This window comes from Uloborus diversus, chromosome 5 (assembly GCF_026930045.1).
Source record: "Uloborus diversus isolate 005 chromosome 5, Udiv.v.3.1, whole genome shotgun sequence".
In the NCBI taxonomy this organism is placed as follows: Eukaryota; Metazoa; Arthropoda; class Arachnida; order Araneae; family Uloboridae; genus Uloborus; species Uloborus diversus.
Genome location: NC_072735.1, coordinates 2,831,178 through 2,975,356, shown reverse-complemented (window position 1 = coordinate 2,975,356; position 144,179 = coordinate 2,831,178). Strand labels below are relative to the sequence as shown.

Here is a 144,179-nt window from a genome sequence, read left to right as displayed (position 1 = left end):
CCTATGAAACTGTTTCTACGCATATTTTTCAAATTTCCAATAATTTTCCGGGTATATGTTATGAAAAATTGATGATTTTTGGAAAAATTCTCCCTTTTTGTCAAACATTTGCTCTATTGCCTCCCAGGAAAAGTATTTATAAAACTTGTCACTGACAAAGTTGTAGAACTTTAAATTTCCTTCAATTTGATACGCTATTTTGTTACATTTTATTGAACCAATCAAAAGTTACAGAATGTTAAACACGCACTTTCTTGACAAAAAATGGAATACTTGCAATTCAAATTTCAAACTGACTCGAAAGGATCGCGCACTTCCTCTTTCCTCAATGATTTCGACAATCCTGATGGACAATAAAGAAGTATTTGTGGATTACTACAATACAAATGATGTTCAAGGGGGGGGGGGAGGGGGTCATGAAATTGTGACTTTGGGAAGGAAAGAGTAAGAAGTGTGACATGAAGCATTTTTAATACGAATATGTTTATGAGAAGTAGCTTCAAAACGAACTTTGTGCAAAAAGGGGGGGGGGTGAAAATGTTGAAAAAAGGTTTGACATTATTTATATATAGACAACCCTTCACCAAGGAATCGGACGAAGATTTGCAAATGAAGTATATGCAGTATGAATTGTTGAACTGGGGACGTGCAGAAAGTCAGCTCTATACATGCTGTTTAAGGAAATTGATAACGACATTGATTTAATTTAATTTAAATTTACTCTTACTGAGGATAGGGTAACACCCCCCAGTAATTGGCAGGTCACGAGTGTTTGGCATATCCAACAAAAATGTCCTAAAATAAGATTTGTACCCAATCTTTTAAAAGTAGAAGGTTATACACCAACTGAATGTACATTTACATTAAAGATTATAACTTCAATTCATATTTCTAAATGGTAGCAATGCATAGGAAAGAGAAACGAATGTGGCTCGCGTCAAATCAGCTATTTTTGTTGAAAAGCTTCTTCTCTGGCTTATCAACCCATTAAAATCTGACTTAAAATATATTTTAAATTTTGGTTGTCAAAAGTTTTGTTTAGTTGAAGGTGTTACTTTGAGTGGGTAGAAGTATATTTTTGTTCCTTTTTGAATTTTTGAAGTAATGATGGATGCCATTTACTGGTGCTTCAGTTTTGCTAATCTCCAGTAATTAGCACATGATCCTATATTCATTAATGTGTTGTGCAATATGTCACTAGTTTGATTTATGATACTTTTGCAGCATCAATATTATATGGGTTCTACTATTGATTTGATTCCTACAGAATATACTGCTAATTTTTAAGAGAAACAATAAAAAACAAATATATTTGGCCATCAGTCAGATATTGCGACTGTAGAGAATCGTTTTATTTTTTATGGTCTTTTATAATAATCAGGTTAATGTTCCTTTTTCTGTGGAAACAGCTATAGTTCGTAAAATCAAAACTGCATACCGACTAATGAAACAGTAATAATCTCGATATTTTTTTCCATGTTTATTGTAACACGGATAACACTCCAAATTTACTTTTAAATTCTCTAAAATACTTTTTCAACACCAAAATGTATGATTTCACATTAATTTATGTAAAATTACTTACTTTAAAATAACATTAATTATGCTTCCTATGATGATGAAATGTGTATGTAATCTAAAAGTGAAAAAAAAGTGATTTTCCAGTTCTATTAACATGTGCCAATTACTGGATCACAAGGTGCCATACACTGGGGTATCAGGTGCCAATTACTGGTGATTTTGGAAACTTTTTATACATATATTTTTATAAAAATATCAATTCAAATATTTTTGCTTTCAGTGAACTTAGTAGATGCATAGATATGCATTCTTTGATACAAAAATATTTTCAAGTGAAATTTTTTTTCTAAGTAATGGAAACTGAGGTAAGTTTAAGGACAAACTCTTATTGTGCCAATTACTGGGGTCGTTACTCTACCTAGTTCACAAAAGCAAAACTGTTAGGCAAAAAGAGACTACTGTATAAAACCATATGGACATCAATGTCAGTTAGAAAATTGAAGCAACGGTCAAACAAGAAGGTTTCTGTCCAACTTTCATGATAACAGTCAGCTGACAAATCCGCTAATGATGAAGCTGTTGAAAATCGAGACAAATACGCTCCGAGCATTAGTTGATGTTGACGTTGATATTACGGCAATCATCAGATGGCAAAATCCTTCGGCAGCTATCATTTGAGACGAAGTTCTCCTCGTTGTTCTCTTGATAACCAAATCCCTAACTGATCACAACATTCTACTGTCAAAATATACAAGAACTCTGAAATCATACAGCATGTATCTAATATATCAACATTTCTTCTTCCCCTGAATCCATTGAGGCTTCTGGTGTCAGATGTATCTCTCAAGGATGGTGCTCTAGCCACAGAAAAGTCCCTCAACGAGTTCCGTTACAGATCATTTATCAACAGCTGCAAACATTAAGACTGATCTCTAACTCTGCCGTTCCACCAGGTACACTTGTAGCTAGAAACTGAATGGTGAATTGCCAGATTTTGGGGGTTTGGGAAAGGAAGGAATGACCAACTCGTGCCGAAACTCTCCTAATCGGATGTTGCTCCTGATGGAATATTGAAGATGATTTTGACCGATTGCTTTTCTACAAGTGACCGGAAAATCACTTGAAGAAAATCATCGTTAAACTACTCTGCTGCAAGCTTGCATTACAAGGGCAGTTGCAACAATGGAATCAAAATATTTATCCAGGACGAAAGGGACGACAATGACATTTATACATGACCAATTTCTTAGCACAACTTTTCCACTGCTTGTGACATTACCCTTCCGCCTCAGAATAAAAATCAAGATGTCACATTAAAGGTGATATTTTCATTTTCTAATTGCTCTCAGTCCGTGTTCCACATAAAAACTTTCAAAATACGATTAGTAATAATGTAATAAAAACTATAATTACAAAAAGGTGCTGCCGGTAGGCTATATTTACTTTATTTATATTATTAAAATTTTCATTATCATGCTATAGCGTCACATACTCATTTCAATAAGAACAACGAAATTAAGTACATGCTAGAACTTCATAGTTTTTGTTTTGACTGCCTGTCAGCTGGGTGTAGCGGTGATCGGGCATAGGCTTCGTATTTCTTTGATATCAGGTTTGAATCCGCAGTTCAAGTGTTCAGCCGGTGGATTTTCAAGACACAGAAAACCATCAGGATCCTTGTTACACGATTGCTGCACATGATCCTTTAAGTGCCTACTTGGCACAGACACTCTGGGGCAAAAAGAACGATATATATATATATATATACTGCTCGACATTGAAAATGAAACACCAAGAAGGAGTGTTCAGAAATTTATGCAAATTTTAGAGTAGACGTACATCACTGAGTTATGTAAATGATGTAAAATGCGCAGCTCTCCGACGCACATGAAGTAAGATATTCGGGAAGGAACTTGCAGAATGGGTAATATTCGTACCGTTATTTCTGACTGGAGAATTATCGAAGAAATTTTGTTTTTGTGTTGGAGGATACGTGTAACACGAGAGAATGCCAGGCCGACGTCAACGAAGGCACTTCCAGCAGATAGACGATTTTACGAGGGGTATTGTGATCGGACTGAGAAGCGGAGGTTGGTCCGTACGTCAAATCGCGGCTGATACCCACATGGATGCGAGCACGGTGCATCGGCTGTGCCGGAGATGGTTGGAACAACGAAATGTGGCAAGATTGAGGGATGCAGGGGTAGCCAGAGTGACGTCAGAACGCGTGGAACGACGCATCCACCGACAATCTGTAGCAGACCCACAAGTCACTTGTTCCTCGATTCTGCAGCAGGTACAAGATTCTCTGAATGTTCCCGTGTCAATCAGAACCATTCCCCGTCGTTTGGTCGCACGTGGACTGCAATCAAGGGGTCCGCTAAGAAGATTGCCATTGACCCCACAACATAGACAGCAACGTTTAGTATGGTGCCGGACTAGAGAACCGTGGATGACAGAATAGCGAAATGTCGTGTTCTCAGATGAATCCCGCTTCTGTTTATCCAGTGATAGTCGCCGTATACGTGTGTGTGGCGTCGACGTGAAGACAGATCTAATCCGGCAGTAACTGTGGAACGTCCCACCGCACGACAACGTGGCATAATGGTTTGGGGCGCAATTGCGTATAATTCCGTATCACCTCTAGTTCGTATTCAGGGACTATGACGGCCCAACGATACTTGGATAATGTGCTGCTGCCGGTGACAGCGTCACCGAGGTCCCGACGAAAGGGGTAATTTAAAATTTATGAAATTTTCAAGGGCGGCGTTCGGGGTAAGTTTGTTCCCCTTTATTTTGGCTTCTACGATCAAGCATCATATTAAAAAATATAAAAATCATCCCCAAGCAGTTAATATTTTGGATTCATCCATATATGTAGATAATTTGATATCTGGCGCGAAATCTGGGGAAGAGGTATATTATATATCATCGACAGCATCAGATATTTTTAAAGAAGCTGGAATGAATTTGCGGAAATTCAATACTAATTCCGTAAAACTTCAGAAAATGTGGGAAGAAAAGGGAATGTGTGAAAGAGCTGAACTTTCTAATGATTATACCTTAAAAATCTTAAGTTTACTCTGGAATACTAATTCTGATAGTTTACATTTTGACGTTCCAGATTTTCGCGAGGATTGGAAAATCAATCCTACAAAACACGTTATTCTTAAAGCTGTTCTAAAGATATTTGATCCTCTTGGAATTTTTTCATCGTTTGCTGTTAGGATGAAAAGTTTGCTGCAAGAAACTTGGCAGCGAGGAATAGGATGGGACGATAATTTATCTAGTAATCTAAAATATGAGTGGGAAAGTTGGTGTTCAGAAATTGATCATTTACCTAAGTTTGAGATACCTCGTAAATATTTTCCGGAGTTTTTAGAAAATGTTGACACCGTAGAAATTCACATCTTTTCTGATGCAAGTCCTAAGGCTTATGGTGCTGTTGCATGTTTTCGACGTGTCACACAAAGTGATAATGAAATTCGAACCAGTCTTGTTTCGGCAAAATGTAGGGTTTCCCCTATAAAACGTTTCACAATCCCTCGACTCGAACTAATGGGAAAGATAATAGCTGCTAGGATGTGTGAATATTTAAAAAATGTGTTTAATTCTCATGATTTAGATGTCCATATTTGGTCAGATTCCACTGTTGTGCTACATTGGATAAAGGATTCACCGATAAACTGGAAGTCTTTTGTGGCAAACAGGGTAGAAGAAATAGTTTTTGACTAACCCCAGAATTTGGGATTTTACTCCAGGGAAAACTAATATCCTGGAGATTTGTTGACCAGAGGGGAAAGTTTAACTAGACTTGTAGAAAATACTTTATGGTTTAAAAGTCCGGATTGGTTATCAATGCCTAAAGACATGTGACCGAAGCATGATATCCTTCCCAGTAATAATGATTATTTAATTGAAAAGAGGTCCAAGTTAAATTCTATTCCGTTTTCCTGTAATGTTAAATTACTTACAGAGCCTTTGCTGGATTTAGGAAAATTTAGCAAACTTAATTGTGTATAAATCCTTGTGAAAAAATCCTTGGATACTCCCGGGCGGGGAATATTACACCGAACTGATGAATTCTTCAGACCCATGAAAAAGTTTATCATTATGGTATGGCGTAGCCACCGCCTTCGCTTATCTTCGAGAAACATATTGCATCATCAAAGGAAGGAAATATGTTAAACTTGTACTGAAATCTTGCATTATCTACAAAAGATTTCAAGTTAAACCTGGTGAAGAAGAAAGTGCTCCTTTACCGAAGGACAGAATAATTGAATCACCCCCGTTTGAAACCTGTGCTGTTTATTTCGCCGGCACTATTTTTATCAAAACTAAAGCCGGCCCTGAAAAAGCTTACATTGTGCTTTTTACCTGTGGAGTTACCAGAGTTGTTCATCTCGAAGTAGCATGTGACCTCAGCACTGAAACCTTCATTTTAGCCTCCAAAAGATTTGTTTCACGGAGAGGACTGTGTAAAATTGTGTACTGTAACAGTGCAAAGACATTTTCATCAAAACTGATAGTTTGCTGAAGGAAATTTGGAGTAGAATTTCCAAAGGTGAGGTTTAGCAGTATTTAACTAAAAACCGTATTGTGTGGAAATTTATTGTAACCAGAGCCAGCTGGTGGGTGGGTTTTATGAGTGCATGGTGCGTTCTGTCAAAACTCCCTTAAAAGAAAGTTTTAGGACGATCTTGCTTGCCCTATGAAGAGATTCAAACCACTCTCACTGAAATCGAAGCTGTTATAAATGGAAGAGCTTTGACTTACGCGTATGATGAAATTAGCGAGCCGTTTTCGCTAACCCATCTCATTTTTTGATAGGCAAGCGCCCAAATTCCTTACCTGATATTCCTACTGTGGAAGAACCGAAGTTTAACAAAAAGACTCTCACGAAAATATTGAGATACAGGGAACAAATTTTAAATCATTTCTGGAAACGTTCGCGGACGGAATACCTACTCGAGTTTAATCTGCTAATCGCATTGCTCCAATAAATTCATCAACCAAATTTGAAATTGGAGATGTGGTTATATTTAACGAAGATAAGATTCTAAAACACATGTGGAAAATAGGAGTTATTAAAGAACAATTTTCGGCAGAGACTGTAAAGATCATGTGCTGTTCCAGTGGTGGATTTACTAGGGAGTAGGGGGTCGGTGGGGACCATGTCCGTTATTTTCTGAAACCAATAATATAGAATTGAAGAAAATAGAACAGTTAAGCACAATTTCATTTTTAAAAAATCCTAGTAATTTTAAATTCTATTCTATACAGATTGTGATACTTAAAACATTTTAATTGATCTATGTAAATATCTCTAAAAAATCGCAAGAACTGAAATAGCACCGCTTCGGACTTTTTTAGGTATTTAGAGAAAAAATGGCACAACGACCCAGTGAAGGAATACCTCGAACCAGTAAATGAACACAAATTGGTCCAGTGAATGATAAATTTTTATTCAAAAAGAAAAAGAAAAGAAAAGTTTCTTTGAGATCTATCTATCTATATAACTATCTATATCTATTTATCTATCTATCTATTTATGTAACTATCTATATCTATCTATCTTTTTATATCTCTATCCATCTATCAATATACCTTTCTATCTATTTTTCTATCTACACATCTATCGCTCTATCTCTATGTCTATTTGCTTATTTATCAATGTACTTATCTATTTTTCTATCTATCTATCTATCTACTTATCTATCTGTCTATCTACTTATCTATCTATATGCTTATCTATCGATCTATCTATCTACTTTATCTACTTATCTATCTATATATCTACTTAATTTATCTATCTATCTATCTATTTACTTATCTATATATCTATCTACTTATCTATCTATCTATGTATATATGTATCTATCAATCTATCCATCTACTTATCAATTTATCTATCTACTTATTTTTCTACATATCTACTTATCTACCTATCTATCTATCTATCTACCTGACTATATATCTACCTACTATCTATCTTTAAATCAGTCTCTCTACCTAGCTACCTATCTCTATATTAGTCTCTCTATCTATCTATTAACCACTACCTATCTATTTATCTATCAATAAATCTATCGATCTATCTATCTACCTACCTATTCTATCTCTATACTTATCAACCTATATATCTATTTACCTCTTATTTTTATATATCTATCGCTATATCTTTCTCTATCTATTTACCTATCTATCTATATACAAACATACATACATATCTACCTATCTATTATCTCTCTTTGTATATATATTTCTATTTCTCTATCTCTCTATCTACCTGTCTATCAATCAAGAGAGATAAAGATATAGAAAGATAGATGTAGGTAGGTAGGTTAATATACAGATAGAGATATAGATAGATAAAAGATAAACTCACAAAGAGAGGTTACGGTCTCGGAAATTCAGATCGGGATGAGATTTGATAGATTAGTAGTGTCCTTTAAGGGTACTCTCAGGGTAAAGTAATAAAGCGCACTAGCCATAAAATTCCGAGGATACAGCCTTTAAAGATTTACGAGCAACTTATAAACTAGTAGAGATTGTTCGTAAACAAGTGCCTGGTGGTCATGTGGGCAGCGCTCTGGGGTTCCATGCGGTCGATCTGGGTTCAAATCCACTGCAAGTTTCTTTTTGTTCATTTATAAAGTGACTATTACCGCTTTTTGCAGTTTGAATTGAAGGTAATACTTAATTTTAAAAATATGATGTATTTTTAATGTGTGATAGTACATTAAATTTCTATTTGCTATTCTCACAAACAAGTGATTACGCATTTTTAGATATTATAAACTTTGACGAAGTAAATGATTTTTGCAATAAATACATAATCAGTTTCTTTGTGAATGAGTAAGAATGTTGTTTTATTGCACATAAGCAGGTAGTCAAATTTTAAAAACCCTAACCGTACTTATCTAGCAATGGTTTTGCTCCTTGATTCTGACTAATGAATTTGACTAATGATAAGAGTAGACCGAGCTTTCCCAGATTTGCTGATGAAAAAATTGGTTCATGGATACATCATGTGACTGGTGGAAAGCTTGGCGAAAACTTTAGCAGCATGGTTGTTAGATGGCAAGATTATCTATAGTTTGGCACTCGACATGTATTTTAAGACGTAATGTGTTTTTATTATAATTTTTTTTCCAGGTGCAGAGATTGAACTGTTTTTCTTTTAGTTATGCATTATTTTGACATTAGTAATTAGTTTTTGATCAAAGTTTTCAGTAACTTTTATTTCATTCGGAACTGCTTCGTCAGCGTTGGCGTAAACGTAATGGCGTAAACGTTTTGCGTTAACGCAAAAATGTACTAATCGGTATCTTAAATTGAAATTGTAGGTAAAAATCTTACCGTTTGCCAATTCTTTTTGGGCGCTTGCATCTTTAATTGCTTAGAGAGCTATTGAAATTGAATGAAGAAAATTCACAATACTATCTAAACGAAATACTCACTACATTGACAAAATATTTACAACTTAGAATAACAAATTTACAAATCGGACTCCATAAAAGATCATTCTTCCGTGTTCCATCAATTATATTTATTTTATTTCTCTTGGACCTTGATCGTCTGCTACGATCAACGCTCGCTGTTGCTAGGATATCCACCAGTCACATGGTTTGGTTTATGAACAGCAAAAGGGTTACCATAGCTCGGTCTATTCTTATTATTAGTCTATGCTTGATTCTGTTATTTGTAAATTTGTCGTCTGCTGTATTTTACATTGAATATTCAACTCTTTATTTTCCATCTATTATCGTCTGCAATGTTCATGTTTGTTTTCATCATTAAATTTATTTATCGTCTATGCTGTATATTTGACTGGAAAATTCTATTCGCAACTCCAACGAACTATAGGGGGCACTGCAGTCACTGTCTAATGGCGGACGAAAAAACTAAAACAAACGCATGTGGTAACGAAGAAAATGCTAATAAGTCTAGTAAACTTTGTTCGTATGTATGGTTTTTTCGCTTTATTCTTTTTAAATTAATTTTCAAAGTCTTGTTGATATTCTGGCCCACGTAGAAAGAAATGAGGATTCAAGAAGCATTACTAAACGTTAGAAATTAATGCAAAATACTCAGTTCGTAGTTCTAAGCAGTCATTTCCACGATGTTGAATTCGATATTTATCAATTCTTGATAAAACTAAATAATAATTGTGGCCTGACAAGAATAACAATTAATGCTAGAAAATTTTATTATATGACATTTCGAATTATTGTCAAAAGAAGATGATACTTCTTTGCCTTGCTTGGATAGCGCTAATTGTTTTGCATTTGTAGTTGAGTTATTTCTCTCAAATTGCCGAATCGGTTCATTTTAAATTTTTCTGTTTGGTATGTTTCTAATTTCTGAGTTATGATTTAATTATGTCATGCTATACAAATCATCAACAAAATTCTCACGGATATATGGTGGTAGTTTTCTTTTCAATTGATCTACCATTATTTCTTTTTACTTATCGAATTCTGTAATCTTTCTACCATTTTATTCCACTCATGATAAAAAATAAAAATGGTTTAACTAACATGGGCGGAATCTCGCCAAGGATACTTAGCTCGCACAATACTAAAACTATAACCCTAAACAAATTTGGCGAAACCTTTCAGCTGAGAATAAAAGCAACAAAATAAATTCTTTCTCGAGTTAAACATTTTTCATTTCGTTCTACGAGATAATATATTCAAGAAAATTTTTTGCATACTGTCTATTCCAACTAAATGCTGCTGTAAAATATGGTTTGTTAAATTAATTTAAGATTAAAAAAAACTCATATTCTTACAAATTCACACAAAACAATAAAATTTTTTACCTGGTATAACGTTATCCAAGTTTGCTAATCCAGAGTTTTCTGGTGTTAACGCGCTTTCATCATTTCTCAATCAAATCACTTTTTAAAGGGAAATAATGAAAACTAACATTATTTTGAGGAGTTCGAATACTTTCTGTTGTTGAAAGCAATCCAAGACACATCGAATGCGTTAATAAATACTCAGAACAAACTGCCTATGTTTAAGTCAACAGACATACGTGGAACGCAATATGGCAATGTTTTAGTTTTTTCTGCAGTTTTGTAAATCACCGCAAGGTAGCGTATTCGAGCGCTGGATTTGCGAATACCGTGAAAAAGGATTTCAGTTTTTAAAATATTGTGAATCGAAATGGTCGGTTATTGAAGTAACCCTGAAACAAATAAAATCTGTTGGTAAAATGGATAAAAATTCATTGCACAGTGAAATTTTGAAGCAGAGATTAAAAGATGCGGTCGTTTATTACGAGAGCTTGCTTACTGAAAATCATTTGATTGCATCAGAATCATATCAAGTTCAATTTCTCGCGAAGCAATGTTAATGGGCGAAGAAATTTTTGAACGTACTATGGATATGCTGGTTGAAAAAAATATTTGTAACTGATGACGAACTTGCTAATGAAAATGAAAACTGTGAGGAGGAACCTTTTGAGCAAGTCGAAATTCAAAGCTCATCAGCTGAATACGAACCAGAAGACAAAAAAAGAAGAGAGGTAAGCATCTTCCTTTGGATTACAAAATTAAAGTTGTGAACATAGCAACGGCTCGCCCCACATAGAATCTACAAACATTACAAAAGAAAGGATGCAGTCGGTTAAAAAAAAAAATGAATATTTATCGCAATGAGAGAAAAAAAAAATGGAGGAAATCTATTCGATAAATACGATGTAATCAATTCTTGGACATATGATCGTTGTCTAGAAGCTCGAGAGAATTATCAACAAGTTACTACTCGGAGCTTGAAACAGTGGGCTTTAGCAGAAGCACGACAGTTTACAGATTTTGAATTTAAAGCATCTGACAGTTGGGTAAAAAAATTCAAAAGGAAGCATGCCATTCGTCAACAAAAAGTCACAAAATTTGTTTCAAAAAAAGAAACTGCGATGATCGAAGAAACTTTGGCTTCTGCAGACACTTTTGTAATCTAGACAGTGGCGGATGGGGCCGGCGGGCAGCCGGGCAAATGCCCGGTGGGCCGCCTCGGTTTGGGCCGCATCAAATCTTTCAATTGAATAGTACAAAAAAAAAAAATTTTTTTTTTTCATTTTTTTCTTCCTTAAAAAACTAGTGAAAAAAATCTGTCGCCTAGAAGATGCGAAATCAAACCACTTTGCGACATTGAGAAATCTAAAATTGGTTCACTCATTTTTGTAAACGGATTTCAAATCTTTGTAAAAATCTTAGGAAGACCCTTGCCTTCTTTAAAAAAAAAAAAAAAAAAAAACTGTCGACTCGTACATGACGAAAGCCTTCTTTTTCTTCCCTTGTGTGCCCACCACGCACTCGGCGCTAGACTAAGCAATCGATTAGCACCCCACCTCATTAGCCCTTTCATTGATGATAGCCGATAACCATTTCACGGCCATCTGTGTACAGGGTACGGGACAGGGACCAGTACAGGAACACTACTTGGGACGGGACGGCAAAAGGAGTTTTCCGAACGGAAACAGCTGTTTTTCATTCGAAGATGCAAAGAGAGAGGTATTTTTCCGAGAGTGAAGCCTAAGGATGAAGGGTCGGGATTGTTTCCTGGAATTCTTTTCCGTAATTTTTGCTTTAGGGTAACTGAGGATTAGACCACACCTACCACTTCGTTTTTTATGGCTTTGTAAATAAAAGGGATTCGCGCGTTGAAACTTTAGGCACTGGCAATCTATTTATTTTTTCTCCAGTTTCGAGGCAACAGGACTGAAAAATGATGGAGTCATTTGTAACACGTTTTAGCTGTCATTAAAAATCCTTTTAAAGTTATAATGAAATTGAAATTCATTTTGATGATTCAAACAAAGGATTTTGAGAGCAAGTTTGGTTCGTAAAAAAATTTACTTATTTCTAAAACTTTTACTTTAGTTATCCGTTACCGCTTTTAATTTGTAAAAATGTTTTGGAGACTTTGTTATTTTTACTATCATTTCCAGGGCCGGATTTACATTTTAGTTGAAAGCTATTGCTTATAACGAAAAGTTGTGTATTGTCGTTCCTAAAAAAAATGGAAATATACTTGAAAAAAATCAATTTCATTTTCAAATGCTTGAAATTTTGCAAAAATGTGGCTACAAGCCTTGAATTTTAAAATTTATAACAAATTGGAGTTGATAAGGGGGAGGAGTGCCAAAATATGTTTAATTCAGTGTGTGCTTCAATGTATGTTCGTCAAAGTATGCTTCAATTTTATTTCTTACTAAGAGTATAAATTATGAATTTTTCAAATGGGCAGTATGTTACTCTCTTGCTACCTATTTTCTAAGTGTGTGTACCCTATTTCTTTTAAAGCAATTTGTAGGTGGGTTGCAGAGGTGATTAAAAACTAGCTGTATCGAAAGTCCATGTGAGCGCAAGTAACAATGCATTATCCTTTCTCCTCGCTCGCTCTATCTCTCTGTCGACTGCCTCATCGATGTGTCGACCCATAAAAAAATTTTACTGTGTATTATCTCAACTTGCAAGAGTACATAATTTAAAAACGTTTTGTTTGCCTATTTTTCCCCCGAATATTTTTGATTCCAATCTTCCTTTATATGGCTTCAAACTGCAGAATTTTACTATATATTTTTTTCCCCAAAATTCCCTCTGGGGGAACCCCCGGAACCCCTAAATTGGGAGCCCTGCATCATTCTCTCTATGCTATTCCCCTTCTTAAGGGAAATCCAAAAAGGCAAGCAAACACACATTAAAAAAAAAACACACACACAAAAAAAAAAAAAGACAGAGAAAAAAGAAAGGAAGGAAGAAAGAAAATAATGCATAACTTTATGGTGTCTCAGGGGAAAAGACAAATATAGAGCAAAAAAAATAATAATAGTCATCAAAAAAAAAAAAAAAAAAAAACACTTTAGCATTTCCTCTTTCGCCACCGACAAAGTGGTCCGGATTACAAAAAGGACCCCATACCTGAAATAACTTAAGGCCCCGTTAAGTCTAAATCCGGCTCTGATCATAAATGTTTTAGAAATAGTAACAAAACTGGCTTTATATGCTAGTCTATGTAATTATTCTTCATTCCCTTTTTAATATGGGATCTTCCAAACCACTCCTCCTGTTAATATTACCAAAGATCGTCTACAAACTGAGTTTTAAAAAAAACTTGTGGGGGACCCTCCCCTGGAAACTTTTACCTCTCCTTTTCGCCAGCATCGTTCAGGATTGGCCGATTTTGATAAATAACGTGTCATTCGTTTCATAATTGAGACCTGGGTAACATAGGCTATATTTTTGAAGACTTCAGCAATAGGAAAATTTGATTTAACCTTATACATCCTGATTTTAACCAATTTTATTCCTTTCTCTTTTTAGCACGGGTTTTAAATAAATATAACCAAATCTGTAACCATTCTACGGAAAAACATTATTAGGTAAAGAACAATTTAGGTGTTGATTATTATTATATTCTTATTAAGTAAGAGCAATCTTTTATAATCTAAGTTGTCTACCAGTTTTATGTAGTAACACTGTAATTTAATTTATCTTTCATGTGTTTCAAACTAAGATGCTTGCTTGCAGGTATATAGTGCTCAAGCTATTGTATTATTCGTTTTCACCCGACTACGGCAAAGTCAAAAGAAAGGGTTATGATTTTAGCAGTCTATGTATGTTTGTATTTACGGTTGTTTCAACGTAGCGTCAAAACTATTCATCCTATTTTGTTTTTTAATTATAACCCGGCTAACATAGGCTATATTTTACACTTACAGTCCTGAATCTATTAAAAATATCTTCGATCGAACGATACGAAAATCACCCACGAAAATTGGATGACTATACTATAAAAAAAGGCCGAAGTTACTGGCTATTTCAGTGGAACGTTTCGGGATTTCGCAGGTTTTCATCCACTTCTCTTGGCTTCCTTAAGAGGTTTTCCACCTCCAGCTCAGTCACTCCTATGCCGGGCTGATGAGTGCTAATAAGCACGAAACTGCAGTCCTCGGCTGGAATTGACTGGGCTGGCGGTGTATTTCATGTATTTCTGCCTTAGCCCTGGCTATAAGGCGGTAACTTACTGAATATACCTGCCTTTGCCTTCAAAATTCGAGTTGAACCAAACCATTGTTTCGGTCACTCGTCTGGTCAGTGCTAATTCTGTATTAGTTGCCAGTTTGTTTGACACTCTTAGCTTCCTTAAGAGGTTTTCCACCTCCAGCTCAGTCACTCCTATGCCGGGCTGATGAGTGCTAATAAGCACGAAACTGCAGTCCTCGGCTGGAATTGACTGGGCTGGCGGTGTATTTCATGTATTTCTGCCTTAGCCCTGGCTATAAGGCGGTAACTTACTGAATATACCTGCCTTTGCCTTCAAAATTCGAGTTGAACCAAACCATTGTTTCGGTCACTCGTCTGGTCAGTGCTAATTCTGTATTAGTTACCAGTTTGTTTGACACTCTTAGCTTCTTTAAGAGGTTTTCCACCTCCAGCTCAGTCACTCCTATGCCGGGCTGATGAGTGCTAATAAGCACGAAACTGCAGTCCTCGGCTGGAATTGACTGGGCTGGCGGTGTATTTCATGTATTTCTGCCTTAGCCCTGGCTATAGGGTGGTAACTTACTGAATATACCTGCCTTTGCCATCAAAATTCGAGTTGAACCAAACCATTGTTTCGGTCACTCGTCTGGTCAGTGCTAAATCTGTATTAGTTACCAGTTTGTTTGGCACTCTTGGCTTCCTTAAGAGGTTTTCCACCTCCAGCTTAGTCACTCCTATGCCGGGCTGATGAGTGCTAATAAGCACGAAACTGCAGTCCTCGGCTGGAATTGACTGGGCTGGCGGTGTATTTCATGTATAACCAAAGATCGTCTAAAATGCGTTTTCAAAACTAAAAATTTCGAAACATTTCCGGGGGAGAAACCCCCGGACCCCCTTTACTTCGGAGTTAATGCTATACTTAAGGTTTGTTCATATCGGCTTCCCAGACATCCTATACATCCGCCACAGAACAAACAGTACTTACAGGAATACCACTTTGAGGCGACGATTATGCATACATTTGTTGAGAAAAAGACTAACCTTCTCAATAATTTTTACTCTTATGATAAACTTGTGTCGCCTAGTAAAAAATGCTCTGCTGTGAGCAATAAGATGCTTTACTATGTGTCTGTAAATTCATCGGTCAGCCGATAAGATAACTTTGTTGCATAACTGTCCAGGACCTTCTAGGGCCCTAACAGCTGCCTGTAATAATAGTCTGTAGGGGACAATGAACACGTAAAGGCAGGGCCGCCTCCAGGGGTGGCGTAGAACCGTGGCTGCCAATTGTAATTTAGGGATGAACAAAGTAAAAAAAAAAACCTTCTCAGTATTTAAAAAAATTAAATAGAAGTAACAAAATACCAAGTGGAATTCCCGTGACAAAAAATATTTTCTCAACAAAATTTTGAAAGAAAATGCAACCCTTGAATTTTAAACCTTTAAATATTATTTAGGAACATCCGCGGTTCTTTATTATAATTTACGTAACTAAAGGCAGCTGAAATTTTTCGAGACATTTGACAAATTAAAAAAAAATCAACCAAAAAAGTATTCAGTACATAGTAAAAACCTATGACAAATTTTAATTTAATACAATGAATGAATAACTGGATAATAATGGCGGTTTCATAGGGGCCGCCGAAGCATGTTTTAAATAGAAAAAAAAGTTAAAATGCAGTAAGAGAGATTTAAAACATTGCAACGTAATGAATACTAAGTGTTTGAATGTATAAAACGAAAGTAAAGTAAAACTTTATTAAGATATTCTAGCTGGAAGATATTTAAAGTAAAATTAAGTTGGAAGAAGATCTGGTGTCCCTGAAAAGTACCACATCAGTCCAAAATGTTAAAAAATATTTTAACGAATCTCGAACTCTTTATTTTCAAACAACTTCTAACATCAGGTTGGAAATTGAAAATTTCACTATGAAAAAAACCAAAGAACTAAAATGATCTCGGAAAAGATATACTGGGGGAAGGTTTTCCCATAATATTTGTATCAATAATTTAATAAAAAGATAGAGACAGCAAAGAATGCGGAAGGGAGAGACATCCTTTAGCCTTACCCTTCATTTTACACCTCCAAGGTAGATTAGAAACGTGTTTAAAACTTCTATTTTGAAAGAGTGCAGGGGAAATTTTTAAATCGGAACCCAGTCCCATCTCATCTCATATCCCCTATCGTTATCAAAGATGGCCTACAATTCGTATTTAGGACTTCAAATTCGAAAAGCTTCCAGGAGAGTTATCACCCAAATCCCTGCAGAAGTGCCTCCACCCCATCTTTAAGGATCATTTAAAATTTACTTTTTAGGACAACAATTAAGAAATTTTTCAGAGGTCATCGAATCTCTCCTCCCTCTTGTATCACCAATGTGGTGTGAAATTTCTTTTTTAGGGCTTCAATCCCGAAAAGATTTCTGAGAAGAGCCCCTGAACCCTTGGTAACATCAGCGAATATCATCTACGACTACGTTTCAGAATTCAAATTTCGAAAAATTACCGAATGAATGTCCCCGAACTCCCGAACAGCTTCACCCACTAACATTACCGAAGATCGACAAAAACTGCGTTTTAAAAGCTAACTTAGAAAATTTTTTGTTCCCTACACGCTCGCCAACATCACTAAAGGTCCTCTCAAATTTCGTTTTATGGGATTCAATTCCAAAATACGTCCCGAGAATTCCTCGCCCTCACGTCATTGAAAGTCGATGAAATAACGTTTTTTAAGCTTCAGTTTCCCAGAATTGTCGGTCCCCTTTACGTTATCAAAGAAGACCTACAATCCCTTTCTTTAGATTTCAATTACGAAAAAATTCCTGGAGAGCATCTTCGAGCCTCTTCTCTCCCAAACATTATCTAAGATCACCTAGAATGCATTTTTAAGACAACTAATTGAAAAAAATTCTCGGAGGGGAGGGGAGGACACCGGATCTTTGCTCTCATTAACATTGTCAAAGATAGTTTAAAGACGTTCATCAAAATTATACGTTCTCTTTTCACGCGATATCGCGTGAAAAGTTCCTCATCAATCGTTATTGCACATAAGACCTTCAGATACTGACTTTAGAAGAGAGGGGGGGGGGGCAATTGATAGGTAACAAATTTTTTGAAGAACAATTTCAAAGAACATAGCCCTCCCCCCAAAGATCGTCAATTGTCACCTAAATTGGCGCTTTGGGAACTTCAATTGAGAAATTTTGCCCTGAAAGAATTCCTGAACGCCCTTCTACCCCCTAGTGTTTCAAAACAATGCTTACGCATACGTTTTAGAGCTCTGATTTTGAAAAAGTTTTGGGGGAATTCTCCAAATACCCCCTCCCGCAAACATCGTCAAAGATCATTTAAAAAGTCTAACAATGCGTTTTTGAAACTATAATTTTGAAAATTTTCCGGGGGAGTGCAGCCGAACCTCCCTCCCCCCATCATGAGCAAGAATATTAATTTTTACTATGCAGGTGTTCGTATTATTGATTCTTTTTCTCCACATTCGTAAACGCTGTTCTCCTAATTTGAATACTCAAATTCTAATGGTGACTCCCTACTAAAACTAGAAGATGTATCCGATCTATCTTTTATATCTGAAAAAAAAAAGTCTCCTCTTCAAGGAGCAAGTCTTAAGGGGGCCGGCTGGGCTGTAAATGCCAGGGCCGGTTCATGTTGCCCCATCCGCCACTGAATCTAGACATTAAAGTTGATACTGAATTTCAAAAACGATTATGTTATCAATACTGACCAAACAGGTAAGTAATTAAAAACTTATTTTACGATCTTCAGACCAAGGGTGGATCCAGCTTCTGGTTTAGGAGGAGGTCATTGGTTTGGAGGAGGAAAGGGAGGGGTAAAAGGGTAATTTTTGTGCGAAATGGGCATTTTTTTTCGAAATCTGTTCCAAAAATGCAATTTTATTCTATATTTGATCATTTAAAAGATGGTTCATGACCCCCCCCCCCACGACCCTCTTTCTGGATCCGCGCCTGATTTTAACAAAATATTTTAATTTCCATTTCTTTTTTCCAGGATGTCAGTATGAGTCGGTGTACAACAGGACTTTTGCTCAAAAGGGAAGTAAAACTATTTTCGTCAAAAGGCACGACATGAATAGAGTAACGCATTCATACACCGGTCAATATTCTCTTACCCTGTCTGAAAAAGTTCTGCCCCTTGTATTTGTTTGTTTACAAGAAGCAACTGGTATTTTTGGCCCCCGAATTCAAAAAACAATTGATGAATACTCGCAAAAATATAAAAATGTCATAATAACATCTTCGAAATCAGGAAAGCTGACGACAGGACTATACATCGAATTTTTGAACCGTTGCTTGAAGTTTTATATGGGAAAAGAAGAATTTCTATTGATTATCGACTCTTGGGGAGGACAAACAAAACCTGAACTATACGACCAAATTTTCCAGGATGATAAAAAAATCTCCAACTTGTACAGTTAAAGTGATTCCATCAAAATGTACTCCACTTGTTCAACCTTGCGACGTCCATTTTTATAGACAGGTAAAGAATTTAATAAAACGTATACAAAATTGCGCGTATCTCGTTGAACATAATAGAGAAATAAATACCCGTGAAGACTGCATAAAAATACAATCAAATTGTCCATCATCAACTGTCATCACCGATTTTTGATAAAATGATTCTATATGCCTGGTATACTTCTAAACTTTCTGAAAAAAGAGAAATTTTCCTGAATGTAAATGAAGTATGTTTTCCAACGACTCTTTCACAAAAAAGTTGCTCCTGTAAGCAATCTTCCTTTATAAATTGTGCGACATGTCAAAACAGTTTTTGGTTTTCTATGTTTTTATGATAAATATCATTCTGGTGTATGTATATAAATAACAACTATATTGTTAAAAATCATCTATAAATTAAGCTCTACAGTGATTTTGTAGCCGTTGTAATTCAAATTTTAACTTGTATCGATTTACATATCTCCATTTTCTCTATTAAAGTGCTTTACGTGTTTAAAAATTTCGCATTTATCTTCAATTCAAACTGCACAAAGCTATAACAGTTACTTTATAAATGAATAAAAAGAAATTGCAGTGGATGTGAACCCGGATCGGCCGCATGGAACCCCAGAGCGCTGCCCACATGACCACCGGGCACTTATTTACGAATAATCTCTACTAGTTTATAAGTTACGCGTAAATCTTTAAAGGCTGTTTTCTCGGAATTTTATGGCTAGTGCGCTTTATTACTTTACCCTGAGAGTACCCTTAAAGGATACTACTAATCTACCAAATCTCATCCCGATCTGAATTTCCGAGACCGTAATCTCTCCTTGTCAGTAAAAAGTGCATTGTTTACAAATACAGAAATAAAGAAATTATAAAATATATAATGAAATACATAAATAAATAAGCATATAAAACTATCTGCATTACAAAAAAGTACAATAATGAAAATATCTCAAAGAAACTTCAAATTTCTTTTTAAATCAAAAGAAATTTTCCCATTGTTCATTCACTGGGTTTTCGCAATTTTTCGTACCCAGTGACTGAACACCCCTCTACCTGAAAATCTACGCATTCTGCATTGACTGAAACAATGTAAATCCATTGCCTAAATATGTATACTTAATTTTTCTTCCGTAGAGTTAAAAAATAAAATTTATCGATAAAAGTAATATGTATCAAAATAATTGTTAGAACGAAACCAGCCTTATTATTTTGAAAGAGAGAAAGAACGATTCACGGCAGTAAAAATTTCAAATTTTTTCCAGGCAAAAAATAAGTATCCTAAGTAACCAATCAGGTGTCAGATACCTTAGAATATCAATAAAGAACGCTTTTGTAGTGAAATAATTCAGAAAAAAAATTTTGGAAGCTTATTTTTTTTTTAAATGACGCGCTGTTCATTCACTGGGTGGTGTTCACTCACTGGACGGTCTACCCTACTTGCAATCGCTGCTATTTTTAATCTAGTAAATTCCACAAATTTGCTTTAAATTAATTTTAGACAGTTAGTCAAGGATGGACAGCGTTACCCACTTTTTAATTTGAACCTAAACTCGTTTCCCCCACCCACTTTTTTTAAACCTAATAATTTTTATATTTGTATATTACAGGGTATCTGCTACATTTCGAGTTTTGAAATCCATGACTTTCCCTGACTTTCCATGACTTCTGCTCATAACTTTCCTTGACTCACGGGGTGCTATTTTTCCAGAAAAAACATTAATTTCTCACAAGAATATAAATTTTGGGCTTTGTGAAAAATAAATTGCAACCATCTGATTTATGCTTTGAACATATGTTTACAAAAATTCAAATTAAAGTGAAATGTACTAGCCATTATAACTAAAACACAATTAATGCAACAATAACTACTGATACACATGAAATAATTAAAGAGGTTCACTTAATTATTTTGCTACCAAGGATACATACATTTTTGGAAATATTTTTTGGATTCCAGTAAATCATAAAAAATTTTTATAGTGGTAAGAATTTACATGAAAACAAATTTATTATTTTTTCTCAGAAAAATCTGGTGTGATACGCAATAATTTCTCAATCACTAAAATTACTGAAAAAAAAGTTTTAATTGCAAAATGAATTTTCAAAACAAAAGTAACTTCATACGTGCAGTAATAATGACGTAAAACTGCTGGTGAATAGCAAAACATTTAAGCTTGGTCTTTTTTTTTCTCTTTTGCATTTTTTAAAATAAATATTTTTACAAACAAATAATGAATCTGAAACTTATTCTTTTAAAGCTAGCAGTTTTCTAAAAAGAATAAGTGATTAGCAATAATTTAGTTAATACTAAAATTACGTTTACAATAAATAAAATAAACAAATAATCAGAAAAAAAAAATTAAATTAAAGTACTTAACAACGGACTTACCAGGCATTACTCGATAAAGTTTTAGGATAGGCTACAAATATTGAAAATTCCCTGACTTCTGTAATTTACTTATGTCCTAAATGTCCTTTAGTAATTCTTTAGACCAATTTCATTTTCTAAAATGTGTATTAGCTTAAGACTCTGCTGAAAATTAATGATTATTTTTATGAGTATCTTCAATTAACTCGGATGCAAATGACTTAAAATTTTCGACTCAAATGAGAGCGGCAAAATTAGAAATATACAAGTCCCCAACTACACAATTAGACCTATAAGGATGTAGAAAATAATGCTAAACACAAAATTATAAATGTCCAAACGGTAGAATAACATCGCAAAGAAAAACGAGCGAGTGTTATAGAAGCAGATGCAATCGGATTTCGAAATGTGTAAAAAATTGAACCGATCGTAAAAGCGTAAGAAACGGCTAAGATGCCTAAAATTTGCACCCAATTTGTTGAAATCGGTTAAATATGCATGCTCTTGAACTCAAAATCCATGACCAGATGTCAGTTACCATGACTTATGAGCTTTTTTTGCTGAAAATCATGACTTTCCATGACCATTTTTAATCAAAATCGAAATCCATGACTTCCCATGATTCTCCCTTACTTTCCATACGCGCGGACACCCTGTATATATGTCTCTTCACCTTTATCTTCCAGGACTACACCATACTGGTATGATAAGACAATGCTATGATTTAGAACAGTTGTTCCTAATCCTGGGGGGGGATCACCCACAAAGGTGCGATTTGGCAGTTCAAGGGGGCCATAAATTAGTGCGGGTGATTAGGGGGGGATTAGTATTTAAAAGATAATGATAACAAAAAATCAATTAATACCGACGGGTTTGGGGGATGGCTTTTACGGTTTCAAACCCTTGAATAGACCGAAAATCCGCCCCCGTGCTGTTCAATCATCTACTAGCATTATACGGAGACCAATGCAATTACTATAATTTAGAGCTTGATATTGAATCAGTGACTCGGTATTAAAAAAAAAAAAAAAAAAAAAAAAAAAAAAAAAAAACACACACACACACAGGAAAAAAAATTGTTTCTGTTTATTTTGAAATTCTACTTTTTGTTATTTAATGTCTAATCCAGATTGTTGTATATATTTAGCTAGATGTTACTCATTTGATATTTACCAAATCTGTTAGTATTTTTATTAGTTTTATTGTTATTATGTGTTTCTTTTTAAGGTTAATACTTAAATTTTCCTGAACTTTTCAATTGTTCATCCTGGGAAAGCGTGTTTAATCTCCCTTTTAGTTTCTTTTGGCGATTAAAAATCTCGCCAGTTTATGGCAAACCTAAGTTAAAAATTGAAAGAATCTCAGTTCAGATTAGAATTGATTTGATTCGATTTGATGTTGAATTACGAAGGAAGCCGCTGGCCCTATAATACCAGCAAGAACCATATTTATGGTTATAATTCCATTTGATTTACATGTTAATAAATGTTGGTTTCGTTAAATTGATAGTTGTCGTTTTTGAGATTTGTCCACAATTTTGAATTGAATTAAGAATAAGACTTAGAACAAGAATTTTAAACCTGCAAACATTGGAGCTCTGATTGCATCACGCCTGTCTGTCTACGTACAGTGGCTCCCAAAAGTGTTCGTACACTTTGAAATTTTTTAGTAAAATCGAAATAACGCAAAACTGAATTCGGATATGAAGTCCTATATTTTTTCACATCATTCCAATGTCATTCTAAATAACTCCCTGTAGTTTTTTCAAAATATTGACGGATCTTCGTTTTGAAATGGGTCAAAAAACGAAGAGACAGAGAAATAATACGCCACAAAAGTCTTCGTACACTCAAATATTTTCGAATAAATTCATGATTAAAAAATTATCATATGTCATTTTTTTTTATTATTTTTGCACTGCATTGATCCTTAAAAGTCATTTGGCTTGAATGTTTTGTTTATTTATTCCTTAATATTGTGCTTATTACCTTAAAATGGCTGGTATTCGTAAAAAACCACAAACACCATTCGAAATTTGAATTTTTTCCTCATATTAGCGGTAAATTGGTTTGAAATGTCTCTAAATTAGTTAATTTGTTCCATTCTATAGTAAAATGCTTGATAAAATGCTTTAAAGAAAATAATCGGACCGAAAACAAGGTAAGAAAAGGTCAACCGGCGAAGTTGACAAAGCGTGATCCAAGATTTACAGTTAAAAAATTTATGAAAAATACACATATTTGCTGTATAAGATTGCTGTAAAAGTTTCTACAGAGTTAAATGAAAATTTTTACACTTAATTTTCACCTAAAATTGTTTGCCAAGTTCTCTGATTAGCTGGATTAAATGGGACCTCTAATGCAGAAATTTTCTTTGCCGTGAGAAAAACAGAAAGCTTTCGCTTTTCGTCGCAAAATCACTGATAAATAAGCTCAAAACGTTTTGGAATTACGTCTTACTTACAGATAGAAATGAATTCAACATTTCTGGTTAAATTATTGTATAATTGTAAGTAGAAGAAAAAATTAGGAACTTAATCTTAAGAACTTAGTTGGATCAGTTAATCAGGACAGTGAAGGTGTTCTTTTGTGAAGGTGTATATCAGCACCAGGACTTGGTAGTTTGGAATTTTTTGATGAAATAATGAATCATGCTGTTCATTTAAATATTTTAAAAACAAATTTTAAACTCTTAACCGAAAATTTGGTTTTCGGAAACAATTGTTTTTTTTTTTTTTTTTTTTTTTTTTTTTTTTAAATCAAGATAACCATAAGAAGCACACGGTTTTCAACATTTGCGTCTAGTGCCTCAAAAATTGTCCTAAAGATTAGAAAATATCCCTTCGATCTCCAGATTTGAAGTTAATGTGACATATTTAGAGATATCTGGAGGCTAGAGATTACGAAAATACCGCTTTGAAACGAAAATAGAGCTAGAAACAGTAAGACTCGGGGTGTGGTAGAACACTTACTCAGAAATTATGCAAAAAAGGAAAGAAAAAAGAATGAAATCTATTCCCAGACGTTTAAAAGGTGTTGTTGATACTGCATGATATTCTACTAAATAATAACTTAATAAAAAGTTAGATTATTCAATAATATATAGACATTTTTTAAAGTGTACGAAGACTTTTGTGAAATAAAATTTCCTTCACTTTTTGGTTTTTGATTTAAAAAAAAATAAATTTTAGTATTTTTTAAAAAAATTTCATGTAGTTTTGTTGAAAATTGATCATAGATCTTATAATTAAATACCTATTCTGAAATATTAATTCTAACCAATGGATAGAGTCCTATTTCATTGAAAGTCGTAGGTGTACGAACACTTTTAGGAGCCACTGTATACAGTGGCTCCCAAAAGTGTTCGTACACTTTGAAAATTTTTAGTAAAACCGAAATAACGCGAAACTGAATTCGAATATGATGTCCAATACTTTTTCACATCATTCCTGTCATTCTAAATATTGACGGATCTTCGTTTTGAAATGGATCAAAAAACGAAAAGACAGAGAAATACGGCGCCACAAAAGTCATCGTACACTCAAATATTTTCGAGCAATTCATAATTAAAATTATTTTATACCGTTTATTTAATATTTTTGCATTGTGTTGACCCCTTAAAAGTCATTTGCCTTTATTTTTTGTTTATTTATTCCTTAATATTGTGCTTATTACTTTAAAATGGCTGATATTCGTAAAAAACAACAAACACCATTCGAAACTTGATTTTTTTCCTCACGGTAGCGGTAAATTGGTTCAAAATGTCTCAAAATTATATAATTTATACCATTCCATAGTAAAGTGTTAGATAGAATGCCTTCAAGAAAAGAATCGGACCGAAAACAAGGTAAGAAAAGGTCAAATGGCGAAGTTAACAAAGCGAAATTGGAGATTTAAAGTTAAAAAAATTATGAAAAATACAGATTTGAGTGCCGTAAATGTTTCTGCAGAGTTAAATAAAAAATTTTACATTTAATTTTCACCTAAAATTGTTCACCAAGTTCTCTGATTAGCTGGATTAAATGGGACCTCTTCCCGCAGCAATTTTTTTGGTCGTGCGAAAAACAGAAAGTTTACGCTTTTCGCCGCAAAATCAATAATAAATATGCTCAAAACGTTTTACAATTACGTCTTACTTACAGATAAAAATGAATTCAACATTTTTGGTTAAATTGTTGTGTAATTGTAAGTAGAAGAAAAAAAAAATTGGAACTTGATCTTAAGAACTTAGTTGGATCAGTTAATCAGGACGGTGGAGGTGTTATAGTGTGAGGGTGCATATCAGCATCAGGACTTACTAGTTTGGAATTTTTTGATGAAATAATGAATCATGCCGTTCCTTTAAATATTTTAAAACCCAATTTTGAACTCTTAGCCAAAAATTTGATTGTTGGAAACAACTTTGTTTTTTATCAAGATAACGAGAAGCACACGGTTTTCAACGTTTGCGTCTAGTGCCTCAAAACTTGTCCCAAAGTTTAGAAAATACCCCCTCAATCGTCAGATTTGAACTTAATGCAACATATTTAAAGATATCAGGTGGCTAGATTACGGAAATACGGCTTTAAAACGAAAATAGAGCTAGAAAGAGTAAGGCCTTTACCTTTTGGTAAACTCTGGCCTTTACCTTTGGTAAGTACCTTTTGATATTCAGTAAGCTACCGCCCTATAGCCAGGGCTAAAGCAGAAATACATGAAATACACCGCTAGCTCAGTCAATTCCAGTCGAGGACAGCAGTTTCGTGCTTATTAGCACTCATCAGCCTGGCATAGGACTAACTGAGCTTGAGGTGGAAAGCCGGGCTGATGAGTGCTAATAAGCACGAAACTTCAGTCCTCGACTGGAATTGACTGAGCTAGCGGTGTATTTCATATTGCTTCGGTCACTCGTCTGGTCAGTGCTAATTCTGTATTAGCTACCAGTTTGTCTGGCACTCTTGGCTTCCTTAAGAGGTTTTCCGCCTCCAGCTCAGTTAGTCCTATGCAGGGCTGATGAGTGCTAATAAGCACGAAACTGCACTCTTCGGCTGGAAATGACTGAGCTGGCGGTGTATTTCATGTACAATTAATATATATCAAAATATTTGCATGCATGGAACTAGGTTTACAATTTTAGCAAAGAAAAAGACTGACGCACAATCCTAAACATTCTATATTTTTTTTCAGGAAAAAAATATGTGATCAAAGTAACCAATCAGTTGTCAGATAGCTTAGAATATCAATAAAGAAAGCTATTAAAGTCAGTTTATTAAGAAAAAATATTTTGGGAGCTTATTTTTCAAAAATATTACGAGTTAGTTCATTTAGAGACCCTATATAGAAGCTACGCTTCAGAGTCGCGCAATGCGAAGAGCGACTTGACCAAGAGGGGTTGCTTTGTGGCTAAGCGCGTGCAAGATTGGCGCGTAATCGCTCACTTCATTTTCTTTCCCATTCTTTCTTTTTTTAATTCTGCATGGGCGGTTAGATTACTATGCAAAACACCTTTTGATGCGTCGCAAAGACAGCCCTCCCCCCATATTTTAAAATGTTATGAACATTTAAAGGCTTATACCAAAGTTATATTTAAAAGAATTCATTTCGAATGTTTTTACTTTTCGTTTTGTTTGCGTAAAAATTTAGTCATCTTTTTAAAACTAGTTTTACCAGTATATTTGATATAAAAATTGCAAATTCCTTGCAGTATTGATCAAATATTTTATGTGATTCCTCCATGTATTATGGTGTAACATTCAAAATATTTCCCGTTATTGGAATTTTTTTCGTGGATATTTAGGGTAAATAAAAATTAAAATTTTGAGAAATGAATTAAAGAACTTGAAAGCATTAACCGGAATGCCCACTTAGGGGGGAGTCATGGTGCAGACTGCGCCATTGAAATTTTTAGGGGAGGTTGTTTTAAGGGAGATTTTTCACTTTCTAAGGCAGGGTTCGTACTCAATTTCAGAAATAAAATGAAGGAGTTTTGGAGGAGTTTTGAAGGAGTAAAATGAGATTTTGAAGGAGTACTAATGGGCTAACCTTGAGTGATGGTACTTTGTGTTTTCATATATATCCCCTTTGTCACAAAGTGTCACACTTCACCTTACTACTCCTCTTGTCACATTATTATAATAACTAAGTGAAGTCACTTTTTGTCACCCTCTCCCTTCCCCTTGTCACAATTTCTTGAATCCGTTCCACCTCAAGGCTTAACATCACTTGTGGATGTGGATGACCCTTTTTACAATATCGTACATAACTACGATTTACTTATTTTTTTTTAACACAATCACTTAATGTAGTACTTCTTCTTGTGTATCTTTAAATATTAAAAAAAAATTAAACAAACTGACTTTTGCTGCTGAGTTTGGTGGAGGGAAAAAGAATAAAACTTGAAAAAATAGCCAAGCACCATTTAAAAATGTTTTACTTCACATATGAATTGTCTTAGTCATCTAATAATATTTTCACCTTCAACTTTTACGACTTCTATGTTCAATTTGTAAATCACATCTTTATGAAAAATATAAATATACGAAATTACTACATCAAAATCGTAAATATACCTTTTCCTTTGTGACGATGTTAAGTTCTTGATTGAAGTATTTTATGTTACTCTCATAGAGGAAAATTATGTAGCCTTGAACAAAAAAAAGAAGGAGTTTTGAAGGAGTTAGAACTAAAATGAAGGAGTTTGAAGAGCCCTTCCAAAAAATTTCCTGAATGAAGGAGTATTGGAGGAGTTTTGAAGGAGCGTACGAACCCTGTAAGGGGGAGCTCTTGCTTTTTTTGGGGAGGAGGTGTCGTCGCGATATTTAGGGGGTGCTTTCTTGCTTTTAGGGGGATAGGCACCCCTGGTGTTAATATGGAAAGGTAGAAGAAAGATCGTTTCAGAAAACTTCCAAAACCTGAGTGCAATCCTTGATAGCGAAAACTTGGAATTTGTCAGAAAAAAAATCATTCAACGCCCTCTCCCCCAGAGAAAACATGCTTTAAACTAACAATCAAGTCTGAAATTGTATAGCTGCACTTAAAAAATATATTTATTTATATTAAAGAAATCTTATTTTTTAAAAACTAATAGAGGTAACTCTATTTCAAAAAATAAAAGATGTTTTCTTTGTTAAAAAAAGGGCGGGGGGAAAGAATGCAGAATACAATTTGCAGATATTATTGTTATGAACAAATAAGTTAATTATTGATTTGGTGGACTTAATTGTGAATAGAAAGGAAGAGTAACGTTCCTTAAGTCTTAGAGAAAGTTAAGTTAGTTTTAAAGTTGAATAAACACCTTTGTGCAGAAAAAGTAAAATTAAGAAATAACAATGTAATTGAAAAAAAAAAAAAAATGCAGATTATTGCTAACCCGTGTCTCGGGGTTTCAAGGAACGCCTTTTTAAAGGCAAAATAAATGAACTTGTGGATGAAAAGACATCCGATAAAAGTCCTTTGTCTTTTCATCTTGTGGTTTCTTGAAACCATTTTAAAGGGACTTACTTCATTTCAAATTGCAGAAAATAAATAAATAAATAAATAAATAAATAAAACAAATAAAAAATACCCTGCACTACATCTGGCCTTACAGCAAAACAATTCATTACATTAATTCTAATAAAACTAAAACTCTCACGGAATATAATTCAATATGCTTATAAATAGGTGTGAAAATTAAAGTGATTCATGCATGACATTTCTATAAGTTCAAGCAATTAACCATTTCTTAAAAAGCTACAAATTACGCATTGCGTCTATATTTCGATTCAATTATTGAAATTAATATAGCAATCACAAATCTAACGCTACAATTCAGAATGTCTAGTCACTTTTACTTAATAGTTATTCATATTCATAAGAAAGTTACAAAACGTAAATTTAAATCCTCTTTACAGTATAAAACCTTGGCGGTCGTTGATGTCGCCAAATGCATTCAAAAGCTTGCCGAACTAAGCGCACACAAAAACGAATATAAAAGCGAAATTTAAAACAGTCGACTGCGTTTACAGTGGTATAATTACGTGATAATGACAAAATGAATGCATAGATATCGTATAGCATCTAAAAAGGCAGGTTGTATAAGGATATTGAGCAAAAAATAAGTATAAACAGTATGGATGCTTCACTACTGGAACACAAAAAATAAGATTTAAAAATTAAGAAAGGGATTTTTCCAGAAAAAAATTGCACATGCATATAGATTAAACATCCATATATTGATAGCAAATATCAAAAAGAGTTATTCAGTGATGTATTTCATCGGATTCTGCGTATTTTTGACAGCTTCTCGGACGCTCCATGTTAATTCTACGGAAGGAAAATCTTGATCGCCTGCACGGGTAAACTGGAGGCTTCGACCAATGAGCGGAGGGTCGCGTATTGCGCGACTCTGCTGCGTAGCTTCTATATAGGGACTCTAGTTCATTCACTGGCTGTTCAGCCACTGGTCGGTTTACCCTACCTTGGAACAATGGAACAAATTTTGGCTGATGCAGAAAAATCCAAGGTATATTTTTAAATAATTTTTGCGAGAATTTTTTAATCTATTTTTTTTTTAAATTTTTCTTCTTCACATTGTTGGAATTAAGGCCAAAATACTGATTAAAATTAGAATAAACTAACAATGAATAATTAATTAATTTGATAATAGAATTGCATTGTCATTGAGTCTGAGGTCGCATGCCAAATTTTAAAATAATCCGATAGCAGGAAGTGGGCGAAATTTGAGTTGCAAGATTCCGTTACAAGATACATACATACAGGTGAAGCTAATAAAAGCATGTTAATTAAAAAGAGAGAAAGGGAAGAAATAAGTTTAAACGTTTTTTCAATTTGAAATTTTTTTTGCATGGCTTGGGGCCCATAGCATTTGCTACTTCTGTTCTATGACTCATCAGATCCTGACTACATAGCACAGATAGAAGTCAGAATGGAATTAATGTCACAAAGGAAAGAAAAAATACAGAGCACCGGTGGAACCCCCCTCCCCTCTGGCCTACAAAGAAATGGCTTCCACAGCTCGGTCATGGAGGCCTCGCTTGGCAGATTAGAGGTGTTTCTAATTTAGTATATCGTTTACGTTCATGGAGAATTTCCTATGCAGTGCTTTTTCTGCTATTTGCAGTGAAAGAAATGGGCAAGGGTGAAAGTGGGCACTCGGAAGCTCGACACCCCTTCCCTGTAAAAACTTTTCAAATATGCATGCAAAAATCATTAAAAAAAATTTTATTTTATTTTTTCTTTACAATATAATTTTTTAGTTTTATAATGTTGCTAGATCAAAATTTTCGGAAACGGCAACCTAAAATTTTCGGAAATTTCGGAGTACATACCCCGGCACATAATAAACATTTTTTATGAACAATGAAATTCTGCTTCCTGCAAGAGATATAGAAATGTGGAAAATTTTCAATTTATTTTTATTATGTTTAAAAATAACTAACAAATTTATAAAAATTTCAATAAATAAATAATTAATTAAAAATATTACATTAAAATAAATAAAATTAAAATGAACATGTGAAGTTGTAATACAAAATTGGCAATATAAACAAACACATCGGCAGTGTCAATTAAAAAATGTGAAAATCTGGGCAATAAGAACCAAACAAGAACATTCATGTTTAAATAAGTTTAATAAATTGATAAAATGAATGCATTTTCTTAGAACATATTTTTACATTTCATAAAACAAACTGTAACATGGTTAAAATTTGTACATTAAAACAAACACTGAAATAGAGATAGCAAGTTTACAAATTTACATAAACCGTTTACTAACTACAGTAGTGGAACAAAAAAAAAATTTTTTTTTTAAATTATATATAATTAGATATATATTGGAGAAAACAAGGATTCAAAATTTTACTGGTTGATTTGATTTATACACAAACACTAAAATATATGCAAAAAATTTATGACGTGTTTACATGCTTTATGATGACTAGGGGTGGATATAGGCTATCATTTTAGGGATAGGGTCGTCCTCTAGAATGCTCCCCCCTCCCCCGCATGAACGAACTTGTGATATTGCGTACAAACATTTCTCACACTGCTTGGGTGTCAATAAGAAGCACCAAATTTGCAAGGAAAAAGACACTGAAAAGGGCAAAAACGTTACTCTATAATTTCATAAGCAATAAAAAGAAGTTGTTTTCAAATATTGAGTTTTTGAAAAAAATAATGAATGGAAAATAATTCCAAAATTGTTTACATTTTATTCATAAAGTGTTTGAACAGGGGTGAAAGTGGACTAAAATAAAATTTTCTGAAGATAGAGTGAAGTTTTAGGAAACTGTGAGGAACTTCAACCCCTTCCCACCCCCTTCAACTATGCATACAAAAAAAATTGAAACCGTTGTAAAAAAAAAAAAAAAAAAAAAAACATTTTCAGTTTAAAAAATAATAATTTTGCAGTTTTAGAATCAATGTGTTGCCAGGCTGAAGTTTTTGGAAACGGCAACCCAAAATTTTTAGATCACAAACACATTTATGTTTGAATACAATGTGGCGGATAATATTGCCGACGGTTTAGGGGCATAGTCATGACCTCCCTGACACTCCTCTGAAGGAGACAATGATCTGTTATGGTAACTATTTAGTTTATGTCTATATATTTCAAAAAAAAAAAAAAATTCACGCCATAGAAATTGTGAAAGGATGTCTGTGGCAGTGCTGCGTCCAGGAGACTCTAAAGCAGAATTGCTTCCAATCTAGGGGGTTTGCATTGTTTTTTTTTTTTTAAACTTTGAATTGGTTTTTTGTAATAAATTTTTAAGCTAAAATTTTACGTAAATTGCCTATTAAAGGGATGAAAGATTTCCCACATCCCTTAACATTATTCTATGTTGTTTGAAAATGATTTTTTTCTGCATCAAATAAAGCTTTTTCCAATTTTCTCAGTTAATTATAACAGCAGATATAAGTTTTTCCTTTTTACTGAAAAGTCTCAGGCTCAACTCAATTCAAGCCCGGAGCTAAAGAGCAAAATATACAGACGTCCCTTGCTGCTTCGACTTTGCGGCTTCACTACATCATGGTTTTTTTCTTTTCAAATATAGTAATTAACCTTTTTTATGTGCTTGTGTAACCTTTTTCCTACAAAAGAATAACAAAGTATGTCTTTTAAGTAAGGTAAGCTCTTCTGAGGGGCTGTAGTTGTACTAGTTGAGGGAGTGGAGGTATAAAATCGCCATAGAAAGTGTAGGGAATCTCTATCTCATTTTAACTGTTAAACTCTTAACTGGAAAGTATAAATCACTGCATTATTACAAGGGGATAAATACATCTGTAAATGGTGTTCGACAATATACTAGTTTTTTAAGTTGTATACACAATACCTTTAATGAGCATAACTGTAGAGGAAGAACTTGAGCACATATGGTCACTAACTGGCAATTAATTCATCATCGAACAAGATGAGCTATTTTCATAGATCAGTATTAGTGTGTAAGAACTGCATATATGTGTGTGTGTAGTTTATTTCCCAATTATTTTTTAACAATGTGATATCTATTACGTCTAATATATCTCATTTTCTCATATTTCGTGCATACAAATGTAATGGTGGCTAAGGGTGCTGCTTCATGTTCAGGGGGCTTTGATTATGTCAAAAATCTATTTAAATTGTCGTAAGTTTTATGCACTCTAATTAGGAAAATATTCGGTTCACATAAATACAGAATCCTACTTCAAGGTTGGTTGGTTGGTTGATTTATTTGATTTTACTGGAGCAAGAGCCCTTGTAAGGGCTATACTGCGCCACATGATTTTTTATTTTATACTATTTACTTTTCATTCAAGAATAAAAAGAAAGAAGTAAAAGTAAGCATATTTTGAAGTAAAAGGCATAAAACTTTAAGTACAGGTAAAAAAAAGAAGAAAAAAAAACAGTTGCTAAGAATATGTAAATGGAAAAAAATTTAAACAAAGTATAGATTAATAAAAAAAAATAGATTAAACAATATCTTGAAAAATAAGAAAAGGACAATATCACATAATGATGGGACAAACACTAAAGTAAAAAGGAGAAACCAATCTCCCAGAGGAAGGAGTATAAATTGCAATGAGGTGAGTCCCCCAGCAAGCCCTTCAAAGATGGATTAAAATCATTAAAATACTCAAAACGTATATGGTTAAAATTTGAACAGTTATTTAAAATATGTAACACAGTCTGGTTCACAGTACACGTTATGCATATTGGAGCTAGTTCGCGGAACAAAAAGTATTTATGAGTGAACCTGGTATGACCAATGCAAAGTCGAGTGAATAAAACCTGTTCTCTCCTGGTCAGCTGCAATGATCTGAAACCTTTTGTCGAAGGCTGGATCGAGTTCAGTTTATTTCCTAAGAGGAAATTCAGCCATTGCGATACCGTTTGGAAAGAATTAACCATGATAAACGAGAGTTGACTGTATTACTAAAACGAAATTTGAAAAAGAATCCTTAAAACTTCTGTTAACATGTAAAATAATCCACCAACTAAATTGGGGCTGTATGGGATGCTAATGTTGCATGCAAAGTTCTGTAATTTTGTGCCAGTATTGTGGGGAAAAAAGGACAGTAAATTCAAATTTTAAAACATTATTGGGTTATTTTTAATTTTTGAGGAGTGCCATTATCCTTGTCTGTGAGCAATATATACGTATGAGGCAGTGAGAAGCAAAGGGATGTAAGTGTACATTTTTAAGTTTTGAGTAAAACACAAAGAAAAGTTTCTAGGTATGCTTTCATTGAAAAGTTTTTCAAAACCTGCTGTATAACAGAACCTACCAGGACTACTATCTCTTGCCCTCAGACAGAGGAGAGGTTCACCTACTAATTGTACTGGTTATCTCCAAATTTTTAATTTTGCTACTTGCATCCCTTTGCTTCTCCCAGCCTGCAAAATCTTTTTGTTAATATAAAACTGACTATTTTTTCAAGTTCTATGTAAAATGTTCATTTGAGCTGATGACATGAAACAAATATTAATATTTAAGCTCTCTTATGTTTACAAATCAATATTGCAGCTTTCTTTTGAAAAGATATAACTCATTTAAAGCAATTTCAAATTCTCATGATATCAGATTTAAAAAAATCAAAGATGAAAAAAAAAAAAGACTAATAATAAAAAATGATATACAGTTTAATATTTTGGAGACCAATCATTGACTTTGCTTGAAAAAAAAAAAGGAATGAAATGCATTGATACATCATTGATGACTAATTCATGATTTGACACATCATACATGATTTTATACTAGTAGAAACTAAATATGTAGCTTTAATGATGGAACATTATTAATTCAGTAAGTTGCAACAGAACAGCTTCATCACAATTAACCAGAATATTGATATTCTAGTTCCCATGTTCTTTAAGTTGTGATCCCATCAACTCCAAAAGACACAGTCATAATAAATAATAGCTTTAGTTATTGAACTTCTTTGATAAGTATTTTTGAGAAATGACAACCGTTTTGGAACAAATACAAAAATTTAGTTCTGAATAACTATCACAAGATATTACACAACTCTCTTTGATGATTAACTTAATCAAGATTCGCAACACGGCAATATATTTCTTTTCTTGAGAAGTGCGGATTTTAAATAGTTTAATGATCTTCTTTGGCAAATAGTCTGTAACTTTTTTAATTTGCGAGTTTATTAATTTTCACTTAATTTATATGCTCTACCTCAAAAATCAGCAACAAATTAAAATTCATAACTTATGAAGATGAAAGGTCAGTGACAAAACTTGCATGTGTATGTACTGCTCTTCAGTACTGTAGTTGTGGGAAAAGAGAATGTGGGCGGTCGCATTCATTAAAACATTTGGTTTTTATTCAAAAATAATGCAAATGTAATGTAAATTGGTTTGAACAGACCATTTCTTTTGGGGAGTTCTTGCAGACATTTTTTAGTCACACAGCACTTCTGTACTGTGCAGGTAAATGACAATCAGTACAAATACTTTGTTTTCCTTTTTTTTGTATTTTTGTGATATTTTACTTTAGTTTTACTGTAAAAGCATTCTTATTTACTTTCCATAGAAAATAAAGTATGCAATATATTCCAATACTTTACTGGTGTTTGGGGGAAATCAAAAACGCAATTCCTCCAATAACCGTAAAACATATTTTTGTAGATACGGAAAACTTCCGATTATCCCTGAAATGGGGTAACCGAGGATAATCCGCAGAATACATAAAAGGATACTATTAAAGGCAATAGCTTTAAAAAAAATCAATAACACTTGCATAGATATAAACTATACAGCTAAAAACGATAACAGTGTGCATGAAAAAGTAGTTTAGTGCCATGGGCAGGTAAGCGGAAGTATCTGCAGAAATGAGTTTGAGATATTTGAAGAAATGTGTGGTGAATTCAATACTAACAATAGGGAAATGTTGGAACTAGACATTTTTTTATGGCCCTTTTTTTCAGCGGAAACCAAATAAGTAAACTAGTACTATAAAGCTAACATACAATAGATGACAAAAATGCAAAAAAAAAAAAAAAAATTTGCAGTTTTTGCCCTTTACCTGTAGATCTAAAGCAGTAAGTAATGTAGTAGTCTAAAAACCAGTTTTTAGTGTAGGTCTGTTTCACCTTATCAGGTTTTGGCATCCTTGGTAGGTTTGATGGGAGGGGGAGAAGAAATATGAATGTCCAGAAACAGCTTTTTCACTCGTTAAGTTAAAATGGGTGCATTAATCGACACCGGTTTAATCATTGCCGAAATTCTTTTTCTTTTTCGTTGAAAGTGTGAAACACCGCAGATGATCAAGAATTTACTGTACTTCAATTTAAATGCCAACAGCAGTCTACCGGTAATTTGAAAACTAACTGCAGTTTTTCTCTGAAGTGTTGCAAAGCATTATCTTTTCTTCTGTTCAACACCCTGTAAAAATTTTATTGCATTTCAATAAACTATTTCTGTTTTTTTTTTTTTTTTTTTTTTTTTTTTGCAACTCATTTTTTGAGACAGTGGAATAACTGAAAAGATTAAACTAGATGATTGGATGGAAAACAGTCCAAGTTATATGATTACTTGCAGTTTCAATATGCATTTACCATTCTTTATTTTTCCTCTTTTCCCTTTCATGAAGGTAGAAAAACTGCTTTTTTCAAATGTCTTTCATCAATATGATGAACACTACCTGTGATGATTTACCAGTGCTTTAAAGTCACAAGCAACATCTTAACAACATATGAAATGATAAGACAAAGTAAAACATTTTCTCATTCATCTCTCAACTTAAAAACATTTTAGGCACTCATGTAGATTTTTTCCAGTGCATCTTGAGAAGAATTTCTCAGCTATGTTCTATTGTATCAGAGGCTGAAATATAAGCAGCCACTTCAGGAGACACAGGACGACTGTGATCAGGCGTTGTTGGTTCAGATTTGATACCATCGCATTCTGTTTGCAGCACAACAAGTTTTGGAAGAGAATTGGCACCAGAAGTCACCACTCTCCCTGGAATAGGAGTGGTAGAGGGAGTTGTAACTATTTTTACAAGAGTAGGAGTAGGGTTGCTGGTAGCAGTTGGTGATGGCTGACTCACTGGTGTTCCTGGGCGTGCTGTAGGTGTGACAATGACATACTTAGGAGCAGTAGGTGATGGTACTCCAGTAGTTGGAGTCGTGCGAGGAACTGCAACTATGGTCGGTGGTCTTGCAAGGGCGGGAATTATGCGTGGCTAAAACAACATAACAAAAAAAGTACTGAGCAATTTTTAATATTTTGTACAGAAAACAGCAATTAAGATTTTTTTTGACTTAAGAACAAAACAAATTATATTTTGATGCATGAGTAGGAAATTAAAGTCCAGAGATAATTTAAAGTTTCAGACAAGAAGTTTCGTCTAGAACTAAACGAGCCTACTTTCCCATATACCAATATCAACTTTCTAGTATCTGATGAAAATTCTCAAAATTAGCTAAAATTGCAAATTATGTTAAACAGAACTTTTTAACATTTTAAGCTGATTTCTAGAAATAAAAATATGCCTCGCTCATCTGAAGAAATAGATGCGTAAAAAATAAATAAACGAACAAATAAAATGGTAGCATCTTTTAAACAAAGCAGCTAATATATCTTCCTCTACTTTGAAGAAGTCTGCAGAAATTCTGTAGAATTTCTTCAAAATTATATCTTTAGTAGTTGGAAGATATTTGCAGAAAATCTGTAGTTTCTGCAGAAATCTAAAATATTTCTGCAGAAAATTTGTCAGTTTCTCTCTCATTTACACAATTATTCTGCAATTCCTGCATCGGTTCTACGACATGCGTTGTAAATTTAAAAGTATTCTGATTTTGGGCATATAGTTACACAGAAGAACATTTCTGTCATTTTGGCTTTCTGAAATTTATGTGTAATTAGCACTTTTAAAATAAAAGTATTAAGCTTAACACAATATTTTGGTTTCTTCATCTTTAGCGTGGTGTTAATTCAATTACCCCACTCATCCTCTAACATTCACTATCATGAACCGACTTTAAAAATATTACTTCACAACATTGAAAAGCAGAGTAGTTTAATAAATGAGAAAATAACAAATTCACATTTGCTTCCAACCCTAACCTGTGAAACTGTTAGTGTTGTTCTTGTCGATGTGGTTGTAGTGGTTGTCTGCTGTCTTGCTCGCATTACATGACTGTGCAAAAATGGCCCTAAATATCCAAATTCATTTTTGTAATCCTCTAAGGAGTCACCAACTAAGTTGCTTGATTTTAGGACAGGAGACAGCACACGCTAGAAGACAAATCCACTGTGAGTTATTTTTCTGAAAATTTACTTACAAAAGATAAACACGAGACACAATCATAGTATTCAATTTTCACAACTCGACTAAGTAAAGTGGTAAGAAAGCATGCATAAAAATATTGTGAAATAAAAAATAAAATAAATATATATATATATATATATATATATATATATATATATATATATATATATATATATATATAATGCATCATAAAGTGGTTTGAATATAAAAGCTGAAAACATGCTTTCAAAATTTAATACTTGGTCCGGCATGGAGGTGATATGCTGTACGGTTCACCATAACTTTGATGGTAGGGGAACAAGTGAATGTGCAATGGCTAATATATATTTGTTGTTAGTTGCCATTTTAGTATTCATGGAGCCTCGGTCAATTGAACAATGTGTCGTGTTTTACAACACCTGTGTTGCAACTATTCATTTGGCAGTACAGACACAACAAAGACCTCGCAATTATTTTAATATAGGTTGAAATGGTTCTGTCCCATCCACCCGACAATTCCAACCTTAAAGACCTTTCAGAAGCCAATCCTCAAGAAATTCCCTCTGTTATGCTTGAAAGGTATATGGGCAATTTCTGCCACTTGGATAATGTCCTTTCTTGCACCTGTAGCGCATATACTTGGGTGGGGCAAAAAAAAAAAAAATCAAAATCCTGCAGAGCACTTAGTCTTAGCGCTGCAAATTTGTGACTCCATAACAGTAATTACCGTGCAAAATTTCGTGACTCCAAGTTAATGTCTTCTGCTCTGGCAAAAGGCTTGAATTTTTGAGATTTTTAGGAAAAAATCAAATAAAAAGAACATTTACAAAATATTTTAAACTCCGCAGAATGTTAAGCTTCAGTGCAGGAACTTTGTAACGTCCTAACCCAAACTACTGCGTAAAATTTCAAGTCTGTGAATTAATTTCTTTTGCTCTGGCAAAGGGTCTGAATTTTGAGATTTTTTATTAAAAAATCCATAAATAGGAGTGACACATTACGAAGTAGCTGCATAACCTAATACTCTGCAATACTTCAAATTTTTAATTACCTCAACGACAACATCCTACCACCTTTGAACCAGGCCTGTCATTTAGAGGCCATGATTTACTTTGAAAAACTAATGTTTTTACAACAAAATGGCCATGGTTTTGGGGTTTGGTCATGAGGGTAACATTATTCTATTTCTGCAATGCATTTACACTAAAAAGAATAAAATAACAGAATTAAAAAAAAAAAATACTAAACACTTTTCATAATGCACTCAAAAAGAGAAAATAACTTTTTGGAGTCAGAAAGAACATTTTAAGTATTCCTGTAGTTTTCAATTATTCCAGGAAATGACCCCTCAAACGAAGAAAAGTGCGACTCGAATCATTCAAACCAAATTTTCCCAGAAAAATATGCAACTCCAAAAAGTTATTTTGTCTTTTTGAGTGCATTATGAAAAGTGCTTAGTATTTTTTAAAAAGTTTTGTTATTTTGATTTTTTCCTAAAAATCTGGAAAATTCAAGCCTTTTGCCACAGCATAAGACATTAATTCAGAGCAACGAAATTTTGCAGAGTAATTACTGTTCGGGAGTCACAAATTTTCTGTACTAAGGCTAAATGCTCTGTAATATTTTGATGTTTTGGCCCACCCTAGTGTACATCCAATGAAAATTTTACTGAAAAAGAACAAAAACTCACGCCCAATTACAGGGTGGCGACAGAAACTGGAAAAAAAAGTTCCCTGACTTTTCCCTGATTAAATTCACCAAATTTCCCTGATTTACGTAAACAATGATAATGGTTTCCTTTCTTTGCCCTACTTGAAAAGCATTGCATATTTTTAAAAATGCAGTGTTTAAAACGGTTTAGGCTGTTAATTAAAAATATATTTTGAAAAGATGCTCCTTTTTTTGGTAAAAATAGTATATTAAATGATCGACAGAGAATTATTACAGGAAATCTAAAACACATACTTTACTTCCAGGAAACAGTTAGCATAAGAATTCTAAGAAATTATTGAAACCATTCTTCAAAGACAAATCTAATCAAGATAAAGCTAAAAAATTTTAATGGAAATAACCTTGAACTGAATTTTTAAGCAGCATAATTGTTACTGCAAGAGTAACAAGTGATGGTTAAAGTACAGAAGTATTGTAGCTTTACTTATGTAAATAATACTGCCATGTGCGGGTAAACGGCAGTATCTGCAGAAATTAGTTTTCGAGATATTTGAAAAAATGTGTGGTGGATTCAGTACTAACAACAGAAAAATGTTGGAATTAAGCCTTTTTTTCACGCTTTTTTCAGCGGAAACCAAAAAAGGGAGCATGTACAATAAAGGTAACATAGAATTGATGATAAAAATGCAAAAAATGAAAAATTTGCAGTTACTGCTCTTTATCTGCACATGTCCAAACAGACATATCCAGTGTTAGAAATTACTGCTGGTCCACTGGTCCCAGACCAGTGAAACCTGCCTCGGACAACCATGAAAAAATAATCAATGGTAAATGGGACCACCAATTGCTGTTTTTTTTTTTTTTTTTAAATCACACTAAGCTTAGAAAAAAGTTAAAAGCATTAGCCTAGCCAATGTTTAGCTATTTATTAGTCAAACCATTGACTGACTTCTTTTACAGTTAATTTTGTTTTCAAAAGTTTTATCTAATTTTAAATCACCCATTTACATTTTGCTCAACATTTCACACATGGAGGGAAAAATAATGTTCTGTAACAAAGTAAAAATGGTGAAGTTCGCAAATTTTTGGTAGCCTATTTTAAGAGTTGTTTCATAAAATTGGTTTTCAGACCGTATACTTGGCTGCTTAAGATTACAGATTTAAACGTGTATTGCCGAACTTTGCCAAACAAAAATTTTAAATTTTGAAACATTCAAGTATTTTAAAAAAACCTCATCAGTAGAAAATTGTTTTATACTTGTTACTTATCTGTTTTGCATTGTTTTTTTATATTAAGTATTTGCATTGTTATATTATGTTTACCACTTTGAACTTTATTCGTAGTACAGTAATTTTGCAGTTAAGTGTTATATTATGAGCAAGTGTAAGTAATTTTTTGGTACAAACATATTTAGTGTTTAATTTAAAGTGGACCAGTTATGTTGTTTGAGGAACAGTATATATTCACGTTGACTGGTCCGAGGGACCAGTAGAATTTTTTACTGATTTCTAATGCTGGACATATCTATGTAAAACAAATTTAAATATTTCAACAACCAGTAATATTGAACTATTCTCTAATCAAGAACTTAGGTTTTAATGAATGAATACAGCATTTTAACTATTAAAAATAATAAAAATATTTGTTTATATACACAACTCAATTTTAAATGATTTCATTAGTTGTTGAAAAAAAATCTTAGATTACTTAAGTAATAAACCACATTGAAATGCAAAAACAATTATTAATTTCAAAATATATATTTAAATGGTTTTAAAATAAAATAGTTTTAAAGTTTGAAAAGAAAAAACCCTTTGTATAATCTGAAGCAGTGGCAGCGATTCGGGAGGGGGCAGGGGCAGCAAATAGGGGGGTCAAGAGGGGGCGGTTGCGCCCCCAAATTTTTTCAATAAAATGATAGAAAACGGTTGAATTCAATTTATGTAAGTCGGAAATCAATGTTCATTTAAAAAAACCTCGCTGGTTCTTAGTAACTTTTTGATGAAACCCGACACATTCCCAGACTAGAAAAAGTGTTTTTCGTTATTTGGATGATGACTTAGATATTCATGAAGTATTTTCCCGCCTTTTGAGAACATGGAAAGCTGATAGAGAACCATGGTTTAGTTTTAACTAAAGAAGACATTTCCTCATATAGGCTAAATATTTCATACTTGTGTGCCCAGTGTAACGATGGTATGTCCAATATGAGAGGCTCGTGCAAAGTGATGTGGCTGCAAGGTTTTCACAAGAAAATTCCTTGATATTTTACATTCAATTTTACGCTCATTTTTAAGTGTATATTTATTTAATGAGTCTTCATCGCTTTCTTCTGCTAGAAACACGTTTCAGCTGCTCAATGCATTATATCCTTTCATAGTAACTTCTTAAAAATGCATCTGATTATTGAATTAAAAAACCATATCAACAAATACCTTTTATGGGGTTCTATATTATGCAATCTCGGAGTGACAAAAGATGTCTTGGAGCGTCTTCAAGAGTTAGGTAAAACCATAAAAAACATTTAACTCCAAAGCGGTGATTTGACGACTGGAAGTATTATTGCAAAACGATTCTTTCAATGGTTAAAAAGCTCATGCCCTTTAGCATGTATGACTTCGTTTGAATTTTTAATCAATTTGTATTGAGGAAAGTTTTTGAAAAATGCTTTACTCTATCAAGACATCTTCAATCCGCTACCCTCAATTTTCGGACTATTCAAGCCACTGTTCAAACTGCAAATGATCTGTGCACCATACTACCCTAGTTCAATCTACAATTGAATCTGAAAATAAATTTTACATTTCAATAAAACGTGAGCCTTTTCAAAAAAATTCTTCCTCCAAACCAATTTTAAAAAGACGCAAAATAAAAAAAAATAAAAAAAAAAGTGACAAAAATCCACATGATGATGTGAAGTTAAACATTGATTTTTTAACATTTTGTATGAAGTAATAGATTCAGTTTTGAATGAAATTAACACAAGATTTGATGATAATTATTTTTCTGCATGGCTGGTTCTATATGAGTAAAATTGTTAGCATAGGGCAAGAAAAATTACAAGCAAAATACCGACAAGACCGGTTACCACATCCAGAGATTGCATTTTCGTCATTGTTATGGAACTCATCAGTCTGAAATAGTAAATAACAGAGCTGGAGGCACATGATATCTCATTGAAGCTGAGATTGCCGACGAGACTACATTATTCAAGGATGCAAAATTAAGCCCCTCACAATTTTTGAAGTTGCATGGGTGATTTTGAAGAGCCCGATAAAAAAAAGTGTTTTCATACTTAACTTTATCGCTTCAATTATTTTTTAACTATTCCAATAAGCTAAGCTAGTAGAGAAAGACTTTTTTATGTCTCAGGAGGTTAGAGAATTATTTTCGAAGTGCAATGGGCAAAAAATTCAAACGAAGTCATACATGCTAAAGGGCATGAGCTTTTTCACTATCTTTTCTATTTAGCTGTATGGTGTACAGTGGCTCTCAAAAGTGTTCGTACACTTTGAAATTTTTTAGTAAAATCGAAATAATGCAAAACTGAATTCGAATATGAAGTCCAATATTTTTTCACATCATTCCTATGTCATTCTAAATAAAACCCTGTAGTTTTTTCAAAATATTGATGGATCTTCTTTTTTAAATGGATCGAAAAAGGAAGAGACAGAGAAATAATACGCCACAAAAGTCTTCGTACACTCAAATATTTTCGAAATAATTCATGATTAAAATTTATCATGTGTCGTTTTTTTATTATTTTTGCATTGTGTTGACCCTTATAAGTCATTTGGCTTTAATTTTTTCTTTATTTATTCCTTAATATTGTGCTTATTACTTTAAAATGGCTGGTATTCGTAAAAAAACACAAACACCACTCGAAATTTGAATTTTTTTTATTACAGTATCTATAATTTTATTTGAAATGTCTCTAAATTAGTTAATTTATTCCATTCTATAGTAAATTGCTTGATAAAATGCTTCAAAGAAAAGAATCGGACCGAAAACAAGGTAAGAAAAGGTCAACCGGCGAAGTTGACAAAGCGTGATCGAAGATTTAGTTAAAAAATTTATGAAAAATATACATTTGATTGCTGTAAAAGTTTCTACGGAGTTAAATGAAAATTTTTACACTTAATTTTCACCTAAAATTGTTCGCCAAGTCCTCTGATTAGCTGGATTAAATGGGATCTCTTCCCGCAGAAATTTTCTTGGTCCAGCGAAAAACAGAAAGCTTTCGCTTTTCGTTGCAAAATCAATAATAAATAAGCTCAAAAAGTTTAGGAATCACGTCTTACTTACAGATAGAAATGAAGTTAAGATTTTTGGTTAAATTGTTGTATAATTATAAACAGAAGAAAAAATTAAGAACTTAATCTTAAGAACGTAGTTGGAGCAGTTAACCAGGATGGTGAAGGTGTTCTTGTGTGAGGGTGCACATCAGCACCCATACTTAATAGTTCGGAATTTTTTGATGAAATAATGAATCATGCTGTTCATTTAAATATTTTAAAAACGAATTTTGAACTCTTAGCCGAAAATTTGGTTATCGGAACAACTTTGTCTTTTTATCAAGATAACGATAAGAAGCACACGGTTTTCAACGTTTGCGTCTAGTGCCTCAAAAATTGTCCTAAAGTTTAGAAAATACCCCTTCAATCTCCAGATTTGAACTTAATGCAACATATTTAGAGATATCTGGAGGCTAGATTATGAAAATACGGCTTTGAAACGAAAATAGTGCTAAAAACAGAAAGATTCGACGTGTGGGTGAACACTTACTCAGAAATTACACACAAAAAAAAAAAAAAAGAAAAAAAAAAAGAAATTTATTCTCAAACGTTTAAAAGGTGTTGATACAGCATGATGTTCTACTAAACAATAACTTAATAAAAAGTTAGATTATTCAATAATATATAGACATTTTTTAAAGTGTACGAAGACTTTTGTGAGATAAAATTTTCAACACTTTTTAGTTTTTCATTTTTAAAAAATTAAGTTCTAATATTTAAAAAAAAAAAACATGTAGTTTTGTTGAAAACTGATCATAGATCTTATAATTAAATACCTATTCCAAAACATCAATTCTAACCAATGGATAGAGTCCCATTTCATTGAATGTCGTAGGTGTACGAACACTTTTGGGAGCCACTGTATGTATAACTGGCAAAACAGCACGACACTGAGCAGATAGATTAGTAACATGATTCCCTGCTCTTCCGAATTCCAAAAATCATGCATTAAAACTTTTCTAAAAGGTATAAAAACTTTAGTATCGAGATGTTTTGTAGGATAACTTATTAGAAAATGAATCAACATTTTAATTGTTTCTAAACACTAATTTTTATTCATATTAAACCAGTTTTATGACCACTTCCTGTTAGCTAATGTTTGTTTGGGACCACACTGTGGTAATACACAATTAAGAAACTCGACCCCCCCAAATGAAATGCTGAAATGCCGCCCCTGGGAGGGGGGAGGGGGCAAGGCAATAAACTCTAACGCCCCACTCGTTATGGTTCTTATTTTCTTTTTTCAATTGAGGAACCAAAACCAGAAATTATAAAAAAAATAAAAAAAAAGCAGAATTGTCAAAATTTTCTGAACATAATTATTTGTTTCACTTTGTGTATCTGTTTATGAAACATTATTTAACACAAGCAGTAACTTTTAGTTAATATATTCATTGTTTAGATATTAATAAATCAATTGATTAACTTAAACAAGCCATACTTGTTCAATGAAAGCATTAAGTGTTTGTGACATTTCAAAATACTTTGAAGTAAATAATGCAAGTCTTATTCATGTCTAAGTGTTTCTTCGGGGAAAGTTGTGTATAAAATTCATCAAAATCTTAATAAAAACATGAGTTAAGTGGTTAGATTTACATCAGTTACCACTCATCTTCTCTCAAAACCAGTCCTAGCAAAATTTGTACTTCCCCCCTCATTCCCCCCCTCCTATTTTTTTGCTGTCGCTAAAAGCTCTATCGCTTTTAGTTGTCGTTTTTTTTCGTCCCCCCCCCCACTTCTTAGTTCCAATCGCCCTCTCTGATCTGAAGTGACAGGGAATAATATCATGGCAAAAAAAAAAAAAAAAAAAAAATGGTTTTGAGTTTACATTCAATTTTAGAAATTAAATTAAAAATGCTAAGTGATAACTTTTAAGATTTTATCAGCATTAATTTAAAAAACAAAGATTTTTTCTTGAAATCATGACAACAGTATGCTAATTACTTCAAGACAATGAGTAAAGGAGAGGCAGCAAAGTCATTAATGATGGCTTCCTCTTTGCCTGTAGGGTTGTTTATTTTACGTATCATGGAATGCGTGGAAGGAAAATTTAATCTTGCTAAAATAAACAACTTTACAGACACAGAAGCAATCTTAGGAAGCTCATTCTAAGATTGAATACTTTGACGTTGATGGAAAAAAATGCACAAATCTGCAGCATTATATGATCATACTGCATTAATTTTACTTTTTTTAAACAAATAATTGGCGGAAAATTCGTAGGGAATTAAAGTACTTCATTTTGCTAAGAATTTTTTTTTTCATTTAATCGATTTTCCCTAAATTTTTGTTATTTTTCCAAAATTAACTGATATTTCCCTGAGTGATAAAGTTCCCCGACTTCCCTGATCTGTAGCCACCCAGCATTATGTGTAAAACAAACTTTTCATAGCTGGAGGAGGGAGGTCCTCCCTAAATGAGGGACCTGGTTGTACATACAGTGCAGCACTGTTTATAAGTTTTTGAAGGGACTGTATGAAAAGAGTGTATAATTGAAAAAAAAAAAAAACGTATAATAGGTATATATTACTGTGTATAAGACACTGCAGGGACCAATTTGAATCACGTAAAATTGATAAAAACGTATAAAAGAGAAACATATAAACGGTGCTCTACTGTATTTGTCTTGTGTACATTGGATAGTAGTTCGAGTCGTAGAATATACACAGGAAACTTAAAACTTTTAAAAAATTCACTCACCAAGACAAGTTGCTTTATATGCTCAGCAGCACTTTTATCTACGCTAGATGCTGTAGGGCCTTCCAGACACTGCCTAATTCGTTCACCGATCCCTTTGACTCTAGGAATAACAAATGTCCGTACCACTTCAGGTCCAAGCTCAGAAAGGCCGGATATAGCCCCATAATGAGACGCAAGAGGCATTTTGTCATTTGCCAATGCACGGCTAAACAACCTGGTGACTCTTGTTTGAACATTGCTAGTTGTTGTGTTGAAATTTCTGTTAAAAAAAACACATTTTAAAATCAATAGCACTAAACTTTTCCCTCTACATTATTGGTAGTAGAAATCAGTGTGTCAACAATTTAAATCAATGATTTAAACCAGCGTTTGTTAAATTGTGTTCCGCGGAACCCCAGAGTTCCACGGAGCTCTCTCAGGGGTTCCGTGAGACTTGAATGCTATCTTTTCACACATTTCACATTTTTAACTCAAAATATCGATAAAAAAATAATGCCTTTTCAATTTTAAAAGTAAATTCCCTTTTATTTTCGTATACTGATCTGAGCATTATCACTCATCACTTCTCACCTCATGGCTCGAAAAGTAGCCTAAAAATGCGTTTTAAAAACTTTAACTTTGAAAAAATTCCGGAAGAAGCTATTGAAAAGTGACTTTAATGTTGAAAAAGTTTCAGAAGGGCATCTCAAACTCTTTTTCCTACAACATTACCAAATATTTCTTAAAATTACGATTTTTACGTCAATTTCAAATTTTCTGCTCTTTATACTAGCTACTCTCTCAGTATCTATGACAGCAGTTGAAAGGAGAATTTAAATATTTAACTAGTAAGGACCAAATTAAGAAGCAGTACTCTGTTGTGATAAGCACAAAAGTCATATCTGTACTTTTTATTATAATTGATTTATTGTCATGAGGTGGTTCTCAATTCATTTTACCTATCCTATACAAGGGGCTGTTCGTGGATGGGAAATATTTTTTAAAAAATCCTGAAAAAGTGGAACTTGAACCAAATACACGTAAAACTTTGAAAAGCAGTTTCTTATTTAGAGTTCAGCTGTAGATACGACTTTTGTGCTTAACACGGCAGTACTAGTCAAGACCGTCTAAATGTTATAGCTCTATCTGAGTCTGTCACACAGTGACAACATAGTCTTTAATTTGTAAAAAAACTAAAGAATTGCAGGGCTCCCAACACATTTTAGCCATAGAAAAGGGTAAAAGAGGACCACTTTGAATCAAAAAGGGGACCAAAGAGGACCAGTTAGGATTAAAAAGAGGACCTTGGGAGGACCATTCATAGTTAAACCCAGGGTAGCACCAAAAGGCAAATTAGCTGCCTGGCAATAAATACGTGAAGATAATTCGTTAATTAGCCAAAATAATGATTTTTAATGATAAATCCTGATCACCTTCTGTACATCTAAACTTCTTATCCATTGAATTATATTATTCACACAAACATTTGGATGAGGGAGGGGAGTGACAAGCAAGCATGTAACTGACCATCTTACAGAGTAACTTCAATTGTAAAATAAATTTCCTACTAATTAACAGATAAAAACTGGCTAATTAAAAATAATCACCTACGTGACCGATGAATTAGTGCTTACCTAATAAAAACTTTTTAGATACAGTTATTACAGTAAACACCTTAGCAAATAGTAGTTTACAAAAATTTTCACATAACCAGTTTAAAGGGAATTCATTTTGATATAAGGTACCGCAAGACAATAAGATATAGTTTAGAGGCCAGGAGGTTCCCTCCCTCTCCACAGCCCTTGGTTTTTTCACATATTTCCAACCTAAATATGGTAATTTTATATACATATGAGAGTTTATGACCAAACACCAAAGCAGGAGGTAATATCTGGCTACGCTACTGACTGACTAAGTTCAAAAATATTAGAGGATTGCAAATCATTTATTAGTATGCTAAGTATCCAAATCATTTCTTCATATGTATGTATTAGTTGTTTGGGCACTAAAAAATATTGTAACTGTCTTCATGTATATATAAAAATTAGTGAGAAAGAAATTTTTTTATTAAAGTCACCACACCCAAAAATATACAAATGCTGCTCAAGCGATAAATACACTGAATGTAAATTTGAGCCTGCTTTTACTGGATAACTTAATAGAATAAATAAATGTAATTTCAGATTCATAGAGCTATATTTTCAAATTAAAAATACTCATTATGAGTATTTAAAAAAATAAGGATACAAAGTTTTAGTTTTTAAAAATAAAATTAAATAATATAATTTGAGGTAGCACATGTCAAAACAGCTTCCAATTTTCAAAAATACTGAAATAATTAGAAGAAGCAAAAGGATTGAAATCTTGAACACGAGAATCAAATTTTTGCGAAAAAAAAATATATATATATATTCTCTGAAACTAAACATGACTAAAATCGAACATAAAATATGCTAGTCTAGGATTAGGAAAGCATATGTGAAAATAACATTCGATTGCGCAAAATATCAAAATATGTACAAGTTGCAAAAAGATTGAAATCTCAAATACAAGAAACAATTCTTCGCGAAGTTCGAGTAAGTCCAATGCTGCTATGGTTCCAAAAATAAGAAAGTTTATTATCTATTAAAATTAAACAAAAAATAAGCTAATCTATGGTGGTGTATGTCAAAATAACTTCCGATTGCCAAAAATATCAAACTATTAACAAGATGCAAAAAGATTGAAATCTCAAACACCACAAGCACTTTCCGCGAAGTGCGAGAAAGTTCAATGTTGCTATAGTTCCAAAAATAAAAAAGTTAATTGTCTATTAAAATTAACCAAAACATAAGCTAATCTAAGGAGGTGTTATGTCAAAATAACTTCCGATTGCCAAAAATATCAAAATATTTACAAGATGCAAAGAGATTGAGATCTCAAAACCCAGCAAGCAATTTTCGGCGAAGTCCAAGAAAGTTTGATGTTACCATGGTTCCGAAAAAAAGTAGTTGATTATCTATCGGAATTAAACATAAAATAAGCTAATCTAAGTTAATGAATGTTAAAATAACTTCTGATTGTCAAAAACATCAAAATATTAACAAGATGCAAAAAGATTGAACTCGCAAACGTAGGAAGTAATTTATCGCGATGCTACATATCGAACACAAGTTCAGAAAATTGCACTGATGAAATATTCTTGATTTTTTTTTCAAGGTTTTCCAAGGGCGTACGAACTCGTGAGAAATTTCGGTAGCAAAATGCTTTGATTTGACGTCATAACTCCTCCCCCAAACTTCTCCATTTGCTAGATTTCCAAGTTACAGCTGTTGAAGGAGGAGTAATGACGTCAATCTGAAGCGAAATAATACCAGAAAGTCAGGTTCAATAGAAAAACGGCGCCGCGGCCGCATGTTCGGGCGTAACAAACGTCAGCACACAGTATCTTTTAATGTAATAAAAAATTTTAAAATCTGATTTTTGAGTAAAAACAATACAAAAGCGGACTAAACGGACCAAAATGTTAAAAAGCGGTCTAAAGCGGACTTTACCCTAAAAAACGGACTTTGGCGGGAAAAGCGGACCATTTGGGAGCCCTGGAATTGCTGAAAAATAAGAGGCATTTTAATTTTTAAGGATAAAAAACTTTTTCTGTGTACATTTATGTGAATTATTGACACTATTGTAGGTAAAACACATTAGTAATTCTTGTCCTTATAAGAAAATAATTTAATCAGATACTCAGAATCACAAATAGGAGTGCATTGGTATTTTACAATAACAATTATCAATAACTAGGATGATCTACAAAGAACTCTACTTAATTAGCAATTTAATGACAAATAGTTCATGTGATAGTTTATCAGAGGTCCCTCCGAAACAGAATCCTGACTACGCCACTGTAAACTTTTGACGAAAAATCAGAGGTTCCACAAAAAAAGTGAGCATTAAAAAGGGTTCCACTAATCAAAGAAATTAAGAAACGTTGATTTAAACCAAATTTTTTTTCAAAAAAAAAAAAAAAATCATTGATTTAAACCACATTTTAAAATTTGACATAGCATCACGTTATGAATGCTATTTGGTGAAGTAATGTTTGAAACATAATAATTTTGTATTTTTCAAAATATTAATTTCAAGCTTGATTACATTTATAGTTGTAAATTAATTATGACAAAAGTTTCAGAAGCCCTGTTGAAAAAAAATAAAAAGAAATCTGATCAAAATAAAAAATATCAGATTTTTTTGACTTTTTTCAAAAAAATCATGATTTTGCTAGACTCTGGTAGAAATACACAGACAAGTTTTCAATCTAGTTAGTCCACAGGACACATTTTCAAGATAGATCATTGCCAAGCGTTCACTTTGTTATAATTTGAAATGTCAAACACACATTTTTTTCATTATATAAGTAATAATTTTTAGCCAAGGGAGGGTTCAGGGGATCTGGACTCTCTTGAAAAGAATAAAGATATTCAAAAATGATAACGTTCATGTTTTCACACAATTTACATAGAAAAATATTTAAAAAAATGAATCTGAGTAGGGGTAACTAGGGAGCCTTGACCATAAGGGAGGCTTGACCCACCCTTCAATTTTTGTATTTAAAAATATTTTAGCTGTGTTTCACACTAGATAGCAATCAAAGCTAGTGATGTGATCAGGCATCCATCTTAGTTTTATTCATCTAGCTGTCAGGTGTGTGGAGATATTCAGAAAAAAAGAATTTTTCAACCTAAAAAGTAAGAATTTTGAGCATAATTTGTAAGATCTTTTCAGCAAATGTAATTAATTTATATTTTTGCAAATGGGATTTTCTAAATACTATAACATTGAGCTTTTATTATAACTATAAAGTTTGTTCCTTGAATTAGGCTTAACCTTATCATGTGCTATTCTGTAAAAAATGGGTAGGTGAGGAGGCTTGACCCACTCTATGTAAGGGAGGCTTGACCCACTGGGTCAAGGCTCCCTTACTTAAACAGTTTAGGAATTCTAGAAATACTGTTTAGCAAAAACAATTTATAATTACAATTGTTACTTTATGGGGATAATATATATGATTATTATATATTTTGTATGTTTACAAATGATGAGTATGAAGTCACCTTCTTACGACGATGTGAACAATCATTTAGTTTTATTTTATCCTGAAGACAATTATTCATCTGTTGTATATTTTACAGATATGACTAAACTGCCATGTCCTATATCTTCTGGTTATACTGTAAGAGTAGTCATGAAAGTTCAATTTAATTTTGATTTTCCCCAATTTATGCCATTAAGATAATGTCCCATCTTGTACATTTTGATGTATGCACAAATTAAATAAAATATATTAAACATAAATAGGAGGTAAGTCTGTTTACTGGATTCTATGGACAATATTCTTTATTATTTTTTAAATATAATTGGTAAAATATTATACATGTCATATTCTAAATATTAATATATACATGATCTTAAAAATAATTTCTGAACATTCAATTATCATGCTAAAACATGTATACTTACTATTTACATAATTAATAAAAGAATATTTTCTGTTTCTCATTTTATGATTATACAGGGTGAGTTCGATCGAATCTGCCATACGAAATGGGGTGATAGAAGAGCCCAAGTGGGATATAGAACCACCCATTATCGTGCCCAATCCTTAACCGTAACCGAGTTATGGTAGATATAAGGAAAATGAGTAAAAAACAAAATTCTGAGAAAACGACCAATTTCTGAAATTCTTGTAGGACTTACAAGGGAAATAAGTACATAATTGGAAAGAGCAGATTAAATCCTACAAAATGACACCTTTTCCATCAAAATAGCCGCATTTTACAGCGAGCTACAAGCTTTGAAACGTTGGACACACTCAGAATTGAAATGGCGCCAAAGTTTTCAATCGACATTTTCAAAAACAACCGTGAGCTACAATCGGTCAAATCTACCAAAAACTGGCCCATTTCACAAGCTTTCCGATCATACAACAACAAATCATATTGGGCTTTAAGTTCAGCAGAAATTTAGGCTTTTGTTTGAAACTGTAAAAATCTACATTCGTTGAAAAAGGAAAACCAGCAAAGAGTCCCCTTTTTTCTGTTTTAAACTTTCAGTTTCACGTTAGCATGTTGGTTTCTTTGTTCAAGAAAATGATATTTTTGTATCGAAATAATAATTTTTACATTTTATTAAGTGAAAAAAACCCAAGAGATAACAATAAGTAGAAATAAAAAAGCATCACTTTCCCATGCTTTCAACAAAGGAGAAATCATTAATAAAAAAGTTACACTAACATCAATGAGTACGTTTGATCAATCTTCAAAATTTACAATAGATGCTGAAATTGCTCGCCGCCACATCTGATGCATGCTTTCGCCTTTTTGAGCACTGAAACAACCGTTGCTCCTAATGAAATTTCATCTCTTAGTTTTACTACGGCTCTATCAAACCGGTTGCGCAGTTCCTGCAAACTGGTTACTTCAGTTTTGTATACTTCTTATTAGAGCCCCTAAAGGAATCCACTGGTGTCAGGTCTGGCGATATAGGTGGCTAAGGAATGGGACCCGTAAGACCAATACATTGGAGATACAATTCAGTTTGAAACTTCCGAGCGGCATTTGAAAATGAGCAGAGTTACCACCGTGTTGAAAAATGATTTCCACTCTCTCCGAATCAGGAATAGCATCCAGTAAGCCAGGCAAATGATGTTCCATGAACTCTAAATATGTGCTTCCTGCATTAAAACACCTTGAAACCAGTAATGTTCCATCATTTTTTCTGAGGGTATACTCCCACTAATCCATTACGCACAATAAGTGTATGTGATCATATAGTATGTCATAATATGAAAATTTAAGAAGCTTGAGGGTATACGCTATGTGTCTAAAAAAGTTTGAGAGTATACGGCGTATATGAAGTATACCCTATGGGAATACCACTGCTTAAAACATATGCAGACCCATCAAATAATCGCTGGTTACGACCAGTCAAACATTTAAACTAAATCGAGTTTGGAACTTGGGGTAAAAAATGGATTTTGTTCAGCAGACTGATGCCAGTTATGCAAAATTATCATGCCCATATTAGAGTTCATTGAACATCATTTACCTGGCCTACGTGATACTATTCCTGTTCCAGAGAGAGAGAGAAAGTCATTTTCCAACACGATTGAGCACATTCCTCAAATGCCGTTCGGGAATTTCAAACTGAAGAGTATCCCAAATGGATTGGTCGTACGGGTTCCATTTCTTGGTCACCTAGATCCCCAGACCTGACGCCAGTGGACTTCTTTGTTTGGGGATTCTTAAAACAAGAAGTTTACAAAGCAGAAGTAGCCAGTTTGCAAGAATTGAGCGACCAGCTTGATGAAGCAGTAGTGAAACTAAGAAATGAAATTTCACAAAGAGCAACGGTTGTTTCCGTTCGCAGAAAGGCAAGAGCGTGTATCAGGTGTGGCGACGACCAATTTCAGCAGCTTTTGTAGATTTTGGAGATTGATTAAATGTGCTCATTGATGTTAGGGTAACTTTTTTAATATTGTTTTTTCCATTGTGAAAAGCAAGGGAGAGTAATTTCTACTTATTGTTATCTCTTGTTGTGTTTTTTCACTTAATAAAAATGCTAAAATTATTATTTTCATATAAAACTATTATTTTGTTAAACAAAGAAAGCAGCAAGCTTCGTGAAACAAAAAATTTAAAACACAACAGGAGCGACTCTTTGCTGGTTTTCCGTTTTCAACGAATGCAAATTTTTACACTGCTTTAAACAAAAGCCCGAATTTCTGCTGAACTTGAAGATCAAAACGATTTTTTGTTGTATCATCTGAAAGCTAGTAAAATGGGCCAGTTTTTGGTAGATTTGACCGATTGTAGCTCATACGATTGTTTTTGAAAATGTCGCTTGAAAACTTTGGCGCCATTTCAATTCTGAGTGTGTCAAACGTTTCAAAGCTTGTAGTTCGCTGTAAAATGCTACTATCTTGACGGGAAAGGTGTAATTTTGCAAGATTTAACCTGTTCTTTCGAAATGTGTACTTATTTTTCTTGTAAGTCTTACAGGAATCTCAGAAATCGGTCGTTTTCTCAGAATTTTGTTTTTTTACTCATTTTCCTTATATCCACCATAACTCGGTTACGGTTAAGGATTGGACACGATAATGGGTGGTTCTATATCCCACTTGGGCTCTTCTATCACCCCCTTTCGTATGGCAGATTCGATCGAACTCACCCTGTATATCATTGCCCGGGTCAAGCCTCCCATACCATGGGTCAAGCCTCCATTAATAAGGGAGGTTTGACCCGCTAACCTAAATTCTAAAAAATATTAATTTTAGAAAAGAAAAAATTTATTATTTACATTCTCGCAAATATATTCCTGTTGCCAATAGAATGTCCTTCAATATGTGCTATCATATGATATTTAAATTTTCAATGTAAAATTTACAAAAATGTTTATTTGAAAACGTGGTCAAGGCTCCCCAGGTTCCCCTACACGCAATTACTCCTTGCGTAATATAAAAGAAAATAGAATTTTGAGTACAGACATCTTTTATCCTTTATTCATAAAAAAAAAAACTAAATTTTTCCAAAAAAATTGACATAACGACTTAGTGTAGTTCCTCGCAAAAAGTAAGTTCAAAGCCAAAGCATAGTCTGAGTATTTTTTTTTAATAGGGTTGGGTTAAAACTACAGATGGCGCAAAGTGTCAAATATCGAAGTTAGGTCGCTCCGTATGTTGAGTTTTTTCATTGAATGCACAACAAATGCATATATCATCATTTGTTTCTCTACATACATTACTATTCTTAGTTTTTTAAATGTATTCAGCTTTTTTTCTAAATTAATACGTTTTACCAATTAAGATTTTACTTCTGCTTTACATTGGTAGTACCAAAAAAGCACATGTTTCTAATTTTTCATTAGAATAAGTAATATAAAGCATTCTTCGGAATATTAAAAGCATGCTCTACAATTAAGTTAATGTTTATAGGGGTCATTCCATATTAAATCAAGAAATGGTCGTGCCGCACCATTTGTGATTTTTATGAAATTTGGTAGGTAATATGCACCAATATTCTGAACCCCCAAACTGGGATATTTTTTTCTTTTATTCCTGAGATATAGGTTTTTTTTGCTTAGCGGATGAGTAAAATTTGGCATTTTTTATTCTTTTTCTAAAAGTTCTAGAAAATTTATTTAAATTAGTAAGAAGATCAAACACATCTTATTTTAAAGGTGAAAGAATAAACTTTAATTTGTGCATTAAAAGAAGAGATTTAAGTTAAACCTAATTATAAATTTTTGGTAGTCAAATCCTGGTTGATAAAGTGCCGGTTTCGTCATTTTGAGCCTAAAAGTCAATGAGGCACTTTCAGTAGGAAGCTAATTTTTTTTTCCTTTTGTAGTTAATTGTGCATACTAGAAGCGCAGAAAAAAATAGGTTGATACTAGTAGTCCTTCGTGACAAAAAAAAAATGCTTAAACTTGAGGGGAAAAAATGAAAAAATGGGCTTTTTCACTCCCCAAAAACGAGATGTTTGTTAGGACGTAAAAATTTGAAAATGTTAGAGTAAGAAGCTGTTACATTTATTTTCCTTAAAACAAAACAAAAATTGTCTTTTTTTTAAGGTATAGAAGAGATATAAACTTTTAAATAAACATTTGTTTTTGGTAAAAAATTATGTTCTGCAAATATAGTTGATAAAAATTGAAAGCTATTTGTTGTTTAAAATTACATTTTGCAAATATATTTCAATGAAACATGGTTATATGGTATTTTTTGAGGTATTTATCCAGTCCACTTGGCCTCTTTTAAGTAATGTGCATAAGTTATTATTGTATTTCTTTGAAGGCTCATATATCTTCTGTGCTATAGAAAAACAAGAGTTTTTGTTTTGTTTTAAAGGGCAATGTAATGGCTTCTTATGATAGTATTTTCAAATTTTTATCACCTACCGCACAGGTCGCTATATGGGAGTGAAAAAAAACTATTTTTTCAGTTTTTCTTAAGATTACTGCAACAAGAAAAAAAATAGCTTCCTACAAAAAGTCCATCATCGATTTTTTTAGGCTCAAAATGACGAAAACCGCACATTTTCAATTACGATTTGACAATGGAAATTTTTTAATTAGGTCGTTTTCGTTATTTAGAGCCTAAATAAGCTGATGACGAACTTACTGTAGGAAACTATTTTTTTTTCCTGTTATAGTTGATTGTGCATATTAGAAGTACAAAAAAAAGAAGGAAAAAAAAGCCGATACTGGCAGTCCTTTACTATGAAAGATTTGCTTTAACTTAAAAACTGAAAAAATGCGTTTTTTTCACTCCCCAAAAGTGATTTGTGGGGTAGGTGATAAAAATTTGAAAATGCTAGGGTAAGAAACCATTACATTGCCCTTTAAAACAAAACAAAACTGTCTTGTTTTTCTAGGGCATAGAAGAGATATAAGCCTTTATAGTAATACAATAATAACTTTTGCACATTACTTAAAAGAGGCCAAGTAGACTGGATAAATACCTTTAAAAATACCATATAACCATGTTTCAGTGAAATATATTTGCAAAATGTTATTTCAAATAACAAATAGCTTTCAATTTTCATCAATTATACTAGTGTGCCCAGCGTTGCACAGGCTACCTAAAAATGAAAGAGATGTCCAGTAGTTGATGTTTTTGTAGTACTCTGACATCAGTTTCAAACTCGTTTAAGAAACTAAAGCATTACGACTTAATAAATGCCATTAAGCATTAATTTAATACCAAGTCATCAGATTCCAATTAATCTTTCATTGAAATCATTAAAAGCAATTTTTTGTTCAACTCTGTTTTCATTAAAGAAATCCAAACAATTTTTATTTAACGTGTTCTTTAACTAACCTAAAGAGACAGTTATTATAATTCAAAAACTCACCCATGTGAAGGAAAAAGTCCAACAAAATAAACATAATTAGAAATGTAAAATGGCAACAGAAAGAAATAAAAATCAAGCTTAGAATAAAAGAGAAACGATGCTAATTCACAATAAATTTCTAAACGTAAAAAATGCTTTAAAGAGTAGTTTTAAGATTTATATATTTACAATAAATTTCTAAACAAAAAAAAATGCTTTAAAGAGTAGTTTTAAGATTTATATATCGGAATAAAAGAGAAATTAAACTAATTTAAAATAAAGTTCTAGGTGGAAACGTTGTTTTAAGATTTGGACAGCAGCCAAAAAAAATCACTTTTAAAACAATTATTAGAATTTTATTTGCTCACCCTTATACAAAATAGCAAAAGGAGAAAAAAAATTCCTTAATAACGTAATGTTAATTAACGCTACAATTAATATCTCTCCTAATTGAAGTTGTATAGTTATGAGATTGGTCTTACTGTTTTCTCTGGAAAATTTCGAATCAATCGGTACCTCGTTCGGCTCTTAACTCGCAGTGGTTCTCAAGAAGATCAAGCTTCAGACTTTCAGATAGATGCAAACAGATTTTAACAGTAGGAACTCACAAAACATAATTTATTACAAAACACAAATGCTTCATATAAAATCTCATCCATGCTCTTGAAAAACAAGACAGTTTTTGTTTTGTTTTAAAGGACAATGTTACGGCTTCTTACTTTAGCATTTTCACATTCTGTGTGATTTATGATAATCCTTCACTGCTTTTAACTATCAACAATACAGTGACAAAGAGATGATACAAATGAAACTTTGAAACGATGCAGTAAACTTGGAAAAATATTAATTGTAAAATGATTTCCATATTTTATTCAGTAATGTCACATCTTTATAAATTCTGTTAATATTGAATTAATTCTGTATAATCCACATTTACTTTCATTTTTTTTTTTTTAAACTGAAAATTGTTTGTTAATATTTTTTTTTTACTTCCTCAATTCCCTAAAAAGTTTCCTGTTCATGAAGTTCTTCAGACTCACAATTATTTGATTTGAAGTGGATATTGTACTAAAACTACCTATCAAAGTTCACATACACTTGCTTTTCAACTCTCCCCCCCCCTCCCCCAAGAATATTGTGATTTTTAAAGTAGTACAAACATTTTTGAGCATTAAATAAAGAGGAAGCTGCAATTTTATGTATACCAGCTGAAAAATATTAAGAAATAAGATGTGATAAGTTAATGCATTTTTTAAAGCAGAAAAAATATACAAATGGCAAGAAAAAAATTGTTGAGCAGAAATTTCTAAGAACTGTCAGAACCATTAATATCATAATTGACATAGCAAACAAAATTTTGAACAGGCAACAAAAATAAAGAAAAGAAATCCTTGACTTGTGCTACTCACAACATTTTACGACATTTGCCGAAGTTTAATAGACCTGCTGAATTCCCTGATTTTTGGATAATAGCACTATTTCAAACATTCTAATCAACGTTTTAGACCAATTTTTCAACATCTTAATAAACCAAAGATACAACGTGATAAAAATTAATGCTAACATTTAAGAATGCTAATGGTTTGAATCGATTCAAGTGCAGCAGGACATACATTTTTGAAGTAACTTGAGAAACTGACAAGTTTATAAGTCCTCTATAGACCAGAAGACTAAGCAAGGTTCAGAGTAATGGTAAAAATAAATTGAGGTCCAAACGTTGAAATTGCAGAGTAAATTAAAATGAGCGAGTTTTACAGAAGATAATGCAAATGGCTTCTGAAATTCATAAATGATAGGGATAGGCGTTCAAGAAAGTTAAAATGCTAAAAATTTTCGGCATTGTATGTTTCATTCAGGTGGGGTTGTAAAACATCTGTTTTAAACATTAAAATGTTTCATTTTCTCAAAGGAAGAATTTTGTGAACGGTCTGTTTTTGTAAACTGTCTATTTATTAGATTAAATATCTAGGGAAAGGTTTGTAAAGTTTGTTTTGTGACAAAATATTTTGTGAAAGATCTCCTCCTCCTCCTTAAAGACCACTTAAATTCTCTCAAAGAGACCACTCTGAAATTTTCAAAGTTTTTTAGGAACGCCAACAAAATTTTAGTACTGTTTTAGGAATTTTAGGACTGAACTTTGTTTTAATGGAAATTTAGGAATTTTAGGGGGAATGAGAGCCTTGTAATAACATTTGCATCATTTTTTATTTCAGTATCATTTGTGCTGTCATTTTAACCAATAAATAAATCTTAATTTTTTAATGCATCTACCTTAAAAGTCATGTTAATGTATAGTGATTTTACACAATCATAATGAAAAGGATTTAATCTCTTTTTTTTGGTAGTTCACCCCTTCCCCAATATCAGTTGATGAACAAAACACGATGACAATGACCGTTAGAAATTATTTTAAATTCTTTCAGTTTTGCATCCCGGTAAGAAAACATTTAGCATTACAACAATGATAGCAAACATTTCACCTCTAGATGTTTCAGTTATGATTGAAAATGAGTGTTCTGCACCAAAAATTTCTAGTTTACCAGCACTTACTTTGCTATTTGAGCAATAAGTCGAGAGGCAAAATCTCTTAATGCCCAATGGTTGTCAACATCAGGTCTTGTGCATAGCTGTTTGCTAACGATACAGGAACACACAGAAGGGATGATTTCATGAAGCTACAAAAGAAATGTAATAAACAATCTTATTTTAAATATAAAGCAGAAGAAAAAATGCTAAAAGAATAAAAATTCCAGTGTTATGCATATTTAAATTCAATTATGATCGATAGATCCAGAATCCAAAGAATAAAGAGCTTCAAGTCAATGACATCTCACTTGAATTTCTAGAAAGCATTCCACCAAAAACTCTGCATCTTTTCTCTAGCCAAATGATTCATATATGTATACATATATATATTTTAGATCTTCTATACATTTTTCTCACTTTGATTAACCGAATGTTTTTCAAAAGTTTATTTCACTTTAATTATATAACTATAATGCATTGATTCACTCTAATTAGACTTTTTTTAACTCAAAGTATAGACCCCTCATTTCTACCTTCTTAAAAACTCATTTTCGGCCCTCACTTACCTAGACTGGAGCCCTTCCTGGAAAGAAAAAAAGTAAGGAGTAACGACACTTCATTTCAGGAAAACAAATATGATGTCATGCTTGTTTTGTAGTAGGTGTAGCATTGCAAGGTACAAATGCTCAGTCCTTTCTCTCTTTTTTATGCATATAGACTCGCTTAATACTAAAAAGTCTCTTGTCAAGGTATGAAAGGTGAAAATTGCTTCTACTCTTCTACATTTGAACGAAGCAATTGCCTGTTTAGTCATATTTTGGTATTTGAAACTTTAACCCTAACTTCAGTGGATTAACCCTAAACTCCAGTGGATAAAATTAGTTTTCAACCACTTTTTTGATTCTTCATTCCCCTAAAATGACTGTCTTACCAGTAAAAGTTAAGTTACCAGATCCAGTTCAGACTTGTCACAATAAAGCCTTTCCCTGCATGTTAAACATTACCAAAACTTATTATCAAATTATCATGCCGTGGCGAGAGTTTCATTGTTGAAGCTTGCAGATTACTTCATCATAGCCTATTATTTATATGAGGATGTAGATTCAGCTGAACCATCCTAATATGAAATCAAGATTGAAAGAAAAATTTTGTTATTTAAGTTTGGTTTGCCATTTAATTATTTAAGAATCTTATGCATAAAATTAAAAGTTTCAGCTTGGATCAGGCAAACAAATTTTCTGTCCTCTTCACTGAAACTTTTTGTGGTTGAATACTAGAATTTCAGGGTTCATACTCTATTTGGATGAAAAAATTCCATGACTTTTCCAAAGCTTTTTCATGATCTCATAAAAATTTTCATGACCTTGTTACATGAAGAGAATAGTACTATTTAATATCAAACTTGCCATTTTTTGAAGATGTGCATCAGCAAAACTTCCATGTTAATGCCATTATCTCATCCAAGCATTTAATAATTGAAAAACAATCAGTGTACACCTAAAAAACTAAACTTTGTATATGTCTTCTTCATATAAATTTAAGTAAAGTAAAAATACATTGAATCAAATATAATGATGCTTAAATGTCTGGTTTTTTTCTATGTATTTTTTATTTTTTTTTATAAACAGGCAGAATGATAATGAATGGGACAAAGGTTGAATGAGTTATTACAAAATTTCAATAGATTTGCTTAAAAAGGCTTTTAGTGTCAACAGTGCATTTAATCATCCAAATAACTTGACAGTACTTTGGCTCTTCAAAGTAAAGAAACATTCTTTACTAAATTCATTTTTCTACACCAGATATTTATTTAAAAAACACATTCAGTAATGAATATATCTTCTGATTCAAATCTACTTGTTTACTTATTTGCACATTTTCAAATGCATAAAAATTAATAGGTTCAGAAATTCTGGAACATAGTGTTTGATTCTTGACATTGAATATAGCAGTAGGTCGCAGGGATCAGTTTTGCGAGCCATATGTTGGGCGCTACTGTTTTAGGGTATTAGAATTCCCCTATTTCTGTACTCTATCACCAGACTCATGACTTTATTTTTAAAAACCTTCAACAAATTAAGATAAATTTAAAAATAAATTTTATACAAGTTATGGAAACGAACTCGGATGCAACTGAATTGAGTTTTTTGAGTGCGTGTGGCAAAAATCAAGATCGTGCAAGTACCCTACTACAGAATATAAAATATGTTGAAAATAATGGTAACTTCAAAATGAGTGATGTCCAAGCAGTAAAATCGCATTGCAAAAAAAAAAAGTCTGGCTGCTATACAAGTGGATGCAATGAGATTTCAAAATTCAGATTTATTTTGGGGATGATTCAATTTTCCAGCTTTAATAGCTTTTATATGCAATAATGTTAAATCACTCAAAATGTCTAATCTCTTTAAGCAACTGCTAATTTATCTTTGCCCAGGACATTTTTCCATGACTCTAAATAAATTTCCAAGACTTAGAATGAAAATTTCAATTTTCCATGACTTTTCCAGGATTTCCATGACCCGCACAAACCCTGGGATTTTATTTACAGAAATTCACAATTTTGTGGGTTGTATAGAGAAGCCAAAACAAAATCTTTTTTTTTTAAAGAGAAGAAAGCACACATTCAACTTTGGCATTTCACTCTACTTAATGATTAAACTGACAATTTTCTATAGTGAAGTACAGTTTGATCCCATTACAACAAATTTCAAGGGGCTGCAAATTTTGGTTGTAACGGGAATTTCGGTGAATTGGAATTCAAACAATGTAATGGCAATTAAAACAGGATTGAACATTTATTTCACTGAAAAGGATATTTTGTATTGGTAGTCCATGCAATAAAATTTTACTGTATTATTTTGCCTCTCCTTCGAGTAGCATCGTTCAAAAGATTCTTCATACTTCAGATATTGTGAAACATGTTAACAGGATGAAAATGACCCCTTGCCTATTTTGAGCAATTCACTTTCCTTAAGGGGATATCACACGAGAGAAATTACAGGACATCGCAACCGCAATAGCAACCGTAACGCTATCCGGAACTGGTTTTTCTACTCACTTTCACAAACGATTGCTCCAAAATTGTCGTGTGCTATGGAAATTCGCAGTTGCTCGTATAGGGGCAAACTTTTTCCTCCGCTAGAAAAAAATTGCCTTTAATTCTGGGCAAGTTGCGAAGGAGCCAATCAGGGCGCTGGGATTTCGTGACGTCAGGCAGCGTCACTGTAAAATACATTTGCAATCGTGGCGAGAGAAATGTGGGGATTCCTTTTTATTGTTCTATTTATTTTATGTTTCAAAAATTTTCAGTTACACTTTAAAAAACGAATGAGCGACATTTAATCTTTGGTTTTGCATCTGATTTTGAATTTAAATTGCTACTTATATGTTAGTTAACATCAGTGCGAATTTTATGCATTTCTTAATTTATATTGGTGTTTTTCGTTTCATTGGATTTTTGAAAATTGTTTTGCACAAATGTTACAATGGGGTCGTTTCCAAAATTTTAAACGTATTTTTTTCTGAAAGAGCATGCTTAAAAACATAGGATCTGACCATTTTTTAAATAATTTGTTTTTGTTTAATATTTTAAAAAAATTACTTAAATCGTGGCGCTTTCATTGTTTACATTTCTGTCATGTGACGTCACGAATGATGAAATGCCATTCGTGTTGACATTCACAGAGCAAAATATTTAATTCGCATCTTTACTCACGTGTATTGGGTGACGTCATCAAGACCACGCCTTGTTTGAAAAATCGGACATTTAAAAAAAATGAAAAATAACGGTTGGGAAAATAAAAGTATTTTTGGGTCCAAGTTATTATTTTTTTTTTGCTTATACTATCAATTTTAGTGATAAAAGTACTACTTTTGACTGGAGGAAACCACCCCATTCTGATACTTGAACAATTACAGTAAATTTTTTCCTTGAAAAAGTTACGTGAAAATTCCTTTTTAAAAATCATAGCATTGAAGCTTTACTTTTCTTTTTTAATTCAAACTGATGGGTACATACAGTATGTACCATTTGAAAATACTTAAAATGTAGGAGAATGTGAGGCAAAGTGAAATGGTGAAATATTTACTCTACTTTTAGCTCCACCTATTTAGTAATATTTTTACTGTGTAGTAACACATGTACTCTATTCCAGTCAAGAAAAATAATCCCTCTGAAAATCAAAGAACATGATAATACAAAGAATTTTTTAAAAATGATACGCACATTGTAATATTTTGTTGAGATGTCAAAAATTATGTTTGGCATTATTAAATGATAAAGTTATTTTTATTAACATTTGAAATATTGATTGAGACATACTATTATTCAATGCAGTGTTAATTTGCTCAGTATTAAGCTTATTTGTATTATAAATGCTTGTATAGCTTGTATAAATGCGCATCATCGTTTCATTACATTTTTTTAAAGCGTCACTTTATTTTTAAATGTCTGGAACTATTTTAATAAACTCGGCCACAGATTTTCCTGTGTGCAATATGTATCTAGTGGCGTTATATTTGTGTAAGTTAAAGTGTTAGCACATCTCCAATATATTTATGAACTCAAAGTTTAAAAAAATAATTATGAAAGGCCTATTGATCAGAGTTTGCTGGCTTTTTTTTTTTAATTTAATTTTTCATGTTTGTTTTTAGCTATGAATTTAGGTATAATTTGTTAGAATTAAAATTCCTTCTTACCTGTCAATAAGTGACTAATAATTCCTATCTAAAATTAAGATTTAATTTAGTAGTTATGGGAAAAAATAAGCCTAGAGAAGTCATATATTCTGTATGTCTTCTTTAAATGTAATAAGAGTATCACTTTAAATCAAGCATTCAATTAATAGTAATAAAAGTTTTCTGTTTTTCTGAAATTTTCACCATAAGTTCTACAAATTAATGTTAAAACTCAAATATGAATTTAACAGGAGGAGCTTTGGAGACTGCATGAAATAATAATTGATGCTCTAGCTCTGAAATCATTGCCTTGATCATTCCCCCCCCCCCTTTTTTTTGCCATCTTTTCACAAACCCACATACAATTAAAGCTGCAAGAGCTGCATTATGTATTTGATTACTAATTTCATCCATAAGTGTCAAATTAAAGCGACGCAGTGTGATAACCAAATGCAGAATTGACAAAAAGCGATGAACAAGCGCAAGCGCATGGATGTAAACTAAAAAATGGTAGCCCCCGTTGTGAACAAATCGAGCAACCGTCCGCACAACCGGCAGCAACCCTGTAGGCAACTTCCCTTCCAAAAAACCAGTTCCGGATAGCGTTGACGGTTCCTATTGCGTTTGCGATGTCCCGTAATTTCTCTCGTGTGATATCCCCTTTATGTCATTGATAAAATAAGACTTGTTTGGTTTTATTTTGATAAGCAGCTTTTTACAGCACATGATATTTTGAAGCATTAAGTAATGATGCTAATGCTGAAAATTTTACAGGAACTACTCAGTCAACTGCAAGCAAACGTATAATCTTTACCAATGTTGAAGAAGTTTCAAGCACTTGAATAAAATTTTATGAGGAATAAAATGATGATATATAAATGGTATATTACATCAACATATGAGGCAGTGAGAAGCAAAGGGATGGAAGTGGACTATTTTAAGTTTCGAGTAAAACACGTTTAAAGATCCGATCCTAGGTAGGCTTTCATTGAATTTTTTTTCTAAATCATGCTGTACAGCAGCACCTACCAGGGCTACTAGTACCATCCCTTGTCCCAAGACAGAGGAGAGGTACACCTACCATTTGTATTGGTTATCTCCAAATTTTTAACTTTGCCACTTGCATCCTTTTGCTTCTCACTACCTCGTACATGGCAGTGAGAAGAGAAGGGATGTAAGTGGACTTTGTAAAGATCTGGGAAAAACGCAGTTGAAGTTCAGATCCTAGATAGGTGTTCCTTTATGTTTTTTTTTCTAAATCCTGCTGTACAGCAGCACCTACCAGGGATACTAGTTCTATCTTTCGCCTTGAAACAGAGAAGAGGCTCTCCTGCTATTTGTACAGGTTATCTCGAAATTTTTAATTTTGACACTTACATCCCTTTGCTTCTTACTGCCTCATATGTGAATAGTAAAATTTAATAGGACTAGAAAAACAACTAAGTATAAAGTTTTTTTTTTTTTTTTTTTTCAAAAAATCAAGCTTTAAAATGCAAAAATTTTCTCAACATACTTAGATTACAACATGCATTTTAGTAATTATACATAGTCGTAATTCTTTTTTAATAGAAATAGATATGTATATATTTATTTATTTTTTTTTCACAATTAGTTTTGTACAAGGTTACTATAAACAATTGCTAATTAGCACAAATTCATCAACTTTTGGGAATATGTATTGATGGAGTTCAACATAAAATAAAGACTAGCGGCCCCCACAGCCACTGAATAAAAGAGGAGGGGAGGGTTCAACTAAGAATATTTCGATCATTTGCCATCCCGTTACCACTTTCCCCTACTCTACCTGTATTACGAGGCATGTTTTTAAAGTAAGGTCCGTTTTGAAGTACAAAAAAGAACGAGTACAGAGAGTGCAAAGAAATTTATTGCACAAAAATCTACCACCCTTACGCTATTTTTAGCCTACTTTCCCAGTAAAAGTCAGAAAAAGAAGAAAAAAGCATGAAAGAAGGCTTAATGCATCTTAAAAATGTCGCGAAAAACGAAAAAAAAAAATCAAAAATAAATAAAATAAATAAATATTGAAAAATTAAAAATTGGAAAGTAGGGTATTGTGATGGGAAAAAATGTCTGTCGGTCTGTCTGTCCCCCCTAATAACTTTTGAATAAATAGTCCGATTCGAACAAACTTTTTTTTGTTCCAAAGATCTTGACGAGGACACTTCAGTCCCATATTTCACTTTTTGATTTGAACTATTTTTTGTTCAATTTTGAACAGTTCAAAAAAACTTAACATTAGCGCCTATGGGGAAACTGAAAGTCAATGTAGATTCCGTACTTGAAGGCGGATTTATTTCAAACAAATTTTGTTGGAAATAGCTATTGACGCCAAACTCCAGACTCCGACAATTTAGAGGCACTTGACTCCGACTCCGACTCCTGTGCCCGACAATTAATCAGACTCCGACTCCCCGACTTCGACTCTGATTTCGTAGCTTTGGCAAAAATTTATACACGGAGGACAAATGACTGACTCCGATTCTTGGATATTCGTCTCCGACTCTTTTATCCTAAAATGAGATTGACTCCGACTCCGCAGCTATGGTTTTCACTGTTAAATAATTATTGTTGATATGATTTGTTTTTATTTTCACGCTAAAGTTTTAATTTAGGTATTCAGTTTTCGGCGAATAAACTCAAAGTCATTTATGTTTCTACATAACGATATGCGCAGACGATTTTTTTTTTTGACAATGAAAAGTATTTCTTTAAGTTGACATTTTATTGTTTTTATTTATTTTGGTAAGTGCATTAATTCATTTAAAAAATTATTTTTGGCAACAGGGGAAAAAGAAACGATTTTTTTTTATGATGTATTTATTTTAATAAGCTTATTAATTTTAATCATTATTTTTTCATTTTGAAAGCTGTTAAAGAATTTTTTTTTTAAGGGAACAAAGTGTATTAGCTGCTTTGTTTAAAAGGTGCTGCTTTTTTTTTTTTTTTTAATTTTTTTTAGATGTGTGAGGAATACTTTATTCCTAGAAATTAGCAAAAATATGTTTGAAACAATTTGCGATTTTAGCTATTTTTGAGAATATTGATCAGGTACTAGAAAGTAGTATGGGTATACGGGAAAGTAGGCTCGTCTAGTTCTATACGGAACTTCTTGTTTGACATTGCTCCCGTGATTTTCCAAGTATTTGTCATAGTGTGGCACAGGTTTTTGAAAACCTATCCACACAAAATTGCCGCCTGTGTAGTCAACTATGCAGGGCTCTGCTGGGGCATTTTTGAACATTCTCTGGTCAGCCCCCCCCCCCCTCTCGCTCGCAGCAACTTTCATTTGTTTCGGCATCTAAAGTCTCTCCTAGGTGGTCTGTAGCACAACAACAATAATGAGCTCAGAGAATATGTTACCCCACGGTTGACTACACAAGCGGCAAATTTCTACGAATAGGAATATGAAAACTAGTACAATGCTATGACAAATCCTTGGAAAATCACGGGAGTAATGTAGAAACATAGCGTAAGGGTGGTAGTTTTTGTGCAATAAATTTCTTTGCTCTATCTGTATTCGTTTTTTTCTTTTTTTCAAAATGGACCTTACTTTAAAAACGTCTCTCTTATCCATAAACGTTAATGGAACATGCAATATACCAGACAGCCCAGTTATCACATCACCGCGTATGTCTGGTATATTGCATGTAGTTCAGCCTTTGGTGCAGTAATTTACTGCTAAACCTTAATGTCATTATTTACATTAACCTTCATTTAAAGCAATAGTTTTTATGTTTAAATAGCAATTTAAAAACTTATTATTTATTTTTTGCATAAAGAAAGGAGTGGCTGCTACTACACGGCTTCCACTTGCCACTGCCAACCAGAGAACTTTCACTCGATCTTTAGCTCAACAGCATATTCGCACACACACATGCATAAAGCCACTGCTAAACTTATGCCAAAAGCCGGAAGCCGTAGGTCTCATTTGTAAGCACCCACTCTGCACCTAAATGATGAATATAGTTTACTCTTGATATCTCATCTTTATTTGTGGGCTGTCCTAAAATGATGCGGCACTTTTGTTCAACAAACTTGATCCCCCCCCCACCTCCCATGTCACACTTTGCTTTATCGCTCCCTTCCCCCTTTCACATGTCACACTGCTTTGCATAAGCATATTGTATAACAAAAGAAAAAGTGATGTCCTACTTCTTGTTAACTCTTCCCTCCTTATCATAAATTGTCACTGCTTCTCCTCCATGTCACACTGCTTTGCATAAGCATATTGTATAACAAAAGAAAAAGTGATGTCCTACTTCTTGTTAACTCCTCCCTCCTTATCACAAATTGTCACTACTTCCCCTCCCCCCTCAAAGCATGACATCATTTATAGACAGATTTAATTTTCTGCTTCAGTCTACATTTTTGTACAACCACAAATATCTGTAAATGTTGTACAATGGAACTTTTAATATTAACTAGAAGTTCACTCCACTTATCTTGAATTTTTATATTTTACTGGTAATTTTTGCTATTTTATCTTGTAACAGAAAAAAAAAACTTTAACTGTCAAAGAAAAATATTTTATAGACATGCATGAATGAGGAACTCAGTGAGGGATCTAGGGGAGAGCAAGCTGGGGCCCTTCGTCCTAGGCACCACCTTCTGGGGACGGCACCTACACCCTATTTCTGTGCTTTTTTCATTGTAATTAGATTAAAAAACTCGAAGAAAGATGGGTAATGGCTGCAATTTCAAATTTTTTCCCAGGTTCTGAAAAATCGTAGATTCGGTAATGCAGGTGCTCATGCATATTTAATGGTTTAAACTAGTAGAGAACATTAAAGGTGGGAGCTTAAGTGACCCAGATTTTTTGTTCTGTGATTGATTCTTGAACAATAAGTTTAGTACATTTCTTTTTCCTCTCTTTTCATAAAACTAATTATAAATACATCAATTACTCAGTTTTCCTTGATGAAAACAAAGAATAGTACTAATGTTAAAACGCTTACATATTTTTCAAGAAATAAAGTTTGGTTGTCCAGCAAAGCTTTCACCATGCGCATTAGATAAATGAGTAGGGCTAAATTATTCTGCACAACATTTACTTTAACCTAAAAAACATTAAGACACATTAATTCAATACAATAATACATCAACTTACTAATTAACAATTAAAAAAACTGGCATCACTTAGCAGATCATTTCATCTTGAAATCAGTTTTACTATCTAATAATAATACAATAAAATCAAATAAGTTTACAGAGCGTTCAATGCTCAATCTTGTTTTAAACAATTGCAAAGCTGCCCACGCTGAAAGCAGAGAATTAGGGAACTTATGTGTAAAGTTAATGAAACTGCATAAATGCATTCAACAACACAAATTTGAGTGCAAAAGGGATTTTTAAAATGTAAGTAGGAATTTCTTTCCTCTGTAAGACTCAAAATTCGACCTTCTGAAATCCGGAACAATACAAAATTCAGAACATTGAAATTATACTATTATTCTGTTTTTAAAGTTTAACAAAATACAACTTTTAGGTTTAAAACACTATTTTAAAGTATGCATTAGTTTTCTTCTATAAGTTACAATAAATAGTCCTTGCAGCACGTAAAAATTTAGGAAATTAAAAGAAAAATTGGGAACATTTTCCGGAATTTTTTGGGAAATAGAAATTTAAAAGGAAAGTGGAAGAAACATGTATGAAAAATGACCTTTTTTTTACAATCGTGTACTGTTTGGATCAGGGTTCATACAGATTTGGGAAGGACAAATATACAAAAAGAAATTTTGAGAGGTTTTTAACGAAAAAACAAAATAAGCAAATTGCATGGGCAGGAGCAGGTTATGTATTATCCATTCACAAACTGCTTGTATGTTCAGAAAATGTAAATATATTAGCTTGAAAAGTATTGAGAAGCATAGTTCAAGTCAAAGACAAACAACTTTTTACATTTCTTAAAATGGAAAACAAAAATTAGGCATGTGAACTGTACTCTTGCGATACAAATTCAACAATTGACTTTGTTTCAACCAAACAAAGAGATTTAGTTAAATATTTTTATTTTTTAAACATGCATTATTGATTAACTTTTTATAAGAGATTTTGGATCAAGAAACGTTTGAATGAATTTTTAATCGATTAAAAAAGCACCAAGAAATCATTAACTAGAAGGATTGCAAATAAAAGTTTTTTTTTTTTTTTTTTTTTTTTTTTTACATTTATATAAAAAGACATAGCTAAGACTCCAGGAAGCAAACTTGCTCAGCAGGCTTATTTTCTTGTTTTATCAATTACTTTCTTTTCATGCTGTGAATACTTTTTGCTAAAATATCTTTTAATAAAGAGGATTATTTTTCATTGAGGGTTCTATAACAAAAAGTAAACATTTTATACTTACACCTTCGGATATAAACTGACTCAGCCTGGGAACCATTTGATATAAACCAGGATCAGAAGCAAGACTTTGCAGAGCTTCCTATATAAATTGAAAAAACAAAAACTAAATAATTTAGGACTTAAAAAAAAAAAAATCTTGGTAAAAAAAAAAAAAAAAACTTTGATATAAAGACCTAAGCAACTTTTAAAAATATTATTTTAGTTAAGAATATTGTAGTTTTAAATTAAAACTTCAGCCAAGTATGTGTTTAAAAATGTAAAACTGAGACATTTTTGTACATGTCTTGAAAGAAGGAAAACAAAAACAAAAACTGATTGAATGTATAGTTTTTATACTGGTGGCAACACAACTCACATTGTAAATGAACAATTTTTTTTTTTGAAAAAAAGGGGGGGGGGGGGAGAGAAACTTAAAAGAAAAAGAGAGAGACAAATACTGACTATGTTACTTGAAAATCTAGTTCATTCAAGTATGCACTATTTTTTGAGAAGGGAGAGGGAGTGTAACCTTAAAATTCTTGCAGCTACAGTCCCAAGCCATGCAATAACATATAACCAGTGAAGTATTGGAAGTACATGGTATTTGTATTTGTTCCGAAGCTTTGGCATATTTATACAATTGAGATAGAAACTTTTAGTATGGAAAAAATTGTTAATTTAATATACATACTGTATCAAAAAATTAGCATCAAAAAATCTAAGATTTTGCAATTAGAATATTTTTGACATTTGAGAATATAAAGTTAAAACTGACATAATAAATTGGCAAAAGTAACAAGGCTGCTTTGTTCTTCAAACTGGTGAAATGTTTTCTATTCACAAAATTACCTCTCATGATATTAGTGGTGATTATTTTTACAGATTCAAAGCATATCTATCATATTGGATTATTTGATGGGGATATTTCTTACCAAGTTTATACAGAAACACATTTCACGTAAAAAAAAAATTTTTTTTGAAGCATATTTTTGTAAAGCAGCATTTATGCAAATTTTAGTGTTAGTTAATTCCAAACAATTGTAAGATGATATATTGTTAAATTATATGAATTGCATGTAATACAGTTTATAAAAAAACATTTTAAACACATTTGGGCTTAATTACAAAAAATATATATAATTAGCATGAATATATTAATAATCATGCTAAATCAACTAAAATGGCACATATTAATAAAATTTATATAGCTCCATGCGATGGGATAATTGAGTGTGTTTGAACACTTACTGCTCTCCTTGATTCATCTGATCCAACACAAGCTTCTGTAATTTCTTTGTAGTACAATTGCTGCTCCTAGAAAAAAAAACTGTTTTTTTTTTTTTTGCATGACATGCAACATGAATTTGAACTTTGGAATAAAAAATAATTTTTGATGTCGAAAAGCGTAATAATGGCTACACTTCATAAATTTTGCTAGTAAAGTTTAAAAGTAGGCAGTTGTGCTATCTTTAAAAAAATAGAATGCTGTTTTAAAAAGAAATTTTTTGTTAAAATTCAATTGAGTTTCTAATCTCCTTAAAAAATACTTACTAAAAAGTATTTGTTATATTTAAAGGCAAAATAACTTCCATAACTAATAAATCAAGAAATATACCACTGAAAGCTCATGAGTAGCTAATTGTTTTAGGCGAACTATTTCAAGATGTTTTGATATTTCTTCTTTTGATTCTTTGCTTGAAGCATTGGCGCCAATCTTTGGCATTTTTGATGTGGGATCCATACTTTCAAGCTTTTGCTGGTCTTTGGAAACTAGAAGACAAAAAAAGTAATACTCAATAGGGCACCATCAAAATAAATCAGCTTTTTATTTCAGAGTCAACCTCACCAAATCATAGAGTTACATTCTTAAAATGATTTTATCAAAATGTTTCATATTATGTAAAAGAAATATTTCATTCAAAAAATGATACATGCATACAGTCTATTCGGAATAACTCGAATCTCAAGGGATCGACGAAAAACTTCCGACTTATCAGAAGTTCGACTTACCGCTAGTTTCAGTTTTCGGCATTTTAATATCGAAAATCATCAAATATTTTAATTAATATGTTCATATAACAGACAATTACAAAACTTAAAAGTTTTTAAGCACATATGTAGTTTATCTGTGAAGAATTCTGATGATGAAGTTGTGTCTGGTCTAGAACTTCTCCAGCCATCCAGCACTGGCGTAGACATTTTCTATGTTCAGTAATGTAGCAAAATTCGTTGCTTTCTCACGCAGCAAAGACCCACTTATAGGAATGTGTGAGCATTAAGAGTAGTGAAATTAGACTTACTACACCGCTAGTAGAAGTGAACTTGCAAAACATGTCCACAGCCTGAAGTTGAAGAAAAAGAAAAACACGTGGAGCATTTTTCCTCAAGGAAAATCTGTATTTATTATCTTCAAAAGATTTCTAAAGTTGTCAAAAACCATCTTCATTGATATTTAAAAAAAAACATTTTGAAAAATAAACATATATTAGCCGCTATTATACAACGAAACATTCAGTTTACGAACATGCTGATTCCAAGGAATATAAGGCATTACCGTAACACACAAAAATAGGCCTAAAGGCGTTTTATAACTTTAAAATTGACATCACGTTGTATTACGACCTGCCATTAGTAAAGAGCACTGGCAGACATCACGAAATCACGATAAATTACTACGTGCAACACATTACGGCTATGAGAGGTGAGAGAGAGAGAGCGAAAAAGATCGCTCAAAGTATTTAAAGTCTTCACATGGCTTTCAAATTAAGAATATGCAAAACACAAGATGTGTTGCCAATGCAAGAAAGTTAAAGATATGTTGCCAATCAAAAAGTAACTCAATCTAAAAAAAACTCGCGGTTATAAGATACAATGAACTGGTGACTCGGTTCACCCAAAAGTTCATTCATTTGACTGAGTTATCGCAACCAATCGCACGAACGTATGCAAAAACGTATTTTTAATTTTTTTTTTTTCCAAATTAAGTGATTCTTTCACTCTTTGTGAAAGTTTAAATTAAAAATCTAACAGAATGACATGGTCTTGATTTTGATACTGCTGGAACCACTTGAATAAAGCTGATTCTACTTCAAGAAAGGAGTACATCTTCATTCCTTTCAAATTTGGATTCATAGATTCGTACCACTTTTGAAGAACCCCTCTTTTTGATTGTTGGATTCCTTTCAATGTCAGAAATAAAATTTTCTTTACTTTCTAAATCTAAGGTTGTTAGCTTCTGTTTAGACATCTTTAACAGTAAAGAAAACTCTTTCTCTCTCTCTCTGGGGAACTTATCAGCAAATGATTGAACTAAAGATTGAAGAGGAACACATCTTAACTTAGGTCAGCCTTTGAATAAAGGTACAATAAAGTGACTTGGCAACTTGACAGCTTAAAAACTGATTTGTGGTCCAGCAATATGTCTAAGTGTAAACAGTACAGTACAACAAAAGAAAACAAGCTATACTCATGTTCGCACGTGTAACTCCTTTATCAAACATTGGCTCAACAGGTGTTCTCCTTGCTTTAGAGGTCTAATGTGCAGGAATTGCAAGTGAAGGAGAATTAATTTTTCTCTCACAGTCACTTGTTTCTTTCTTTTTTTTAAATTCTTCCTAAATAAATTTCAAGTCATCTTTGAAAAAACTTCGAGTTAAAGGCAATTAACTTCGAGATAGTGAGAATAATTAGCATGAAATTAAAGATGAAGCGATTGGAACTTGAGAAAAACTTTAAGTTTTTAATATTCGAGTTATCGCGAATAGACTGTACATAGCAGAGTATTTTAAAGATGAAATAAATGCATAAAGAAAGAGCTTAAATGAAGCTCATAGCTATAAATTTTAGAGTAAAATTGGACAAAAGAACTATTATCAAGAAATATCAAAATGAACCAAAAAACTTATAACAAAAGCAATAGTAAACATTTAGATCATACAAACAAATAACACATAAAATTGGTAAGCACAGTTTGAAAAAGTCACAGGCAGAATTTCAACATAATATGTTAATTTATCACCTGGAACTATGTGGGTTAACAAAAGTTTGGGTTATTTGTAGAGATGCACTGATTAACCGGCCACTTTGCTAATTATCTTTTATTGGCCACTTTGCCGATTATCTTTAATTGGCCACTTTGCTGATTATCATTAATTGGTTATTTTAACCCATTGATTGAACAAAAAATTTTGTTTCAATTAAAACTACTTATAGTATGTATAGATTTAGAACAAGAAATTGTGTAATATGAATTCATTAACAAGAAATAAATAATTTTCTGCAACAAAAGATAACATATAACAAAATTAATAATAATAATAATAATGTAGAATTAAAAAAGATTTAATCATTCATTTAAAAATATTGCATTGAAGTATAGTTTAAAAAAAGTGGAGGTTATTAGATGGTTACATATGTTTATAAATTTATAACATGTCTGTCAGTTCCTCCTCCCTTCCCAAATGTTTGAGGGAGTACTCCAATTCAAACTCTTTTCTTTCTTTTTTTTGGCATTTAGTTACTGCATTCAGTGTTTATGCATACAACTACAACATATGTTTGTAATTTTCTTTTCAAATTACTACTTTATTCATTCAATGAAAAAGGTTAGCATTATTAAATATGTTTTGATATTTTCAAAACTTTACAAACACCCTGAAGCAATGCCATTTCTGTTAATTAAAATGTTCTATTCTATAATGATCAACAAATCTATTATTGTTGACAATGTTGCACACATCTCAAGTGTCAATACTTTTCTCCAAAACCTACCTTTAGCAGCATTTAAACATTGTTTTGAAATGTTTGTATTGAGGAAAGGCTGCTAATATTAAATGTTGTATTAAATGTAAAATACTGTATTAAATGGCTACTAATCATAAAAGAACCCATACTAAACTGCAAGTTTTTATAGACAATGGTCTACTAATTAAATATTTGAATTTTCATGTCTAGTCAAAAACAGAGTTTTATCAACAATGAAAATATTAGTTTATAGAATTTGAATCAAGTTCTGAAAAAGGAGAAAAATATATCATCACCAACTAAAATAAAGAAACTATTTACTAAGTCTGAAAAGTCTTAATTGTAGTTTAAAAAATGCTGATAGAGAAATAGTATTAAAACTCATTATCATTATAATTAATCCGCAGCCAATTATCTTCACTCAAATAATTGAATGTTTTTTCAAATTGGTTTTTAAGAAACAAATTAAAAGTTTGAGCATTTGGTTGTCAAATAAAAACATAGGAAAGGATTAAATATTTTGCATTTCGCCAAATCAATTCCTAATCAACCTCTACACCATAACAACAAAACCAAATTGCTGAGATGATACATTTTAAAAGCATACTTAAAAATTGAAAGTTTAAAAATAAAAATTACCTGGAGGAGGATTTTCAGGAATGGTGGGCTGAATTCCTTCTATGCTTAACCAATGAGCTGAAAAACAATGTAAAATTAGGAGATATTATAAATAACCCTTTTTGTATTGCAGTTTCCAAGTATGATGTGGAACATATTTAAAAAACAATAAGCAACAAATAAATTGCATCCATAACAGTTCTATAGCTCTTCCCAAAAGTTATATAACTAACCTTGATTATAAATATTGTCGTCTCAGAGAAACAGTAGGATATCTTACTGTTAGTCTTGGGATTAGATCAGAGTTTCCGCTATGGTCGCATTTTTTGCAAAATGCCAAAACACTATCTCAATTGCGCAAACAAAGTAAAGCATTTTTGCTTTTTTGCTCAAACAAAAAATAAAATTATTTAAAAGAGAGAGAGAGTGAGAGAAACAATTCTATAATCCAAGAGAAGAAGTAGCATGACGATAGTCGACTTAATCTTTTTTAAATCTTAAGCTAAGATTTAAAAATTACTATTAAGCCACCAATTCTTGGTCTTCCGGCATTATGCGCTTCTCAATAGCATAGCTAATAACTAGCCCTCAATAACTGCATTATTAGGAGGAAGAGAGTGCAACGTTTTAAAAACGAAATATGTAGTTTTTTTTTTATCATTTTACGTTAAAAAAATAGCTGCTGTACTTATTTCTTTAAGGATGCCATAGAGATGAAATAAGAATTTTATTTTCAACTGGAGATGAAACACACTGAGACATTTAGAAAGATATGCAAATACATAACATTTTAGAATTTTGCTAAAACTTTTCACACAATTTTAGCTTTTATGCTAAAGAACTTATGAACCCAACTTAAACCCTGGATTAGATGTCTTACAGTTGCTCTGAGGCGACGATATGTCGACTTGGATTAATTCCAATGATTTGTTTTATACTACAACAATACTTTGATATTTATTTTTCAATATACAATTCAAACAAACATTTAAATTCTATGCAATAACATAAAAGTTCATGTTTAAAATTTATTTTTTTCTCATTTATGTAACTTAATCAACCTTACAAAGTTTATGATAAAACTAATTTTTAAAAAAAATTAAATAAACAAAAGGTTTTAACTGAAAAAATTCAATAACTTTTGAAGATCAACCTCTTTTTTATTATAAATCAAAATTCTATGAACATTTAACTGTTCTTAATTGAATTTAATGACAAAATTTTACTTTTCAAAAGTTTGCAAAACTAAAAATGAATTTAAAAAACATACCAATCAATTCTTCACAGGGTGTCAAAAATTTAAATCAAATAATAAAAAGAAAATCATGTGAATCAAAATTATTTTTTGATTCAAGACCTTGAAGTCTTTTCGAAAATTCTAAATTTTATCAGTTGTACCATACAGTACAACCATCTGCCCTTATTTTTGAATTTATACCCAGCATTTACCTTAACTTTACCACTCATCTATTCAAAGTTTGTCTTCTGCTCCTAACTCAACCAGAAAATTCAACTTTTCAGCTTGTAGTTAGCAACCAGTAGACACTTTTAAGATCAGTATTGAAGAAATACCTTGTGCTCAAACGGTAAAAGATAAAGCAACATAAAAGAGCACAAGTTTGCAGGAAACTGTATCAACATGTTTAAAGGGTTTACTGATATATGCACACAAAAATATCCAATATTTATTTTGAAATAACGTGATACATTAGTATATTTGGTTTTGAAATTTGTTTTTCAAACTATGGCACTTGTAATATACGAATTAATATGCATAAATCATATTAATATTATTCCATTATTAATAAACACATTAAAAAGTATTATTAAACAAAACTTAATATACTACATTTCTATGTTATTATTAACCCCTCGGTTACCACTACGCACAATGTGTACATAGTTTGTACAGTAAAACCTGTAAAGTTGACCACCCTTGTAAGTTGACCACCTGTCTATGTTGACTGCTTTTGTCGGGAACGGAATTAGTCCCATCTCATTTAATGAAGGAAAACCTTTGTAACTTGACCACCTCTCTATCTTGACCACCTGTCTATCTTGACCACTAATGTACGCCAAATTTGGTTTGGAGTATTGTAAAAAACCCTTTGTAAGTTGACCACTTGGTTTATTTTCTTAAACTTTTTTCAGCAAATTATTTTATCTTATTATCTATTTATTTATTTATTATTATTTTCTTTTTGATAGCTTCTAAGAATGTTTTTAATGCTTTGATGACGGACTAGCATTTTACTAACTAAACTGCAGCATAAAGCTTATGCTGCTCTATATTCTAAAAACTTGTTTTTCATTTGTTGTTCTATTTGAGATAGCTTGTTGTACTCTGTTCAATGAAAATAGGTGTCAGTAGAAAAGTTCAAAGTCTTTTCTTTCAGTTGCAATATGTTATGCCAACACAGGAATTGTGCTACAAAGAGCAGGCCCGTATCTATACATTTTGGGCCCCCCTGCTATAAAATATGTAGAGGCCCTCCCTAGTGGCCAGCAGTGTGTATTTGTAAAGTAAATAAGTCTTAGTGCTATTTTTTCTATTTTTTCTTCTATTTCTAGTGCCGTTAGCCCCTTTAAGGACACGGGCCCCTCGCACTGCGGATATGCAGATCTGGGCCTGCTAATGAATAAAGTTACATATTTCTGGTGCAAGGGATTAAGAGATAGGACATTTTAATTGTGCCTTTATGAACTGGGAGCTTGTTGCTGTTTGTGCTATAAGTTTTACATAAAAAGGCTGCAAAAAGAAAGTTAGTTGAACTTGAGATTAATAAAAATTTTGAAAAAAAAATAGAACCGACTTCAAAATTGCTCTAAAAAGTGAAAAATAATTTTATCCTTTAAACACCATCGATAATACTTTTAAACATAATTTTTGAAGTTGGCGCAAAAACGATCGATAAAATCATTCACAGCCATAACTCAACTGCAAGTATAAATTTAACCACGTCCAGTTTCTTCACTACCACATGCATTACGCATTGATGACAGCATATTTGAGTAACGATATAAATGTTCCGTTCCTAAGTTTGGATGATTTTTTGATAAAAATATGAACGAAGCATGGTTACAATGGATTTTACTTTTTGTTTTTGCGCCAACTTCAAAAATTATGTTTAAAAGTATTATCGATGGTGTTTAAAGAATAAAATTATTTTTCCCTTTTTAGAGCAATTTTGAAGTCGGTTCTATTTTTTTTTTCAAAAATTTTTTATTTCATTCTTTTTAGTGTAAATGTAGATATTTCAGTAAAAGTAAGAAGTTACCTAGTAAGAAGTGCGGCTCTATATCACTGTATTGCTTTAGAAAAGCCTTTATTCAAAATTATCATTACAATTACTATTAATGTTACAGTTATATGGCACCAAACTTTTATAACAATGAGATTCATATTGTCGCGTAGATGAAGATAGCGAAGACAATGTGAAAGCCAAATGAAGCGAATACTCGTTAGTCTCAACTCGAGATCTTTATTCAGAACCACGAATGAACGTTACATCTCCTTATATACAACTTGAAAAAGTGCTGGAACTTTCCAGACTTGAAAAGATACAGAAATTAATAGAACATTCGAGAAAATACGGGAAACAGTAGAAACGAAATTTTTGTAAAATTCAGTTTGTCCTAGTCGGGATTTGAACCCGGGTCGCTCGTGTGGGAGACGAGAATTCTACCACTGAGCCACCGTTATCCACGGATGAAAAGTGCGAACTTCGCTACAATATCATTTTAATCATTTAATAGGGAAATTTACTATTTTTTGCCCATAACTTTTTTTCTAAAGAACAAATATGGTCAAACGAAGTAATGGGACCTAAGTTGAGCCATCCTCTATCCATTAAAAAAAGAATCATCAAAATCGGTTCACTAGGTGGGACGCTATGAGTGGACAAACAAAAAAAAAAAACATACATACGGTATGAACTGATAACCGCCTCCTTTTTGAAGTCGGTTAAAAAGTATGAAATATTAAAATTGATTTAAAATGGAGAAAGCCAGAGAAAATTAGCTGGCGCATACGGAATTTCTAAAACTACAGTGTCTATTATAGTTAAAAACAAGCAAAAAGTAAAAAAATTATTTGGATAGTATTTTTAATAATTGTTTCACTTTCAATGATGTTAAACAATGAAAGTGAGTTGAACAGAAAGAGTAAGGGTGAATTACTCAAAAAATATGAATACATGGTGCAAGAAATGACAAAAAAATAAAATCATTACCACCCTTTATAAGTTGACTACCTATCTAAGTTGACTGCCAAAGTTCTGCACCGTGAGTGGTCAACTTACGCAGGTTTCACTGTACTATGTGTCATCGGCAGCTCCTATGGAGGGGGGGAGGGGCAACTGCCCCCTCACTTCCAAAAGTAAAAGGGCCTTCATCCCACTTTTCAGGGTTAAAAACTAATAATCCATTGAAAAATGATTTTTTACAGGGTGGATTGATTATTTCTACTAAAGTAACAATGAAAAATCCATATAAAAAATGAACTTTTCTCATCTTTACTCATAATAAAGATGGAAGTTTGTCTCTGGATGTCTGTTACACCCATAGCGCCTAGATGTTTGACCAATTTTCGTGAAATTTGGCACAGAATTAGTTCATAGCATAGGGGTGAGCACCTCAACGTGATCAAGAACAATAAAGTCTTAAAAAAGGGACTCAAACTCAACAACCCATACAAAAATACACAAAATTTCACTATTTATATATTTTTGAAGAGGTTCATGCACATTGCACACCCTGACACAATACTATAAATTTTATTTTACCTTTGACAGACACATCAAGTGGTAATTTAGGCATTTGGGCTCCCACAAGATCACTTAACTCAAGCTCCTTCTCTTCACTAAAATAAATTTCTCGTCCTCCACCACTTGCAAATCGAAATGGGATAAACTCAGAAGAAACAAATCCATACAAAGGCTAAAAGAAAAAAATGAGAAAACAAAAGGTTAACAGACATTGAAGTAGTTGCATGCTTTTTAAAGAGTTTAATAAATTGAACAAAATTGAGCTTGAGAGAAAAACAAGTTTTTGTCACTTTCTAAAACACAACATTACACTAACAATTCCCAAGGATATTAAAAAAAAAAAAAAAAAAAAAGAGGGTGAACAACAAAAAAATAAATGATCAATTAATGAAGCATGAAATAGTTATGTTTAAATAAAAGTTTATTGATCAGGTATTAGTGACTTCACTCAGTCAGTAATTGCAAATACAATCTGTGTTCTTAATTTTAGAACTGATTTCAGGTTTACTATGTTTTCTCTTTATAGTAACTTAGGGTAAGGTTTCAAACAAATTCTGGAAGGAAGTCTGCGACGGACTTGCGTCCAGGAGACCCTGCAGCTTTGAAGTTTTGTACAAAGTTACTTCGAGCCCCGGTGTGTGCACCTGGGGTTTTATTTTTTAAAATTTGAATTAGTTTTTTCCTAATTAATTTTTTAAGCTCAAATTTCGCATAAATTGCCTATTATTGCTTATTAAAGGGATGAAAAATTATTTCCAGATATTAATATTATATATCGTTTGAAAGGGTAGAATTTTCCGCGTTCTCCGCAATTTGTTTCAATGCTCTAACTTAAATAAGGTGGGAGTTAGTAGCGTTTTTAGCTCGAACTTTTTTAGGCTTAGCTAAAATTTAGGCACTACTTCCTTCATTAAATCTATCAGTGAAAAGCGAAGGAATTCGCCCACGGTTTTCTTTTTGACACCACTGGAAAGAGGGCCTTTTTTTACTCCATATCTAACTCGACCTATGGTCGAAAAAATAATCTAATATCTCGAAAAAAAAAAGTTGCAAGCTGTTAAAAATCAAGTTCGAATAATTTCATCTCTATTAAAATTATTGATGTTTTATTTGGTGTTGCCATAGTTACGTCTTTCACATGTTTCTTCTTTCTTATTCACAAACTTTAAAGGTTTTGATTTTAAGGGAAAATCTTAGGCTCAACTCAATTCAAGCCCCAAGCTAAAGAGCGAAATATATTATTAAAGACCACAAATATGAAAGTGACTTTTCAAGCGTACAAATGGCAGTTTTGCAATGTTCAGGAGCCCTTTAGCCCTTACGACTCGGCAAGTTGGTACTAGTTATTTTGAAACCAGGGGTAGGGGTGCTTTTTAATCCAAAGGGAGCTCGTACTGTGTTTTTAATCTGTTTCTTTTTAATTAATGATTTAAATCTTTATGAATCAAATAAGATTGCAAAGCAATCGTCGGAGGTTGGTGAGCATTAGCGAGCAGAGGGCAGAGCCACCTAGTCTATTTAAAAAATATATTTTTAATTGTAGTGCACACAAATACTGTCTGCCCACGGTTGATATGGAATTAGAAAATGTCTAGTTAAGACTGAGTCTATACAATTGAGGGGGAAAAGTAGAAATTTGACGCATGTGCTTAGGCGATTTCAGTGTAACTTTGCTTAATTTAGAGGCTAGCACACATCTGGGTAGTTCTCAAAAATTGGGAGCAAAAAAGTTAATTCTGAGCAATTTTTAAAATTTTCAAATTTGACATCAAATAGAACATTATACATAAAAAGAAAGCAGTCTATTTATAAAAATTATTAATTAGAAAATTTAACGATTGGTCTGTGAGCAACAGATTTTAGACGTTGTTGTCCAATAGGTGACAGATTCGGACATCATCATCATAATGTAAGTTTCGCAATTTTTGAACTTTTCCAGTGAAAATTTAATTTTTTTTTTAAATTTTGCAAATAAAAATAGGGGATTAATGAAGTACAGTTGAACTCAGTTAATACGAATGCCAAAAATTCACAAATTTGTTTGCATTAACTTATTTGTAACAACCGTGAATAAGTAAAATGAGTAAAAAGAAAAAATGCATACCTACATTTAAAACAGAATGGCTTTCAAACTCATTTACAAAGTCTATCTTTTCACAAATTGATGGTGCTTTTCTTTTTATGCTCGCCATCTTTAAGGTATCCGACTAGGTCCAGAGCAGTTTTTAAGACACCATTATGAAATAATATTAATGTTTTTTTAGAAGTAGAAGGATCTTAAAACATGTATTTTGCTTCAAAATAAAGCATAATATCAAGATTTTTTTTTAAATGGGTGATTTTTTTTGCAAAAATGAATGAAAACAGGGCTGAACATGGGGGTTCATTCAATTACTGTGATAAAATTGCGAATGGATTTCAGGCTTTCCAATTAGATTTATTGGAATTCCCGAGTACAGATTGTGAACATGTTCAGTATATAGAGAGATAATAATTGAACAGGGTTAAAAATCGAGTTTATAATACTGGGGTGTTCATATTATAGGGTGTTCAGAATACAGAAAGGTCAGCCTGTGTTAAGTCTATGGAGTTTTTCCGAGGCCATCAAAATGTGTTCAGAATGTCGGGGTGTTCACATTAGAGAGTGTTCAGATAGAGGGAGTCCACTGTGCTGGTCTTCACATAATAAAATTTTGTTATGGTTTCTCAGAACTGAGGAAAAAAAACATCCATTTTGCCAGCATGGGCCTTTTGCTTATGCTGTGAGTTGCCGCCACTAGGGATTTGCTTGCCGATTTTTGTGCAAAAAAGAGAAATACCTAAACATTATAGAACAATGAAGCATCTTCATTTAAGAATTGCCGTTTGGATGTCGATTTTTTATCGTAATGAGAAAACATTTTATACATTACATGTTAATTATGAACCTAGAAAACATTTTATCATATGACAATAAGTAACCTGAAATATGTTTTATGACTTAAATTTTCCTGCATAGATATTAAGAATTTTGATCTAGGCAGAGGCAGATTTACAAATTTAGGCTTGGGGGTCCCTTTATCAAATATAAACATTTTTTCATGTGTTATTTTGGATCCTTATGTTCCATGGATCTGTCACATTTGTGACATGATAAATCTGCCACTGGATCTAGGGCGTATGCGAAAGTAATGGGTACCCTTCCTCATATTTTGTAATTTACAAAAAATTAATTAAAAACTAGCTAGTATTTTTGATAATTGCTCTGGATGCTTTTGACTTCTCGGTTATTGTTTGTAACCTCAATCAATGGCAGTGAAATTAGCCCCAAAGCAGAATACTTGACAATGTTCTGCAACGTAAAATCATTTGATCAAAACTGTTCTGCTAGTACTTCCAAGCAGTTTTTTTTTTTTTTTTCAGTTTTTAAAACTTGACTGTTGCTATGCATTTCTCTAGAACCTAAAGTGATTGAGATTCCCCAGAAATATTTTATATGCTTTCTAAAATGCATAGAAAGAGCAATAAAATTTTACAAAAATCCGAACTTACACTAGGAGTCAAACCACGTTTATTTTGGTTAATTTTACATGGCATGAAGGAACAATTAAAATATTGTTAATAAATGAAGAAAGGTACAGATGTGATATACCCCCCCCCCCCCCCCATTTGGCAACATCTGATTTTTTGCACAAAATTGAAATATTTTTCTCGCCAATGAGGCGATTATTTTTTAAGCATGGCTTCCCTGGCGAAACTAACCTGTGTTAGGCAACCCGAAGGCAATCTTAGATCTGTTCAAACACGTTTATTTAGGTTGTCTACTTGGTTTCACGCAGGATAGATATGTATTGTTTCGTCCAATATACCTTACAGGAAAGCTTATTTTGTGTTAGTTTAAATTCAGTAGTTGTGTTTTGAAATAAAAACATTAGAAAATGCCAGTTTCTTCAAACTTGAACGTTAATTAAAAGTTGACTCCAACGTGTTGTGTATCTGTAACGTGCCAATGTCATATGATGTTTTGTTTTAGACTGAGTGTGAGGATGTATACCATAAAAAGGTAAGTTCTTTATTTTAGAATTCAAAAACAACTCTCACTTCCGAAATTCTTTGTTTTTACAAATCCCTGATGGGTTCTCGTAGTTTTTAACTCTATTTTTACTGCATGTAAATTAATTTTACAAAAATAGTACGGTTATTTTGTTCTAAAAGTTAATTCTTATCGATGCCACGAATTATTTAGACATATTCTGTTAACGTGCCTCCTTTAGGTACTGAATTTCTGAAAATTGACTTTAGCATTTTGTTGACTTGAATTGTTGACTTCAGCATTTTATACAAATATAAAGGTGTTATTTTATGTAAAATATAATAGGTATTTTGAAAGCATGTCTGGTTTTAAACATATCTGGATAGCAAATAAATTATTGTATTTTTGTATTGTTTATGTTTAGGATGTTCTGTTGAGACATTTCTACTTTTTATACATCGAAATTTGAGTAACTAAGCGCTTTTTAGCTGAAATAATTATTGATTTTGGGGATGTTTTCCGCTTTAAACATTGCAATTTGAATCGCTTTGCTCTTTTTTAGCAGAGTATGAGAAAAGTTATTGTTCGATGAAATGCATGTTGGAAAATAGCTTTTATTTCTATTAGTACATATTTCATTGGTGAGCTGTTATAGTAATTTGTCAATCTAAGCATTTTAAATACTTTCTAGTAATTATTCTTTGTGTACAAAAACTCTCTAGTTTCTGGTATTTTTGAAGCGTATATTCGTGGTGTTTTTTGTTGTGCTTTTATGTTGTTTTTATATATATTGTGTTCTGAAGTGCTTTGATCATGTTTTTTATCTGATTTTTTCCTGTTGGCGCTAAAAAAGCATCGCTAAGAACGAGTTATGACATATGTCGTCATACATCGTTTTCTTGGCGACGCTTTCTTGGCACCAACAGGAAAAAGTCGCCAAGGGTGGGGTATATCACATCAGTTCCTGAAGAAATTACTAAAATAATAAATAAAATGAGTCGAGTTAGGGTAACATATAGTAAAACACTTCAAAACTTTCAACTTAAAACTCTCAAACAAGACATGCAATTTTCAGCGATGAATGCGTTTCAATGTTGGCATGTTTCCAAAACATACGTTCATAGAGAAAATTGCAGTGGTGAAGATCAATTGGGAAAAATAAGGAAAAGGGGAACCAAAAAAGCTAGAAAAGTTAGTATCTCTTCAGAGTTGAAATATAAAATTTCTGCAGAAACTGCCGATTTTCTACAAATATCTTCCAACTCAAGATAGAATTTTGCACAAATTCTGCAGATTTCTTTAAGTTCTAAGTAAATTTAAAGTTCCTGCAGATGATTTATCGAATTCCAACATTTTTCGCGAGCTTCCCGCCGAATTATCGTAATTTCCGAGAAATTTAGATTTTTTTCTAATTTTAAGAAATCTGCAGAATTTGTGCAAAATTCTATCTTGAGTTGGAAGGTATGTATTTGCAGATAATCTACAGTTACAGCAGAAATTTTGCAGAAATCTGTAGAATTTCTGCACAAAAATTGTCTTGAGTTTTCTCTCAGATTTAAATAGAATTGTTCTGCAGCTCAGGCATCTGTTCTGCGATGTACGTCGCAAATTTAGTAGTATTCTGCTTTGGGGGACATTAGTTAAATTTTGTTGACAGATTAATGTAGTAAAAAATAACTGAAATATTATATATAACTACACAAAATAAAATATAATTAAAAACAACCTTCCTTAGAATTCCCTTCATCAATTTGAAAATTAGAAATCTTTAAAGAATGTTTCCTTCCTTTTTTTTTAATAGCTTCATTTAAAAATAAGTAAAGTTGTGCACATAATTATTAACTCCAAATAATGTAATTGTAGCTTATTCATTCCGTATTAACTTTCAGATTAAAAATAATATACTTTGAACTACTGAGCAGTTACTAGTTCAACTCAATCACCCACAATGTTCAAATTAATTTTTTTTTTCACTATAAGGTACAATTGTACACAGTTTAAAAGACAATATCCTACGTCATAAATTGTTACAGGTCAAACTACATCTCACTATTTGACCAGGCTGGATCTTTGTTTTATTCCTAGCTTAAACCTGAAAATTATTTTTAAAGCTTAAGACTGCATAAATGTGATTAAAATAAGAAATAGCCCATACCATAAGGGGAGGGGAGAACACCTGTTTGTGGCGAAAAAATTTATTCCAATAATGCTACATCATACTATATTTAAAAACACAATATAACAAACTGGCAATAATCATCTGATATAAATTTTGATACATAGGTTAAAAAGGATTTTCTAATTAAAATAAACAGCATAGACAAACATTACCTCAATATTTTTTACTTTAAGAGTATAATCCAAATCGTTAACACTGAGCTTTTTTCTTCTAGCATGGCCCATAAATTTCTTTGCATCCTAAACGAAAAAATAAAAAAATTATCTCATACACAATAAACCTATATTTTACAAGAACACACAAACTATATCTTTTATCAATATATTAAAAAAAATGACTATTTTAATGACCAATCACTCAATTTATTACAAATCTTGATATTAATAGTCATCTTGAGGACAGTAGTACCCATATTCAGAAAGTTACTGCCCTATAGCCAGGGCCCTAAGGCAGAAATACATGAAATACACCGCCAGCTCAGTCAATTCCAGCCGAGGACTGCAAGAGTGCCAAACTGGTAGCTAATAAAGAATTAGCACTGAGCAGACGAGTGACCAAAGAATAGGCGGATTTAGGCCAAAAGTTTTGGGGGTGCAACAATAATGGGGATCTGGAAGGGGGGTATTCCCGGAATAACAAGGCAGTGGTGAAATCAGAAAGTAACTTTAGGGGGGCGTGCACTTTTAAGTCTAAAAAACATGATGTAAACCATATTTAGTAATATTAGGGGATTGGCAATTCTTAACATTTCAAACTGCAGAAAGTCTTCAATGAAAGTCGAAGTTGTTAGAAGCAATGGGTGAATCCAGCTTCTGGTTTGGAAGGTGGTTCACGCCCCAGAAAAAAATTGCAATAGTAGTTTTGAAAACGCAGTTTTTTAGTTCTTGGTGATATTTTAGGGGCAAGAAAGGTACGTGGGGCTCCAAGGCTATTTTTAGAAATTTAAGTCTTATAAATGTGATTATAGTCCATATTTATAGTTTGGGTTAGGAATGAGACTTATGGGCTGTCTCCAATCGATTTTTTGAAAAACAGATAGAAATATGTCCCCCCCCCCCACTACCTCTTTAATTTTTCATAACTGAAGTTCCAAAAATGCTATGTTGGACAAGTTTTGATGCTGTTACCAGATGGGGGTGTTCTGGAGCTCTCCCCTGGAAAATTGTCGAAATAGAAGACCTAAAAATGAAGTTCTTAAGCAATACTCCATGGTATTAAAAAAAGGATTCTCCAACTAAATATTACGAAATAGTAGTTTTCAAAACCAAAATATTAACAATCTTTTGATAATATTAGAGAAAGGGGGTCGGAGGCTGTTGTTCGAATATTTTCCAAAATTAAAGTCTTAAACACATGAGTGTAAGACCATATTTGGTAACGTTAGGGACACTGCAGTTTTTCAAAACTGAAGCTCTAAAAAGGCAATTTTAAATGATTTTCGATGTTTTTAGGTGATTAGAGGATCTTTCTTGGAAATTTTGCGAAAGTGAAGCCCATGAAACGAAATTAGAGATGCTCTGTAGTAACTTTGGCCGGAAAGAGGGCTTCGGAGAAGAAAAATTTTGAGGACTATTAGGAAAAATGAAAAGGAAATAGAAAAAATGAAAACGAAATAAAAAAAAGAAAAAAGGGGGAAGATATGAAAGAAAGAGGATTGTGCGAGGAGGGGGAGAGGGGCACACAATTTGTTTTAAGATTTTTTTACCAACATTCTTTTTTTTCCTTAAAATAAGAGTCATTCCACGTCAAATCAACACAATTTGGAGCAATTTTAGGACGCACCGTCACAGATCTGGATGAAACTTGGTACATCAAGAGATTTAACCTAGTTATGAATGAAAACGCTAAAAAAATTTTTTTCTTTCTCCTCATTTAGCAGTTATTAATTATTGATTATTCAAATTTTTGTTAAAAAATGCTACACTTTGAGACTGTTAATCCTTGTTTTCTCAGAAACTGTAAAAGATACAAGCCTGATATTGGTCTTGTTTTAAAGCTCTTTTAATCTGCTTCAATTTGATATGCAACTTAATGAAATTCAAAAATTTTTAATTTAAAATTAAATTTAAATAAATTTTAAAATTTAAATTTTTCAAAAACGGACAATTTTAAAATTTTGAAAAAAATCACAAAATTACTTTGTGTTATCCTCTCACATCTCACCAAGTTTCATATTGGGATCTTAATGGGATCAGTTGATACAGGGAGGACAAGTTTCACATATCTGCCAAAATATGGGTTATTGTGCTGAATAGTTATTATTTTATGTGCAAATAAATAAATAAATAAATATGCTTCATACATGTTCACTTTTTTATGCAGAACTGTCTACTAGAAATGAAGTTTTTCTTAGTACGATTTGTTCCTGAAAAATAACTCATTAATAAAAATATTAATCATCTAAATCTCATTTTATTGTGAAAAATAAATTAAAAAGAAATAAAATTTAAAAAAGGAAAGGTAGAAAGGAGAAAAAAAGAAAATATTTTCTCTGGGGATGTGAACTTAAAATAATCCACTACAAATTCAGATCTGAAACAGTAAGCTACCCTTTTCACCCCCTTTGCTAACAAAATGAAACAGACTGGGGGTTGGCTATTGAGAATGAGATCCAATGGTTCGTTCTGCCTCACTGCTTTTTTCTCCACCTGTCACTGGTTTGGGATTGACCAATTTTTCAACATGTTTCATGTTTTTGCTTGTGGAGTTCAGTCAGCAGTACCATAAAATCTCAAAAGCACCCCCCCCCCCCCTTAGTTTCAAAAGATAACTTACTAATTCCAAAAAAAGGGGGGGGGGGAGGTTATAATTAAATTTTGTTTTTGTAAAATTTGCCAAAATAATTGTTTGTAGCAATATTAATTTTAGAGTACACAAAATAAATATGTAAATAATAGTTACTATTAATATTAAAGAAAAGGGAGAAATGAATTAATAAAAGCCTGTCCTAATTTTATGGCATGGGGGCGACAATATTTTTTTGAAAGAAAGGATTTTGCACCTTAAGTTACCAAAACCCCTTCCAAAAATAATCAAAAGCAGTACACTCACATGAACTTCTTTTGTAACACATATGAACTGAACAAAAAGAAAAGTGCCCTTGCATCAAAAGGCGTCTAGACTTTTGGAAGGAATAAAACTGAAACTATTTTTTTTTTTGCATGATCCTTTTTTTTTTTCTTTGTTTTGTTTAAGTCAGTGTTTTCTTTTCTTCTTGTTGCCTTTTTTTAGAAGAGAAAACCAGCACATGAAGAGGGAAACTAAACCTCTAGAAATGCTTGCCAAATAGATTTATTTATTTTGGGGGGGGGGGGGGTGAAGGGATGAAGACGATCTGAAAATTTTTAGGAGGGGGGGAGGGGGGAGGGTATATTTGGGATTGCAAAATGATCCTTCCACAAAAAGGGGGGGGGGATAGAGGGATTCTTTCTGGTGTTTATAATACTTTCTTGTCCTGTAATACACAATTCCTGTTGAAACTATCTTCAGTCAGCATTCAAGCCTTGTCTTCTGCTGTGCAAACTTCATTTCTTTAACTTTCAGTTATTTTATTTCAATTGGTTTATATCAGAACTGAAACAGTCTATTTTTAAACTAATTTTGACACTCAGCGTATTTATATTATTTGCTAAGTATTTAATTTTATCATGAATCATTTAAATTGTTGCAATCCGTTCAAAAAGTATTCTCACTCACACATAAGAAAAGGATTGAGATCTGCAATGCCATGGATGTATTCATTTGTACCAGAAATGCCTGAAAAGTCTAAAATAGGTGACAGATGCAGAAAGGAGCTTTTGCGGTTGAAGAAAACCGCTGAGTCAACTGTAGATAATTGTGCCTCCACTAGTCATGAATCACCAGGTGAGAACTTAGATAGGGAAAGTGAGAGTGACAATTACTCGGACAGATCATTACTTAAAGACTCATTCAGATCATTAAATGACTCTATTGTTCAGTTAGGTGAATCCCCAGTCAACAAGAAAAAAAGAAGATATAAGAAATATTCTCATATGAAAGCAAAAAAAATTAGCTCTGCAGTGAAAAGAAAACTTCTTTCAAATGCTGATTCCGATAGTGAGAAAGAGAGTCCAAATAAGGAAATGGTTGATCATTTGATACAAGTTTATCAAAATTGTAGCAGTCGAGCAAAAAAGACAATGATATTGACTCTATTGCCAGATAACTGGAGCATTAGAAAAATTTCTGAAAAATTCAAAACATCGAACTATCATGCACGCCAAGCTAAAAAGCTTTTAAAACAAAAAGGGGTTTTGTCCACTTCCAATCAACATCCAGGGAAAAATTTGCCCATAGAAACTGCTGAGATTATAAAACAATTTTATGAAAGTGAAGATGTAAGTAGGCCAATGCCAGGAATGAAAGATTGCATTTCAGTGAAGGACAGTGAAGGCAATAAAGTTAAAATGTCTAAAAGATTAATGCTTTGTAATCTAAAAGAAGCATACAAACTTTTTCAAGAAATGTATCACGATGTCAAAGTTGGATTCTCCAAATTTGCCGAATTAAGACCCAAGAAATGTATTTTAGCAGGACAAAGTGGTACACATGCAGTTTGTGTGTGTACCATTCATCAAAATGTTAAATTAAAAATTGAAAATTCCAAAATGAGCTGGATCACAAATGGAAAGATAAAAAAATATACAGATTGTCTTGTAAAAATGGTGTGCAACCCAGCTTCCATTGACTGTTATTTTTCGAATTGTGCAAATTGTCCTGGCATTGATGAGATACAGAAAATATTGGAAGATGGTACAGAAGAAAATATGATTGAAACGATAACATTCCGCCAATGGATTTATGTAGACAGATGCAATCTGGAAACTTTACAAAAACCCACCAATGAGTTCATTGAAATTTTTTGTAATGATTTGAAAGTTCTTCTTCGTCACGACTTTATAGCTAAACAGCAGAGTTCTTTTATGACCCATACAAAAGAAAATTTGTCTCAGTTTGAGGTGGCAGTAGTTTGCGACTTTTCCGAAAACTATAGCTTTGTTTTGCAAAATGAAGCACAATCATTTCACTGGAACAGAAATCAAGCCACAATTCACCCTTTTGTTATATACTTCAAAAATGAAAACAAAATTCATCACCTTAGCTTTATTATAATCTCAGAATGTCTTGAGCACAACACAGTAGCTGTTCACCTATTTCAACAAAAGCTAATAAATTTTTTAAAATCTAAATTGGAGAAAAGGTTAGACAAAATTTTTTATTTCTCCGATGGATCAGCTGCACAATACAAAAATAAAAAGAATTTTTTAAATCTATGCTGCCATGAAAGAGATTTTGGTATTGGGCTGAGTGGCATTTTTCTGCCACTGCTCATGGTAAAGGCCCATGTGATGGCGTGGGTGGTACACTCAAAAGAGAAGCAGCAAGAGCAAGTCTTCAAAGGCCGTATGAAAACCAAATTACGACACCTATGCAACTGTACCAATGGGCAAAATCTGACCTTTCAAAGACCATGTACTTCAGTTACACCAGCCAAAATGAATATATTCAAAACGCAGAACAGCTCTCTCATCGTTTCCAGCAAGCAGTGCCAATACCAGGTACCCAAAAGCTGCATGCCTTTATTCCCTCAAGCTGTGGAACAAAGGTGAGCGCCAAGGCATTTTCTTTTTCTCCATCATCCACTGAATATTCTGTCATCTCAACTGGAGAAAGTGTTCCTTTAATGATGAAAGATCTCAATGGATATGTCATTTCTATATATGATGAAAAATGGTGGCTAAGTTATGTTTTGTCCAAAAATGAAGATAATGAAGTGAAAGTCACTTTCCTCCACCCACCAGGACCTTCTCCTTCATTTTCATATCCAACAGTGCCAGACATTCTATGGATACCTTGTTCGGACATTATTTGTAAAGTAAATCCCATCACGCCAACAGGGAGGACATATACTCTACCAGCTGAAGAAAAGAACAATATTGTAAATATTTTGCAGCTTAGAGAATAAAAAACTCCGACAAATGTAGGACAATGCTGACATTCTCTTTTTTTTTTTTTTTTAAAGAATTAGTGTGAGTTTTATTTATTTTTTTCCATTATTATTTTAATTTCATTCAATTTTAAAGTAGGTGTAAGACAGTAGAAGGTTTTACATTACTATTAGCAGTTCATTTATAGTTTCCTGTGCTAATTTAATAACTTAGAATAATATTTGAGTAATCCATCAGAAAGGTATTTTGTCCAAAATGCAGAAACTTTGTGATATGTAAAACTTGTCCTCCCTGTATCATCTGATCCCATTAAGATCCCATTATGAAACTTGGTAATATGCTAGAGGATAACACAAAGTAATTTTGTGAATTTTTTCAGAATTTTAAAATTGTCCATTTTTAAGAAATTAAAATTTTAAAATTTAATTTATCAAGTTGCACATCAAATTAAAGCACATTAAAAGAGCTTCAAAACAAGACCAATTTCAAGCTTGTATCTGTTATAGTTTCTGAGAAAATGAGATTTAACCGTCTCAAAGTGTAGCATTTTTTGATGAAAATTTGAATAATTAATATTTAATAACTTTTGAATGAGGTGAAAAAAAAATTTTTTTTTAGCATTTTCATTCATAACTGGGCTAAATCTCTTCATGTACCAAGTTTCATCCAGTTCTGTGACGGTCCGTCCTAAACCGTGTGATGATCTGACACGGAATGACCCATAACTGTGTTTACCCAAAATGAGATTTTTTCTTCCATTCAATAATAAAGAATATTTTTTTAAAAACATCAAATCGGCATTTTGTGGGGAGGGTCACCAGTCTTGAGCCCCCTCCCCCTGGATGCAGCACGGCAGGCAGGGCTGATTACTGAATAGGCCAACTAGACCATGGCCTAGGGCCCCCAAATGGCTAAAATTACTTCAGTCTATGGCTAAAATTGTTTCAGCAAATGGCTAAAGTTATGAAGTTTAAATACAGGGGGCCTCCAAAATGCATTTGGCCTAGGGCTCCTCGATGTCTTAATCAGGAACTGACTGCAGCAAAATGTCAAGGAGTCCTCCTTCAAAAATTTTTGAAAATTTACCTTAAAAATGTTGATTTTTAGTTGATTTCGTAGCAGATTTTATTTGAACAGAAGTTTGTTGCAACAGTCATGTTTTTTTTTTTTTTGCACTTTATTAGCCATATAGTTGTTTCAAAATAGAAGAATTGGTATTGATATACGAATTAATACCCAATTACAGAACATGCAATTATTCTATACAATAACAGAGCACTGAAGAATAAATTATTTGAGAAATTTCTTTATTTGCATGAAATTATTAGGTTTTTGTTTTCAAATGGATAAAATTACTTTAATTCTTAATATGAAAGCACAGTTATGTTTTTCTAGCACTAGTGAAGTGTGTAATCAAATAAATTTACCAGTATAGCAGCACCCCCGCAAATTCGCTTATGGACCAAAGCAGTTCGGTTCAACTACTAGTTTGTTTGGCACTCTTGGCTTCTTTCAGAGGTTTTCCACCTCCAGCTCATTCACTTCCTATGCCAGGCTGATGAGTGCTAATAAGCACAAAACTGCAGTCCTCGGCTGGAATTAACTGAGCTGGCGGTGTACTTCAAGTAGTGTCTATGTTTGAGGAGAAACATGACCATTCATGAAATTGTTCAACACATCTTATATTTTTTACTTGTAAGTGCACTTCAAGCTTTCTTACAGGACTACACTATTGCAGTCCAGAACTAGATGCTCATAAATAGAATTTTACTATATTAGAAAAAAAAATGCGCAAAATGTATGCCACTCTTTTTTTATTTTTTCCATTTTCTGATAAAAATCTATGTGCAAACACACACACAAACCTTTGTTTATTGCGGTTAATTCATTCCAGAGTGTACCACCAAAAAAGCGAATTTCCGCACAGTAATGATCTTTAATGTATTGATTGAATATGTCCTAGTTTGAGTGTAGAAAACTTTCTTACGATTTTTTAAATGTGTTTTTGAACACATTTAGAGCCCTCTAGACATGAAACAACACCATTTAGTCATCATTACACCTGTAGTACACAGAACATGAGAAAATAAGGCATATTAGATGTTGCAAAAAGCAATGTTATTATCCTGCTTGAAACAAACACACTCTCAGTTTTACTATAATAACGCACCATAAAATATTGCACCCTGTGAAATAAGTAGAAGTAAGTGACTCTCACTCCATCCCACCTCTAGGTATTTTTTCCTTATTAAGGGTATTATTTACTTTTTTAAATGCAAGTAGGTGAACAATATTTACATGGTACAAATGTATTAAGCTAATAAACGATAATACAATGACATATATTCCCAAAACTGCTTAATGATTGAAAGTAGATATAGCAATTCTTGGATTTTTTCAGTGTTTATAAAGGGTGTCCCAAAATTAACGCAAGATTTGAATTTGTCACAATTTTTGCTGTAAATTGTTGGCAGCCACGGAAAAAGAACAATTTGACAGCTGGAAGTTTAGGGTTAGTTAAAATGGAGTGTTATGCTATTATACAGCCAGCGAAACAATTCAATCACTGCATGAGGAATTTCCTGTTCGTGTACTCTCTCGTTTCGGTGATACGAATTGTACCCTAGATCGTGTGATTTTACAAAAACAAATGTGACGACCAGCAACAGGCTCTGGGCCCAGCTAGGCTGGTCCTACTCAATTAATTAGTCCCCAATGAAGATCAATAGCCCTCTTAAAGCTATCCACTCCCTTGCTCATTACCACCTCTTCCGGTAAGCTATTCCAAGTGCCCACGACCCTGCTAAAGTAGTAGTTTTTCCTGATTTCCAAGTTAGCCTGAGATTTAAATAGCTTAAAACAATGACCCCTTGTCCTGCTTTCCCCACAAAAATTTAATCCATTTACATCTTTCATTTTGATAAATTTAAATAACTGAATCATGTCCCCTCTGACTCTCCTTTGCTCCAGGCTATACATGTTAAGCCTATCAAGTCTGTTATCATAATCTAAATCTGAGAGTCCCCTTACTAATTTAGTTACCCTTCTTTGAACCTTTTCCAATACAAAAATATCTTTCTTCAGATAAGGCGACCAAAACTGAACAGCATACTCCAAATGAGGTCTTACTAAACTCCTATATAAAGGCAGAACTTTCTTAGATTTGTTTGAAATAGATCTATTGATAAACCCAAGTATTTTGTTGGCTTTGTTACTAGCAATACTGCACTGTTGACTAAACTTGAAGTCCTGATTAATAAAGATACCCAGATCCATAACATTTTCTGCCTGATTTATGACTGAACCCTGTAAACGATATCTCATACGCTTATTTCCATGACCTAAGTGTAGCACTTGACATTTCCCTACATTAACTGCCATACCCCATTTATCTGCCCACTTAGAAATATGATCTAAATCCTCTTGCAGCTGTTTTACTTGTTCTTCATTATCGACAATCCCCATAACTTTTACATCGTCAGCAAAACAATCATGGGTGTAAGTTTGGTGATTTGTTCAAGACGGAAAATATTTTCAGTCCCCCACCTACCTCCGCATGCGTGCTTAAGGAAAAATTTATGTGCATAAATGTTGCAGATTTTAACAATGCCAGTTTTTGAAACTGCGTTTGATTTGAATTTTAAGCCTTTAAATTGTAATATTTCAGCGTTTTGATATCGTAATTCCAAACACCTAAAAACCGCCAATAACGGGGGGTCTGGGGGAGGAGTTTCTTTTTAAATTGAAGTCCAAAAAACGCAATGGTAGGCCATTTTGGTAAAGTTCAGGGACTTTTACATCAATTATTTCAAGTTGATAGTCCCAAAATCACAATATTGGGCGACCTTCAAAAATATTAGAGAAAGAGGGGGGGGGGGAGCGCTCTGGGGCTCTCCCAAAATTGAAGCTTTAAAAACGAAATTGTACTAAATCTTTCATAACGTTTTTTGGTTTTTGAATGCATTATCAAAGGAATGGAGTTCAGTAACATTCCTTCGGCAATATTTCGAAATTGAAGTTCCAAAAACGCAATTTTAGATGATGTTGGATAATGTTAGGTGTAACACCGTTCGCAGCTCCTCGCGATTAGTTTTTTTGCCGATCGTAATCATTTTTATTGCAGCAATAAAATCGCTTGGGACATAAGATTTTCACTTTTACAACATGAATCAGTTTTGATCGGAAAGTCTAACCAAGGTAGCGCCAATAAACCAGAAAAGAAGGAAAGGTGGGGGAAGGGTATGGGCGACTAATGATGATAATGAACTGGCACCATTCCCCCACAGTTTTCATTTGAAAAAGAATTCTTAGGTGGAAAAGGCGGAAGGAGAAAAAGGTGGAGAAATTAGCAATAAAAAAACCGCTTCAGTGAAATAGATATCTTTTTTAAACGAGGTACACTTTCCAATGTTTATTAATTAAAAAAAAGAAACAGAGGAATTGAATCCTTACCCCAAGCAGGGCCTTCAAATCACATCCTTCTTTAGGTACTCAAATGTAGCCTAAAATGGCCTTTTTAATATTTCAGCATCAAAAAATTTTTGGAAGAGAACTCCCGAACCCCCCTTCCTCTGAGTTCACCACAAATACCCTCAAGTTGAATTTGTAAGGCTTCAGTTTCTAAAATTTTTTCTAGGAATAGTCAGTGGCGGCGCTAGGCGTCGGCTACTGCCGACGGACTCGCGCAGATAGGGCCTCGCAAAATTCTCAGAAGTAAATTATCAAAAGTTTTCAGAAATTTCCATATTTTTAATTGAAGCTCTTATTAAATGCCACAGACACAAAAGTAATCAAAATAGTGCATGAAGCAGAGACTGCACAGAGCCAGTCTTAGCAAATGCAGGGTCCAATTCTGTCGGGGCCGAATTTAAAATATTCAGTAGCTACAGCTTATTGATTAGCTAACTCTATTATCCCCACCCCCGTCCTAATTCTTTTCTTTTTCTCTTGTTTCCTAAGTTCATCTAAAAATAAGAAAATATCCAAAATGCAGCTCCTCCGAATACACCCCTCCATACACACGCACACTGAAAGCATTATGGAGCATCTGAAATTTCGTTTCAAGATCTTAAATTTCGCGATATTTTCAGCTGAAAGCCCCCAAATACTAAACAACTTCGAAAATCGCTTAAAATTCTGTTTTTGTAGCTTGAATTTCTAAGATTACCGAGCCTAATATTACAAAATATGGCCTTACAATCGCATTTAAGGCTTGAATTTCAGAAAATATTCGGGCAAGGGTCCCCATACCGCCTTTCTTTCATATCATTAGCAATTAGGTTTTTTAAACTACATTAACAAAAAGTTTAAGTGGACTGGCTCCTGAATATAAAACATTGCTAAAGTTTTTAGGACCGTTATTTCCAAAATTTTTCGAGGGAAGAACTCCCTTCCTTCCCGTAAAATCTTCAAAGTTAGTTTAAAATTCTGTTTTTGAAACTTCAATTTCGGGAATTTGCAGTGGATTGATTTTCACCTATTTTTTTAAACAAAAGAATCAATCTGGGAGAGTCTCTGACCCTAAAGTCAATAAATATGGCTTATAACTGCGTTCTGAAGGCTTCAGTTTCTAGAAATTTCCACCGAGACGTCTGTAAATTTTTTCCCGTAACATCAGCAAAGAAAGCCTAAAATGGCGTTTTTAAACTACAAATTTTATAAAATTTTACGGGAGAGGACCCCCTGGCCCCCTTTTCTATCAAGTCATTTTTCCCCCTTCAATGTGCCGCCCCCTCCCCACACCACCAAAAAAAACTTTTCGATTGCGCTACTAGTCACGAAATGTTTTTGTCCTAGCAATTAAGTGAATTGGGAACTCTAAGTGCCAATAGTTAGTACAAAAATTAATTCCATGAATTGTCTGAAAATATTTTATGATTAAAAGGACCTCGCAAAACTGCATCGCTGACGTCTACTTTTGCTCTCGCGCCGCCACTGGGAATAGTACCCCTCTTACCTATAAACATGATTTACGACTGCCTAAAAGTTTTAGTACTTTAATTTCGGAAACATTTTGAAAGAAGCTCCCTACACCCTTCCCCCTTAAATCATCCAAAGATAGCCCAAAACAGAGCTCTTAAAATTTCAGAAAGGGAAATTTTTTGGGCTGAGCGGCGAAATAGCCCCCCCCCCCCCCCATCTCTCATTGTGTTTACTAAAGGTAGAGTACGTTTATGTTTAAGATTTATTTTTCTATTAAAAGAGCAACTCCCCTCCCCACATCGCCAAAAACAACCCAAAGTTTCAAGAATTCAATTTCGAAAATGTTTCGAGAAAGATCTCCCCCCCCTCCGAGTTTCCTAACTCTCAACTCACTCAAAATAGCCAAAATAGTATTTCAATACTTCAGCATGACGAAATTTTCGAGGGAGAGAGTCCCCCTCCCCCCTCCTCTCTCCCCTAAGTTCACTAAATTTGACTTAAATTTGCGGTTATCTTCATCACCGAAGTTTTAAGAAATTAAGTTCTAAAATTTATTGAGAGAAAGTCTTCAAATTCCCTGTTTTTAAGTCCTCCAAACATTACCTAAAGCTAAGTTCTGAATACTTCAGTTTTGAATATTTTTCGGGGAAGGGAGACCCCGAACCCCAAAACCGTCTAAAGTTGCACTTTTAAGACTCAAGTTTCGGAATTTCGCCTAAAGAGCGCCCTCTCGCCCCTCTTGACGTTGCCAAAGACAGCCTAAAAATTTTAAGACTTCAATTACAAACACTTTACCGGAAAGGGTCCCAAAGTCAATTTCTCTCAAATACAGCCTCAAATAGCTACAAAACATTTTCATGTTAGAACACCAAAACCATCTCTCATCAATTCACCAAAGATTGCCTAAATTAGTGTTTTTAAGATTCCAGTTTTCGATTTTTTTTTTAAAATAACCCCTCCCCACTTTTACGTTATTAAAGACATCCTAAACATTTGACTTTTAATTTTTAAGAGTTTGCTGAGGATAAATCCCGGACCACTCCTAGCTTCAAAAATGGTTTTCAATTCAGTTTTCGATATTTTATACTGGAGCTCTGTAGTAGCCCCCCCCCCCCCTCTTAGACTGTTCAAGATATAAAATTTTTAGGACATCAGTATCGTGGGTTAATTTGCGGACTTACCCTCTTTGCAAGAGCAGCATTTTTTCGCAAACTCGTGCTGCTTTTATTTTTCTGGTTTCTTTAATCTCCCCCCCTCCCCTACCCCATACTTCCATTCTAGCGAGTGTTAGATTGAATGACATTGGAATTTAATGATTCTTCAAGTCTTTGTCAAAAATGCAGGAACAGTTGCCCATCGGTGTTTTAAACCGGCAGCAATCGCTCTCAATCGGTGATTCAGACTCGACTCTTAAGACATTTTAAGAGCGCACATAATTTTCATTTATGCGTGTAAAGTTTGTAAAAAAAAAAAACGAAAGGATGATCGAAAATAGCAAGAAAAAAGGCTAAATTTTCAATTAGAGACGATTATTCCGAAAATTCAGGGAGAATAGCGACCAACTCCGCAGTCTGCAATGCAATGAGTTGGAAATAACAGAGCCGTACCTAAAAAAGTCAAACGGCGCGAGTCTAAAAGACACTCCTCTAAAAGCACGTTGCAAACAAAACAAGCCCATGGCGGAAAATCAAGAAAATGTCGATGTCAATTCGTGGTTATAGAAAGATCCAGTAATATTACAGCATATTTTTCTAACACTCAATTTCTCTTTTTTAAGTAAAAACTGAACGAAAGTCATCGAATTTCTTTCCGTCCCGACCTCCGTCTCGGAAATTTGTCCAAGACGGAAATCCGTCCTGAGACGGAAGGTCTTGCACCCATGAAAACAATTCATGCTTCCAGAAATATTTTCATTGATGTCATTCATAAACATAATAAACAAAAGAGGCGCTAACACTGATCCCTGAGGAACCCCACTTAAAACATCACTCCAATTAGAATGATTTCCTCTCACAACTACTCTTTGCTTCCTACCAGTATGCCAATTTCTAACCCAAAGTAAAGTTTTTCCTCCTATTCCTATGTCAGCTAACTTGCTGAGAAGAGCAACATGCGGTACCTTGTCAAAAGCTTTTTGAAAATCAATATAAACAACATCCACACATTTTTTGTTATCTAAAGCTGAGGTAACCTTGTCGTAGAAATGTAATAAATTAGTAGTACAGGATTTACCTTTCCTGAAACCATACTGCAAACTAGTCAACAGACTATTAGTCTCTAAGAACTTCATGATCTTAATTTTGATCAAAGTTTCGAAAATCTTACAAATCACCAAAGTCAAATTTACAGGTCTATAATTCCCAGCAATACCTTTAGACCCCTTCTTGAAGAGTGGCGTTATGTTAGCCAGCTTCCAGTCCTCTGGCACCGTCCCCGAGTTATAAGAAGCATTGAAAATATTCAAAATAACATCCACTAATTCCTCTGCACATTCAACTAAAATTTTTGGATAAATATTATCTGGTCCCGGAGCTTTAGTTGCTTTAATCTTTTTCAAATGAAATAAAACCTCCTCCCTGGAAAATACAAAATCTTCAAGCTGTATAATAGCTTGTGTCTTGTTAGTGTCAACTGTTGAGATACAGTTATCGTTAAACACACTGGAAAAAAAGTTATTTAGAACATTTGCAATATCCCTATCATTTTGGATTAAATTTCCATATGCATCAACCAAAGGACCAATTTGACTGTTTCGAGCTTTCCCAGAATTAAAGCAAAAAACCTCTTAGGGTTCCTATCAATGTCATCTGCCAGCCTTTGCTCCAATTCCCTTTTCTGAATCCGTACCAATCGTTACCGTTACATCATTAGACTTCTTCCTATGGGGTTATTTGAAGTCAAACGTCTACGTCAGCAATCCCACAACCACCCGCGCATTACCTAATTTGCGATATCGAGCGCCAATAACAGTAAACCGCTTGACCCGCCCAAACTTTCATTATTTTTCAAATAATTGTTCGATAATGAAAACGCATTATAGAATCGAAAACGCTCAATTTGTAATAATCCTAGACCCTCAGCTGCCAAATTGTTCTTTTTTCAAGATTGCCCACAATTTATTGCAAAAATGGGGGCAAATTCAAATCTTGCGTTAATTTTGGGACACCCTTTATAAATGCAGCGCCCCCCTCCCCCCGAAACTGGATCTACTGTAGCTCCTCAGAAGAACGTGCCTTACTTAACCCGTAACAGAGGAGGTGCAGTCTCCCACACCGCTAAAAAGTTTATCCCACCACCCCTATGTCATTTTCAGTCCAATTGAATGGTTTTCCCAATAGCTTTTTGTTTTGTAACCTTGAACAGCCCCCCCCCCTACTTATCAGCCTATTTTGGCAAGTGCATCTGGTTTAAATTTCATTGCATTCTTTAGAAGCGGTCTGTGAGACCGCACCTCCCCTCCAGTGTTACTATTTTCGGCATTAGTTAACATGGTGAACCGCAAAGATAGGGGTTCCTTTATCTAATTCGTGTTATGCAGAAGAAATGCAAAACATTCTTGTTGACGTTGAGAGTTGTTTGAAACGTTCACAAAAAGTACGCAATGATGTTTTAGTCACAATGAGTGCTGAATTATTCTTGGAAATTCGACGCAAAATACTAAAAGTTAAACGACTGTCAAAATTTTATCATAACTTGATATAATCAATTTTCTGGTATTAAAATGTCTGATATATATTAAACAATTCAAACAAAATCATTAATAAATAATAGATTCATTTTTATTACGAGTAGTGAACTATTTACTGCAGCATACAAATTTTCTTGAAAAATCTTAAGGCTCTAGTAAAATTTCTTCGGAAAAAGAATATTTTAATTCAGAATTCAAAAATATTTTTTTCCCGTGCTAATAAAAGTGCAAAGAGCACTTAAGGGAAATTACAGGAACGTATCTTAATTACACGATTTTTAAAAAATTTGAAAGAAGAGCGGTCTTTTAGACCTCACGTCCCCCTGTTATGTCCTACTTTTTCACCTCCCCTGTTACGGGTTAAAAACAATATTGGTTACTTTTTCAATGGAAGGAGTTAACACAAGCCTATTAGTAAAACCCAATGAATCTGTTGCTAAAATAAGTTGAAGCAGCGATGGACAATTCCAGCGTTAGAAATTACTGCTGGTCCACTGGTCCCAGACCAGTAAAACCTACCTCGGACCACCATAAAAAAATAATTGGTGGTCCCTGGGACCACCAACCGTTATCTATTTTTGATCACACTTTAGCTATTTATTACTGAAACAGTTGGTTGACTTCTTTTACAATTAAGTTTTTTTTTTCAAAAGTTTCATAGTTTTAAATCACACATGAACATTTTACTCAATATTTATCACACTTGGATGGGAAAATAACGTCCTAAAACTAAGTAAAAATGATCAAATTAAATTCAGATTTTTAGTTGCCTACCATATACTTGGCAGATTTAAATGTTAATTGCCAAACTTTGTTAAACAAAAATTTTAAATTTTGAAACATTCAAGTACATTAAAAAATCCTTATCAGTAGAAAAATGTGCTATTCTGTTTTGGATTGTTATTCAATATTAAGTGTTCACAATGTTATTTATATTATGGTTACCATTTTGAACAGTTAAGTCTTTTATTTAATGTTTAATCAATGAGCTAAAAATGAGACAGTTATATTTAAGAAAACTTAAAAAATGTAATCATCATAAAGTGTGAATAATTTTTGGTATAAACATATTTAGTGTTTAATTTAAAGTGGACCACTGAGGTTGTTGAGGACCAGTACATATTCATGTTGACAGGTCCCAAGGACCAGTTGGATTTTTTACTGCTTTCTAACGCTGACGACTGTATTCACTTCATATACTGCATACTTTTGCTAAAACCAAATTGGAAACTTCAACCTTTTCATTTAATGAACATTTTTAAACACCTTTTTATTTTTCCAAGCTTTGAATTTTTTTCTTTTACAAAGATTCATAGTCATTGGAGCTCCAACTTTCCGTACCGCACTGTCAGAAAAAATTTGCCGATTAGGGAAATTTTGGGGAGGTCATAGTGACCTGCCACTGAGCCCCTGACTGCCTGTATCATATTTTTTCTCCTAATTTTCAGCCAGATGCTCTCATTATACTATAAAATTATTAACTCAACTTTTGTAATTAATATAACTCTGTATTTGGATTTTTTTTTCGCAATAACAACAATTCATGCTTTATATAAAACGGTAGGCAGCGGTGCAGTCAAGATCTGCAAGTACGTAATGAATAGTCACCTATTAGAAAAAAACGTTGAGTCTCAGACGGTAACCTATTCCCATCCCACCTAAAAATAATTAAGAAATTGATGCTTGTATTTAGAAGTATATTTCAAAACACTCGGTAAATCGTAGATTGTGTGTTCTCCCAAAGCACTACGCGTCTAAATTACCTGTATCATTATTTTCATTCGGTAAGTTATGTCATCTGCAAGATGTTTTGCAGCTTCATCAGATATATTTGATATACCGACTGATTCTGCAATAATTTTGATAGATTCTTGTGATATGTAAGTTCCACTTTTAAACTCTTTAGCGGCTGCAGCCATTTTTAAACTAACGTGTTGTGATGCCAGTTTCAGCTCAAAAACTTCATACTTCATGTTAAAAAAAAAAAATCGCAACTCCAACGAACAATAGGGGGCACTGCAGTCACTGTCTAATGGCGGACGAAAAAACTAAAACAAACGCACGGGGTAACGAAGAAAATGCTAATAAGCCTAGTAAATTTTGTTCGTATGCATGATTTTTTCGCTTTATTCTTTTTTAATTAATTTTCAAAGTCTTGTTGATATTCCGGCCCACGTAGAAATAAATGAGAATTCAAGAAGCATTACTAAACGTTAGAAATTAATGCAAATTACGCAGTTCGTAGTTCTAAGCAGCCATTTCCACGATGTTGAATTCGATATTTATCAATTCTCGATAAAACTAAATAATAATTGTGGCCTTAAAAGAATAACAACTAACGCTAGAAAATTTGTTATGACATTACGAATTATTATCAAAAGAAGATGATACTTCTTTGCCTTGCTTGGCTAGCGCTTATTGTTTTGCATTTGTAGAGGAGTTATTTCTCTCAAATTCCCGAATCGGTTAATTTAAAATTTTTCTGTTTCGATGTTTCTAATTTCTGAGTTACGACTGAATTATGTATCATGTTATGCAAATCATCAACGAAATTCTCACGGATATATGGTAGTAGTTTTCTTTTCAGTTGAATGACCATTATTTATTTTAACTTATCGAATTCTGTAATCTTACTACCATTTTATTCCACTCATGATAAAAATAAAAAATGGTTTAATTAAAAACGCGAAATCTCGCCAAGGTTACTTTGCTCGCACAATACTAAAACTACAACCCTAAACAAATTTGGCGAAACCTTTCAGCTGAGAATAAAAGGAATAAAGTAAATTCTTTCTCGGTTAAACATTTTTCATTTTGTTCTACGATGATATATTCAAGAAAATATTTTGCATACTACAGCAGCATTCCAACTGAATGCTGCTGTAAAATATGGTTCGTTAAATTAATTTAAGATTTTAAAAAAACCCATATTCTTACAAATTCATACAAAACAATAAAATTTTTTACTTTGTATAACGTTATATAAGTTTGTTAATCCAGAGTTTTCGCTTTAACCATTTCTCAATCAACTCATATTTTAGAAGGAAATAAGGAAAACTAACATTATTCTGAGAAGCTCGAGAATACTACTAAGGGATGAAACAATTTCGTAGCTGAAAGCAACAGAAATCGAACTAAGACACATCGATTGCGTTTATAAATACTCAGAATAAACTGCCTGTGTTTGCGTCAACAGACTCATATGGAACGCAACGTGGCAAAGTTTTAGTTTTTCCGGCAGTTTTGTAAATCTCCGCAAGGTAGCGTATTCGAGCGCTGGAGTTGCGAATTGGATGAAGAAGCGAATTTTTTCGCACCGATCCGCTAAGCTAAACCCAATCTATATGTATTTTTGCGGCTAGGAAAACTCTTTTTTTCGTTTTTTGACTGTTGTTAACTTAAAGATGTTGTTAAAGAACCCTTTACGTCATGTGAAATAATTTCTTTTTAATCGTACTTGTTCATTGAAGTCCGTGAAAATGAGCATTATCTTTTTATTTTGTCACTGTTCTCAGCATTTATTGCACAATCGTATAATTCCTACAACAAAGTTCCAAAAACAAAATAGTTATTTACCCCCAACAAAGGATTATTCAAAAAGAGCGCGTTTCTTTAACGCTACTAGCGCAATCCCTAACAGAAATTAACGGAAAAAAAATCAAAGGTGGCCAAGCAAAGAAGGAGGTAGGGAGGCAACTGCTTTTGCATCACCATAGTAGCCTATTATTTTGACATTCGAACTTGAAATTCGGATAACTTCAGAGAGAGAATCGTCTAACATAATTTGAAACCTGTTAAAATTACTTTCTGGAATTTCAACTGAAAAAAAATGTTTCATAAGTTCCCGAACCTAACCCCTCCCTATAACTTCATCTAAGATGGCTTACAATTGCGTATTTTAAACTATAAATTCAAAAAATTTCTGTAGGGGAGCACCCCTTTCAGGAGCAGTCATTTATCGTCTATAGTTAAAGCTAAACATACAAATACAGTGGTCAATTTCGTCTGCGGTATGCAAATGAACGTTCATTGATTGAGACATTTAATGCAAAATTAGAACGGAACGGACCAACGAAGGGGCCCCTCAAATATTTTTAGTGACTAACAGAAAAGATATCAAAACCTGCCACTGGTGGAGTTTAAAAAGATATTCTTATGAGAATGTCCCTTCTATACTTAAACTGTAACAGATCGTAGTTCCCATTAACTATATAGTCGTATGAAATTTTCCAACATGTTTCATCTGGAGATTGCTCAAGCAATCTTGCTACCAAAAAACTTCGTCCTGTAGTACATTCCAGATAGATAATGATTGCCGCCATCTATTCAAATTAAAAATTTTAGAGAATCAGAGTGAACATATGGTCACGCTGTGTATACAGTGTACATTACTCTTTGAGCAATCTCTAGATGAAACATCTTGGCAAATTTCATACGAATATATTGCTCATGTGGGCTAAGATCTGTTCCAGTCAAAGTTGAAGGGACGTTCTCTAAGAATGTATTTTTTTAACTTCACTAGTGGTAAATTTTTACTGGTATTGATATCTTTTCTGATAATTACTAAAAAGACTTGTGGGTCCTTTCGGTTTTCCATTCAAATGTTTCAATCAAAGTAAGTTCATTTGCATACAGCAGACAAAATAAATCACTGAATGGGTTAGTTTAGTTTTAACTTAAAACGTCAGATCACACCTCCTGCCACAGCAGTAATGGTGTTGGTACCGTCACCACCAATAACAACCACGTTGGCAAATGGCTGCTAAATGCTCATAACTTGTTTAGAAACTAATAATGTTACTCTATAACTTCAGCTTCTCTGCATAGAATTGTTATATGTCCTGTATTTTTTCAGCCGGGTTCTTGTATCAGAGTATAATGGTATTCAACATTAGTTGTAAAATGCTTTTTGTTATTTTTCATTTGCAAAGAGAATCATTTATGTACGTTTCGAAATTCGGAAATTCAATTTTTTCAGTCTACTCTAAAAAGAAGGCGGCTCTGTTTGCAAAGTAGATTTATTAATACGAACTCGCGTAATGGAAAATTCGGTAACAAAGATTTTTACAATCGAAAAATTTTAATTAGTAAAAAAAATTAATTGTTCTTGTTGGGTGCTTGTTAGTTGGATTATACCATCATTGTTTACGAAAACTACAAAAATGATGAGCAACAAAAGCTCTTAAATGCCATGTAATAAATTTTCTGAATAATAAAATAAATTTTTTAACTCATAAATAAGTTCAGATTTTATGTTGAAAATACTTATATTGTGTGCACTTGTCTTATTTTTGTTTTACAAGGTCGTGTGAAAATGGAAGAAAAAAGTCGATTTTTGGTTTATTTTGTGGTTTTTAGAAAATAAGAAGAAATTACTCTATCAACCTAAAACTTTTAGGAGATATGAACCTTACATAGAATTAAAATTTGCACCTCTAAGCATTTTCAAAATTATATATTTTAAATTTCGCTAAAAAAGATCAAATTTTTGCAATTTTGGACTTTTTTGGAGCGATTTTGGAACCTAAAGATATTATCCTAGGAGGTTAATATTTTAAGGGTACCCTATTGATGATAAAAGTCAACTTCTGAGACCCCAGACGTTTTGAAATTCGAAAATTTATTTTTTTCACTCCACCCTATTGGAAACCCCTTCTCTCTAACCTAACTTCGATGGGATACAAAATATATATATACATATATACACACACACACACACACACACACACACACACACACACACATATATATATATATATATATATAATGGTTGATTTTTAGCCTATTTTCCCAGTAAAAGACAGAGAAAGAAGAAAAAAAATAATTTGAATTCTGAAATTTTGAATTCAAATTATGTTTTTCTCAATCACGAGCTGCCACAGGACCCGACCATTGAGAAGGAATACTAATGGAGGGAGCCATAGCAAATGTCTCAGTGAAATAAGCTTGGGACCCAATGTTTCCCAGGTCAGGTGACTTGTTTGGCTGGGAAGTTGTTGCGTTTTGGCACGCAATCGCTCTTTTGGCATTAAATATTTTTCAGACGGCGTTTATTATGAAGTCGGGGCTACAAATCAGAGCAACTCTGACTCCAACTCCATTACCGCATAATAATAAATAAATAAATAAATAACGAATACAAATACAGGTCTATCATTCAAACTCCCTCTCCCCACTTCTTTCCGGATTTTAAAATATAATGTTATTGTATTTTTCATGTATTTTGATGTTTATTCCCTGAAATGACGGGCATGTACAAATAGTTTAAAGTGTTCTGTTATTGACTGAAAATTTATGGATTCATATGTATTGTAATCAATGTTTTGAAATGATTTCACACGCAGGCATACTAGTATTTAAATTGAAGCATAAAAATGGCAAATCTTTATTCTTGCGCATATGCTGTTCACAGGAGCTTGGCGAGAAGATACTCGCCAACAAAGCAAATGTACACAAAATGCTTAAGAGCCGTTAAAACAATTACTAGTTAAGTAAAAAGTGTTTTTATGGAGCTAAAATGTTATTTGCACTCAAGATACACAATGTTTTATAACTTTTATAGATAAAATAAGTAGAAAAATTTAAAAATTATAGGCAACTGTGCAATATGTACTCGTTGAATGCATATGAATGTTATTTTTTTCTTTATTTAGAAGTAAAAAACATTCGTACATGCTAGGGAAAAGTTATTGGACCTCCTGGTGTGGCTTTTTCCTCACAGTTTACAATGCTAGAATACTGCACTATTACTATAAATCTAATTTTTCCTTTCTACAGTTAAAGGTTGTTATCATGCATGGCTCCAGCTAATGAAAACTTCTTCAGCGGTTACGGTCAACTCGAAATTGCTCCCCAAGTCACATGGTACTGTTGCCGTATCGGGATAGTAGGGTTGCACTCTCTCCATCTATTCCTTCTCAATGGACCCGACTCATTGGAATTATTGTTTCTAGAAACGGCTTCTGTCCCCCCCAAGCCTGCCCCCCCCTTGGGTGGTTACATGTGAATAGTTGTGTATGTGTAGGCTTGTGTATGTGCGTAGACCTGGGTGAATGCATGTTGGCGTGTGTGTGTGACTGTGTATGTGTGTGAGCGTGTATGTGTATGAGCGTGCGTGTGTGTGGGGACATGGACGCCACTAACCAGGAGGAGCGGATTGCTCATGACTGAAGGAGCCGCGCCAGCAGAGGACGGTGGTGTTGAACAAGTGTTAGCCTAACACACGAGCTAAACTCTTGTACTTCTAAAAAATAGAGTCAACTCCACAAGTTAGCAGATGCCTTCGTGTCATATGTGAAAGTTTCATCAAAGATCGAAGTAACAGAAGTCAACTAAAACGACCTTCATTTTATTGAACAATATAATAATTAACAACTGGAAATTATATAACTTCTGTAAATAGTATAATAATCATAACATGATTTAACAGCATGCAACTAACTTAAGTTTCCTAAATATGTTTCAAAAAATTTAATTCCCTAACACTCATGGCAAAAACAAACTTCCATTTCCTATGCTAAATTCCGGGCGCCGCTTCAATAACCGAGCGTTGGTCAAAGAACGGCTGTCTACAGCCGAAGGGTTGAAAAACGCGAGCAGAAGTGATTTCGGCTCAATTCCTTCATCTTATATCCTACTTCGCACGATGCAGCACGTCACACTGGAAATGCGTACCTAAGATCCGCCTGGAAGCTTTTGGAATCTTCTATCTCTTCTCAGCAGGAGATTGCGTCAACCATCCGCTCAGGCACTGACATCACATTCATTCTTCCATGTTTACACATCGTAACTTGCTGATCCGAGATTCGTAACAAGCGTCCGTAACGGGACAATACAACTGCTCACGCATTAATAAAGAAACAAGTGAGTAAATACATCTTACACTTACCATTTAAGATGAGTTAGTGAGAATAAAACCTAAATAGACATTTTGTGGCTATCAAAAAGGAACCACAACGCTAAGGACGGTCAAATGAAAACAATTAACAATCGTGATTGTTCAAAAAATTATAATGCTTGATTTTTAACCTACTTTCCCAGTAAAAGACAGAGAAAGAAGGGAAAAAAAAAAAAAAAACAATTTGAATTCTAAAATTTTGAACTCAAATTATGTTTTTCTCAATCACGAGCTGCCACAGGACCCGACTCATTGGAATTATTGTTTCTAGAAACGGCTTTTGTTCCCCTAAGCCTGCCCCTCATCTTGGGTGGTTACATGTGAATAGTTGTGTATGTGTAGGCTTGTGTATGTGCGTAGACCTGGGTGAATGCACGTTGGCGTGTGTGTGTGTGTGACTGTATATGTGTGTGAGCGTGTATGTGTATGAGCGTGCGTGTGTGTAGGACATGGACGCCACCAACGAGGAGAAGCGGATTGCTCAGGACAGAAGGAGCCACGCCAGCAGAGGACGGTGGTGTTGTAAAAGGAACCACAACGCCAAGGACAGTCAAATGAAACCAATTAGCAATCATGATTGCTCAAAAAAAAAAAAAAATAAATAAAAATAAATGATCTTCCGTGATGTTAAAGGGTGGAGGTTTGGAAATTTATAAAAGAGCAAGCGTGCAAATCAATCGCCCCCTTCTTGAATGCTTTCTGGATCTGTCCTTGGTTCATGAAGAAGTTCACTATTACTTATTATTATACAAAAACGAGGGCACCTTTGTAACATTTGCTACAGGTTCTGCATTGGCTTAGTCCGGCACAATATCCTATATTCTAATTTTTAAATATTTATTTAATTATTTATTTTTGTCTTATTTTTTTAATTTTCAGCGATAATTTTAAGAAGCATTAAACCTTCTTACGTGTTTTTATTTATTTTTTATCTTTCTTTGACTTTTACAGAGACAGGAGGCTAAAAACAAGGGAACATTAAACTTTCCTCATGGACTGCGTGGGGTAAAAGTTTACCCTTTAGTAAAATATGAAATTCACCAAAAAAGCACAAAATCCCAGAACAAATTGTCTTACATATTCATATACAGGAACCCCTTGTCAATACAGAAATATGCAAATGTTTCCAAAAAAGGCAAATAATTGAAATGTTTAAATATACATGTCTAAGTATACGTATTTAAGCTTTAATCACTTACTGTATATCCAATGTGCAGGGAGTGGTTTTTGACTTTGTTATAATTTGTTTTAATGCATATTTGATAGTAAACTTAACTTCTGCTTTTGACTTAAGGGCCAAATGGACAAAGTTAATTTCTTTGCAGTCCACCCAGGGGTGTGATTGTAACTCATGAAAAAATACCTGAAATTTTTTTCCAAGAATAAAAAATGTTTTAATGGGCATATATATACACATTACGTGTACGTACACATCATATTATGTATATAAATAATTTAGATACATAGTTATTTGTTGGGGCTAAAACTCGAAGTTTTAATTGGACTTCATACGTCCATGTGCATGGTGGGAATTAAATTTTTAATTTATCTCATTTCTTAAATTTTTTCAAAGAATGTTTTATTTTCCTCTTTTGTATCTGAATCCTTAACCATTAATTACATTAATTTACTAATACACTAAAGCCTAATACACCAGCATTTTTTAATGATTCCCGGTTTCTTTTATGAGTATTTGTAGAAGAATGTTGCATTGCAATAATGCCTTCACACCATCATAAGCATATGTAAAGGGCTTTTTGCAAGAAACACAAAACCAAAATCCAGCATTATCAATTTTTTTACACTATATTTCCATCTTTTCATTGTAGGAATCCACTCTGTTTAACCATTCCCAATTAAACTTGTTCTTCTTTTCTGCATCGATGGAGCCAATATCTTCAGATTTATCCAGATACCTCATTTTTTAAATCAGAACATGCAAAGTTCAAATGAATAAATTTATCAAACAAAATAGTAGCGAAATGAAAAGTAAGAGTTAACTAGTAAAATTTAATTAAACAAACTAATTTATATTTACGAGGAGCATATTAATAACGATAAAGTATACTTAGAATTAGTTCAATAACAAGAGAACGCACTCAGATAAAGATCATAAACCAGAATATAAAATAAAGAAAATATTTGCATAGGATCAATTCCTCCAACTGCCATAAAGAACAAAGACAGGAGTCGAAGCTCTTATCACTTTTCTCTTCCTACCTTCCCCCAGCTTACAAAACATAACCATAGCTTACGCTTTATATTTATACCAAATGTCTTCAATTTGGATTTTTTCGTTTCATTAAACATCGCCCTAAATTTTACTAAAGTGGGTTTTTCTGAAAATACAGAAGTTCCAGTATTTTCGAAGATGAAGATACCGGAATTCAAGATGAAAATACCGGAAATCCTGTAAAATACCGGAACACAATCACCCCTGAGTCCACTTAATTTTAAACTACAATTTTATATTTACACGAGACATGTGATTCTGTGATAGTTTGACATTTCATACATGTTGCTTAAAATGACATTTTTAAAGCAACAGTTGCAGGGTTGCCAAGAGACATAATGCAGTCATTTATGCACACAAAAAGGGCTGTTTTGATTTAAAAAAAAAAAAACCCTTCAGAAGGTATTTTTGATCAAAAATACCCCCTCCAGCAGGCATCTTTGATCAAAAATCCTTTTCAGAAGGTATTTCTGGCTGCCCTAGTGCACCAAACTATAACCTGAGAATTTACCGAAATGGATTCAATCTGCAAGACACGACAAATTAATTTAAATATTTCTTTTAAAAAAATCATTTATAAAGTCAACAACATATACTATTTACGATATTTATACCTTTGCAAAAAGAAAATTTAGTGGATCAAATTTTTTATAGAAAAACTATGAATTATTTTTCATTAACCAAAAAAAAAAAAAAAAAAGGTTTTATAAATATTTTTTAAGTTTTCACTGTAAAAAGGTTTTAAAAGAAATATGCATGAAAATTGTTATCTTCAGAAAAATAACAATTTGCTTTGTAGCGTTCTGAAATGTTCTGACGCAGGTAAAGGTAAACTAATTTTAAGTGTTAGGCACTCCTTTGAAACATGAAAGTACAAAAAAAGTCAAGTATTTTTAGCGGGTTAAGCAGCCTTTTTGTCAATGTCAAGAGTCTGTCACTGAATTTAAAAAACTAAATTGTAAATTATTTATTACGCTTAATTTTTGCTATATACATTGGGCCATAATTTAGCGGTAAGAAAGGCACAACAAGCTGTCCATATTTGCAAACATCACTGAATTGAAATAGTTTTCTAAGTGGGGAGAAAGCTTCACTCAAATCTTGAATAATAAACTCGAAAGGTGATTCACTATACAGATTTGATAGAGCCATATGCACAACTCCATCATTTTGAACGGGAGATAACGAGCATGTTGAGTAGACTAAAGATCCACCAGGCTTCAAGGCTTTCAGCGCAGCTCTAAAAAATAAATCAAGTGAAAATTAAAATCAATACAACATAATGTTCTTGAAAAATAAAAAATATCTTTACTAATATTAAAGCTGAAAGTCTCTCTGTCCGGATCTCTGTCTGTCAGGATCGCTGTGGTGCGCATAGCACCTAGACTATTCGGCCGATTTTCATGAGATTTGGCACAAAGTTAGTTTGTAGCATGGGGGTGAGCACCTCAAAGCGATTTTTCGAAAATTTGATGTGGTTCTTTTTCTATTCCAATTTTAAGAACAAAATTATCATAAGATGGACGAGTAAATTACGAAATTATCATAACGTGGAACCGTAACATGGGCACAAGTCAATTGGCGAGATACGAAATTATCATAACCTGGAACCGTAACATGGGCACAAGCCAATTGGGGAGATATGAAATTATCAAAACATGGAACTGTGACATGAGTACAAGCCAATTAGCGAGAAAATTCACCATAAATTATTTGTAAATATACAGGCAAACCAAAAGACCTTTTAATTTTTCTATTACGGGCAAAGCCATGTGGGTACCACTAGTAAAGAATAAAATTGCTAGTACAATAGTATCTCCTTTAAAATACAGCTCTGAAGAAGGGACGCCTCTTCTTAACAAACATTTTTTCTGATTCCAGTCCCTTTGAATAGGCGTCTCCGCTTATTTCCCTCTGAATGAGGAGCAGGACAGTCACAACAACAAAAAAAAAAAAAAAAAAAAAAAAAAAAAGAAGAATTAATGAATGAAAAATGAATAAAAAACATTGAATTTGTTGGAATTTAAGGTTCATCTTTTGTCTTTAAACTAGCTGCTGAAACTTTGAGAGTAATCTGTACAAAATGTTAACATTTTGGTTAAATATTTCTTGAAAAAAAATAAAATAAAAGAAAGAATAATTTACTGTTATTTTTGAACACTAAAATCTGGTTTGGCCTCTTTTCAAAAGGAATGCAAAAGAGAATTCTTTTTCCATGCAATTTACCTGAGACAAACTACGTAACCTTAAGGATCGCTGCAATTGGTTAAACTTGACTTCATCCCATTTGGCAGAAAACTTATTTTGACTTAATTCTTATTGAAGAAAATATGAATATCTCCCTCAAATTTCAACTAATTATATAATTTCAATGCCTAAATATGATCATGAAGAATATTTTTCCAAATAATTTTATCTATGTTTCCTCTTTGTCAATTTCTTTCTTATCGAATGTTCTTTGTTTGTCATTGTTTTAACTCTTGACTTTGAATGTAGGGTAATTATTTGCAATTACTATTTAAGTTTAGAATTTGCTAAACTACTTGTACTTAAGTGAGTGTTTTTCATTTCGATTTTTGTTCAAATAAAAAACCTGAAAGGATAGCTCGAAATGCATGCCAAATTACAACCTTTAGAAGCACAGACTAGTATCGTCTATCTACACTACTTGAATTCAAAAACTAATTTATTCAAAGCGAATCTCAGTTATTATTTGTTTGGATAAATTTTGAGGCATTAGCATTATGTGACTCTAATTCTTTTACAATGCTCAATGCTAAGAGTATGTCTTATCCTTTGCCGCCTCAAATACATGTACAGGTTTTGGCGGTTCTCATGCTGGCATTGTGATATTTACTACTTTCACGTGTTCCCAAACCTCAGCATTCAGTTTGAAGAGAACTGTGAACCAATCTGCCATTATGTATGTGGGGCGACATACATAAGTAGTTAGTTTTTACGTATATAAGAATAATACAGTATAAAACAAAAACTGGTAGCGAAGACAAACTATTGGTTTGAAAAAATAGTATGAATACATATATGCATAAATTATAGCCTATGGCACTCAGTAAGAAAAGTACATGGAAAATAGAGAGAATACCACTAATTTTATGTAGTGGAAGAATTTTTCAAGTAGTTGCAATAGTTTCGGAGATTACCTCGAACATATAATCACACAAAAATCCGCTCTCTCTCTTTATAATATTAGAATAGATACACGATATTCTATTTTAATCGAATTTGCTCATAGCCAGAATTTGCAAAATTATACGAATTATCTCAAGTTAAGAAAATATATACAGTTTGAAAGAATTTGCTTTAAATAAGCTTCAATTAATGTTTTGGTGTGTGGCATGAACATAAAAATAAAACGATATGTATTACTGAATATGTTTGACTACATATAAATAATTTAGAAAACAAAGATCTTTGGTTGAAAGAAAGGGCTGGGAAAATATTTCATGCGAAACTTACATTAACATGGAAGTTTGAAGCTGAGGTATCATCATTCTTTCATGGTACCTTTTCTGAACGAAAATATTGTTTGCATCTTTTGTCACAGATAATCGATCATTTGTACAAGGCACGTCAAGTAGAATCTAAAAAAAGAAGGTATTTAAAAAATAAAAATGATAAATATGCTAGTCTTTTTTAGATTATACTTACAGTGAATTTCATTTGACATATGAGGCAAAGGGATGTAAGTGGGCATTTTCAAGTTTTGAATAAAAATGCTTTAAAGATAACATCCTGACTCCGCTTTCATCGATTTTTTTTTCTAAATCATGCTTTACAGCAGCACCTACAGAGCTACTTGTACTATCTCTTGCCCCAAGAGAGAGGACAGGTTCACCTGCCATTTGTACTGGTTATCTTCAATTTTTTTATTTTGCCACTTACAACCCTTTGTTTCTCACTGCCTCATACAGTAATTTTTATTTTACAAATAAATATTGAATTGCATTTAACTTGTTAACCATTATTAAGAAAACATGTCATTTTACTATTTTACTGTCTTGAAAGTATTTGCTCTATATCCTCTCCTTGTATGTTAAAGCATTTAAATAAGTTATCAGTTGTTTATGTATCAGTATATCATAAAACTAACAAAATCAGGCAAGAAAAAATCTTAAAAAAAATATGCAAACATTTTATTTTGCTTCGTGAAGTGGTTCACGGAAAATAGAGAGAACACTAATAATTTTCAGTAACAACAAGAAATGAATCAGATTATGCCTGAACACTGTGTATTTTTTATTACTTATATATCAATTAAGTTTTAGGAAATTTGCTGTTTTCAAACCGACTCCCTTTCAAACCCTACTTTTCAAAGCAACGTCATAACAGGAATAGTTTAAAAAATTCATAATTAAACACTAGTTGACCATAAAATTAGATTTAATGAAGAAATTAATACTGCTTGTAAGTTTTTAATTAGATTTAACTAATGTAAATTTGAATTATTGGTGAATATAACAAAAATTATTCAAAGAAAAAAAAAACCTTCACTTATTATTATTATTATTTTTTCTCTTTTTATTTTTCAATTCTACAATATTATCCAATAAAACGTTCAATAATTTTTGAATAACATTTGTCACTCTCCTTCTTTCACGAAATTACCAGCAAGAAAGAAACCAATTTAAAACTCATCACTTTTGTCCACAATTTGATTAGATTTGGACGGCTAAGACCCACATTTTGAAGGTGAAAAAACCCTTTTTAATCCTTTTATCCACTTTAAGAGTTGCGTGTCCCTTTTCAATCAAATGAGGAGCTTCTTATCTCTTCTTCTCTCATGGGAGAAGCTTGTTGTGACTAGTTGTGACCACCAACAGCTTAACGTAGCTATGGTCATTCTTTTTGTCCCTCTTGTCAAAGTCTGAAACCTGTACCTTTCAGAACTTTGCTCCTCACCATTCTTGAGGTGTCAAAGTGACAAGATATTTGCCTGGTCAAATCTCTTGTCAGAGCTCGAAATTCCTACAACAAACATTCCCAGATGTCTTCATTATTTTACTGAAAATTTTTCAATTGCAAAGAAATAATTGATCCAGTTTGCGCAGCACAAAGCGTCATTGTAACCGGAGTTGCACGAAAAAACTGTCGTAAAATCCGGAGCCACTTAACATTAAAATTATATGGCATAAGTTCGGAACTTTGAAAAAGTGACGTGACATCCAGAGTGTCATGAAATCCGGGTGTCGCGATAACGAGGTTTGACAGTACTTCGATTTTTTCTACATGTAATTTAAGAAAAACATAGTAGTAGTAGGTCTGCCTTGTATAATTATATACCTAGTAGGAAAAGTTGCATTGACTTAAAAAAATAATAAGTTTGCAAATTTGTTAATTGATCTCCAATGCTTGTTGGCTAATTTGCATTAACTGGCCCTTACATTTACACAGTAAAGCTCATGAAATCATTAGTTGAAAAATGAGTCTGGTTTTCAAAAACAATTTTCAAAAAAAAAAAAAAAAACTTCGTTTAAATCATGGGCAAACCACCTTGGAATTAATAAACGAAAAAGACTAATGGTAAACATCTTATACACAAAGTGCTTGAACATAATGTGGGTGGATACTATTGTCAACAGTCAGTAGCGTAACTATGGGGTCTAGCGTCCCTAGAGAACTAAAGAAGTTGCCCCCCCCCCTTCCAAGATCGTCCACATGGAAAGTCACCGGAGGTCATTGCGATCTCCAAAAAAGAAAAAAAAATAAAAAAAATAAATAAATAAAATTAAAAAAAATAAATTTTTTTTTTGGAACATTTTGATTAATTTATTGAACATTTTGATTAGGAGGGAGCATTGTAATTTTTTTTCTTATTTTCTTTTTTAGAATCGTTTTCAATGATGCCCAATGTTCCTTCTCAGTACATGTTATGTATGCGTATAAATATATACACCCCCTCTTGCTCTTTTTCGTGCGAGTTTTTTTTTTTTAATTTTTAAATCATTTTTCAAATTCTATGATCCAAAAAAAAAAAAAAAAAATCTTAATTTTTTTAAAAAAATCAGTTGAAATCCCCTCTTGGCTGCTGGGCCCCTGGCGAGAGCCACTTCTACCAACCTCTAGTTACGCTACTGTCAACAGTTTAGGGAGAGGATTATTCCCATGATCCTCCTCTCATATCTGCCCCAGTTCTTAACAAAACTTTCAAGATGTTAGGTAACATTTCTTTTTTTCATTTTAGAAACAACTTTTCGCTAGTTACATTAAAACCTTCAAATGGTTCATTTGATATTTACCAGCCAAAAAGAATGATGGAATTTGTTTTATCAAATTTTCATATTATTTGTTATATGGTTTATAAACTTAACAATGAACAAAACTTAATATGAGTCAATTTTGTTAAATATATTTATTCAGTCAATCTGCACGTTCTGAACTTAATTTACATACTTCTATTCTCAAAATGAAAAAAAAATATCTAATATTAATATTTCGGGGAGTTTCTCTTACCTTATCAAAGGCTTCAAAACAATTCCACTCAACCACATCTAAATTTGAAACTAAGATTTTTTTACTCCATTCTTGAGTTCCAGGTAAATAAGTATTTAATACAATTTTCAATTTATTTACACGAGATAAACTTGCATCATTACATACTAATTTGCCTAAAAAGGTGATCAAAATGAATTATTTCTTTTTTTAAACAGCAAGTAAAATATTTTCAATATTAACAGCTATAATGAAATGGGCAATAACTTCATCTTCCTCATCTTATACTTAAAAAATTGTAATAGTAGAAAACAAAATACAAGATACACATTTAGTCACCATTAAGCAATAAGTTACTGCACTTAAGCCAAAGATAAGGCAGCACTACATGCAATATACCAACAGCCCAATCATGACATTCTAGTTATGGACTAATCATTCTGGAATGGCCAACAACTGAGCTAGAGGAAGATGTCATCTAGTTGATGCTAAGAGTGTCAACAGATTGATAGCTCAAATGAGAGGGTCTCCAAATCAGCTACTGACTATTCCAAACCAATGAGCCCATAACAAGGACAAACAGCAGTCTTGGGATGTCCTAACTGAGCTGTTGGTACATTGCATACATACACTAGGTATATAACATAATAATTCATCTCCAAATAGTACAGAGATAGATTTGGATGGCTATTCTACTACTTCTTTTCCTCCAAATTTTCTGCCTAGGTCCAGGTGATTAATCAAGATTGAAAAATGAAAATATTGTTTAATACTCAAAATTTAACTTACACAGTAAACTCTCCATATTTATAGGTACTTGAAGAGATACAAAAAAAAAAAAAAAAGAATTTTAACATCTAAAATTTAAATTATGTTTTTTGCAATCACAAGTGTGTGTATGTAGGCGTGTGTGTTTGTGTGTGGGGGGTATGTGTGTTTGTGTGTAGGGGGTATGTGTATGTGTGTGTAGGCATGTGTGTCTGTGTCTGTGTGCTGGCATAAGTGTGTGAGTAGTTGTGTGTATGAATGTGTGTGTGGGAAGGGGGGTATGTGTATGTGTGTGTAGGCATATGTGTTTGTGTCTGTGTGCAGGAATGAATGTGTGGGTAGTTGTGTGTATGTTTTTGTGTGTGTGTATGTGCAAGTGTCTGTATGTATGCATATGCGCATGTGTGTGTAGTTGTGTATGTATGCGCGTGTGTGTAGGACATGGATGCAAACCTGGAGACAGCTTTCGCTATAGGAGCAGCATCGTGAGGAGCCGATCGACGGTGATGGTGCCAAGGGTGGCGGTGAAAAAATAAAATGATAGGACGCCAAAAATAGTCAAATGAAAGCAATAAACAATCGTAATTGCTCAAAAAAAAAAAAAAAAAAATTAATAATAAATAATAATAAAAAATAAATAAATAAATAAAGCTCAAAACATTAAATAATATATACCTATGTACTGCTTTAAGTTATTTTATTATCATTGCTTAAAAATTTAAAAACTATGCAAAAAGAAATAAAAAGAAAGAAAACACTAAACGCTACCCCTCCCCCAAATCATTAAACCATTAAATAATTCCACGTCAATCCCAAACAAATATATAGTAGATGTCATTACCGCATGTCAAGATGACAAGGCCAATGCTCATGGCAAAGTATGACCTTTCATGGCAAAGTTTATGCTAAAACCAAATGGCGACAATCATTCATTTTTCCAGGTAAATTTAGAATCCTTCAAAGCCACAGACGGGAGGAACAGTGAGATAAAATTGCACTTTTTTTATTTTTCATTTGTACGAATTTGTCGTTTTTTCTAGATCTACTTTTGTAATATGTATTACAGTGACAAATATTGTAGCATTTGAAAGAAATTTATTTCTGTGCATTTTAACAACAAAAACAGAATCTCACTGTACCCACTTTTCCCCTACTGTATAAAGAATTCTTAAAGATCTATATCTAACAACCTCTGGATGAAAACTATTATTTATTTATAGATCAAACTAGCTGCTTTGCCCGGTCTACCTTGAAAATAAAAATTGTGTCAAGTGATGTATATTCAACAATCAGGCGTAAAAAATAAATAAAAAAAACATCATGATTTCTCTTCCAAACAATGATGACATATATTAAAATACTTTTAAGAAATTAAATCCAGAAAGATGGATTTAAAATGTGTAACCATGAAAACACAAAATAAAATAAGTTTAAGAAATTAAAATGTGAAAGAAAATGGTTCACAATTTGAATGGAATCGAGATTTCTTAAACTTGATTTAAAAAAGCTTGTAACATTTTTCCTTTTGAGAAAAAAGCTTATTTTTTCGACCATAAGTCGAGTTAGATCTGGAGTAAAAAAGGTCACTTTTTCCAATGGCGTCAAAAAGAAAGCTGTGGGATAATTCCTTCACTTTTTATTGATTTATTTAATGAAGAAAGTAGTGCCTAAATTTCAGCTAAGCCTAAAAAAATTTGAACTAAAAACGCAAATAACTCCCGCCATAATAAAGTTAGAATATTGAAACAAATTGCGTAGAACACAGAAAATTCTACCCTTCCTAACGATATGTAATATTTATATGTGCAAGTAATTTTTCACTCCCATATTTGAGAATTTACGCGAACATTGGACGTAAATTGGAATGCGCAATCGGCCGGGTAGTTCTAGAGTTTTGCAAGTTCAAACACACAGGCGCTTTTTGGGGACTTCATTTTATGCTATGAAAAGATAAATTATTCAATGGTGTGATGACATAATTAAGTAGCAGACATTTTGAATGACAACTTTTTCAAATACCATAACATATTTTGGTTGAAAACATTTAAAAAAGTTACCAAATTTCAGCCCAAATAAAATTGCTAAAGATTTTCCACCAGGGGATGCACACAAATCACCCACTTCTTCATCCTTCTGGACATCTAGAGCTAGCACTGGCAATACAGAGGCTCCATCCATTAAATAATAATCTGAGGGAAAGTAAAGTTGCAATCAAAAGGATTAAAAATAAAATCAGTTTATAGAATCAAACCATAAGGAAAAAATATCCATCTTGCTGCCATGGGGAGGGATATGAACATTTTATTCATTGCATTAAAATTATATATATATATAAAAAAAAAAAAAAAAAAAAAAAACATGCACAGTAACTTTTAAAACTTGGGGAAAAAGGGTTTTAAAGAAAGCATTCTGTACTGAAAATTAAGTTGGACTGCAAGGAACACATTTTTATTGCTATTTCTACATTACTATAGCTCCTAAAAACAGGATAATCAAACTTTGATAGTTGCCACATTTGGTAATTAAGTTTTAATCATGGCTTAAAATAGGTCTTTCTTTGAGATACCAGGGCCCAATACAGGCTGATTTTGCAACCGTTTTTCGGTACCTTCACAAAAATCTTGTTTTGAAATCGGTACTTTCACAATAATCAAGTAATAAAATGGAACTGATGTGATATACCCCACCCTTGGTGACTTTTTCCTGTTGGCGCCAAGAAAGCGTCGCCAAGAAAACGATGTATGACGACATATGTCATACATCGTTCTTAGCGATGCTTTTTTAGCACCAACAGGAAAAAATCAGATAAAAAAAACACGATCAAAGCACTTCAGAACACAATATATATAAAAACAACATAAAAGCACAACAAAAAACATCACGAATATATGCTTCAAAAATGTACAGGGCCGGGGTTTTTTGTAAACATATTAAAATACAATGAAATAAATTATTGTATTAATTACAAGTCGAAATTAATGCATTAATTGTTTTTTCATCATTTCTCCGGGATACGAGCCCTCGGTCTCATAGTACTTTCGTAATGAGACCTCGGCTCGCCGGCCCTGCCTCGGTCTCATTACGAAAGTACTATGAGACCTCTGGCTCGCCAGGACCTCGCTCCGCTCGGTCCGTTATCCCTCTGACTATTAATATACATTACAGTCGGAATATGGTCACAATTATGTATATTTATGTATATTATGCATATTCATCTGTATGTACACCCAAGGGTGGCTCCTTCCGTTCAGTGTACAATAATGACACAGTTTTAAGTGTGAAATATGCACCATTATTGTGCAGATTTATTAATAAAATTCAGCATTTTTAAGAGTAAAACCGAAAGAACTTTCAATTGTTAACATAAAATTCAGTACCTAAAGGAGGCACGTTAATGTCTAAATAATTCGTGGCATCGATAAGAATTAACTTTTAGAACAAAATAACCGAACTATTTTTGTAAAATTAATTAACATACAGTAAAAATAAAGTTAAAAGCTACAAGAACCCCTCAAGGATTTGTAAAAAACAAAGAATTTCCGAAGTGAGAATTTTTATGTGAATTCTAAAATAAAGAACTTACCTTTTTATGGTATAAATCCTCACACTCAGTCCAAAACAAAACATCATCTGACAATGGCGCGTTACAGATACACACCACGTTGGAGTTAACTTTTAATTAACCTTCAAGTTTGAAGAAACTGGCATTATCTAATGTTTTTACTTCAAAACACAACTACTGAATCTAAACTAACACAAAATAAGCATTCCTGTAAGGTATATTGCACAAAACAACACGTATCTCTCCTGCGTAAAACCAAGAACCCAAGTAAACAAGTTCGAACAAGTTTGCTTTCGCGTTGCCAACCGCAGGTTAGTTTCACCAGGGATGCCATGCTTAAAAATTTATCGCCTCATTGGCGAGAAAAATATTTCAATTTTGTGCAAAAAATCGGATGTCGCCAAATGGGGGGGGGGGGGGGGTATATCACATCTGAACCAATAAAATCAGTAGCTTCACAAAAACATCGCAAATTTCACAAAAATTTGCATTTTAAAATATAAAATTTGTTTCTCTGTTGAAAACAAAATGTACTCATAAAATAAAATTATAAGCAGATTTATATGAACAATCGCTTAAATAGAAACCCTTTTGTAGTATTTTAACTAATTTTTAGCTGTTTCTCACCAAAGTGTATTTATGCAATATTATCGCAATCTTTAAACATCTGTTTTGAGGAACCGTTTTTCTCATAATTTCCTATATTGTACACAGTACATAGATCATTAAGCTGAAATCACCATGGTATTTTTCATACTTCTTAGGTTTTTAGCTCCCCCCCCCCCAAAAAAAAAAAACCAAATTTGTTAAAAATACTAGATGACTTTTACACTTTTCAAACTAAAATTTCACTTGTTCCACTACTTCTTTTAAAAAAATTAGGATGCATCTAAAATTTCACAAAAACAATGCTGATAAAAAAAACTTTCACAAAAATAGAATGATGCAATACTTTCACAAAAATAGGTAGCAAGAAAAAAATCCTGGATTGGCCCCTGGATACAAATTAAATGTCATAACATATGGTAAGAACTGTGATTCTGATTTCATCAGCTCCATAAAAATAATATGAAAATAATCAACTTACTCAATAAATTTGTTGAATCTAATAAAGGTTGAGGAAACTTTTTAAATTTTCCTCTAGGACAATAATATATGTTCCAGTGCTCTGGATAATGGATTGCACCATGTTTGACTAATTGTGCTTTATAATTCATGTTCGGTTGGTAAAACCCGGTGTAATCTTCTTCGAAGTCAAGATCCCTGTTTCGAAACTTGGTTGCTGGCATGTACTCTTTGTCTTCATTTTCCAAAACAGTGGAAAATTCATTGTTGAAATGATCAAAATGGAAATCAGATTCTTGATTTTCCATCGCCTCTTTCTTTGCTTCTCTTGGATCAGTCTTTGTGGTGTTGCTCTCATTTACATTCTCAGCATTGTTCTCGGTGGGCTCCAAAGTGGACTCTGCTAATCCTAAGTGATACGCGTCTTTCAGGTTGTAAACATCCATATCACCAAACAGCTCCGATGGCTGAACGTTTTTAGCGAATGAGTTGACCACTGCACAGTAACTGTGGGGACACAACAGGCCCAGTCTGATAGAAGTCCAGTTGGGGAAAAAGGAACCATAGAACTGATCAAAATGATCCAATGCAAAACTTATAGGAGATTTCTTTGCCTGAAAGTAACAATTTAAGATGAGAAACTAATGCTTTATCGATCATAATCAGTACATAACAAATGTAATACAATGAAAAGTTAGTAAAAAGAATAATCTAGCACAGCATAAGCACCAATGGAGAAGAGGGGGAACTTGCATTTTCTGAACATTTTAAAGTAGCCTTTACATTCCTTCAGGGTTCGTACTCAATTTCAGAAATAAAATGAAGGAGTTTTGGAGGAGTTTTGAAGGAGTAAAATAAGATTTTGAAGGAGTACTAATGGGCTATTCTTTAATGATGTCGCAATTTTTTCTCAACATGTTTGACCCCCTTCCCCTTTGTCACTAAGTGTCACACTTCACCTTATTACTCCTCTTGTCATTAACTGTGTGATTTCACTTCTTGTCACAATTTCATGAACTCGTCTCTCCCTCAAGACATGACATCATTTGTGGATGACTCTTTGTACAATAACTGCGATTTACTAAACAATTGTCTTTTTAACACAATCACTTAATATAGTACATCTACCTATTCATTTTTAAATATTTAAATAATAATTAGACAAACTGACTTTTACTGCTGAGAGTTTAGGAAGGAAAAGCAATAATCACAAAACTTGAAAAAATAGCCAAGCACCATTTAAGCATGTTTTACTACTTATGAAATGTCTTAGTCATCTAATAATATTCTCACATTCAACTTTTAAGACTTCTATGATCAATTTGTAAATCACATCTTTTGAAAATAATATACGCAATTACTACATCAAAATCGTCCATATACCTCTTTGCCTTGTACCGATGTTAAGTTGTCATAGAGGAAAATTATGTAGTCTTGAACTAAAAAAGAAGGAGTTTTGAAGGAGTTAAAACCAAAATGAAGGAGTTTGAAGGGCCCTTTAAAAAAATTTCCTGAATGAAGGAGTATTGGAGGAGTTTTGAAGGAGCGTACGAACCCTGTCCTCCTTAGAGGAAAATTGATTCAAAAGATAATTTCAATGATTTTTTTATGTTAATGAAAGCAATACCTAGTGACAACAAACTTCAAGGCTTCAATTTCAAAATTTTGATGTAATGGAATTCAGGCAATATAGGAAAATGCAGTATAGCTTTCATCTAACAACACACCACTTAACGATTTCCTCAATTTAATGATGCATTTAACTGGTCCACATTTAACTGCATTGGATGTCTATGCTCGTCCATTTAACGATATCCTTGATTTAACAATAACTTTTTCCAGTCAATTGACAATCGTTAAATCAGGGTTATACTGTAATTTGAAAATGTATTTCCTTGAAACAGATGTTCATTGCATTGGTATGTAACAGGATTTCACTGCAGTACTTTCATTGCCTGAGAAAATACTAAAAATACATACAGGCATTCATCTATTCCAAAAAAAAAACTTAGGGAATATCTTGGAAGAAAAGAGATTTCAAAACAAGACATAGAATGAGAAGTTGAGGTATTAACTGATTAAAATGATCAGGCGGCAATAGAGCGCTTTGACAAGGGGATCCAAAATCTGGTGCCGTAACTTAATATATGTTTCAGCATGACGATGTTTCAGTACTGGTGACTATGTTAAAAACAAAACGCTCACATTTAATTTTGTGAGACAATTTCCATTTGTCAATAAAATATCTTTCCTTTTATTATAGAATAGTCTTTACTAGAGACGTACCGAGTACTCGGTAACTACTTGGTACTCGGCCAAATTCTGATCAGATACTCGGCCAACACCGAGTAGTTGTAAAAAATTGAATATTGTCCAAGACAGATACTAAAATTTATGTATATATATATATATATATATATATATATATATAAGAATAAGCATTATATTCTGCCATCATTTACAATTAAAATTTAAAAGTCAAACTTAAATTTTGAGAATAATGAAGTTTGTAATGCTTCAATGGAATAAATCTTTATTTTAATGTCCCCAAAGTTAAGAAAACTTATTTATTAAAAATTATGCAAAAAAAGTAAGTATAGAAAATATGAAATTTTTATATTAAAAATGGATTTTTGCTACAAACAAAAATTAGTTATAAAAATATAAAAATACCTTTGCTTAAAATATAAAAGAAAAGAAAACAACGTTAAAAGCACAGTGCAGGAACACTGCAGACACGTGTTTTGGCGTTACAAGGAATTCCTTTTTCAATGCACAAAATGGGAGCTTGTGGATTTAAAGGCATGCGACAAAAGTCATATTTTTTTGTCGAATGTCTTTACATTCTTTAGCTCACATGTTATGCACTGAAAAAGACGTTCCTTGTAACGGAGGGCAGGGGCGGGGGGTAGGAGGGGGCAGAAACATGTGTCTGCAGTGTTCCTGCACATTTATTTTATCTGCTTTTAAAAATTATTTATGTTTGGCGGACTAGAACTATGATTGGTATACAGTGAAACCCCTCCTAACAGACACCCCTCAAAGGCGGACAATTTTTAATTCCCCAGTTCCAATGCAAATAACATTATTAAACCCCTGTCCCGTGGACACCTTTCTATTGCAAACAAAAAAAATTGTCCCGTTAGTGTCCGCATTAGAGGGATTTTACTGTAATTTGTTTTAATTCCAACTTTATTAATCATACCTTTTATTTATTTATTTTTAATTTTAAAAATAATTTTCTTGTAAAATTTTTGACGCAAACAAAATTGTTTATATAATGCGTAATTAAATTTCAGCAAGAATTTAGTTTTAAAAACTATTTTATGGACAAGGAGGTCTATACTACTATTCCAATAAGTTCCAAATTCATCACATGTGTTTCGATGGTTCTTTTTAAAACATAATTGGTACTTGGTAACTCGGTACTCAGCCGAGTACTCGGTACTCGGCCAAAGTGCTATTCTAGTCTTTACTTTAGAAAAAGTCACCTTCATAAAAATGTACAACGAAATTCCCGTTTCAACAAAATAAATTTTCAGTCCCATTTTAATTTCCAGTACAAAGCTTGAATTCCATTATAACGATATTCCCGTTAAAATAAACAAAATTTGAGGTCCCTTGAAGTTCTTGAAAGGTGCCCACCTAACGGGGGGGGGGGGGGGGGGTCATGGCGCAGACTTAAATTCAAATTTTTAGGGAAGGGAGTGGGGTGCTTTGATGGGTATTTTTCTCATATGGGGGAGGGGCTCTTGGTTTTGGACATGGTCTTTGCAATATTTAGGGGAAAGGGGGTGCCCTAGCTCTTAGGGAGATGGGTCATCTTGAGCTCACTGTAATAGGATTTCACAGTATTAGGTTAATAACGTAAAAAGTAAAATTCAGAGCATGTTTCATTTCTTTTTCTTCCTAAAAATTGATGTTGCCAATATCTTCGAGACCACTAAATGTTTTTCCAACCTTTGTGAACCTTCTCTTTAGTATGCGAAACGTTCATCAAATCTTGAAAGAGCTAGTTGAGTGCAATAAGGAGGAGGTGTCAGCATTTCGGTGTACGGTGACCTTATCTTCTTTCCATTATCGCGTATTAAGTTGTTTCCCTTGCCAATGATATTTCCTAAGTATAATCATGTTTTTCCCATCATTTGCAATTGCAAGGAAATTTCTCTTCAACACGGGAAAAAAAACGAGTTATACACAGTAAGAAAATGAGATATTTGACAGTTACGGGCACAATACTTCGCACACATAATGGAAAATGATTACCTTTGGTGTAGAATAGAACCGGATAAAATTTGAGTTGAACTTCTGGAACTTGAAGCAACTAGCCTTCAAGCAACTATAGAAAGACATCATGATGTAAATTCTCGCATAAAACCGAATGAATCAGCAAGTTAGAAAATTGTTTTCAAACAAAATTCTACACATAACGAAAAATATCAGCATTGCATGTTTAGCTGGTTTTGTTTATTTATGTCTCGAAAAAACACGGTTACAGGTAAATCTTTAAAACAAGTTCGGTTACGATTGCTTTTTGCAGGAAAAGGATATATCACTCAAAACAAAACTGTGACCATGTGACTTGAGTTTCATAATGGGCGCGTTTCTAAACTCAAGACCGGTCGCGACCGAGCGACCGATCGAGACCAGGCGTGTTTATAAACTCGCTTCGGGGACTCCGATGGAAACCCACTCGTGTTTACAAACTCCGGTCGTGGTCATTTCGGTCGCGACCAGAGCGACCGCGCTTTTTCGCCGGGGGAATTCGTCACGTGACCGGTCGAATACTGTTTTCGCACAAATAGGCCGCGAAACTACTCTTATTTACATTTTGTTGGCTACCGCGCAGATTGAGAGCATTAGAACAAATAGAAAAAGTGCATTTTAGTCTAAAATTCTAAATCATTTTAATTTTTTTAACTATTGACAACCTGATCCACTGAATGTTTGGCGGAATCAACTCTTTTATTTTGTCTGTTCTTTTAGAGGAACGCATTTACATTGCATGTTGAAGCTAGAAATTCATTTGTACAGCGGTCCTTAAACGTGGGGATAGAAAATAAATTTAAATTTTTACGCTCGAATGATGCATAGTAGGGTAGAATTTAAAGTTGAAATAATGGTAAATTTTTGTATTTAGCTTGAAACAATGATTGAAAGCTTCGTTATCATATTTAATGCATGATTGTTGGCCCTAATATGCTGTTACAGTATTTTTGTCAACCTAAAATTTGCAACTTTAGATCTGCATTTAAGATTCTTTTGATATAGTATTTTCAGTGTGTTGGTTTTAATGAACAAAATTCAGTTTTATTTGTTTCAAGCTAAATGGAAATTTCATATGTCAACACTAATTCTCTTTAAATTCTATTCCTTGTACATATTAACAGGATATTATGTTTCTTTTTTTCTGAACAAGAGTTTCATCAAATATTACAATATACTTCCAGTTTCAAAACTTCAACTGAATAAGTTCTTTCTTTAAAGTAAAGCAGCTACATTTATTCCATGTTGACAGAACATGATAGTTCTAGCCGTATTACAGAATAGTACTTTTAATTTCCATTTTTTAATTGTAAATGGTAATCTCTTCTGAATATTCTCTAAACTTGCCAAAAAACACAAAAAAGGATATATCTTTAAAAATCTCTACAAAGGTACTGATAGAAAAGTGGACTGCTAGCTGAATATTACTTAGCACTAATTTTACATGTTAAACTTTTGTTAACTTATGTATACAAGATAGCAAAAAACAATGAGTTCTCAATTTGTACCAGGATACGTGTACAACATATATTGCAGATTGCACAAGTAGGATGAAAGTGGCATTTTTTGAATTTGATTACCATTTAGTGTGAATACTCCAATGCTTTTCTAGAACACAACAACTTCTTTGAAAATATATGGATTTTCTTATGGATGGGGAACACCACTTTTTACCAGAGCCTGAGCATCACTTTCGGTTGATCGGGCACTGCGTGTTCAACCATATTGGGGAAGGGGGTATCATTACCTGTTCTAGCTTTTATTAAAAAAGACCAGACTAGCATTTTTAGAAAAAGTTGATTTTTTTGATTAATATACCTTACTATTCACATTTGACGCATCAAAGAAGAAATTAATATTTGTGCAAAACAAAACTTTTGATGAAATTTCCAAAAAATCATATTCTGATTTTTGTTACAGCATTTAATTGGTGTAGTCCTAAAAAAAAAGGTGGGGGATAATGCTTACAGATGAATCAGTGGTATGTTCAATGAACACTGGTTTGGGAAATTAAAGAGTTGGAGAACATCATGCCCTCTTGACTACACACCTGAAATACTTGAAGAACTGCCAGATCTAGGGGGAGCAAGCCGGAGCTTTTGTCAGAGGGTAAAAATCTACAGTATAACTTCGATTTAACGATACCTGATTTAATGATTTTTCTGAATATAAGGATACATTTCACTGGTCTGGGTTTGATTGCATTGAATGTCAGTCCCTTGACAATTGTAAAATCAGGGGTAAACTATATTTGTCTTTTTTTTTAAGTCGATGTACAAACTCAAAGAAAAATGAGTGAAGACATCAGTTGTCTGGATTAATGAAGGTTTACTGCATTACATGTTTCCGTGACATAAAAAGCATTTGAGTGTTTTAGACTAGCACTTCTCAACCTTTTGTGACCCGCAGACTGGCAAAAGCTGTTGAAAAAAGTTCGCAGACCATTTAAATTTCTTTAAAAAATATATAAAAAACTTATATTCACAGACTATATTAAAAACATGCGACACTTTTTTTTTTTTTGAGGCTGTGGTTTTTTCTCTATTTATGGATTTATTTTAGAAAAAAAAACTTCCGACTCGGGGGAACGATAAAACTCCGTAAAAGATTTTGTTGACAGCAAAGTTTTTTTAAAAAATTGTTGCAGAGTAATAAAAATAAATGAATAAATAAAGAAAGGAAACTTAACAGGAATTTTTTTAAAAACGTGAATGAAGAAAAAGTGTTTGAGGACTGGTCATGATTTTTTCCTGCTGACCAGTACCAGTCTGCCGGACCACTGGTCGAGAATCGCTGTGCTTGACTATAAAAAATTTTAACTTGAAAATTTTTATTTTTAAATACGGTAAAAAATTAACATGAAACTGAAGGGATTAATTTTTTTTGTTTAAAAAATTGAATTAAATCACACAATACTTTGTCCGGACTATTATATCATTGCGTGTTAACCATATATCATGTTATAACTTTTTTCACTATATATCCATAGATGCAAGTTAGGAGACGAGCCCTGGATTGAAAGTATCTTGAATATGTGCCAGCATCCTACAATGCTTATTTAGCAAAAAAATCAGATATTGACAGTTGGCCCAGTTATTCTCATGGTCAATTTTTTTTTTCATTTTACCATTACCTGAACCACGAAGGTTCAGGTAATGGGAATGTTCAGGGTGTGGAAGGTCCACCTACCACCAGGGCCGATCCTAGCAGGTGTGCAGAGTGTGCGCCGCACAAGGGCGGCCAAAGCAAGGGGCGGCCGCAGGCCGCATCATATAGTTCTTATAACCAAGCAAAATTCCTCAAAAAATTCTCACAAGATAACTTATAATAAGTAGAATAAATATGCTGATTTTTAAATGTTCAATTGTCAAAGTATGTGTCGATTTCCCGACAGCATAGCATATAGTTTAAGAAAAATAGAATGTTAGGGAACATTGTGTTGGTTCATTGTCCATTTATATATAAAGCACACATGCTTCATTTGGTTGCAAAGTTTGTGACAGAACCGGTAATCAGGCATAGATACAGGGGAGGAGAAAGGCCCCCTTCTGAAACATGAAATGGTGCTGTCTAAAAGGAGCACCGAGGGCGGCCACTAATGTTTACCCCCCAAGCTTTTATAGACCTAGACAATGAAGACATATTTTATTTATTAAAAAAAGCTATACTGATTAGATACTCTCGCAACCATTTCAAACAACAAACTATGTAACAAACTCTGTGTTTGACAATCGTGGATGCGTGGAGAGAAAGTGGAAAATTGCGACTCTCTTGAGAGTTACATATATGAATGACGAACTAAAATGTTGTACTTTTCCCCCTTTACGACAATTTTTCTGATTAAAATCTTGAATGAACTGCCCGGTTTCAGATCAGGTAGGAGGACCGGGCCCTTGCCCCGGGAAGCAAATTTAAATGTAGCTCCAGAACGAAGATCCAAAAGGATGCCATGACCTCCTTGACGAAACTAAAGAAGGCTTAAAATTGCGTTTCTAACTCTTTACTTCCGGAAATTTCGCTGGTTGAACCATCGATCTTAAGGACGCAATTAAGTCTGTGATTCACCTCTTCCACCTTAACTTAATCAAACATAGCCTAAAAATGTTGGCTCCAAAATCCAAAACGTGTTTTCAGACGACAGCCCTTCCTACCATCAAACGTCATATAAAATTGCTTTGGCATTTTTCGAAATTTTTGCACTGGAGGACCCCGAAATCCATTCGCAAACATTACTACCAAAGACAGTCTCAATTAGCGTCTTTAGAGAAGCCCGTAATTTCACCTCCTCTCACTTAACGTATTGAAAAACAAACTAAAATTGCGTTTTTCAAACATCAGTTTCAAGAATTTTGAGGAAAGACCCCGGATCCCCCTTTTCTCCAACGCAATCACTATACTGAAAATTTCGTTTTTAGACGGTTCCGTGGAGCCAACTTTCTGCCTAAACTAGCCTGAAATTGACTTCAGTTTCAAAAACACAGTTCGTGAGGGCACGCTGAACCGCCGCCCGCTCTTAGTCCCATCGTTATCAAACAATGCTTAAAATACGATTTTGGGACTTATATTTCTAAGGAATTCCGGAGGAGAACTGCCAGGCTTATGTAACTTTTTACGGCGCTAGGGTATAACCATCAATCGTCGAGGTGAGGTGTACAAAAGTCTATAGTTATATTTTTCAGATATTAATGTTGAAAAATATCCGAAAGATCCGTAGAAGCTTCCCAGTTTTGTTAACGTCACCAAAGATAATATAAAATTGCGATTTTAGAAATATCCGCTTAAGTGCCCCAAAATACTTCCTTCCCAAAAACAGCCTATAATGGATTTCAGTTCCGAAAAATATTTTGGTTCGGAATATTTTCACGTTTCTACTATTGTTTTCAAATCCAGCCAAAAACGGGGTTTTGAAAAAATAGTGCCGAGAAATTACCGGAGGATAGCCGCCAGATCCCCTACCGTCACCAAAGACGGCCTAAATTTGCATTTTAAACTTATATTTCGAAATCTTTCGATGGGAGACGATTGAATCTCCGTCCCTCTTGCAACGTCAACAAAGGTAACCCAAAATTGCGTGTTTAAAATTTCAGTTTCGGAGATTTTTCGGGAAGAACGCCGCGATCCTTCCTAAGCTATGTTCTTAAAAAATAGCTTCAAATTGATTTCAATTTTGAAAGAATTTTAGGAAAGAACTGCAGCATTACTTTCACCTAAAGTCTCGAAAAAGTTCCTAAAATTGCGATATTTGACGTTAATTTCGAAAAATTTTCCATGCACCTTGAATATACTTGACTCTTTTGTCCTTGCAACCAAACACAACTAAAGATTAACTAAAAATATTTTTCATACGCCATTTTCGATAATTTTCTTGGAGCAATCCTTCTCCCCTGAATCCCTGACACCTCCCCTACGCTTCCCCTTCCTCCGTCCCTTCTCTGATGTCACCGAAGAAAGACTATAAAATGCGTTTTTACGACTAGTAAATTTTGGTATCTATTACTTTCTTCAAACATATAAATTGCACCTAAGGAGTTTCTTAATATAAAAAATTTCTTCTTTTTTATAAGATATTTCTTCTGTCCCCCCCCCCCTTTTTTCGATTCGAACTTGGCATAGAAATTTAAAGAAAGATTTATATAGACGTTAAAGATTAGTCAAAATATGCAAATTACTCTTGAGGGGCGGCACATTAGGTCTTTGCACACGGGCGGCTGACACCCTAGGATCGGCCCTGCCTACCACATAATTTAATTACCCTGGCAAAAGTTTTGTAGTCCTGCCTACATCTTCGGACATTTTCAAAAACCATATTCAGGGGCGGACTGGATCCCGCAAGAGGGCGTCAACCTTGGCCTCCAAAGGGCGCAAAAAAAAGGTGTAAACAAAAAAAAAAAAAAAATGCAAGAAAAAGATGCGAAAGAGAAAGAAAGGGGAAAAAAAACAATGGTACACAGGTTTACGAGTTTAAAGAAAAGAAACAAAAGGGAAGTCACACAGGTTCGTGAGCGCAAAAAAAAAAAAGGAAATTGCACTTAAATGTTTTTTTTTTAATTAATTAAAAGAAACCTTTTTTTTCAAAAAAAAAAAAAAAAAAGGTGTTTAGGCTTGAGGGCACATTGACCCGCGGGCCAGTCTGCCCCTGGCCATATTTAAATCACTTAGATGGAGACTGAACACTAAGCACCCTTAAATATTTTTTAGTGTAATGTCCATAAAATGAAAGATACAATAAACTTAAGTTCTACTGTAAAACTATACCACCTTTGCATTTTTCAATATTAAATTGAAAACTAGTTATTTTGAAAGATCTACTCTATTTTGATTCTTTGAAACTTTACTGGTAATTAGAAATACGCATTACATAAAATGTTTAATACAAGAATATGCTTTATTTAGAACAACAAAAACTTCTAAATTACGGTAAAACTACAGTTACCCAAATCAACCAGACCCCATTCGTATTATTAGATTTTTCCGAAAGTACTACATTTTAATCTACTGTCAGCCCCATTTACAAATATTGTTAGTTCCACGAAATATTTGAATAAGTGGGGATTTTTAACATTGCTTCTACGGCATGGTAAATATTTGGTTCCGGGTATTTTATTTATAAGCGGGGTATTCGCTTATCCGTTATACGATTAAGCAGAGGCGACGGAATGTTGAAATTCAGAAAAACTGTTTTTAAAGAGAAAGAAAGAGCTATCAATTGGTCAAGTAGAAAAGCTAACGCTTTTCATGCTAAGTGTACTAACAAGTGCTGCTGCGGAGAGAAGGATAATAGCATGCGCCGACAGAATAATAATTTTGCAAATTGCAGCGAGTGCAATTGTCTTTATTTTTTGCTCAAATTCTGAAAGCGATTCAGATAGTTGTTGTAGAGTCATACTGTATATGTTAATGTATGGCATAACAATAAGAAACGCTTCGAATTTTCAAAAACCATTTTATTAGTTAAATTTTTCAATAGTACTTTTGTCATTTACTAATCATAAAACCAGACACATATTTGCATATATATATATATATATATATATATATATATATATATATACACAATGGAGTCTTGAAAGTTAGAAGTTCCACTTAATTTGAGGCGTTTAATTTATATTATCAGTTATACAGATTAGTTCCGAAAAATTGATTTTTATTAAAATCTAAAAATAAATACGTACAGCGTACAGACCTCGTGAGTAAAAAAAGTTGCTTAGAGGTAATTAAAAGCTTTATTTATGCTGAAATATCTGTGATAATTTTTCATGAAGACAATACATCCTTTTCTTTGCACAAAGAAAAGAGGCTCCTCCATACATTATCTAAAAAGGGTGCAAATTTAATCTGGAAGAATTTTCCGGATAATCCGAGTTTTCATCGATACAAGCCCCCAATTACCTTAAATTTTCGAGTTTCTACTCTGTACCCATATGGTCGTTTCCGCTTAATGAGATTACTTGGACAATAATTTTGATACCTAACTAAATTTGCAGAAAGTTTTTCTGTGGTCCGTCCAGTTTTTATTTTCTGGGAAACTATTTTGTGAAAAAGCTAAATATTTTTGTGAATTTTCTTTATTTTTGAAAAGTAAATCATTTTGAATTGCCAGGTTATATTTCAATTTGATAGCTATGAACGTGGCAAAATGATGCTTGTGCAACATTTTAATTAGGTGTAAGAAGGAAATTGTTAATGTTCAAGCTATAGAATCACAAAAAGTCTTTATTGCGGGTCACCACTTTTTGAATCTGTAGTGTCTCATGGTGAGGGGTGACTCTGACTCTTGACTTTTATTTCATGATGCAAAGTTTTGTGAATGAGCTGCATTTACAATGAAATTTTGTGAAGTAGCCGCAAAGTGGACCCAATTCAGGTCTGGGTCGACCCCTGTTCTTATCTTTTTTCAAACAATTCTGTATATTTAGATACATATTTTGGCGAGCTCTGGGCCATGGAGAGCCCCTTGTCCGTTTGGTCGATGGGTGTCCCGCTTCCTATAAAACTTATAACATTTCCTGACATGGCCCATGGTCGGCTCTGGGTGAGCAACAAAGTTTGTTCACAAATTTTGAGGTATTCCCAATGTTGAAAAAGCAACAAAAATAACTGAAAAAATATGCTGGTATCATTGTGGAACTCGACTATGGACATTTTTGCTGTCGTCATAATATGGCACTCGTGACTCTGGAGAAGTACAGCGTTTTTTTTTTTTGCAGAAATTTTTTTAGAGATAATTTGAATCACAGACAGTTTTAAATCTTATCGAGATTCTGATTGAGGTTATTGTGTACTTGAATTTGTTACTTTCGATTTCAATGAAATTCTATCAACTTGAAACAGCAAAATATGCGGAAAAAAATCAAGTAATTTTGTTTGTTAATTGAGCTTTTTACCGAAACAATATTATCAATGTATCATGATTATTACATTGTGCAAGCAAATGAGACAGAACGAACATCAAAACACCATAATTGAAATAACATTGGACAAGAACTATTCTTACTTACCTGTCACAATCCAAAAAAGGGAAGCATATAGAACAAAAAAGGTCAGCAACAGAGTATGTTAGATTTTAAAGTATACTAGCACTCTCTTTTGCTGCCCATTTTGTTATCGATATTTCCATAATAAAGCTCGTTTGATGCAGTAGCGTAGTATTGACTAACTTTATATTTAAAAAAAAAGACTGAAACAAAACGCTTTTTGAAAAAACCTTCTTTGATTCTTACGGCTATAATGCATACTCAACAAAATTAGTGATGAGAGCTAAATATCAATCAAATTCAAATAAGAGCTAATTAATAAGCTGTTTTTGCAGCCTTGTTTTTTTGTTTTGTTTTTCAAAGCTTCCGTGATTATAAATTGACGTTTAAATAAGTCATCTTCTCAGAAACATTCAGAGAAAGCCACAGAATACTTAAAATTCATCCGATTGACTTTTTACATGCCTCTTCTTTAGACTAGCACGAAAACAACAAAAGGATATTATTATTCCTGAATTTTAAAAGCGAACTTTCACAGTACTTAACACTGACTTTCAAAATGTAAACTCCATTGCGCAAATAAGCGAAATCGACCGGAACGACCGCGCGTTTGTTTATTAACTCCTTCGATTCAGTTGACGACCGTGACGTCAGAGCCCCGACCGGTCGAGAACGGAGCAACCGAAGATCAAGAGTTTATAAACGCGCCCAATGTATTAGAAGTTCAGATTCTTTTTACGGAACAAAAGACACATTTCGTAAATGTTTTTCTGATTTCAACTATTCTCCTTACTGAGAAGAAGCAACCTAGTATTAAACACATCAAGTGAGGTAAAGGGGCCGTGGTAGCCTGATCGGTAAGGCATTGGACTCGGGACCGGAGGGCCTCGGGTTCGATCCTCGCTGGTCGAAGACCCACCGTCGTCATTAAAGGGGACTGGACGACGTTAAATATGCTCGTGGTCTCAATGTCCTCCAAGTGAAACGATACCTCTGGGGGTGCTAGTACTAGGTAGCTATTAGCTCCTGGACTAGTTCAAAATTCTCACTAACTGTTCGATTCGGTGATGGTGCTGCCATCTATCGGTATATAAAATAATGGAGGCAAGACACTTAGTATGCAGTCCTCGACATCAATACAGTTGAAGTCAGTTGTGATTCTTGAATAGAATAGAATAGACAAATGAGGTAAGTGCTGCTCTCTAGCGTTCAAATTTTAATTAAAATATAAAATTATATTCGCTTTAGATGGATCTTGCGGACCAGAGCAGTCATAAAATTAGATTTTATTTAGAAAGATATTCCACAAGCTATAGGAGTTGACATGAAACACGGCGCTATTAAATAATTCAACGTGATAATGCTATAGTTCATTCGTTATTAAGAAATAAAAACGCTGATAGAAGGGCCCACTGTTTTGCTGCCAAAACTCGACGACAGAACGCGGATTGCTTAAATATATTTATTTGACAAAGAATTGTTGTTTGATTTTGTGGCAATTATTCTTTTCACTGAAAAAAGATGATAAGTCTTATTATTAAAAGATTACAGAACAAAGTTGGTCACTCGTAAAAATAAATATAATAACATGCCACATGCTCACATGGATCAACTTTGCGTCCCACGGTTGGTAGGTTGTGCAAGGCCTTAAGTGGGGTTCCCCTTGGTTTAGTAGGATATTTTTCCCATAGAAACCGATTTTAAAATTTGACATTTTTAGCAAAATATTTATTAATGGCTGGAAAAGAAAGTTTTTACATTTTTGCAAAGAAAAATTTACTAAAAGCAATGAAGTGCTAATTTCTGAGGGGGGGGGGGCTTGAGTTCCCACTTGCCCCCCATATGGGGCGACTATGGTAGGTTGGGCACCACTGGCGATAAATCAAAAAATCAGATTACAAAACTTTTTACGAATATATTACAATGTCATGCAATGCACAATGTGGCTAATTTCGTTATTTAAAAAAAAAAAAAAAATTTGAACAGTGAGCTCTTTTTCGATGGTGCCGCACTCTTTTCTTTCTCTTTTTTTTTTTTTGGATGTCTGTCAAGGGATTGCCGCTTGGTCTTGATTTCAGTGTGGATGTTAATATAATACTCAATTTATGATTGGTAGATAGTTAGTCATGCGGGCCGATCTATTGCTTTATGTGGTCAATAAACTGCAGATCCAGCATTTTGTTGTGTTGCTGAGGCTTTTGGCTTTTGTTTAATTCATTTTCGAGAGTTTAAATTCATTTATTGCTTCATTTCATTTTTTATGTGTTTTTTTATTTACTTTTTTTTTTTTGCAGATTATTTATATTTTTAGATTTTGTTGAGTTTTACTTTTTATTTTAATTATTTACCGGATGTGTCCACACGGCTGTGCTCATGTTTCAACGATTAAAAAAAACTCTTTAAGCGTATATAAATTTTCCTTCCTACTCCGAAATACGCAGATAAAAAAAATATTCCGTTACGTAAAATAATATGTGTACATATACATAATTGTGTCTAAGCTCGAAACTTATTCCATGAAGTAATAAAAATACCTGCTATAATGACGTCATCTGCGCGTCAAAACTTCTTCTTTTGAAAAAAAATTTAAGTGCTTAAAGTCATTCAAAACCATCGTAGATAAGCTTTCAAAGTTAAACAATAAGATAATAACTTGCAACTATTCAATTCGAAAGAAATTTCCCTAAAAGATCAAATAAATGAAAAAAATCTTCAAGGATAGATTAATCGCCTAAAAATATTAATTAAAAAAAATTAATAAAAAGCATAGTTACACGTGAAAAAAAAAAAAAAAAAGGCAGACGATAATACTTACGTAATTTGAGTGAATGAGGTTCATTTGTCACGGAGCAAAATATCGGAATCGAGTCGTCTTTCCCAAAGAATAACGAATTTAATTGAAATAATTTGTACAATTAGAACAAATTGAAAATCCGTACTTCCCGTGAAAGAAAAAGAATTTAAGTGAAATTTGTAATGGAATTACAATAAATGAAAATCAATCCCACCCCTAGAAGGAGAAATATTGTCATTAAAATACACACTCCAGCTGAATATCTATCACCTGAATACCGCACATACAGTGGCTCCCAAAAGTGTTCGTACACTTTGAAATTTTTTAGTAAAATCGAAATAACGCAAAACTGAATTCGAATATGAAGTCCAATATTTTTACTTTCTTCTATATCTAATATATAGAAGAAAGTATTGGATTCGTGCAAATTTTCGAATTTCGAATTTTGACGGATTCGAACGTTTTGAGGTGTGCTGAGTCCATTTCGACCATTTTTGGAAAATGTCTGTCTGTCTGTATGTGTGTGTGTATGTGTGTCACGTCTGTGTGTGACCAGTTTTTTGTGGCCGCTCTACAACAAAAACTACCGCATGAAATCGAACGAAATTTAGTACACATATGTGCCCCTATGTGAACTTGTGCCCATTGGTTTTTGGCGCGAATTCCTCCAAGGGGGGTGGAGCAATGGGACGTTTTTCGAGTTACGCGTGCTTGCTATTCCTCAGGAAGTTACTGGCGGAATCAAACAAAATTTGGTCCATATGTTGGTATTAACAGGAACAGGTGCTGATTCAATTTTGGTGTCAATAACTCAAACGGGGGTTGAGCTGTAGAACGTTTTTTGTCGTCAATTGTGACTGCTGTATCTCAAGAAATAATGAACGGAATGAAAGAAAAATTTCTCGGCAAGTAGCCCTTAGTGGGTATAAGAACTGATTTTATTTTTGTGTCAACAGCTAAAAAGGGGGTAGCGCAATCACCCGTTCTTTTTTTCCATTTTGAGTGTCCTATCTCAAGAAGTAATGCTACGTTCTGGTTGAAATTTGGAACATATGTGAATCCATGTGTAAACAGGCTTTGGTTCAATTTTGACGCCGATCGCTCCAAGAGGTGTTGATTTTTTTTTTTTTTTTTTTTTTTTGCGAATAAAAATATTTTTATTAATGCAACAATAAGAAAGATAAATCGTAATAGATTGTCGTCTGCGTATTTCTCGTGATTTTAATTGTATGGAAATGATAGGAAATATTATCTCAATGATTTAAAATTTTTAACTGTTGCCATCTTATGTTTGTTAACAAATAAAATATTTGTAATTAATTCAAGCAAGGCTTTTAAAAAAACTTTCAATTTTCGCTCTTTGCTTTGCTTTTGCAATAATTCAGACATTGGGATAGTCGTCAAGTTTTTGCATGTGTAATTTTGTTTTTGTTGGGAATATTGCTTCCTCGTCAAGCATGGAGAGGGATCAGAAAAAAAAATATATATAGAAGAAAGTTTCGTGATGGCCACAACATACTAGTTTCACATCATTCCTATGCCATTCTAAGTAAAACCCTGTAGTTTTTTCAAAATATTGACGGATCTTCTTTTGGAAATGGGTCAAAAAACGAAGAGACAGAGAAATAATACGCCACAAAAGTCATCGTACACTCAAATATATTCGAATAAATTCATGATTAAAATTTATCATATGTCGTTTTTTTTATTATTTTTGCATTGTGTTAACCCTAAAAAGTCATTTGGCTTTAATTTTTTGTTTATTTATTCCTTAATATTGTGCTTAATTACTTTAAAATGGCTGGTATTCGTAAAAAACCGCAAACACCATTCAAAATTCGAATTTTTTGCCCACAGTAGCGGTAAATTGGTTTGAAATATCTCTAAATTAGTTAATTTATTTGTTTGTATAGTAAAGTGCTTGATAAAATGCTTTAAAAAAAGGAATCGGACCGAAAACAAGGTAAGAAAAGGTCAACCGGCAAAGTTGACAAAACGTGATCGGAGATTTAAAGTTAAAAAAATTATGAAAAATACACATTTGAGTGCTGTAAAAGTTTCTACAGATTTAAAAGAAAAATTTTACGTTTAATTTTCACCTAAAATTTTTCGCCAAGTTTTCTGATTAGCTGGATTGAATGGGGCCTCTTTCCGAAGAAATTTTCTTGGTCGTGCGAAAAACAGAAAACTTACGCTTTTCGTCTCAAAATCAATGATAAATAAGCTCAAAACGTTTTAGAATTACGTCTTACTTACAGATAAAAATGAATTCAACATTTTTGGTTAAATTGTTGTATAATTGTAAGTATAAGAAAAAATTAGAAACTTAATCTTAAGAACTTAGTTGGATCAGTTAATCAGGACGGTGGAGGTGTTTTAGTGTGAGGGTGCATATCAGCATCAGGACTTGGTAGTTTGGAATTTTTTGATGAAATAATGAATCATGCTGTTCCTTTAAATATTTTAAAACCCAATTTTAAACCCTTAGCCAAAAATTTGGTTATTGGAAACAACTTTGTTTTTTATCAAGATAACGATAAGAAGCACACGGTTTTCAAAGTTAGCGTCTAGTGCTTCGAAAATTGACCTAAAGTTTGGAAAATACCCCTCAATCTCCAGATTTGAACTTAATGTAACGTATTTAGAGATATCTGGAGGTTAGATTACGAAAATACGCTAGAAACAGTAAGACTCGAAGTGTGGTTGAACACTTACTCAGAAATTACGCAAAAAAAAGAAAGAAAAAGAATGAAATCTATTCCCAGACGTTTAAAAGGTGTTATGAATACTGTATGATATTCTACTAATTAATAAGTTAATAAAAAGTTAGATTATTCAATAACGTACAGACATTTTATAAAGTGTACGAAGACTTTTGTGAGATAAAATTTCCGGCACTTTTTGGTTTTTGATTTTTTAAAAAATAAGTTTTAATATTTTTTAAAAACTTTTCATGTAGTTTTGTTAAAAGTTGATCATAGATCTTATAATTAAATACCTATTCCGAAATATTAATTCTAACTAATGGATTGGGACCTATTTCGTTGAAAGTCGTAGGTGTACGAAGACTTTTGGGAGCCACTGTATAATCCGGAAAGAATCACGGCTTTTATTTAATTGTTTCATTCATGAAAAAATGCATTTTCAGACTCCAATTTCGGTGAAGGGTGAATCCACGAAAACGACAACTTTTAAGAAAATACATTTTTTTAAATCAGTTAATCAGTTTTATTGCATTGGTTTTATAAACTACTATATGCGTCGTCTCCCGATGTTGCACGGTCCACCTCGTAAATATAAGTGAGGGCAAGTGAAACATGTTAAACTTTCAGGGGTGAATAAGAGAGGAAAAAAATTAGGTTAAAACTTCCTTTCAAAATAATGACTACAGTTCCTATAAAACCTCATTGCAGTTTGGACATTTGTACCTAAAAGAAATAGGATAACAGATACAAAACAAAATCAGGTGTGCCTCTAAAAATCCCAATCCCTATCACCGCAGTTGTTACACCATTATTCCTAACTGAGATCCCGGTATTTCCAGCAATTTTGCAATTTCGTAATACCGGTATTTGATGAGGAAAATATCGGTATTTTCGGTATTAGTTATAAATA

At 33.1% G+C, this 144,179-nt stretch overlaps 2 protein-coding genes across 2 annotated transcripts; both read right to left on the bottom strand.

Annotated features, from left to right (window-relative positions):
* Window positions 1-35,952: 35,952 nt before the first annotated feature.
* On the bottom strand, window positions 35,953-104,974 carry LOC129222242 (transcription initiation factor TFIID subunit 6-like). Its single transcript, XM_054856722.1, has 12 exons — window positions 104,819-104,974; window positions 87,629-87,715; window positions 81,304-81,457; window positions 76,541-76,597; window positions 72,774-72,928; window positions 72,407-72,472; window positions 71,181-71,258; window positions 69,790-69,891; window positions 60,161-60,285; window positions 46,764-47,022; window positions 37,913-38,083; window positions 35,953-37,028 (listed from the first exon to the last, which is right to left on the bottom strand). The coding sequence occupies exons 1-12, from the start codon at window positions 104,972-104,974 to the stop codon at window positions 36,642-36,644; spliced, it is 1,797 nt and encodes a 598-aa protein (XP_054712697.1). The 3' UTR covers window positions 35,953-36,641.
* Window positions 104,975-114,143: 9,169 nt separating this feature from the next.
* Window positions 114,144-129,491, bottom strand: LOC129222241 (5-methylcytosine rRNA methyltransferase nsun-4-like). Its single transcript, XM_054856721.1, has 6 exons — window positions 129,297-129,491; window positions 125,053-125,644; window positions 122,461-122,592; window positions 119,657-119,811; window positions 116,663-116,787; window positions 114,144-114,425 (listed from the first exon to the last, which is right to left on the bottom strand). The coding sequence occupies exons 1-6, from the start codon at window positions 129,384-129,386 to the stop codon at window positions 114,149-114,151; spliced, it is 1,371 nt and encodes a 456-aa protein (XP_054712696.1). The 5' UTR covers window positions 129,387-129,491; the 3' UTR covers window positions 114,144-114,148.
* Window positions 129,492-144,179: the final 14,688 nt, after the last annotated feature.

Bases quoted from the DNA above. Each gene is read 5' to 3' on its own strand.
- LOC129222242 (XM_054856722.1), bottom strand. From the start codon at position 104,974: ATGGCTGCAGCCGCTAAAGAGTTTAAAAGTGGAACTTACATATCACAA. The intron at 81,458-87,628 runs GTAATGTTTGTC...TTTTTCTTTTAG, and splicing joins TTAAAGTAAAAAATATTGAG to CCTTTGTATGGATTTGTTTC. The intron at 47,023-60,160 runs GTAAGTGCTGGT...TTTTTTTAACAG, and splicing joins CTTATTGCTCAAATAGCAAA to AAATTTCAACACAACAACTA.
- LOC129222241 (XM_054856721.1), bottom strand. From the start codon at position 129,386: ATGATGTCTTTCTATAGTTGCTTGAAGGCTAGTTGCTTCAAGTTCCAG. The intron at 125,645-129,296 runs GTAATCATTTTC...TGTTACTTTCAG, and splicing joins GGTTCTATTCTACACCAAAG to GCAAAGAAATCTCCTATAAG. The intron at 114,426-116,662 runs GTAAGTTTCGCA...TTTATTTTTTAG, and splicing joins CTTCAAACTTCCATGTTAAT to AGCTGCGCTGAAAGCCTTGA.